The sequence below is a fragment of the Pongo pygmaeus genome, chromosome 11, assembly GCF_028885625.2.
Source record: "Pongo pygmaeus isolate AG05252 chromosome 11, NHGRI_mPonPyg2-v2.0_pri, whole genome shotgun sequence".
Classification (NCBI taxonomy): Eukaryota; Metazoa; Chordata; class Mammalia; order Primates; family Hominidae; genus Pongo; species Pongo pygmaeus.
Genome location: NC_072384.2, coordinates 94,282,900 through 94,427,078, shown reverse-complemented (window position 1 = coordinate 94,427,078; position 144,179 = coordinate 94,282,900). Strand labels below are relative to the sequence as shown.

General features: G+C 34.1%; 1 long non-coding RNA gene across 1 annotated transcript; it reads right to left on the bottom strand.

Moving 5' to 3' along the window:
* Positions 1–34,702: 34,702 nt before the first annotated feature.
* On the bottom strand, positions 34,703–121,669 carry LOC129031712 (uncharacterized). The gene is made up of 6 exons (XR_008501100.1): positions 121,619–121,669; positions 89,610–89,841; positions 84,384–84,509; positions 80,204–80,329; positions 37,906–38,131; positions 34,703–35,027 (listed from the first exon to the last, which is right to left on the bottom strand). It is a non-coding gene; the product is annotated as an uncharacterized LOC129031712 (long non-coding RNA).
* Positions 121,670–144,179: the final 22,510 nt, after the last annotated feature.

Below are 144,179 nucleotides of genomic sequence, written 5' to 3'. Positions count from 1 at the left end.
AATAATCTATTTATAATCTATTTAAATTTATTTGAAAACTATATTGCAAATAGGTTGCTGCAACATTAAAAAACACCATTTATACGCCCCCAAAAATATTGATGAAGCACTTTGGAAAGGTTTTTTTATTACCTATTGACATCCAAGCACTTTTGACCTCCTGATCATAAAGATTTAAAATAGGAGAGAACTTCGGCCTGTGTAAATAATACTGAAATAAATGTCAAGCTGGATTCAGACGTTTAGTCCCTTTCATTTGCTTTGAGTTTCTTAATCTAATTAATTATCAAACAAAGGACTCATTGTACATTTAGGTATTTGATCTTGAAAAAATATATTTTAAAATACCATTTTTAAACATTGATTAAAGGCAGCACAGCATTACAATTTCTGAGCAAAGGGAAACAAAGTAGGTTCACCTTTGCTTCTTAGAGGCACATTCTATACCATGTCACAGGGAATGGGAACCCCAGTGGAACATAGTTGTCTGGCTAAACCAAGAGACAGAGGTGGGACTGAGTCAACTGGAACTGCAGGGTAGATTACCATAAAGGAAGTGTCACAGTATTCATAAAGATGCCGTCAACTGGTTTCCAGTGATCCTTAAGTAACTAGACATTCAGCAAAGTAAAAGGTTGATGTCCTTATCAATGAAACTACTAAGAAGAGTGCATTAGCAGATATCATCATCATTAATGAAACAGATTCATTTGCAGAAAAGAATTTAAACAAATTAAGAACAACTATTAGATTAAACATAGCAGAGACTTTAGAAACACAAAAAGTAAGAGTTGGTAGCTCTAATATATTGGATAGTTATGCATTGGGTAGTCTCTCAAAAATATATTTACAAACATTGTAAGATGTACTTACAATTTAATTCAGATTGATGAAATTACAGTTATAGTCACATCTGAAGTGCAAGGAAATGTAATGGGAGAAAGATTAAACGTATTTATTCAAAATTAGTTTTGGTTAAATAATAATGAAGTATTAGGAAGATGGTTCAACTAAAAGGGCAATAATTTATTAAAGACAATCAGATGATTATTGATCCAAGCTGTCCATGAGATAGAAGATTGAAAGGAGATTGTAGTGATCTAGAAAGATAACACAGAGAAAAAAAAATTGGTTCTGATTGATGAGATCATAAATAAGGATATTTTTACACAACTATAGCCATTCTGACATCACATTTCAAAGACGACCAAGTTTGTTTTTAATACCAAAAGATAATTCTTACCAAACTATAATAATTTCATGATCAAAACAGAAATGTTTCCTACTGAGTAGTTCATGCATATAATTATTTATGTTATGAATTGCAATGTGTTAAGTTATTTTAGATAATGAATAAGATTTAGTAAGTTAGGACTGTAAAATATTTGGCATCTTATAGTGAAATAAAATACCCTCTATATGGCCTTTCGTGATTGTGTGTGTGCGTGCGTGTGTGGAGAAAGCTGTCTCACAGAAGTCATCTTTCAGAATTGATTTTCACATATATAAAATTTATTGGTAATAGTGATGACAAAACATACTTCAACATTTTCCCTTTTCTTAGTACTTCAGCTGACTGAAAACATGTAACAAGTTTATTATGTTATGAGACAGTTCAAAGTGCTTAAAATATTGATTAAGAAACAGGTGGAGAATAAAGAAAATACTCAAAACAAAAGCTACTGTTTTGGAAGACCATTTAAGTTTATTAATCGTCTTTAAAAAACAAAAATAACCAATTTCAGCAAAAAAATATTACTGCAGTTCCTACATGTTATCAAAGGACAATAAGGGACTGTGACAATCATATACCAATAAATTCCACAACTTAGATTAAATTGATAAATTAATTGAGGAAATTTGAATAGTTATATATTTATTAAATAAAGTATATTTATAAATTATAGTTAATGAATTTATAAATTTACTTTCCCACAAAGAAATTTTAGGTCCAGATAGCTCACTGTTGAATTCTTTAATAGAAAAATTAACAAAATCCTTCATTACATATAAAAAAATAGAATAGTGAGAACTTATTGTGTGAAGCCAGAATACCATGACTCAGAAAACTGACAACGATATTGAAAAAAAAAATTGTGAACCTAGAAGCAAACATTAAAAAAAACCTAATTTTTTAATGATAATAGACCATGAATAAGTAGGATTCATCCAGTGAATGCAGTTGATTTACCATTTGAAAATCAAGGAAACTCACCATACAAATAGAATAAAGATAGAAAATTAGGAAATCATCTCAATAGATGCAGAAAAAGCATTTGACAGAATGCAGCATCAATTAGTGATAAATGCTTTCAGCAGACTAGGAATAGGTTGCAGAACACTCTTCAACATAGAAAGCACATCTACAAAAAAACATCAAATATCCTATATAATGGTGAATAGCTGAACACTTTATCTTTACCAGCAGGAAGAAAGCAAAAATGTCAGTTCTACTACCTCTATTGAATGTGTTAAATGAGATGATAGCCATTGCAATGAGACAATAAAACAAACTCTTTGGTAAACATAGTTTATGAATATACAAAAACAAACAAAATACTGGAACAAATAAGTGAATACAGCAGGTTACAGATCGGCATATAAAAATAAATTGTATTTCTATAAGTGGAAAAAAGCAAGTGGAAAATGAAATATTAAAAAATAGCATTTATGATAGGAAAAACATAAAAAGATTTTTAACTGTGAGATATCTACAATGAAAAATATAAAACATTGTTGAAAGTAATTAAATAAATGGAGATATATATCACATTTTTTGATAATAAGTCTCAATATTATTAAGATGTCATTTCTTCCAAAAATGATCACTGGATTCGAGGCAACTCCAATCAAAATAGAAATCCCAGGAATACTATTTTTAGATATTCACAAGTTGATTTAAATTTAAAAGTAAACTTTTAAATTTATTTTTATGTGCATACATGTATATGTGTATGTGCAGGTGTGTGTGCATGTGTATATGTGTGTGTCAATGTGTGCATATGTGTGGGACCTGTGCATGTGTGTGTGCATATGTGTAAGCACATGTGTGTATGTGTGTAAGTTAAGTAACTTAAGTATGTGTATGTGAATAAGTTAAGAACTTACTTTAGCTGAGAAAATCACTTTACTACATTATCTGTAGACCTTCTTTATAAAAGGTAAACAGGACAATGTGATCATAATAAAAATATGTAGACCAATGATAAAAGATACAAAGCTCACAATTGTACTTACAGACTTATAGTTTATCCATTTTCAAAGAAGATGCCAAGATACTTCAATGGGAGATAGCATAATCTTTTCAAGAAATTGTATAGTAATGACTCAAATCTATATTTTGAAAAATGAACTTCAACCACTATATCATGCCACATGTAAAAACCAAACTGCAAACCAGTATTATCAAACCTCCACTACAATGATTAAAATCAAAGAGACTGAGAAAGCCAAATGTTGATGACGTTGCAAAGCAAAATGGAAATCTTGTACATTGATGGTGGAATTGGCATATTTTACAAACATTTTGAAAAACAGTTTTGTAATATTTTATAATGTGTGTGCTTTCATCATATCATCCAGAAAATCATGCATTAGGTATTTACGCCAAAATAATGAAACCATATAGTCACACACAGAGACTTGTACGTGAATATTCATAGAAACGTTATAAGAATCAAAACCTAAAAATAATTTAATTATTCATCTCTAGAAATATAGATACCCCTTCCTCCCAACACACACACACACACACACACACACACACACACACACACACACGCACGCACAGTGGAATACTGCTCAGCAATTAAACAGAATGACCAACTGATAAATTCAACAAACCTGCCAGGTGAAACAATATGCATCCTTCATGATTCCATTAATATGAACACAGTCATACTAACATGTAATATGGAAAGCAGATCAGTGTTTTCCAATAGATAGAACAAAGAGAGGTAACTGACTTAATGTCCTTCATTTTGTAGAAAGATTAACATGTTCTATATCACTTTTTCCATTGTTCCATAAACAGTTTACAATAGCCACAATGATGCAAAATTGGATAATTTTATTGTTTGTAAATTATACTTTGCTAGTGATGTAAAATAATTGATCATAAGCCTAAATATAAAAATTTGATTTTTATATCATATATACAATAAAATATTTGATAAATCATCCTGGTCTTGCAAAAAGAAAGTTTTCTTAAATATCAGAAATAGAGACAAACACGCCATGCACTTTAGGTAAAAAGAAAAAGCAATTGTTAAATTGAATCTCATGAAAAATGTATATTTTTAGTTTTCAAAAAGCTCACTTAAGAAAATAAAAATATAAATTATCAGCTGAAAGAAAATGGATGATATGCGTGTATCTTTCAAGAAATATTACACCTTAGATAAAAATTTTATTTAAAAATAGAGAAATAATGCAACTGACTTTCCACAAAAGATAATATACTAAAAGCTAAAAAAGTTAAATTGCTCAATAATTTTAGTTATTTAAATAAATGGAAACTAAAGTATAATTGGGTGCCATTAAATGCCTTCTAGAGTGGCTTAAGTAGGAAAGATTGGCAATATCAAATGATGAGAAGATCAAACTCAAAAATAATGCTAAAAGTTTAAAATGATAAAACCATTTTGAGAAACCATTAGCAGTTTCTTACTAATTTAAAGATGTAACTTCCATATGACCTAGATATTTAACATGCTAGGTATTTACCATGGAGAACTGAAGAACTATGTCTATACACAAAGACTTAAATAGTCTGGTAACTTAACAACCACCATTCTGAAAGCAACCTACACATTCTTTTTTATTATGGGTGTTTTGTATATAACTATGTTTTTAACAATAGACTTTGAGTAGATGTGTTATCTCTTTTATACTATTGTGGTTAAGGAGCCACTCACTGTGCATTGTCCACCATTTCTTTCTTCTTTCACTCCTTTTTGAAAGCTTCAAATTATAGCTCCAAGACAGGAGAAGACTGAATTCCTATATCACCTTATATAGAGCTGCATTGGATTGTGGTGTGGGTAAGAAATGCATTCATTTTTATTTTATATATATATATATATATATATATATATATTTTTTTTTTTTTTTTTGAGACAGTCTAGCTGTGTCACCAAGCTGGGGTGCAGTGGTGAGATCTCGGCTCACTGCAACCTCCGCCTCCCGGGTTCAAGTGATTTTCCTGCCTCAGCATCCTGAGTAGCTGGGAGTACAGGCGTGCGCTACCACGCCCAGCTAATTTTTGTATTTTTAGTAGAGATGGGGTTTCACCAAGTTGGCCAGGATGGTCTCTATATGTTGACCTCGTGATCCACCTGCCTCGGCCTCCCAAAGTGCTGGGATTACAGATGTGAGCCACTGTGCCTGGCCTTGAGATGGAATTTTTATCTGTTAGAGCATCTAGTGTTACGTTAACTGACATTGATAATTGTTTTCATTTGTAATTCAGCTGACATTTATAAACACCACAAACCCAGGAAATGTTGCCTAATGCAGAAAAAATTTCCCAGATTATTTGCCAAAAGTATACCATGTATACTTTGTTATCCAAAGACATACATTTTATTCCTCAATTAAGTATTGTTAATTATTGTTCTTAGTCTGCTTTATTTCTCACAAATTCTGAGTTAGTAGAAAGCGCTTATTTCCCCATTATCCAAGCAATGATTTTCACAATTAGACATCAGGCAACATGTGACAATTATCACTGAATAAAAAGAAAGAAATCAAGTAAGCCATATGATTGCTCCAACTAAGTTCCTTGGGAGAGTAAAGGTGGGAAAACCCAAGTGGAGCCTGGAAAACTCATAAAGTTAACAAGAGGGATTTGAGAGTTTATAAAGGATAAATTGGCTAGAATTTGTAGAGTATTGAGAGAAGAGATCTTCATAGAGAGATCCAGAAATCTCCAGATGGTCTCTCTTGAGTCTTTATCTGTGTATTCATCAGTACAAGTGTATAAGAAAACTACTTTTTTCTAAAGAAAAAATAATCCCACAAAAGCTTGGGGAACAATTCTTATTGGACAAAAAGCGAAAACATATTATCGGAGATTAAAAGGGAAATTCCATACTGATAAAAGGGTCAATTTTAATGATTACATAACAATTCTAAATGTTTATACACCGAATTAAAGAGATTCACAATACATGAACAAAAACTGATAATACTGGAAGGAGAAATCGAGAAATCCACAACTTTAGTCAAAGGTTTCAATACTCCTTTCTATCACCAAGCACATTCACTTTTTAAAAGAATTTAATGGCCTAAGGAAATGAATATCACCTGTTAGTAAAAGCACACATGTCAACATAATCTCTATAAGACCTAATAATGGGCCAGGTGAGGTGGTTCATACATGTAATCCCAGCACTTTGAGAGGCCGAGGAAGGTAGATCACTTGAATCCTGGAGTTTGAAAGCAGCCTGGGCAACACAATGAAACCCCGTATATATAAAAAATATAAAAAATTACCTGGGTGTGGTGATGCACACCTGTAGTCCCAGCTACTCAGGAGTCTGATGTGGGAGGGTCACTCAAGCCTGAGAGGTCAAGAATACAGTGAACCCTGATTACACTACCACACTCCAGCCTCAGCAATGGATCAAGACGCTGTCTCAAAAACAAACAAAATCAAACAAAAAAACACCAAAAATCTATTAAAGGTATTATAAAATTCATCTATATTTGTATTTTTTCCTTTGAAATTAGGTAAATGTATATTAAAATATAGATGTATAATTGTAATCTATACTTAGCAAATCCACCAAATGCATTCCAAATTATTAGTCTTCGTACTTAACCAATTGAAAAATAAGCACCAAGCCACATGAAGCTAACATAGCCCTTTTATTATTGCAAAAATAATAAAATAAAAGGGCTAAGGTGAGAGTAGATCCTGGCGAGAAAACCAAGTTAGTCTGCTAACAGAGCTGCCTAGAATAGTATGCCCAGCTAGGGCAGATGCCCGTCTACCAAAGTACAGACCTATTTATTCCTGAGAGAACAGAGCCAAATGTGCATTTTCTGTGAATAGGGGGAATTTAAGAAGCATATGGACAGAGCCAGACCAAGTGTACTTGTCCTTCTCTTCCCAAATTTACAAACCAAATAAGCCACAGAACCTTTCCTAAAATGGATTTAAGAAAAGGTGCAGACAGAGGCCAAGAGTGTTGTACTAATAGGCTTCTTCAGTGTGAAAGAAAACAACAGGTCAGAAGTACTGCCTGTTTAAATAGAATTTTCAAAAATGTCTACATTAAATACCACTCAAAGTTTAGGTACTTGTTTATTATTAGGATATTTTAAAAATACAATAATATTACTGAATTCAACTGAATAATAATGAGATTGCTATATTTAAGTTGTGTTTACACTAGAAAATATTCTCAAATATTTTCTGAACATATGTAATTCAAAAAATGTTAGAAACATCATTTAAGAGATACAGGTGTTAATCACAGATGTTTTGTTTTCCTATAAAATATTCTAAAGAAGGCAGACACATTAAGTCAGAGAAATGTATTTCAAATAAATACCTACTGGGAGTTTTTCTTAACAGTCTTTCTGTAAATAGAACATGCTCTGGGAAATAATAGCTGTAGTATACTAATGAGTAAATTGTCTATGGCACTCTGACAAGATTTTGTCTGGAATGTAATGTGCATAATACTCCAGAAAGATCCCCAGACACACAGGAAATATAGCAAATCAAATTCTCTTTTAACTAAATGTGTTGGCAAATGCTGGAGCATCAATAAGTAACCTCTCTTGAAACCTGAGGTAACTTTTCAGAAAATGAAAGGGAGACAAGAGGGAGACCTTTGTCAAGATAAAAGCATCTTAGCATGAACATACTATGAAAAATTGAACTAAAGACAAAACACGGATTTAGAAGATTAAGATTGCATCGACAAGAATTGCCTTTTGCATACTATCGGTTATCAGCATTTGGCCTCTCATTAGCTTCTCTGCTTTTCACAATAGAGCAGTGGCTGTTCTTTGAAACGTTCGACCCGCCAAAATATCCAGTGCTTTATGTTTTCCCTGTGTTTCATCAGGGAAATTTTCAAACATGATATTTAACTATGTCAAGGGTCAAACTAAGCAGACAAAAACTGGTGTCTGTTTTGTATAAAATAATTGGAATAGAAAAAGATAGAGATGGAAATGAACCAAGTGTTCAAAACCGATAAGACTAAATGGGAAACACAATACAAATCATGGAGAACAAAGAAGGTAAATGAGCTCTTTTAATATGTGAGTCATAAAAAAGATTGCCTTAGAATTACTTAAGGTAAAGTTGAGCAGGTTATAGCATGTCAAACCTGATATACAGGAAACTTAATCATGGACTTCATTATTTAAATGGGAAAAATAGAGAATCTTACAATTAACTGTTCTTTTTGTCATAAGATTGTAGTGTGTGTATGTATATGTACACATACATTCATCTTAGCATAGCTAAATTCTTTTCTACAGTATCCTTGGATAATTACATTTTATGAATCCTTGATATTACTTGGTAGAACAGAAATTCTTATTTCCTGGTAATTTTAATAAAATACTAGATTTTTATGTTCATTGCCATACTAAAGGTTTTGTTAATGTAATTCCCTTCAAAATATCTCTAAAAAATCTGTTAAAAAGTAAAATATGGTCTCCTTTAAAATATATTAATGTATAAACTTTATTTCCCTCAAGAGATCAACTGCAATTAGATAACATAGTCGTATCCAGTGTTACCCTTGACAGCACAGTGTAGGCTGAGCAACAAATGTTCAGTCATTTATTTAGCCTTTGCAGGTAACTTTAGGCATAATGTTATATTTTGGAGCCATAAAAAAGTGGCTGATTTAACATTTATTTGATTTGATTGCTTACAATTCAGGCATTATGAGATCTTGGAAAACAGCATTAATTTAGATGGTAATAAGGGCCACCTACCAAAGCTTTGATTATAGCTTGAAGTAGCCATCTCCATGCTGTAGTTAGGTTCTGGGCAGAGGAAACACGAATAGATCCACAATGCTTATATTCTCAGACCTCTAGAGATGTACAATAAATATAACTTTTATTGACTTGAACATAAAATCAGTTTTCCAATTTGGCCTTTATACTTTGCTTAATCATTGGAACAAAATGTTCTATATCAAACATTAATAACATTTAATACTTGTTATAGACTGAATTATGTCTCCCCCTTCTCAAATTTTTATTTTGATCCCCTAACCCTCATTTTGACTGCATTTGGTGATAGGGTCTTTGAATAAGTGATTAAGGTTAAATGAGGTCAGAAGGGTTAGACCATAATCCAATATGGTCAGTGTCCTTATAAAGGGGAAGAGGTGCCAGGGATGTGAACGCACACAGAAAAGGCCATGTGAGGACATGAAAAGAAGAGGGTGATATCACTTTATCATTTTTAATTGTGTCTATTTGATTCTTCTCTCTTTTATTCTTTATTAGTCTGGCTAGCGGTCTATTTTGTAAATCTTTTCAAAAAAACAGCTCCTGGATTCATTGATTTTTCAAAGGGTTTTTCGTATTTCTATCTCCTTCAGTTCTGCTCTGATCTTAGTTATTTTTTGTCTTCTGCTAGCTCTTGAATTTGTTTGCTCTTGCTTCTCTAGTTCTTTTCATTGTGATGTTAGGGTGTCAATTTTAGATCTTTCCTGCTTTCTCCTGTGGAGATTTAGTGCTATCAATTTCCCTCTAAACACTGCCTTAGCTGTTTCTCAGAGATTCTGGTACGTTGTGTCTTTGTTCTCATTGGTTTCAAAGAATTTATTTATTTCTGCCCTAATTTCGTTATTTACCCAGTAGTCATTCAGAAGCAGATTGTTCAGTTTCCATGTAGTTGTGCAGTTTTGAGTGATCTTCTTAATCCTGAGATCTAATTTGATTGCACTATGGCCTGAGAGACTGCTTGTTGTAATTTCCATTCTTTTGCATTTTCTGAGGAGTGTTTTACTTCCAATTATGTGGTCAATTATAGAATAAGTGTGATGTGGTGCTGAGAAGAATATATATTCTGTTGATTTGGGGTAGAGAGTTCTGTAGATGTCTATTAGGTCTGCTTGGTCCAGAGCTGAATTCAAGCCATGAATATCCTTGTTAATTTTCTGTCTCATTGATCTAATATTGACAGTGGGGTGTTAAAGTCTCCCACTATTATTGTGTGGGAGTCTAAGTCTATTCGTAGGTCTCTAAGAACTTGCTTTATAAATCTGGGTGCTCCTGTATTGGGCGCATATATATTTATGTTAGTAGGCTCATCTTGTTGCATTGATCCCTTTACCATCATGTAATGCCCTTCTTTGTCTTTTTTGATCTTTGCTGGTTTAAAGTCTATTTTATTAGAGACTACAATTGCAACCCTGCTTTTTTTTTTTCTTTCCATTTGCTTGGCCAATATTTCTCCATCCCTTTATTTTGAGCCGATGTGTGTCTTTGCACAGGAGATGGGTCTTCTGAACACAGCACACTGGTGGGAGTTGCCTCTTTATCCAATTTGCCAGTCTGTGTCTTTTAATTGGAGCATTTAGCCCATTTATATTTAAGGTTATTATTGTTATGTGTGAATGTGATCCTGTCATTATGATGCTAGTTGGTTATTTTGCATTAGTTGATTCAGTTTCTTCATACAGTTGATGGTCTTCAAAATTTGGTATGTTTTTGTGGCTGTTACCAGTTTTTCTTTCCATATTTAGTGCTTCCTTCAGAATCATAAAAAAAAAAAAAAAACTATTTTAAATTTCATATGGAACCAAAAAAGAGCCCGTATAGCCAAGACAATCCTAAGTACTAAGAACAAAGCTGGAGGCGTCACGCTACCTGACTTCAAACAATACTAAAAGGCTACAGTAACCAAAACAGCAAGGTACTGGTACCAAAACAAATATATAGGCCAATGGAAGAGAACAGAGGACTCAGAAATAACACCACACATCTATAACCATCTGATTTTTGACAAACCTGACAAAAACAAGCAACGGGGAAAGGATTCCCTACTTAATAAATGGTGTTGGGAAAACTGGCTAGCCATATGCAGAAAACTGAAACTGGACCCCTTCCTTATACAAAAATTAACTCTAGATGGATTAAAAACTTAAATGTAAGACCTAAAACTATAAAAACCCCAGAAGAAAACATAGTCAGTACCATTCAGGACATAGGCATGGGCAAAGACTTCATGACTAAAACACCAAAAGCAATGGCAAGAAAAGCCAAAATTGACAAATGGAATTGGATTAAACTACAGAGCTTCTGCACAGTAAAAGAAACTGTCATCAGAGTGAACAGGCAACCTACAGAATGGGAGAAAATTTTTGCCAGCTATCCATCTGACAAAGGGCTGATATCCAGAATCTAAAAGGAACTTAAACAAATTTACAAGAAAAGAACAAACAACCCCATCAAAAGTGGGTGAAGGATATAAACAGACACTTCTCAAAAGAAGACATAAACATACATAAAAAATGCTTATCATCACTTGGTCATTAGATAAATGCAAATCAAAACCACAATGAGATACCATCTTACATCAGTTAGAATGGCTATCATTAAAAGTCAGGGCTGGATGCGGTGGCTCACATCTGTAATTGCAGCACTTTGGGAGGCTGAGGCGGGTGAATCATGAGGTCAGGAGTTTGAGGACCAGCCTGACCAACATGGTGAAACCCCATCTCTACTAAAAAATACAAAAATTAGCCAGACATGGTGGTGTGTGCCTATAATCCCAGTTACTCAGGAGGTTGAGGCAGGAGAATTGCTTGAACCTGGAGGCGGAGGTTGCAGTGAGCTGAGATTGCGCCACTCTACTCCACTCTAGCCTGGGGGACAGAGTGAGACTCCATCTCAAAAAAAAAAAAAAGTCAGGAAACAACAGATGCTGGAGAGGATGTGGAGAAATAGGAACGCTTTTACACTGTTGGTGGGAGTGTAAATAAGTTCAACCATTGTGGAAGTCAGTGTGGCGATTCCTCAAGGATCTAGAACCAGAAATACCATTTGACCCAGCAATCCCATTCCTGGGTATATACCAAAGGATTATAAATCATTCTACTATAAAGACGCATGCACATATATGTTTACTGCAGCACTATTCACAATAGCAAAGACTTGGAACCAACCCAAATGCCCAACAATGATAGACTGGATAAAGAAAATGTGGCACATATACATTATGGAATACTATGCAGCCATAAAAAAGGAGGAGCTCATGTCCTTTGTAGGGACATGGATGAAGTTGGAAACCATCATTCAAAGCAAAGTAATACGGGAACAGAAAACCAAACACCGCATGTTCTCAGTCATAAGTAGGAGCTGAACAATGAGAACACCTGGACACAAGGAAGGGAACATCACTCACTGTGGCCTGTCGGGGTGTGGGGGGCAAGGGGAGGGATAGCATTAGGAGAAATAACTAATGTAGGTAATGGATTGATGGGTGCAGCAAACCACCATGGCACATGTATATCTATGTAACAAACCTGCACGTTCTGCACGTGTATCCCAGAACATAAAGTATAATTAAAAAAAAAAATAAGAAGAGTGTGGTCTGTAAGGCAAGAAGAGAGTTCTCAGGAGAAACTAAACCTTCTGATACCTTAGTCTTGGACTTACAGCCTCCAGAACTGTGAGAAAATAACTTCCTGTTGTTTAAGCTACACAATATACAACATCTTGTTAAGGCAGCTCTAGCAAGCAAGTATAAGCCTACCTATAGGAGCATTTACCTGTATTAGTTTGTTAACATTCACAACATTATATCAATGGATCTAGTCAAATTAAGCATCCCTGTTCTAAAGAAGAAGAAAACAAGACAGAAAAGTCAAGTAAATCTTTCTAGTTCACACAGCTAGTAAATGATATCACTAATATTTAAATGTAGATGATTGGATTTCATAACCTTTGAGTTTAACCGTTTGACTATGGCTGCTCTTTGGATTTTATTTATGTATGTTTCTATTAATCTAATATCCATCCATTCCTCCATTCATTCATTAATATACTATTCACCTACCTTTCTACCTGAATATTCAAAATATTTCTGTTTCTTTTTGGAATTTTTGATATATTGAAATTGCATGTTATGTATAAATAGGTAGAGTTCAATAATGCATTTATTTGAGAAAGAACTATGACATAAATTTTTATTTTTAAAAATTGATTTTTTTGTTATTAAGTTTGCAAGGTTCTATTTTTGGATATTAGCTCCCTATCAGATATATGGTTCTAAAATATTTTCTCCCAGTCTGCAGGCTATCTTTTCATTTTGCGAATTTCTCCTTTGCTGTGCAGAATCTTTTTTAATTTGATGTAGTCCCACTTGTTTATTTTTGCTTTTGTTGCCTGAGCTTTTTGTGTGATATTCCAAAAATTATATCCAAGGCCAACATCAAGGAGGTTTATCCCTAGGTTTTCTTCTAGCAGTTTTTTTCTAGCAGTTTTTTTTACAGTTTTGGGTCTTACTTTTAGGTCTTTAATCCATTTTGAGCTTATTTTTGTGTACGGTGGAGACAGGGGTCCAATTTTCTTCTTTTGCACGTGGATATCCAGTTTTCTCAACACCATTTATTTAAAAGGCTGTTGCTTGCTTCTCTATTGTGTCCTCTTGGTGTCCTTGTTGAAAATTCGTTTACTGTATATGCTTGGGTTTATTTCTGGGTTTTTTATTCTGTTCCTATGATCTCTGTGTGTATTTTTATGCCATTTCCATACTGTAGCTTTGTGATATAATTTGAAATCAGGAAGTGTAATGCCTCCAACATTTTTTTCTCAGGATTGCTTTGGCTGCTCAAGATGTCTTGTGGTTTCATGTAATTGTAGAATTTTTTTTCTATTTCTGTGAAAAATGCCATTAGTATTTTGATAAGGATTGTGTTGAATCTGTATATTACTTTGGGTACTATGGACATTTGAACAATGTTAATTCTTCCAATCCATGTACACAGGTTATCTTTCCATTTATTTATATTTTATTCAAATTCTTTAATCAATGTTTTATAGTCAAATACTTCACCTCCTTGGTTAAACTTATATCTGAGTATATAATTTTTTGATGCCATGTAAATAGGATTTTTTTTTGAATTCTTTTTCAGGTAGGCCATTATTGGTGTAAAAAATGTGGTTAATTTTTATGTTCATTACAAATCCTGAAATGTTAGCCCAGAAACAAATAACCCCATTAAAAAAAAATAAATAACAGACAAAAGACCTGAATAGATATTTCTTCAAAGAAGCCATAAACATGGCCAATGGGTAAATGTAAAGGTGGTCAACATCACTAATCACTAGGGAATATGCAAATCAAAACCACAATAGGTATCATTTCACATCTCTTAGGAAGCCTATTAGTAAAAAGACAGTAGATAACAAGTGTTGGCAAGGGTGTGGAGGAAAGGAAACTTTCTCATACAAAATTGTTAATGATATAAATTGGTGTAGCCATTATGGAAAACAATATGGAGGTTGCTCAAAAAATGAAAAATTATCTACAACAGACTTAAACAAATCAGTAAGAAAAAACAATCCCATCAAAAAATGGGCTAAGGACATGAATAGACAATTCTCAAAAGAAGACATACAAATAGCCAACAAACAAACAAAAAATCACCGTAACTAATGATTAGGGAAAAGCAAATCAAAACTACAATGCAATACCACTTTACTCCTGCAAGAATGGCCACATTCAAAAATCAAAAGAACAGTAGATGTTGACATGAAGGCATTGATCAGGGAACACTTCCACACTGCTGGTGGGAAAGTAAACTAGTACAGCCACTATGGAAAACAGTGTGGAGATTCCTTAAAGAACTAAAAGTAGAACTACCATTTGATCCAGCAATCCCACTACTGGGTATCTACCCAGAGGAAAATAAGTCTTTATGCAAAAAAGATACTTGTACATGCATGTTTATAGCAGCACAATTCACAATTGCAAAATCATGGAACCAACCCAAATGCCCATCAATCCATCAATCAATGAGTGGGTAATCAATGAGTGGGTAAAGAAACCGTGGTATATATATATATATATATATATATATATATATATATATATATATCTCACATATATCTACACATATGTATACATATATCACATACATATATCTCACATACATATATATAATCATGTACATATATGATGGAATACTACTCAGCCATAAAAAGGAATGAACTAATGGCATTTACAGAGAGCTGGATGAGATTGGAGACTATTATTCTAGGTGAAGTAACTCAGGAAAGGAAAACCAAACTGTGTGTTCTCATTGATATGTGGTAGCTAAGCTATGCGGAAGCAAAGTCATAAGAATGATACAATAGACTTTGGGGACTTGGGGGTAAGGGTGGGTTGGGGGGAGAGGAATAAAAGACAAATATATGGTGCCATGTATACTGCTTGGGTGATGGGTGCACCCAAATCTCACAAATCACCACTAAAGAACTTACTCACGTAACAAAATACCACCTGTACCCCAATAACCTATGAAAAATTTAAAATTAAAAAAATTAAAAATAGAACGACCATAGGGCAATCCTCCTTCTGGGCATACACCAAAAGAAACAGGATTAGCATCTCCTAGAGATACCTGCCCTTTCATGTTCATTGAGGCATTATTCAAAATAGCCAACATATGGAAACTAAGTATCTGTTAATGAATGAATGGATAAAGAAATTGTGGCGTATATATACATATGTGTGTGTGTGTGTGTGTATATATAGTGGAATATTATTCAGCCTTAAAAAAGGAGCTCCTGACATTTCTGACAACATGGATGAACCAGGAGGATATTATAGGAGTGAAGTAAGCCAGACACAGAAAGGAAAATACTATATAATCTCACTTATATGGGGAATCAAAAATATCAAATTTGGATTCATAGAAACAGATGGTAGAATGGTGGTTACTAGGGATTGCTAGGGGGAGAGGACAGGGAAGAATCGGGAGATGGTGCCAAGGGGTATCAAGTTGCAGTTATGTAGGGTGAATAAATTTAGAGATCTAATATACAACATGATGAGTATAGTTGATAATACTGTATTGTGTCCTGGAAATTTGCTAAGAGAGTAGATTATAGCTGCTCTCACCACAAAAATAAGGTAACTGTCTGAGATACTAGATGTAATTTGCTTTATTATATTTTCCATTTAACTGTATATAAATGTCAAAACACAATATTGTATATCTTAAATATATATAATAAAATATATAAAGACATCTATAAAAAATAAGATTCATGCATAAAAATAAGTTGAAATGTTTTAACTGTACTTGCTGCTTTCACTTGATACATAATCACCATACAATAAGAGATTTATAGCTTTTGAAGCTTATTAATTGAAAATCCTTCCAAATTGGCATGAAACAAAGAATAGCAATTTTCTTCCCAGTGATTTGAGGGATATGAAATGCTAAAAGATACAGGATTTACCTAATGAATGTTTACTTAATTATTCTCAGTTACTACCCTTCTAGTTTTTAATTCTTGGTAAGTTATAAAGATTATTTTTGAGGCTTTCTTGCTGGCCAATACTCCAAATATTCCGTCATTCTTACACTTCTGTCATCCTGTATTTGAAGTCTGATGAAAAATAGTGATCCAGAGAAGTTTGTACTTGTTCAATAACTATCCATTGATTCATTAAAACACATGTTATCTTGTAATCATTTAAAAAGTTGTCTCTTGAAAACAACCATTCTTTTATTATTATTATTATTATACTTTAAGTTTTAGGGTACCTGTGCACAACGTGCAGGTTTGTTACATGTGTATACATGTGCCATGTTGGTGTGCTGCACCCATCGACTCATCATTTAGCATTAGGTGTATCTCCTAATACTATCCCTACCCCCTACCCCCACCCCACAACAGTCCCCGGTGTGTGATGTTCCCCTTCCTGTGTCCATGTGTTCTCATTGTTCAATTCCCACCTATGAGTGAGAACATGCAGTGTTTGGTTTTTTGTCCTTGCGATAGTTTGCTGAGAATGATGGTTTCCAGTTTCATCCATGTTCCTACAAAGGACATGAACTCTTCCTTTTTTATGGCTGCATAGTATTCCATGGTGTATATGTGCCACATTTTCTTTATCCAGTCTATCGTTGTTGGACATTTGGGTTGGTTCCAAGTCTTTGCTATTGTGAATAGTGCTGCAATAAACATACGTGTACATGTGTCTTTATAGCAGCATGATTTATAATCCTTTGAGTATATACCCAGTAATGGGATGGCTGGGTCAAATGGTATTTCTACTTCTAGATCCCTGAGGAATCGCCACTCTGACTTCCACAAGGGTTGAACTAGTTTACAGTCCCATCAACGGTGTCAAAGTGTTCCTATTTCTCCACATCCTCTCCAGCACCTGTTGTTTCCTGACTTTTTAATGATTGCCATTCTAACTGGTGTGAGAGGGAATCTCATTGTGGTTTTGATTTGCATTTCTCTGATGGCCAGTGATGATGAGCATTTTTCCATGTGTTTTTTGGCTGCATAAATGTCTTCTTTTGAGAAGTGTCTGTTCATGTCCTTTGCCCACTTTTTGATGGGATTGTTTGTTTTTTTCTTGTAAATTTGTTTGAGTTCATTGTAGATTCTGGATATTAGCCCTTTGTCAGATGAGTAGGTTGCAAAATTTTTCTCCCATTCTGTAGGTTGCCTGTTCATTCTGATGGTAGTTTCTTTTGCTGTGCAGAAGCTCTTTAGTTTAATTAGATCCCATTTGTCAATTTTGGCTTTTGTTGCCATCGCTTTTGGTGTTTTAGACATGAAGTCCTTGCCCATGCCTATGTCCTGAATGGTATTGCCTAGGTTTTCTTCTAGGGTTTTTATGGTTTTAGGTCTAACATGTAAGTCTTTAATCTATCTTGAATTGATTTTTGTATAAGGTGTAAGGAAGGGATCCAGTTTCAGCTTTCTACATATGGCTAGCCAGTTTTCCCAGCACCATTTATTAAATAGGGAATCCTTTCCCCATTGCTTGTTTTCATCAGGTTTGTCAAAGATCAGATAGTTGTAGATATGCAGCATTATTTCTGAGGGCTCTGTTCTGTTCCATTGGTCTATATCTCTGTTTTGGTACCAGTACCATGCTGTTTTGGTTACTGTAGCCTTGTAGTATAGTTTGAAGTCAGGTAGCGTGATGCCTCCAGCTTTGTTCTTCTGGCTTAGGATTCACTTGGCAATGCGGGCTCTTTTTTGGTTCCATATGAACTTTAAAGTAGTTTTTTCTAATTCTGTGAAGAAAGTCATTGGTAGCTTGATGGGGATGGCATTGAATCCGTAAATTACCTTGGGCAGTATGGCCATTTTCACAATATTGATTCTTCCTACCCATGAGCATGGAATGTTCTTCCATTTGTTTGTATCCTCTTTTATTTCATTGAGCAGTGGTTTGTAGTTCTCCTTGAAGAGGTCATTCACATCCCTTGTAAGTTGGATTCCAAAAAATAAAAAATAAAAAAATAATAATAGAGACCCAAGAGATAGTTAAAAACATACAAACTAATTAAAAAAAAAAAAACAAAGAAAACAACCATTCTAAGATTCAGTCTATTTAAACTTCCAATATTTAGTTAAAATATTAGAATATCATTGATAAATTGTAAAACAGTTAAAAATATAAATGAAGTATTATATAAAATATTTTGAATCTTTTGATTGTTCTGAGTATTGTAAATATAATTAAACCTGAACAAAATATTTGTAAATTTGGATTTAGTTAACTACATTAACAAGTCAGCTCTAAATCAGTCAACATGTAAAATATGTAGGTTCTGCATGGTTTACATGTTGACTGTTTTAGAGTATTTTACACATATTCACACATGTCTTATGTAAAATAATTATAATTGACCTGTTTAAACCTAAGTGAACCACAAAAAATTATTGAAGTAGTAATAACTTTATTATTTTCTACCATAGGACCAAATGTTCACATTTTATTTTGATAGATCCTTTAGGATAATAAGATAATGTTATACATGGAAGTCAGCAAATGTAAGAAGTTATGCCTGAAACATTTGGGGTATACACAAAGAGAATGCAAAAAATTTAATGATGTCAATAGATAGATGAGTCTTTTATTGAAGTCTTTATACAATTTAAATATTCTGTGAAGCCTTGCGGTCTAAATATTGTGAGAAGGTAGCTAGAATTCTTAAAAATATAATAGAAATGGGGGGAATAAAATTAAGTCAAAGCTAATATTTTTTTCACATGTGGCCATACGTAAGCCCGTTCAATTTGGAGTTAGTAACTTAGGTTTTGATACGAAGCCTAAGTAGTCAAAATGATGACCTAAAACCTGATGAATGAGTCCTGCAAAGTGTTTCTTTATCCTAGAATGTCATAGAGATGGAAACAAAGTTCAATTTCCAAAATTAGGAGCAACTTGAAAACCTAGAAAGCTTGGTGCCAGAAGAAATTTAATAAGGCTCAGTTACGTGACAGCAACGAGGGAGCATAAATTCAAGAGCTTCTATTATTAAGACAACAAAGCAACAATCAGTAATACCAACAGGAGCCTAGTGTAAGCCCAGGATATATGTTGATCCTCTGGGAACATATATACTTCTGTAATCCCATTTTCTCTAGCCCTTGCCAGTTGCTGCATTCTAATATGTTTATAATAAAAACAATGCTGCAAAGGTCACCAGCTAATGTCCTTATGTGCATAATACAATACTTCAATTCACTGAGAAAAATTCTTTTTCCTCAGCCTGCATTTTTGCATTACATATATTTGTCAGGATGTTCATCTTCTTTTTTGCACACACTTCCTCACATTTATTGTTTGCTACTGATAAAATTTCATAAAGGCATTACTTCCCAACTGACTCTGTTGCTGCTGCTTTTTCTTAGTGTTTTCATCCCTGTACAAGCTCTGCATCTAAGCTGGTACCGAAATTTTTCTTTATCCCCCTCGTGTCTCTCAATTTTTCAACACTTGTTTCCCATTTCTTCAAATTTAAGAGTAATACTTTGTTCTTTCTTCACTTTTTATTCTCCAGCATGTAATCAGTTAAATGAGTAACTTCTAACTTTTGTTTTTCAATTTGGACATCTCAGACATCCAGAAATTTGCAGAAATAGTACCCCAAATTTCTATATATTCCTTACCCACATTCTTCCCTCCACCCTCGTTCATTCTGTCCCATCCCCTGTCCCTCTTGCTATGTCTCTCTTCTCTCTCTTTCTCTTATTTGAATTTCCGATATTACGCCTTCTTCCTCTGTAATACTCTATTGAGTATAACACACTTAACATGTGGTATTATTATCTAAAGGCATTTTTCAAGTTTTGGCAATTGTCCCAATAATGCAATTTACAAAAAAAGAAAATTTTGGATCATGCATTGCATTCAGTTTTTATGTCTCTTTGGCCTCTTTACTTTGGGATATTACCTTTTGCTTTGAAAGAAAAGGTCAAGGACTGTGCATAAAATGCACCTCAATTTGAGTTATCTGATGTTTCCAGATTCAGATTGTGAATATTTTATCAGGAACACCACAGAAGTCATGTGTTATTTTCAATGCCTCATGTCAGTTAGCATAGTATATCAAGATATCTCATAACTGTTTATGTTAACGTGGTTTTTTGTTTGTTTGTTTGTTTTTGTTTTTGACAGAGTCTTGCTCTGTTGCCCAGGCTGGAGTGCAGTGGCGCGATCTTGACTCACTGCAAGCTCTGTCTCATGGATTCAAGTCATTCTCCTGCCTCAGCCTCCCAAGTAGCTGGGACTACAGGTGCCCGCCACCATGCCCAGCTAATTTTTTTATTTTTAGTAGAGATGAGGTTTCACCATATTGGCCAGGATGGGATGGTCTCAATCTCCTGACCTCATGATCCACCTGCCTTGGACTCCCAAAGTGCTGGGATTACAGAAGTGAGCCACCGCGTCTGGCCAACATGATCACTTTTTAAAATTGCTTCTGTCTGGGTTTTCCAATGTCTTGTGAGAAGTTACATTGAGACAATGTAAATACTTTTGAATCTTCAAAATTTCCCTCACTACTTTTAGTATGCACTATCAGTTTTGCTTGCATTAATTTTGATACTGATAGTTAGCCAAATGGTTATTTTTTCTATATTTATTATTTGGCCTTCTATAAGAAAGGGCTTTACACATACACACACATACACACATATGCACACACTCACAGGCACACACAAAATATATTTGAATATATAATGTATATATTACGTGAAATATATTTAAAATATAATTTATTCAAAATGGTATAATAGGTTAATTAATTCAAGAGGTTATAGTACTTTATTACCCATATTTAATTTGAGGGTGAATTGCACCATATTTGCTATTGAGCTTCTTCATGTTGGTTTCTATGTCCTTTTTGTGTCTCACTTCCTTTTAGTATTTAATATGTTTTTACATTCAGAAACAACATTTTCTAGGTTCTACTTGTAATTTTCCTGCCCAGCCTGAAATCAGGCATTTCTCAAAGACTCCTAAGTCCTAGAGAGATCGTATTTAGAAACCCTGACCTGGCTCTAGGTATGTGATTGCTATTTGAAAGTCATTGCTTCTATGAACCCTCAGAAGACACAACCAGGAATTAAGATCTCATGGACTGTTTTGTTTTGTTTTAACTTTTATTTTAGGTTTGGGAGTACATATGACGGTTTTTTTTTTTACATAAGTAAACGCATCTCACGAGGATTTGTTGTACATATTATTTCATCACCCAGGTATTAAATCCGCCACCCGACAGTTATATTTTCTGCTCCTCCCTCTCCTCCCACCCTTCACCCTCAAGTAGACCCCAGTGTCTGTTGTTTCCTTCTTTGTTTTCATAAGTTCTTATCATTTAGCTCCCACTTATGAGAACATGGGGTATTTGTTTTTTTTCTTCCTGTGTTAGTTTGTTAAAGATAATAGCCTCTAGCTCTGTCTATATTCCCGCAAAAGACATTACCTCATTTTTTTAATGGCTGCATGGTATTCCATAGTGTATATGTACCACATTCTCTTTGTCTAACCTGTCATTGATGGGCATTACAAATCAATGACATAATTGGACTTTTTAAAATTCTTCAATTATAAATTGGATATTCCTTATGATGTTTCCATTTCTACCACTTTCTCTAGAGAACTTTTACATTTTTATTTCATTTCAATTTTTGTAAATATTTCTGCTTTTCTTGAAAGTTCTTTTATAAATTATCATTTCAATCTTTTCTTCCTTGAACATCTCACCTTCATTCCTGATGTGCATTAGACGGAGCAGGGCCTGAATACTCAGGTATATTTCCAAAGGCTTAGAACATGAGTTCTTCAACAATGCCGGCTCATGCCTGAAATTCCGGCAGTTTGGGAGGCCGAGGCGGGCGGATCACGGGGTCAGAAGATCGAGACCATCCTGGCACATGGGGAAACCCCGTCTCTACTAAAAATACAAAAAATTAGCTGGGCTTGGTGGCGGGCCCCTGTAGTCCCAGCTACTCGGGAGGCTGAGGCAGGAGAATGGCGTGAACTCGGGAGACGGAGCTTGCAGTGAGCCGAGATCGTGCCACTGCACTCCGGCCTGGGCGACGGAGCGAGACTCCGTCTCAAAAAAAAAAAAAAAAAAAAAAAATGAATGATGAAGGATGGATTCTATAAACCCAGGTGTTGTCACACATAATTATTTACTCAGTCTATTTAAAGAAAAACATTTAAAAACTTAGCCACTCTTATAGATTGAATAATAAAAATATAAAGTCCCAAATCCCCTGTGAATGTGGCTTTTCTTATTTGGAAATAAGGTCTTTGCAGATGATCAAGTTAAAATGAGTTCATTATAGTGGATCCTAATCTAATGTAATTGTATCCTTATAAAAATAGTACATTTCAGCATAGAGACAGACACACATACACACCCTACTATGTGAAAGTAAAGGCAGCAATCAAAATGGTATATTTACATATACGTCCAGGACCAGGAAAGAGTGCCAGAAAACCACCAGAAGCTAGAGAACAAGTGTGGAGCAGATTCTCCCACACAGAACTTGGCCTCAACCCTGCTGGCTACCTAGATCTCAGACTTCTAGCTTGCAACCTGAAACAATCATTTTCTGTTGTTTTAAGCACTCAGTTGTTGATACTTCATTACATATGCCAAGTAAATTAATGGACCCGCATAAGTAGGATGTTATCAAATTTCCACATTATATTCCAAATTTATATAGGTCATAAATATTGTTAATATTTCTCTTTCTACTTAATTTGTTTGACAGGGTGGGGAAAATGTGATATAATTCATTATGTACTTAATGATTCAGATATATAAAATATCAAACATCAATACCAGGCATTAGAGTCAAAACAAAGTGCATGATAAACTAAGATATTTAAAAGTAGGACATCATAGGAAAACAGAATATATTGTACTTAGGTAAAAATATCCATCTTAGAATTGAGCAATTTTTATTAAGTAAAGAAGAAATGTTTTAATGACATAATGTAAATGCTTATCTAACTAATGAGAAAAACTTGACAAGCAAAGGGTTTAGAGAGAAGTACAAAATTCCATTATTTTGAAGGTAAATACTTCTAAATTTATTTTGAAATTGAATTTGGTTTAATTAAACAAAAGTACTCTCTTGGCTCTCTGAGGTGGGAATCAGTGAAAGTTGTTTATCATTGGATTCAACTTATAAAATTTTCATAGTGAGGTTGCTTCCACATTTTAAAAATAAACACTAAAATTAGAAATTGCTGTAGAGTACAAAAAGGAAATAAAATACACTTTAATTCCTTAGAGAATTTTATTCCTATTATAGCATTTTTCTCATTTTAATAAAATATAACACCTTGCATAATTTAAATAAAAAGTTTTATGTTGAAAATAATGAATCATAAATTCACATATTAAAAACTAACCTTTTAAAATTATTTGATATATCAAAAATCTTAAAGCACCAATACATTTGCTGAAAGACTACCAAATAACAGATTTTGAAAAAGATCTAATAAGTGTATTTGCTGAATTATCTTAACATGAATGTTAGTTATTTCATCCTGGTGAAAATAATGCTTAGAAGGTTCTAATAGTTTTATAAGAAAGCTCATCTAAAGTTATGAAGCCATTTTATGCCACTTTTGTAGGAATATTATAGTAATGTATAAAGTGGCATATATAAATTATTTCTTAAACTGTCAAGTGGTATTTGAAAATAAGCCATATTATTATTTTAGTTAAACCAAATGACCTCATTAAAATGCTCTCTAAAATGTAATCTATGGACAAGTTTTTCTGATAGTTTCTGGGAACTAAATAATTTCTGGAGTATCAAATACAAGTGCTTCTCAACTTACTATACAGTTCTATCCCATCATAAGTTGAAAATACCGTAAGTCAAAAATGCATTTAATGCTGGCAACACAGCAGACAGTCCTAGACTTACAATGGCTTGACTTATAATTGACTGGTTTTAGGGTTATGCAAAAGCAGTATGAATTTAGTAGAAACTGTGCCCCCCATTTTTAGTAATAAGAAGCTCAGGGGCTTACAATGAGGGATACATCCCAATAAACCCATTGTCAAGTTAAAAACTGTAAATTGAAACACGGTAATTTGAGGACCAGCAGTACGCCACGTTCTTAGACCTTGCTATGGTCTGAATGTCCCCTCCAAACATTATGTTGAAATTTAATTGCAATTTTAACAAAATTAAGAGTTGGGACCATTAAGAGGTTGTTAGGCCATAAGCGCTCCACTGTAATAAATGGATGAATGCCATTATTATGGGGGTGGGTTTCTTTTTGTGGTAGTGAATTAGTTTTAAAAGGGCCAGCTTGGTCCTCACTCTTTCTATCTCTCTCTCTCACCCTCTCACCTTCTGCCACAAATGATGCAACAAGAAGGCCCTCAGCAGATACCAGCCACTTGATCTTGGATTTCTCATCCCCTAGAATGATTAGCCAATACATTTCTGTTCATTAAAAATGTCCCAGTCTCAGGTATTCTCTTATAGCAACACAAAACTAAGACAGGAAATTTGTACTGAGAAGTAAGGCTGCTGCTGTAACAAATACCTGAAAATGTGAAAGCAACTTTGGAATTGAATAATAGGTAAAGGCTAGAAGAATTTGGAGTAGCAGGCCAGCAAAAGACTAGATTGCCAGAAACAAAATGATGAGGAGATTCTGGTGATGGCTCAGAAGAAGAAAGCTGTAGAGAAAGTCTCAAACTTCTCAGATATTACTCAAGTGGTCATGATTAGAATGTTGGTAGATATATGGACAGGAAGGGTCACTCTGATGAGGTCTCAGATGGAAAAGAGAAATAGCCTATTGGAAACTGGAGTAAAATCCATTTTTTTTAAATGAAGTGGCAAAGAATTTGGCTAAATTGTGCTCATGTCTTAGGGTTTTATGAAAGACAGAATTTAAAAGCCATGAACTACTATGTCTGGCAAAAGAAAAATCTAAGCAACAACGTATTCAGGGTGCAGCATGACTTCTTTTAGCTACTTACAGTAAAATGCAAAAGAAATGTTAAAGATAAAATTTATAATTAAAAGGGAAGCAGAAAGAATGGAAAGATTTAGAAATTTCTCAGCCTGACCATGTAAAGAATGAAAAAGTATGTTTGGGAGAAAATACTAAGGGTATAGCCAAGTGACAAGTTGCCAGAGTATAGTATGAATAATATGAAGACATATTGAATTCATCAAGACAATGGAGAATGACCTGAAAGGCATTTCAGAGATCTTCAAGGTAAGCTAAGGCCTTTAGGGTAAGGTTTCTGACATGTGCTTGTGGAATCTCAGCCTTCACTGCTACACCACTTCTCTGCTCCCTGCCTTCTGGCACAGTACTCCTCTGCCGCTCCAACCTTGGCTTGAACTAGCCCAGGTGCTGCTCAGGCTGCCACTCTAGCAAATATAATTTATAAATCTTAGAGACGTCCACATGGTGATAATTCTGCAGACTTACAGAATGCAAGAGCTATGGAGGCATGGCTTTCTCTACCTAGATTTAAAGGATGTTGTGGACAGCACTGGGGCCCAGCAGAGACTTACTGGAGGGGTGGAGGTGCTACAGAGACTATACTAGGGTAACGCCTAGTGGAGCTATGGAAGCAGGCCTGCCTCCGAGTCCTCACAACTGGAGCTACCAGTGTGCAACTCCAGCTTCGGAGAACTCCTACCCAGGACAGCTAGGGTCTGCAAAGAGATGGGGCTGCCTGAAGGCTTGGGGGCCCAACCAAGCCAGAGAATGGGGCTTCTTAAAGACTTGGGGACCCCCACCCCTGCCCCAGCACCTGGAAGGTAGAATGTTGTCTAGGAAGATTATTCAGGAATTTTAATATTTGCTGTTTATTCCTCACGATCTGTTGCTTTTTTTTTTTTTTTTTTTTTTTTGCCTGTTGCTCTTGTTGGAATGAGAATATCTATCCTGTGTTTCTGAAGTTATTAGCTTGTTTAATTTTACAGGCGCATAGCTGAAGGGAGAGTTGCGTCAGGATGTACTGTGCTTTGACTTCATCCATATCTGATTTAGATGATACTTTGGACTTTGAACGTTTGAGTTGATGCTAGAATGAAATAAGACTTTGGAGGCTATTGTGATGGAATTAAAATATATTGTATTTGAGAAGGACATGAGTTTTGGAGGAGCAAGACAAAATAATACAGTTTGCATGTCACCTCCAAAATTTATGTCAAAATTTAATTCCCATTGTAACAGTGTTAAGAGATGGGACTTTTAAGAGGTGATTAAGCATGAGAGCTCCATTCTCATAATGAATTAATGTTATGACAGGAGTGGGTTCACTTTATAAAGGAGTGAATTCAGCCCTTGCTCTCTTTTGCCCTCTCTCATCCTCTACCATAAGATAACTTAGCAGGAAGGCCCTCTTGCTTGATGCCAGCATTTGATGTTAAACTGTCCAGCCTCCAGAACTATGAGAAAATGAGTATCTGTTCTTTATAAATTACCTAGTCTCAGGTATTCTGTTATAGCAGCACAAAACAGATAAGCGAGGCCTTATGCTTCCATGTTTTTTATTCTCTTACTCTCTAATAAGCTCCTCCTTTTTTTAGTTACTTGTCAAATATCTCTTATTTAATTGGTTTGAAGCTTAAGTTTTATTTTTTTAAACTTTTCTGATTTCCTCCACTCCTACATCCACAAGCAGAGCAAAGTACTCAACATCCTGAGCTCCTGTTATATTTTGTTTATACCTTATTTGTAATATTTGTGTTGTAACCATCTGCAAACAGGTCTTCTTCCATCATAAAGGTAATTTTAGGATAAGGAATTTTATCCAGATTGTTTTCAAAATCTTAAAATGTATCATAGTGCTTGGTGTATGAGAGTCTGTAGAACGATGTTTACTGATAAAATAATAAAGTCATGTTTTTGTTACATATTAGCCAAAGGTCATAGATTGTTATATGTATGTTACTCATCCCCACCAATAAACTATCAGTGTTATAATTCTTCATAGATCATTTGTATGTCTTGGGTTTCCCAGGACAGTCAGGGTTTATATTTATTGTTCTGGCATTCTGTTTGGCTGAGCTTTTCCCGGATCTATCATTTTTTAATACATAATATTATTAATGGTTATGTTAATATAAGTTAAATAGTTTGACTTAAACTAGAAATACATATTTGTATTTATGCATATTTGCATTTCTTGTTTAAGTCATGGTCTCATTTAGTAGTACATGAGATACAGTGCAGTGAATATTTTCTTGGTTTAACCAGTTGTTACATCTGAAAGATGAGCAACAAAAATGTGTTTCTCCTTCTATCTTCTAGGAAAAGCAATCAACACTTCAATTTTAGGAACAACATGCTGATAAAATGAAGTGTGCTCCAGCAAAGACCAATTAAAAGAGTTCACTTTTTCTGGCATGTGGGGTTGGGAAGTATTGGATGGTGTTGCTTCTGCTGGCCACTTGATTTACTAGTCTGGTGCAGTCAGATGTACCATGACCTTTCATGGCCAGTGCTTGGTGCTTAGTTGAAAAAGATCTTTTATATATATCTCCACAATTTCTGAGATTTATTCCAAATAGACAGGCTCTAGACATGCACCTTTTAATGTGCTGTTTGGCTGGGGTCATGCCTTCCTCTGGAAGAATTCAGGGGCAAATTTCTATTGAGACCCCATAAACTGACCTTGAATAGTATGTGAAGGAAGAACACATATAAAGTAGAAGTGAAAATATCAACTATACGGAGACTCTGAAGTGTCCTTGATGTTCTATAGGTATTTTCTTTTCCTTGTTTAGGTGTGCTCTCAAAATTGTTTTTAGTTTTTTTCACTGAGCTAGTTCTACAGGTCACAATTTCAGAAGACTTCAATTCAAGATCTAATACCACCCTTTTCTTATTAATCACATCTAACACTTTTGGCTGTCCTCATTGCCTTCTGGGGTTCCACAGGCATTTTTACTACTGTGGACATTTGGAAAAGAAAAGTATACTTTAATCATGCTCCCTGAAACTTTATAAATATAACACTGGCATATTACATCATTTACTATATTGAATGAATATTACTTATTAATAACTTATTAAAATATTAAACAAGGGTAATTAGGTGGAAAGGAGAAATCAAAAAATACTAAATTAATAGTTAATATATTATTGTCACCCAAGGGTGGCTGTTTAATACCTGAAAAAAAAATGGAGGATGCTTATTTTTTATATTATCTTTGCTATTCTTGAGAAAAGCTTGATTGAGAATGATAAACTCAGGAGGATCCTCTACTGACACCAAACTCAGTGCCAGATTTCATTTCAAGTTACAGAAAACCAGGGGGTTTACTAAGAAACAATGAGGAAATGCTGCTAGTTTTCTTCTCATAGTTTCCTTTTTATATCTTTTTTTTTTATCTATAGAGAAACATTTGTAGTCCTGCTGCCTGTAAAAGTGATGTTTGAATGTATTCTGCAAACTTGCAAAGCTAGTAACTCATAAAATATTCCTAAAGTTGGCAAATTTCATAAGATGAAAGGTTCACACAGCTCTAACAAGTAACTAAAAAGGAGACTGGTGTAGTAGGCACCGATACAGCAGTTTAAACCTCATGCTGCATACAGGGCTGCAGTTTGAATTCTTATTACCGACCAGGGAAGATAACACACCTACCACGTTTATATTGTTATGAAGGATAACAGTAATAGACCTTCCTGCAAAATAATTAAAAATATGAACAAAACACAGCTCTATCCTTTCCTCTTTATTTTTTCCTTAAAGGAAGTTTTTTTTCTATAATTTTCACATTTATATTTAGCTCTTTTTGCTCTAGCTTGAAAAACAGGTCTCTAGTTTCTGCCAGCACTTGTAACCAAGGAGAATGATTACAACATGCAGGTGTCACTGATTGGTTGGAATTGAAAGCTGCACAGATTGACTTGGAGTCCGGAACCCATCTCTCCATCTTCTAATCTCAGTTGTTTCTGTCAAATGCCAATAGAGAACAATCATATCTGTTTTGACTGACAGCGTAGCTGGCAAGGAAGATCATTGTCATATCATTAGTATTTAGGAAAAGCTATGAATATATAGTCTTGTGTCGCTTAACAATAGGTATATGCAATCTGAGAAATGCTTTGTTAGGCAATTTTGTTGTTGTGCAAACATTATACAGTGTACTTACACAAACCTAGATGGTGCAGCCTACAATACACCTAAGCTGTAAGATATAGTCTATTGTTCCTAGGCTACAAGCCTGTAGGCAGCTGTAACACAATGGTAAGTATTGATGTATATAAACATATCTAAACATAGAAAAGGTGCAGTAAACATACAGTGTTATAATCTTATGGGACCACTGTCGTATATGCAGTCCATCACTGACTAAAAAGCCCTTCTATGGTGCATAAGTATAATATTTTACTTCTGTGGGTGTATATATATATTTTAAACTAATTATAAGCACAATTTAGCAAATTCAATAGATCTACTGTTAAGAATTTGTTTTTATTCATAATTTCCCAAGCTACTTTGAAGTAGTATCCTAAACAAGAAGACGAAGTAAATGAATAAAATATCATATCTAATGAATACACATTAAGATTTATGGCATAAGATTTTAAAAATACTTAAAAATAATTATAATCCTTATAGATAATATATAACAGCCTAGTTAAATAGACTGTGTCTTCATATATTGAATATATAGAAGCTCTGTTAATATGTAATTACATAAGCAATCTAAAGTTTTCCATTTCATTTTGAAAATGTACCGGCTGGACTACCACGGCTGGTAGCCATCTCTGTCTTCTACTCTACACCTTCTGGACTTCTCACTTCACCTAATGGAAATAAGGCTAGATATTGTAATTAAAGACTTAAGATGAGTTTTATGTAAAAAAGGTGGAATACAAATCAGCCAATAAAGTCTCAATGTAAAGACGTTGTCTTTACATCATACAGTGTCTGTATATGTTTTGTTTTTATTTTTTTTCTTTGCATGCATTCATGTGCTTTCTTTTTTCTGTTATTATTATACTTTAAGTTTTAGGGTACATGTGCACAACGTGCAGGTTTGTTACATGTGTATACATGTGTCATGTTGGTGTGCTGCACCCATTAACTCGTCATTTAGCATTAGGTATAGCTCCTAATGCTATCTCTTCCCCCTCCCCCCACCCCACAACAGTCCCCGGTGTGTGATGTTCCCCTTCCTGTGTCCATGTGTTCTCATTGTTCAATTCCCATCTATGAGTGAGAACATGTGGTGTTTGGTTTTTTGTCCTTGCGATAGTTTGCTGAGAATGATGGTTTCCAGCTTCATCCATGTCCCTACAAAGGACATGAACTCTTCCTTTTTGATGGCTGCATAGTATTCCATGGTGTATATGTGCCACATTTTCTTAATCCGGTCTATCATTGTTGGACATTTGGATTGGTTCCAAGTCTTTGCTATTGTGAATAGTGCCTCAATAAACATACGTGTGCTTGTGTCTTTATAGCAGCATGATTTATAATCCTTTGGGTATATACCCAGTAATGGGATGGCTGGGCCAAATGGTATTTCTAGTTCTAGATCCTTGAGGAATAGCCACACTGACTTCCACAATGGTTGAACTAGTTTACTTCTGTATATGTTTTAAATTAAAAAACAACTTTTAATATATGGCTACATTTTTTGCTGCTTTATGGTTTCCCGATTTAACTTAATTTTTCAATTGACTAATCAAACAGTTGTCTCAATCAAGTAAGGTAAAGAGGCTTCTTGTATAGAAGTATTATATATTCAGCATAAAGATAATGTTTAATATAGCATAGTAATGGCATTGAAAATTATATTTTGATCTTAGAATATTTTAAATGTGTTTTCAGTTTCTTTAATTTAGAAATGCTCTAACTTAGAAACAAAACACATAGAAAATTACAAGTGCAAACAGAAAGAGGGCAAAAAAGACTGACCTTATATTTGCCAAATTTTTAGAGGTATATTAAAACCTCTACCTGACATTCCCGATTGCCTTGATTAATACTATCCTCCCCAGAATTTGATGTGAAAAAAAGATTCTACTATTAAAGACTGATGCTGTTGTTTTGCAGGTCTTTCCATAATAAATAATCAATCAAGCAATATCCCTATGAGGAATTATCTTAATTTCATACTATTTCCTTTTTACATTTTATACTTCACTGTGCAACATTCTATTAATATTTGTTAATAGATACAAGTGAGAAAGTAAAAATGGATGCCCTGACATTCAGGACCTGGACTAGGACTCTCAGCTAAGTCTTTAAGTCTCCTGTTGAACATAAACTATTTCACAGAACCCTAAAATAAAATACGACCATTCAATGACCATGATGGACAATGACAAAAACAAGAACAGTCCTTAATTTTATCTGAGCATAAACAGGAACGTTGTCCAGGTCACAACATACCAGATACAAGTGACTGTTGTTTCTTTAGCAGTTACCTTATCCTCAATTACATTAGCCTCACTCTAGTATATCATCCATATAGATAAGATTTGGTGACATACCTAACCATAAACTTGCTCCCCCTTCCTGGTAACACAATCCAGGGCAGTCTTACTTCCTTAATTTCTTCCCCAAATAACCAAATCCCAAATGATACAATAGGTTCTTTTAATACTGTCTTACTGAGATAACTTCACATTTTCCCGTTGTGTAAAGTATTTATTGCTGCAAACAAGAATAAACTCAGGGGTGTTCCTGGTGGTCTTTGGTTATAGGATATGGACACAAGAAACAGAAAATAGATTGTAAGTGTTTAAAGACTTTATTGTGATGGGGAGAGGTATTAGTTAAGTCCTGGAAGAATATAATGCAGGAAGATAAAGAAAGATAATAGAAATCAAAGATCAAATTTTCTCTCCTCCTAGAATTTTATGCAGCTTCCACTAAAGAGTGTTGTAACTTATTGATTAAATTATCCAATTCAGTAAAAGTATGCTGAATGAAGCAGGAAAGCTGTTTCTGTATGCTCAGTTTAAATTACAATTAAGTTTCCAGCTGGAGAGCCACAAAATATAGTAGAACCCTCACAGGGATGGTATTTGCCTTGTTCTATTTTAGGATTCCATAGCAATATCACCTTATAGTAACAGCTGTTTGTAGCAATGGGATTGGTATGAATTTTTCTTCTACTGCCTGGCAAATTGAAAAGCTATAAAATATTTTCAGTTCATTTCAGGTTCAGGTATCCCTAGGAGCAATTGTCTTCATTCAATCAGAAAGGAAGGTACTAAGATTGCAAAACAGAGATTAAGTAACTGAATGCAAACTGCTGTTGGTTGAAAACTCCAACTGGGACTTTATTGCCAAGCACCAGACATTAGAAGATCAGTGGCTAAATTAGCCAGAGTAAACATCCTGAGGTACAAAACTAGTGCCAGATCACTGAGCTATCAAAAAGATAAGTGGGTTGACAGAGTGGCTGAAGAAAGACATAAGTAAATATGGATAAATTCAGTACCCATTCATATAATGATGGACATTATTTGAAAAAGAAATGTCAGAATCATAAATTCAGTTATAAATATGCAGAATGAAATTTTGAAAGGTTTATGCTCTTGTTAGGAAAAAATAGCTATATCAGGATTAATATTACATATTTAATGAGTCTCAATATAAGAACCCCATGAAAGTTGTTAAAATAATGAAAGTAATGCTGATTTAATAATTAGATATTGAAAACTTACATCCTCAGTGGCATTATTTGTTAAAACAAGCACACAGAAAACATATTTTCCTTCTCTTCCCCTACTGTACTTCTTAAATCTTAATTTCTCAGTTTAAAAAATGTGTTGCTATAATATGCATTCTAAAATTATAAAAATTATAATTTTATACTTAATGACATTTTTTTCAAACAGAAAACATATAGCCAGGACTAGATCAAAAGTCAATGTTACCATCATCCTAGTTCCTGTCTAGTAACTATTTTAATATCTACTATCAAATTACATTCTTTATAGAAATGGTATCCTCTGCCAAAACTGAGATGAGTAACTATAATTGTTGTTATTATTATTATTTGTAGTAGTAGTAGTAGTGTACTATGTAATGTCTTAGCACCCTAACAAGTTTGAATAGAAAGCTCATAAAATAACTGAAATTTCAAGCATTTGAGTTTTAATCTTTTAAAAACCGTTTTTAGGTGATTTTTTTCCCCAAAATTATAGGCTGTCATAATAAGTTTGAACTTTATCTATAACAATAGAAAGCCATTAAAGAAATTTATGCCCTAGAAGGGCATGAGTGCACTTTTGTTTTGGAAAAATAAGACATTAGGGGATGTAGATGATGGGTTATTAAGAAGAAAATAGGGTTGCAGTACAGAAAACCAGTTTAGAAGCTAAGGAATTAATCCATTAAATAAATTATAAAATTTAAGGATGTCTCAATAAGTTTGAGTGTAATGGAAAGTATTTAGCAATAAAATAATCATATTTAAATGACTAATTTAATATGAAGATGTAATAGAGAAAAGAGTTATAGTCTCAAGTTCTTGTTTGGTGGATGTTCATATTATTAATGGCAAAAATATATAAGTAATAGGTCAGAGCTAAAGGCTTATATATTTGGATAGTTCCCAGTCAGGTTGATTTTATACCAAAATAACTTTTATGAAAAAGAGAAGGTAGTAACAATGCTGTAGACTATTTAATCTCTTGCCAAATAAATACTGAAAATTACAAAAATACTATTTTTCATTTGATTATTAAATAGGCATATTCAACTGAGATCCTGATTCTCCCTCAAACCATCCCCTCCTTAATGTTCCCACTCAGTTATTGGTCACGTAAATTGATGGGGTAAGGATTTACCACAACACTACCAGTTGTTCAGATAAAAAATTTTGATACAGTCTTTAACTTGATCTTTCTCATAACCCATATCTGTTTCATCTTTTTGCTGAAACTTTAATATGTACCCAGGATTCCACGTTCTCACTCAACCATTGCTACCATACTGCTTTAGGTCACCATCCCAGCTCCTCTGGATTATCAAAATAACCTCATAACTTGCCTTCCTACTTCTGCCCTTAATGCACTTTCATTTTGTTTGCAATATGGTAACAAAGGTGATTCTGTTAAAACACTTCATATTATGTCACTTCTCAGTTTGGAACCTTCTATTTTTTTCTTATCACATTTAGAATTGAAGCCAAATTTCTTGCTTAAAGTGAAAAGGACTACATTACATTCTTCTGTGCTAATTTCTCTTTTATTCTTTCATTACAGTCACACAGGCATGATTATAGCTTCTCAAACAAAGTTGGCATGCCCTCAACACAGGACCTTTGGACTTGATTTTTTTTTCCTGCATGGAAGTTTTTTATTATTATTATTTTATAGAAAAATAGAAACATATTTCTCACAGTTCTGGAGGCTGAGAATTCCAAGATCTAGGTGCTGGCAATTGGTGTCTGATGAGGGCTTTCTTGCAGTGTCCTCACACAGTGGAAGGTGGAAGGCAGAACAGCAAAAAGGGAATGAATTCCTTCCAGCAGCTTCCTTTATAAATCTGCCTGGAGTACTTAAAAACAAACAAACAAACAACAAAAACCACAGTTAGTTCTCTCAGTTCTTTCAGGTATTTACATAGTTATCTGCTAATCCTTCCTTGCTCACTTACATAACATTGCACCATTACTTAACCATTTCACCTCCTCCTTCCTCACTTTATTTTTCCCCCCGTAGGATTTAGTAGTATCTGACCCATTTTGTATACTTTATTTTTATTTTCATGCACACACACACACACACACACACACATACACATACACATGCTAATATTAGTAAGCAAGGATTATTGTCTCTTGTCACAACTGCATCTCTAACATCTAAATATATTTAGTGTATATACATTTAAGGTATATTTAAAATTAAGTAAACAATAAAATGTGGCAAGGCAATTTTGTTAAAAATGTATTGCCTATACTTTGTGAATATTAATCACTATTTAAACAGATTTGGAGCTATCTTTAGTAAATCTTAAGAATATGAAATATTAATATCACTGAACTTTAAGTAATTGCTGTAAGGACTTACAAGCATACACACATGCAGTGTACAAATGTTAAGTCCCTGGCTTTGATATTGTACTATACTTATATAAAATGTAATCATTGGAGAAAATTAGGCGAAGAGTATGCAGGATGAATCCATACTTATTTCAAAGTGAAAAGTTTAAAAAGTAATTATTGTTAGGCAGTTCTAACTTTTACTTGATAGGTTACCCTTAATTAGTTTGTATTAATCAGAGAAATGCTTCGTTTTTCTGGTTTGCTTAATTCTTAGTTAAAAGATAACAAACAATTTTATTGCAGAGGAAATTTCCTAACACATTCTTTCACTCTCCTTTGATTTTTATTTAAACTAAAACCAGCATGACAGTCCCATTGAAAAATTCCTCATGACAAAAATCTCTTATCAGGAAACTATGTTTGAGACACATACACATTACAAGCTATTGAAGGGGCTGCTTCTCATAAAACATGCACTTTTTATTTAAGTACTTCAAAGGTACTTTATGTTTGTACACTTTAAACATTTTGATTGCTAAGTCATTTAAATCTTTCAAAATGTAATTATTTCAAATATTTTTATATTGGCTAAAACCAATTATGTTCTATACTGTAATACAATAACTTAGTTGTTTCTTGGGTATCTAGAACTAAATATTTTTAGATGACTTTTAATTCTTTTACCAGACTTGCCTGTATTTTTTTCTTTTACTTGCTTTAATTTTCTTTTATTATGTTCATATTCTTTCTTCTTTTTCCTCCACTGTTTCCAATGATTATTAGGCACAGAAGGAACACTTTGTAACTTCCCTGACTAAATAATGTCTCTTACTGCTTTCTCTTTAAGGAGGTGAATGCTTATTTTATCTGCATCAAAATTATATGAACTGGAATGACATTTATTTGTCATGTATCTCATGTAAACTGAGACAGTTCCTCAATTTTTCTGTCTTTCCTTATTTTGAAATTATTTTTGAGAAGTGAAGGTCAGTTATTTTGTAGACTGTCCCTCAATCTGGATTTATATGATATTTTTTCATGATTAGATTTACTTTATACATTTTTAGTGAGAATGCTCTGGAAGTGATTTTTTTCTTTTGTTCTCAGTAAATGAAATCAAAACGAATATAATACTGATTTTTCTCAGTATTGGTGATGCTAAATATCATGTTCTTAAGTTGGTGTCTACTAGGTTTCTCCATTATAAAGTTATGAATTTTATCTTTTGGATTTATAAGAAAAAAAGAAATGTAATTTGAAACTGCTAGAAAAGCTTGATGCTCATCAAATGTTTACCAACAATTGTTATTAGCAACCATTGAGTATTTTCTAATTCCACTTGTATATTTCCATATCTATACATCTACATCTATATGGATATAAACATAGCTATCTTCCTATCATAAGGAAGAGCTCTTTTTCCTTACCTATTTTTTGTTGTGTATATCAGTTTGGATTCATGAATTATTATCTTATTCAGTGTGTTAAAAGCAATTACTCTATTTCAGCATGCAAATTTTCTATTGATGTATCTGTCTGTCCATAGTGACCTGTCTATTTATGTCTACTGAAACTTGAGAACAAAAGTCAGAGGTTTTGGTATTTCAGGAAAGTAATGCTATGTATATTATATATACCTTGAAACATGTGAGTGTCCACGTATTTTGACAGTGAAATATATGAATATTCAAACTAAATGTGATCATAAAGACTATATATAGCATCCTAGTCAACTCAAATCAGATTTAACCATTAAATGAATAACATTTTGGTTCTCAAAGATATAGGAATTTAGAATTCTGAATAAGGCATTGTGAACCTCTGCCTGGTTCTCCTATTTTAAATAGTGTATTATTTTATATTTATAAAATGTGTGCCATCTTTATATTGTATACTGTTTAGGTTAACTAAAATCTAGAGCTTAAATATGGTTATGAGGCTGTCTTAGGAGTTAGAGAAATTACATTAATCTTGGATTATATATTAATTAAAAATGCATACAGAGTTAAAAAACATTCAGGAAAAATTTTTAATAAATTTTAAAGACTAAGTTAATATCTATGTAAACCAAAGAATATTTATATTTATGGATGTTTGCTTCACATATAAAAGTTCAACTTAGATTTATGTGCTATCTAATAAAGTTGTGCCATGGTACAGTATGAATACCATCTTGGAGATTTTGTTCTTTATATAAGAATATATAAACTAGTAAAAAATTACATACCAGCTGACTAAAAATATGCAAGGTTGTTCAGGTAGGAATGAAAGGCAAATCTGATAATTTTATATTAAAAATTTACTCTAAGAAATTATCTTTCTCAAGAAAATTTTATAGCCATAAAATTAATCATAAAGCACGGTATACCGGGACATATGCTTGGTTACCTGAAATTAATTGCAGGACCCAATAAGTAGGTTACTCTCTAGTTAAAAGAAAAAACTTGATTAGTTTCTTTCTCTCCATTGCCCTGCTTTTGAGTGAGGTGACAGGCTACTGGATGAAAACACTGCAACCAGATGAATGGAAAAGTTGTGTTGCCAGGGAAACCTCTTCCAGGAGTTGTGTGGTCCTCATGAAGCTCTCCTTTTTTCCTTACAGCAGTAGTAGTTCCTTCATGGTACAAGAAAAAGATCAAGACTAACATGTGGTCATAAAACAGGAATGTATTTTCTATAAAATATCAGTACCCTACATCAATCTATTACTACTTTATGGTCTCTAATAAAATTTAAAATAACTTATTAAAAGGAAAAATTAGATCCTTCATCTTTGTGTACATTATTTAATTTCATTGTTGCCTTCAAGGCTTCCAATAAATGTGTCATATCTTAGATATATAAAGTTTAAATTGGTATAGAGCTATTATGATTTCTACCTTTTCTGTTTTTAGTGGCCTACTGTGTCAATGCATTATCTATAATAGTTCCTCATACATTAGTTTTAATTTATTCCTGGAAAAAAAGAACACCTACATGGTTTGTCTAAAAGCATTTTTCCCTGGGATTAAAAGGATTGCCATTTTTACATGCTAGTCTGAAATGAAAATGAATAAAAATGAGAGCTATTTTCATTTTCCAAACATGGCCTTTGAAGTTTTCAAAGTGAACCTTGATAGGAGAATAAGGCCAGATAAAAATGTTACTACAGCTCCGGCCTCAGGAAGAAAAAAATCAAAACAGAAATTTCCCATGGTGATTCCCTTTCCAGAGAACTGATCATTAAACCATCATGCTGTTTGACATTCTTTACAGAAGTATGGCATTGCTTCGACTAGAGTTTAATTTGAGGAATTACCTTTTCTTATTTTTTAATACTGTAACTTTAAAAGGAATAAAATAAAGACATTCTGACCATCACAATGAGTGCCCTCTGTACAAAGGAAAACACCATTTCCTCTTAAATCCCAAAGGAACAAATCTAGATTTGAAACCACCAGGGAGCTATATACTTGAATGGCAATGTTTTGGCCCTGACACATTTGTTTTTACTAAATTGCAGTTGCGCATTTACCACCAGTTTACCTTCTGGACATTAAAAAAAATCATAAGAACTCGCAAGCTTTCCTTTTGTGTAGATGTTATTGAGAACATCAGTCAATGTGTGGAATAGCTTCCTCTTTACAGTATCCCCAAGGAGAAATTCCTCTCAAGCCTCACTATCAGCAAAAGCTATATATCTTTTAAACAACTGGCTCCCATCCCTCCTCACTTCCCTAATATTTCAGACACTGTGTTTCTAAATTTCATCCTGATTGCTTTGACCATTAGGAAGTTGAGAGAAAACATTTTGGTACATCTCTGCACCTACTCAAGACTTTATGGTAGGCATTTCTATGAGCTAATCTTAACCCTTACCCTTACTTTCTATTTCCTTTTCCATGATTTACCTTCTTCTATTGCTCAAGTGTTTTTTTTTTTTTTTTAATATTGTAGTCATTTTAAACGTAAAATAAATAAAAACATTAGGTAGGTATATAAAAGGATGTTTTGGCTTTTGTATGTAACCAAAATTCAAAACGCTTTCTTTATAATTAGTGACTGCTTAATATAATACTAATTGGATTAAATATATTTTTCTATTACACATTGGGGGGGTGTGGTAGTGATGGGGAACTATTTAGTTCCTGACTCTAGACTCTTGTTTAGTTTTGTCTACTTCTTAATCTTCTTACTCTCTAATGAGTGTCTTAATCTCAGTAGTTTCACATTCTTCTCAAGCAATGCTATTCACTGTTCCTACAAGTACTTCTAAATTTTTTATTGTATAGTTTAACTTGAGATTTCAAATAATAAACTGCCAAAAATTTAATTACAATATTCAAACTAATTGGATATGGTAATCAGCGGGCCTCTCAGAGGTGTTTTATCTTGATTTCTAGTGGCATAAGCAGTATACTATTGGCGTTAACACAGAACCACTTCTGGGATGTATTTCTATCAAATGTTATTTCAACACTTAGAGAAATCTCCAAATAATAGTTTGATTAGTTTCAGATATAAAATAAGAACAAGTGAAGAAAATTGAGGCATTGAGGAGTGGCTGACATTTATCGAGTATTTACTATGTACTAGCCACTAGGTTTTCATATTTGGCTTTAAAGAAAGATTCAGCTTTGGAAGGGCAACGATATATTGACATATCTCTGTAATCTGCCTTCCTTCAACAGACATATAAATTATCTGTGAGATAATAGTAAGATAGGTAGCTATAAAGCGGCACTTTTAGAAAAGACCTAAAGCCAAGAGCATGCAATGCTCTTATTTATTCTTACGACTTTTAAGACTTCTGGAAAGCTCAAAGTTTCGCTTTATGTCCAATTCAATTATTTTACCTCAGATACCTAAGTTTCCTGTTATTATTCGTAACCTCCACCCTTTTATTTTTATTTCTATTTTTTCATTTTTAAAACTTGGATCTGTATTAATCATTGAGTCTAGGAGAGAGATAAATTAGCAATGTTTGTGGGTAAAGAATAACTCTTAGCAAATAGGAAGACGATATTCTGTTTGCAACTCTAGTTTGTTTGTTTGTTTTTTTTTTTACTTCAAACTTTAAGGCTATGCCTTGACTACCACGTTTTTCTTTGTCTTCTATCTTCCAAGACAGTCTGTAATATTTATGAATAAATCTATGGCTGAAAATTGTGTATTCCTCTTCAGAATGGAAGAGGTCTAATAGATTTTAAACTAGCCAGTTTAATAAGAGACAAACTGGTATGCTGAACACTGAAAAGCAGCTTCATATATGAATGAAATCTTTATTGCCAAAAGATAAAGAAAAGAACTTGATGTTAATATTGTGAAATACTGAATAAAAAACTAAAGAATAACAATATATTATTTATTTATCTTTTGTTTGATTTCATTTTGGAGAGGGCTTAATGTGACCCTTGAGTATGTACATCAAGAAATTACATAAATGCAAATCCAAGGCTCTGAAATATTCTGTTGGCATTGTTAACCTTTAATTGGTTATGCCATTAAATTAGTTGTAAAGCATTATAGTACATGACTGGTCAGCCATACTGTATATAGTTGGGTGGTCCTCTAAATTTATATAGATTGTTATATATTTCATAGTCAAACTTTTAGCCATTTAATTAAAATGTATATGTAATGCTTATAGAATTGATGACCTGTGTGATCTTTTCTGTGTGTAATTTTAATATTCCCCAATTGGCCTAGCTCAGAAGCATATGTGTGCCAGGAATAAGTATTTAGGTGAATAAGATATATGATTAAAAGTCAAGATTGAAAACTAGACTTTTTGAAAATAAGATTACCATTTTTTTTTCCCAAAAAGGAAACTTCTTTACAGTATGGATGTTACAGTTGAATTTTTGGGAGGCTACTATATCAGTTATCATCTTAATGCTACTAGAAGACAATCATATACAATAACTTGTGATAAGGATTTTTTATTATCTCTTTGAGTCAGACTCTAAATTATAGTATTAGAATCCAAGACATGCTCTTATGTTTTATGAATGTAGTAATATTGAGAAGCTATTTCTAAATACAGAATATTTCAAATTATTTAGGAAAACTCTTAAAGGATTAAAATTTCCCAATAATACGTCTTATCTGACATATTGTGGAAAATTTCTAGCTCCTGTAGAACTTTACCAAATAGCATTTTATATAAATATATGAAACCCCTACTTTATGCTAAAATTCGCCTGACTTACAACTGGAGAATATACCAGTTACCACATTCCAATACTGTAATAGAAGAAGGCAGGCTGTCTAGGCAATTTGTGCATCTGGTGCTGTAAAACATGGTGGGCTGACATAGCAATGAAAGTCTGTCTTCTTACTCCCTCTTCTTTACAGTGGGATTAAGTGCATGAGATATTCATATATACTGTGAGGTGCTTTAAGTTGCGAAGCAGATAATATTCTCATAGCTTCATTTTCTTCAATGTGACTCTCATTGCATGAATCACTGTTAGCGAGACTATATATTCACTGAATTAAAAAAAAACTATAAAGGTAAAATACTCTGTCAAATACAGCAAAGAAGAAAGTGGGAGGGAACTGATATTTGGCTGCTTGTCTACTACGTACAAACACACTAATAGGAAATGTATACGCACTTGAAACTTAAGGATTATACCTGATGAATTTGATATATTTTCATATTCTAAAAATAAGGAAACTGAGACTCAGAAAGAATAGCTCCCAATAGGATATATGGCTATAAAATGGCAGATCCAACATTCAAAGAACCAATATTAAAACCCCAAATCCCATTTATTTCCAGTGCACTCAAACTTGTCTGCTGATAATCATCTAGAGCTGTCACTGAAATCAATATCCCAGGTCCTCCCCTTTGAGACTATATTATAGTTGCCCAGGTACTCCCCAGGAATCTGGATTGTAACAAGGACCTCATATAATTCTTACAGTCAAGTATTTTTGAAAACACTGCTCCGCAGCTTACTACCTTCTCTGCAGTTGAAATAATGTGTTTCTTGTATCTAAGAAACACACAATTCTAAGTGACTCTTTGGACCTACAGCTTTGTTATATTTATGCTATTTTTATACTACATGTTCTTCTAAATTCTTTTTAATCTTTTAAAAATTCAAAGAAATTACCTGACAACGTGATAGAAGGCCAGGGTTGTAATAACAATACCTAACAAAATGTTTAGGGAGTTTTAATTTTTTAAATGTTTTTCCTAAGGCACAATCCCTACTAGAGCCAAGGCACTCCATGCAGATGGGCACATTTTCTTACACCTGGATTGGTCCCAAAAGCATTATCTGTTGGAAGACCTTACTGTTTTAATTGCAAACTTATATCTGGCTTTGTGGAATCCAGGCAGCAATGTTAAATTACATTTTTCAGTAGCTTCGAGGCTCTATCTGTAATTAGTGGCTTCTGTTCTTTATTACATTGATCAGTAATGCAGCTCTATTTATCACCGCAGTCTCAGTTAATTATCCTTGCTAATGATTTTCATGGTGTAAAGAATCTTCAGGACCCATTTGTAAAGATATTTTTGCATTGAAATTATTGGATAGTATGACACCATAGTGAGCTGATAAACTGTTGGAGGGATGTTACCATGGGAGATGGTTACTTTCATTCTATTGTATCTGCTTTGACTGGGGAGAAGTTACAGAAGAGGGGATGCGATGTAATTTTGCATTTATGAGTTTATAATACTACAGGTGTGCAAAGAGGCGGGAAGCAGTCAACCAGAACACAAAGAGAAAATTTTCCTCTGCATGCCTGAGACACTGGTAATACTGTTGGTGGCTGCTCCATCTAGTATTCAAATTAAATAAGATTAAATGAAACTGCTACTTCATCATGTGTTTACATTTTAAAATATCTTATGTGGAGAAAATAATTTGAATTTAGGAAAAATTGTGTGACACAGTGATTTGTGTATTCCTTTTGGATTGTTAGCAGGAATTTTAGGATAAGTTGCTGATCTCTGGTAGGTATGACATGTTAATATTAGATTACTTTTCAAAACTTACATTATTGTAAACCTCACATTAAAAATACATAATTTTAAAAAAAGGTCCAAAGTTTTTAGCTTTAGAAACCATATTGAAATTAGTGTTAATTAAAAACAATTTTCATAAGATGATTTGTATAAATTTTAAAGAAAAAGTCTTCAATTATTTCTGATGTCATTTTTATGCAAATCATATCAGACATGTATCAAATGATCTTCCACCTCCTTTAAAAAATACTTATAATGAGAAATGATTTTTTGAAAATAAAAGAATAAAATATTATAATACAAGATTGAATAAGAAATGTCACTGAGAGAATTATATCTATCAAATTTAGGTAAAATTTTATTGTTTATTTTGTTGACAAAAATAACTTGTAAACTTTTTTTTAAAAGTTTTTGTCTTCATACTTTCATTCTTACTTTTCCTCACTCAAGTTGTTTTCTTTTTATATAATCTAAGCTAATTTTACGATTGGATTCAGCACATAAATGATGGACAGTAAAGCCTGTGAAATAAGATGTTAGAACTGATATTTGTTGCCAGATTCCAAACAAAAATAGTCAATTACAATACCTTTTTGTGACCATGAGAAACGAAATTACATTTAATCATGAACTATTCAAAATTATGTGTATACATAGATTAATAATGTCTATGAGAGTCAATACAAAATAATTAAAAATTTTTTAAATTAGAAATTAATTTAGTGTCAGCTATTAAAATGTATGGCAGTATCAAAACTAAATATAATTAGAAAAAGTTTAAAAAGTTCTTGACTACTAAATTGTCTTGACAAATTTTAACGTATTTATTTATTTACTTTTTTTTGATGATTGTCATCTGGAAACAGCATCCTGAATCACTGTGAGAAAAATACGTAATAGATCATGATTCATTAAGGCCCAAACTTCGATTGATCATTAGATTTCTGACTGCTAGAAATTCCCAAAGCACAGGGGCTGGCTTTTCAAAATTGTAAGAGGTATTTTGATCCATGGGAATAAGATATCATTAAACTATTCAATAATACCTCAGCTAAGAGAATTACCCCATCAAATGTATAAGATGTTTTATATTAAAAAATCTGTCTCTATATCTTTCTATCTACCTATCATCTACTCTCTCTTTCATCTCTCTATGATCTTTCACAGCTATCATCTATACATTGACATCATCAGACTTTCTGTGGCTTCTGGGTATGAAAAGGAACAAAATTTTGTGTCATACTCTCTGGAAACAAGAGGGTAGAAAAAGACAGGTGTAAGTTCCAGAAGTAAGCTCCCTCCACCCAATTCCACCCTGCTCACCAGCAAAATCTTTTGGACAATGAACATTGAGGATTGGTGTCATAAAAAGTATCACTGATATCTCCACAATATCTCAGCCTTACTGACAACTTGTAACACAATGATGTCCTATGTTAGAAAAGGTCATAAAGAACGATGTTCATATGGTAATGTCCTGGCCAAGACAACTATATACACATGAACTATCGAGGACATGATGACTTTGGACAAATTACTTAAACTCTGAGATTAATTGTCATCAAATGTAAATTGGGTAGAATAACACACAACTCATAGGGTTTTATAAAGATGAACTGGACACAACCGGATAAACATTGCATGACAAGGAAATGACAAAGGATTGTTAATTCATATCTCCATGTTTTTAATACCTAGTCCACATATTTTTCTTATTTTTTCTTACTACCCCTAATTTTTTTCTTTCATTGAATTCTTTGTAAATTAAGGACATCAATCATACTAAATACAATGCATTTTTAAATTATATCATTCATCTTTGGCTTTTGTTTATTATAGAGTATTCCTTAGGGGATTTTAAAATGTGTAAACATATAAAGTAACATATATTGTTTTTGGTTTTGGTTCTGCTTCGTAAATGCTCCTGCTTAATCTAATATTATAAGAAGAGAGGTGTTATAGCATCAATATATTTTATAGTCATGAGGCACTACAAGTGGGGGTAGGAAGATTTGTTAAGATAAAATTGCTCTAGGCTTCACCTGAGAAGATTAGGCCTAGGCTAGGCGCAGTGGCTCATGCCTGTAATCCCAGCCCTTTGGGAGGCTGAGGCGGGTGGATCATTTGAGGTCAGGAGTTTGAGACCAGCCTGGCCAACATGGCGAAACCCCGTCTCTACTAAAAATATAAAAATTAGCAAGGTGTGGTGGTGCATGCCTGCAGTTCCAGCTACCCAGGAGGCTGAGGCAGGAGAATTGCTTGAACCTGGGAGGTGGAGGCTGCAGTGAGCCAAGACTGTGCCACTGCACTCCAGCCTGGGCAACAGAGCGAGACACCATCTCAAAAAAAAAGAGAGAGAGAAGATTAGGCCTGATATGGGGCAATAGTGATGATGATGAAGAAGAGAGCAAAGCCTAGAAAATATATATTCAAGCAAAACTGGTACACCTGTACGCTTATGTTGTAGGCCAGAAAAAAGTGAACAAACTGAATAACTAATTGCTTTTTGGCCTCAATAAATATTTGACCTCACTGGACTTCAGTTTTTTATCTATAATATAAAAATATTAAACTCACTTGTCGTTAAACGCTATGCCATGTCTGAAATTTTATTATTTGAAAAAAAGTCTCTGGAAACTCAAAGGCATGAACGCTATTTCTGTTTGTTAAGAGGAAAAACATATGAACAAATAAGTGGACAAAATAGGCACAAATACAAAATACAAAATAGGCACAAATAAGTAAAATGGAAAAGTACTTAATTGAAAACTCAGTTCTCTAGAATACAGATAAAATTATAATGAAAAGAAAATAAGCCTGAGAAGCCAAATTATACATTATAATGTATACTGTGTATCATCCCAGTGAATAGCAAATAATTCGTGGGTAAAATAAAGTATTTCTTGTAAGTAAAAAGCTTTTCATCCCAGCTGTATCTGTGAACAAATCAAAATGAAAAATACAGTGTTTGGGTTTTCTAATTGGTGAAAGTATCCTCATCGTATGTTGCTCAGGAGCTAGTTTCTCCAGGAAAATACAGGTATTCTGAAAGTTTTAAAATAGGCCTTCTAAGTAAATAAGAGAGCCATCTTTCATTCGGCAAACAGTGAAGACAGTATGTCAAGGAGATTCAGATTTATTCCTCTAAATACTCAGATTTATTCATCTATCCATAATCCATTATTCTATACTTTAAAGATAGTTTCTCTTCAATAGCTATATGAGAATGAGATGCTAAATTAACCCAGCTTTTTTATATGCTGTACCTTAGCATTCAAATCATGCATATATGAATGATTTTAGAAGTTTCTTCATAGATATGCATAGAAGAGGAAATGAGATATTTTCTAAAAATAAAATTAGCCTATGAGGGCCTTCATAAAATTAGAGAGACTTCCTTGTGTTTCATACTGTGATTAAGAGTACAGATAACAAGCTGGAAAAGTGAAAGCTAAAATTTATTCTGTGCTTCTTATGTGCAGGACATTATGCTGAGTATTTTACAAGCGTTTTTCCATTTAACTCTCACATCTACTCAACAAAATATTAGATAAGATTATTAGCACCATTTTACAGATGGGGGGACTATAGGTATTATGGAGCAAATAATTGAACTACAGAGTAACAACTATATAAATTCAGAGATGAAAGACAACTCTCAATAATATGATTAGGAATAAAGCAAAACCAAGGAACTTTACACAGTGGTGATGCTTTTATTCTATTTTATTTTACTTTTTCAAAAATGCTTCCCTTTAGCGCAACTCTATAAACTTATGTTAATCTTGAAGTAAACCTGGTGAAAAAAAGAATAATCTATGTTAATATCTGACACTCAAATTGCTCCACTTTTGAAACATCCATTTGATTGTGATTGAATATGTATTTTCTTCAGGGAAAAATTTTAATGTCTACTCATTGTTGGTGAAAGTCATTTTTATTGTCACACTTCTCTTGAAAAATATTCTCATGAATATAGTCTTCATTGTTGATATTTGAAGATTTATTTTTCAAACACCTTGTTAGGTTTTATGAAAAAACAGAATAGATAGTTACTAATATACGTATTTAATTAAGGCATTTTTATAAAATAATAAAGTCTAAAATAAAATTAGTAAAAATTCACATGTATGATAACTTTAAACTAAGGTATATCTGCTAAGCCATGAGTAATGGAAGGTACTAAACGGAACTGACCAAATTAAATATATTATTTATACTCAGTATTGACAGTATAATTTATATAAAAAATAGAATATATTTACATTATAGATTCCTTTTTATTGGTTTTAATTATCTCATATAGATATTCTATTTTTTCTAAATGTTATAGTATCTCATTTTATAGCACCATAACTTATTAAAATTATGTGGGTGGCAGAAGCTTACATTACTGTAAGTATAAGTAACAATTATTCTCTGAAAAATTACAATTCTAAATTGTGTTAATTTATTCTGTATTGTGAAAACGATAGGGTTCGGATTTGTTTGTATCAGGAAGTATATACCAATATATTCTTTTAAAACTTTATGTCAACTTGTGTATTCAGTGCTGTAAGAAGACATTAATAAATATTTTAGTTGAAAACAAAATTCTAAGTATTTTGATGACCTTTAATACCATCTCTAACTATTCGAACTACTGTAACAAAAACATACTATTTAAACATCCTCTCAATAATTCCAATAGAAATACAATGTGAATCATATCAGTTTAAATTTCTTATTAGTCACACTTAAAAAGTAAGTGAAATTAACTAATAATATATTTTATTGTAACCCAATGTATCCAACATATTACAATTTTGATATGTACTCCATATAAAATATTAAAGATTTTTTTTTTCTAGTAGAGGGAGTACTGTGTCTTGAAATCCAGTGAACATTTAACACTTAGGGTTCACATTAGACTGTTCACATTTGAAGAGCTCAATAGTCACACATGAGTAGTGGCTACCATAATGGACAGTGAAGTTCTAGAAAATAATCTGCAAGACAAAAACACCCTTATTTACTTTTTTTTGGTAATAAAATTTTCAGTACTCATTTTTAAATTTAAAACTCTGATGTATCATTTATTTTTCTTTATCATTAAAGTTAATTGTAGCAGCTTAATGTAAAAAAAGTAGGCTTAGAGTGACATTAAAATGAATAAGGTGTTTATTCTCTTAGGGAAGTGATGTGGTGAGAAAAAGTGGAGATTTTGAAATAGAAGGGTTTGCAGGGCAAGATGGTTCATGCCTGTAATCTCAGCACTTTGGGAAGCCAAAGCAGGAGGACCACTTGAGCCCAGGAGTTCAAGACCAGCCTGGGCAACATAGGGAGACTTCATCTTTATTTTTGAAGTAAATAAAAAATAAAGAAAATTTTAAAAATGAAATAGGAGGGTTTTATGTTGTAGCAGGAAGGCAATACAAAAAAGTAATTCTCAATTTATGCTTTCAATATTATTCAATATTTTTACATTATGGACGAAGGGACATCATAGGAATATCATCCATATATTTTCTGTCCAAGGAGGGTTTAGTCTAGGATATCACTTCTTAACTATTTCATTAAAATATCATTTATTATAAGTCAAATTTATATTTTCTTTTTTATTATTAATCATTACTGCATCACAGAACTTTGAATTACACTGATACTCATATAGCCTGGTTTGGTTTTAGTCAGTATGTCTAATAAATTTGTTCAGACTTTTCACATCAATTTATTCAGATTTTTAGTTTTACAAAGGTCCAAAGTTAACTGAACCAATTTGATAAATTTTTATTTCCCTTTTAATAGACAGAGATAGCATTTATCACTTTGAGTTCCTAGAGACTTTTTTTTTCCCCAAATTCTTACATATTCTCAGACATGGAATGGATTTTAGAGATAACTGAATCCAACACTTTCATATTACAGAAAATAAAACTGAGATCCAGAAAGGTTAAATGATATGCTCCAGGTCACAAAACTAATTAGTGACTCAGTTTGAACTAGTCACTATTTTCTGACTTAAAGACTAATGCAGTATTTGTCTCCTTACATTCTCTGCAACTTAATAAACCATGATTTTTTGCTATCTTTTAAATGCCTCATTCCCATATATGTTTTATAGAAAAGAAATTTTCTGATGTACAGATTAATATTTTTCTGGGTTACAATTTTCCCTATTATTTACATCATTTTGATTAAAATATGACCTGTTCTGCTGCTAGTGTAATTTATACTTAAATAAGGACAGAAGTGATGTGTAAGAAAAATTGTCTTTAATTAGGAAGTTGAGAATAAGATATTTTAAAATGAAGCATCCCTGTTGAAATAAGTGAACAATACATTTGCTTATGTTCTAATAATATTTTCTCTCTCACTTACTACCATCAACACTATTCTAGAATTACCTCTGGAAGTCATCAAGTCATACATATGTGAATTATTTAATGTAGAGGCATCAGTACTCACTCTTGTGAAGCAATACATATATCACATATTGAACATGACGTGCTATTTTCTAGGATATCTATGATAAGGAATTTAACCATTTGTGCTTAGTTTTTGGTTAAGATTATATCTTTTGAGTCATTCATTCTTATATTTCTTTCCTCATTTAACAAATAATTACTATTTACTATGTGCTAGGGAATACTTGTTTTGTCCTGAAGTTGATATTCTACTTACAGAACTGGAAAAGAAATTAATAAATTTAAAATTATATGTGCTACAAAAAGAGAAAAAGTCAAAATGCCTATTAAATCATTTGATGAGGGCATACTTCTGTAGAAGACGAGCAGATGCACAAAAGAAGTGACTGAGCATGTCACGTGAAGTGTAGTAGATGACCAGACCAGGATCGGGGAACAGAAAGAGAAAAAGTTATATGCTGGAGAGGGAACGTGCATTCCATGCTTAAAAATGGACAAGAAGCCCAGTGAAGAAAGAACATATTGAGTGTGCAGGAAACTGGTAGGAAGTTAGGTCAGAGTCATTTACATGTTTGAAAGCATACATGTCGTATGATCTTACTGATGTTATAAAATAACTATTCCAGGGCTGTATCAAGATTTAACTAGGAGACGGCAAGAGAGGAAGCAGGAAGGTCAACTAGCGTGCTCACGATCCAGTCCAGACACAAGATTAAGGTGGCTTGGATAGGGTGGTATCGGTGGTGGAGGTGAGAAGTTAGGTCTGTCTGGTGTATATTATATATTTAAGATGCTAATGATAACTCTAAAGTTATGGGCAGAGAAATAGCAAAATTATAATACTTTTTATTGAGAATAAAATCCCTATTTTATGTCCTGCCTGAGAAAGAAAACAGTTAATAATTAAACCTGAAGCAAAATAGCCCTTTAACATTTAGATTTATACGTAGAGATGAAATGTAGATAGTTAGGTTTACAAATCTGCAACTCAAGGAGAAATTAGGGATTTAAATTTTAGAACCTTAATAAAATAATTTCAGAGAAATGGATGAAATGATATAGCTTAACAAGAGGATATGTAGAAAGAGAGATTAAAAAAAGATAAAAAATGAACACTAGCTTACTTCATTATTTAGATGTCAGGAAGATAATAAGCAACCAGCAATAGAGACTGAGAAGAACTGGCCCTTGGGGTAGACAGCAAATCAAGACATAATTCTGCCTCAACGACAAAGTGAAAAAAGTGAATGTAATCAATCATGTCAAGTAATGCTTTTAGATTTAGTATGACGTCGTCTATTGACTATTCTATTTGGCTACATAGGGATCCATTCTCAAAACATGATTAAATACGTTAAAAAGAGTGTGAAATATTAGTAAAAACAGGCAGTGAAAATATACAATTTAGAAATGAGGCAGTAGTTAGAGGGAATATCAGATTAAGGGTATATTATTTTTAAGTTGGGAAATATATGGCATGTTTTAATGCTGATTAGAGAGATTCAGACAAACATTTATTGGGCACACAATATATGGTATATGTTATTTTTTTAGGCACTTAGGATAAAGGAGGTACAAAAAAGGTCTTTCTCCTCTAGGGCCATATGTCTTAGTGGGAGATGGCACATAATATATAGATATATACTATATAACATGCTGGTGACTGCCATACAGATATATATATTATATATATAATATATGATAACTTTTTATATATACAAAATATGTATAAAATATATATTTTATATATATTTATATTTATATAATATATAAAATAAATGATAAATAATATATATTATCTTTATAGATAAATATATAATATATACTATATATTATCTATAAATATATTTGTATATTTTATATATATTATATATTTATAGATAATATATATTATATATTTATAGATAATATATTATATATTATATATTTATAGATAATATATTATATATTATATATTTATAGATAATATATATTATATATTATATATTTTATATTATATATAACTGTATATACAATAGTATATATTATATACAATAGCATATATAATATAGTATATAATATATAGTATATATTATATATAATATATAGTATATTATATATTATATACTATATATATTATATATTATATACTATATATTATATATAATATATAGTATATACTATATATTATATATATACAAATAGTATAACAAAATTTACAGATGGTCAAGTCTTTGATATAAAATGGCAAAGTATTTGCATATAACCTATGCATATCCTCCCATTTACTTAAATCCTCTCTAGATTACTTACAATACCTAATACAATGCCTACAGAAAACTTCATTCACATGAATTCAACACAGTATTCAGAACATAGCAGATTGAAGCTTCAGTCTTTGAAACATTGTGGACCTTTTTTTTTAAATATTGTCAATCCATGTTTGGTTGAATCCATGGATGCAGAACCCAAGGATATGGAGGGCCAACTGTATATATACATACACATGTATATGTAATGTCAAGTTATATACTATTTGAGATGATGATGAATGCTCTACAGTAAAATAAAGGAAGGTCAGAGATACCGAGAATGACGGAAGGTATGAGGAAGTATTTTATAGATGACAATAAATAGAGGCAAAGGATTAAATAACTTGGAGAAAATAGCAACTACAATGGTCTGAGGATGGAAGAAAACATTTGCCTCGTGTGTTCAGAGTAGCAAGGGGGATGAATCAATGACTCAAACTGACAGCAAGAAGAGTGCTAGGAGTTGAGGAATAGAAGTAGCAGGGCACATTGCCCTTGTCAGAACTTCCAATACTATGTTGAATAGGAGTGGTGAGAGAGGACATCCTTGTCTTGTGTCGGTTTTCAAAGGGAATGCTTCCAGCTTTTGCCTATTCAGTTTGATTTTGGCTGAGGGTTTGTCATAAACAGCTCTTATTATTTTGAGATACGTTCTTATTATTTTGAGATACATTCCATCAATTCACAGTTTATTGGGAGTTTTTACCATGAAGGGGCATTGAGTTTTATCAAAGGCCTTTTCTGCATCTGTTGAGATAATCATGTGGTTTTTGTCATTGGTTCTGTTTATGTGATGGATTAACTTTATTGATTTGAGTATCTTGAGCCAGCCTTACATCCCAGGGATGAAGCCGACTTGATTGTGGTAGATAAGCTTTTTGATCTTCTGCTGGATTCGGTTTGCCAGTATTTTATTGAGGATTTATGCATCGATATTCATCAGGGATATTGGCCTGAAATTTTCTTTTTTTGTTGTGTCTCTGCCAGGTTTTGGTACTAGGATGATGCTGGCCTCATAAAATGAGTTAGGGAGGAGTCCCTGTTTTTCTATTGTTTGGAATAGTTTCAGAAAGAATGATACCAGCTCCTCTTTGTACCTCTGGTAGAATTTGGCTGTGAATCCATCTGGTTCTGGGCTTTTTTGGTTGGTAGGCTATTAATTACTGCCTTAATTTCAGAACTTGTTATTGGTCTGATCAGGGATTCAACTTCTTCCTGGTTTAGTCTTGGGAGGGTGTATGTGTCCAGGAATTTATCCATTTCTTCTAGATTTTCCAGTTTATTTGCATAGAGGTGTTTATATTATTCTCTGATGGTAGTTTGTATTTCTGTAGGATCGGGGGTGATAGCCCCTCTTTTATTTTTTATTGTGTCTATTTGATTCTTCTCTCTTTCTTTCCTTATTAGTCTGGCTAATGGTCTATTTATTTTGTTAATCTTTTCAAAAAATCAGCTCCTGGGTTCATTGATTTTTTGAAGCATTTTTCATGTCTCTATCTCCTTTAGCTCTGGTCTGATCTTAGTTATTTCTTGTCTTCTGCTACCTTTTGAATTTGTTTGCACTTGCCTCTCTAGTTCTTCTGTGATGTTAGGATGTCGATTTTAGATCTGTCCCCCTTTCTCCTGTGGGCATTTAGTGCTATAAATTTCCCCCTAAACATTGCTTTACCTCTGTCCCAAAGATTCTGGTATGTTGTGTCTTTGTTCTCATTGGTTTCAAAGAACATCTTTATTTCTGCCTTCATATCGTTATTTACCCAGTAGTCATTCAGGAGCAGGTAGTTCAGTTTCCATGTAGTTGTGTAGTTTTGAATGAGTTTCTTAATCCTGAGTCCTAATTTGATTGCACTGTGGTCTGAGAGACTGTTATGATTTCTGTTCTTTTGCCTTTGCTAAGGAGTGTTTTACTTCCAATTGTGTGGTCAATTTTAGAATAAGTGCAATGTGGTGCTGAGAAGAATGTACATTGTGTTGATTTGGGGTGGAGAGTTCTGTAGATGTCTATTAGGTGCACTTGGTCCAGAACTGAGTTCAAGTCCTGAATATCATTGTTAATTTTCTGTCTCATTGATCTGTCTAATATTGACAGTGGGTGTTAATGTCTCCTACTATTATTGTGTGGGAGTGTAAGTCTTTTTCTAGGTCTCTAAGAACTTGCTTTATGAATCTGGGTGCTCCTGTATTGGGTGCATATATATTTAGGATAGTTAGCTCTTCTTGTGGCATTGATCCTTTTACCATTATGTAAAATATATAATTATGTAATGCCCTTTTTGTCTTTTTTGTCTTTGTTGGTTTAAAGTCTGTTTTATCAGAGACTATGATTGCAACCCCTGCTTTTTATTGCTTTCCATTTGCTTGGTCAATAATCCTCCATCCCTTTATTTTGAGCCTATGTACATCTTTGCATATGAGATGTGTCTCCTCAGTACAGCACACCAATAGGTCTTGTATCCAATTTGCCAGTCTGTGTCTTTTAATTGGGGCATTTAGCCCTTTTACATTTAAGGTTAATATTGTTATGTGTGAATGTGATCCTGTCATTATGATGCTAGCTGGTTATTTTGATCATTAGTTGATGCAGTTTCTTCATATTGTCAATGGATTTTACGATTTGGTACGTTTTTGCTGTGGCTGGTACTGGTTTTTCCTTTCCATATTTAGTGCTTCCTTCAGAATTATAAAAAACTACTATAAATTTTATATAGAACCAAAAAAGAGCCCATATAGCCAAGTCAATCATAAGCATAAAGAACAAAGCTGGAGACATCACACTACCTGACTTCAAACTATACTACAAGGCTACAGTAACCAGAACAGCATGGTACTAGTACCAAAACAAATACATAGACCAATGGAACAGAACAGAGGCCTCAGAAATAATGCCACACATCTACACCCAAAACCTGACAAAAACAAGCAATGGGGAAAGAGTTCCCTATTTAATAAGTGGTTTTGGAAAAACTGGTTAGCCATATGCAGAAAATTGAAACTGGACACCCTCCTTACACCTTATACAAAATTAACTCAAAATGGTTGAAAGACTTAAACATAAGATCTAAGCTGTAAAAACGCTAGAAGAAAACCTAGGCAATACCATTCAGGCCATAGGCATGGGCAGAAACTTCATGACTAAAACACTAAAAGCAATGACAACAAAAGCCAAAATTGACAAATGGAATCTGATGAAGCTACAGAGCTTCTACACAGCAAAAGAAACTATCATCAGAGTGAACAGGTAATCTACAGAATAAGAGAAAAGTTTTGCAATCTATCCATCTGACAAAGGGCTAATATCCAGAATCTGCAAGGTACTTAAACAAATTTACAAGAAAAAAACAACCCCAACAAAAAGTGGGTGAAGGATATGAACAGGCATTTCTCAAAAGAAGACTTTTATGCAGCCAACAAACATGAAAAAAAGCTCATCTTCACTGGTCATTAGAGAAATGCAAGTCAAAACCACAATGAAATACTAGCTAGAATGGTGATCATTAAAAAGTCTGAAAACAGCAGATGCTGGAGAGGATGTGGAGAAATAGGAATGCTTTTACACTGTTGGTGGGACTGTAAATTAGTTCAACCATTGTGGAAGACAGTGTGGCGATTCCTCAAGGGTCTGGTACCAATAATTCCATTTGACCCAGCAATCCTCTTACTGGGTATATACCCAAAGGATTATAAATCATTCTACTATAAAGACACATGCACACGTGTGTTTATTGCAGCACTGTTCACAATAGCAAAGACTTGGAACCAACCCAAATGCCCATCAATGATAGACTGGATAAAGAAAATGTGGCACATATACACCACAGAATACTATGCAGCCTAAGAAAGGATGAGTTCATGTCCTTTGCAAGGACATGGATGAAGCTGGAAACCATCATTCTCAGCAAACTAACACAGGAACAGATAACCAAACACCGTGTGTTCTCACTCAAAAGTGGGAGTTGAAAAATGAGAACACATGGATACAAGGAGGGGAACATCACACACTGGGGCCTGTTGGGGTGGGGTTAGGGGTGGGATAGCATTAGGAGAAATACCTAATGTAGATAACAGGTTGATGGGTGCAGCAAACCACCATGGTCCGTGTATACCTATGTAAAAAATCTACATGTTCTGCACATGTTTCCCAGAACTTAAAGTATTGAAAAACAAAGAAGAAACAATATTATGTCCTTTGCAGGGACATGGATGACACTGGAGGCCATCATCCTTAGCAAACTAGGGTAGGAACAGAAAATCAATACTTCATGTTCTCATTTATAAGTGGAAGCTAAATGATGAGAACACATGGACACATAGATGGGAATAACACACACTGTCAGAGGGTAGGGAAGGAAAAAAAGTAGTATCAGGGCACAGGTCACAGAAATCCTGTAAGATATGGTTACAAGTTCAAAGTTAAATCCAAAAAAATGAAAACCCTATTGGCTACTGAGTAGAGAGAGGAGTGACATGATCCAATGTGTATTTAAAAGGATCATTCTGATTGTTGTATCTTGAAGCAACTAGGGATGTACAACAATGGAAGCATGGAGATCAGTTAGAATTGAAAAGTCCAAGTAAAATATTATTGTTTCTTGGAATAGAATACTAGCAGTGAAGGTGGTTAATCATATATTTGACACATTTTAGGGGAAGAGACCCTGCATGACTTGCTAAGACATTGTGTGGGGAGTGTGATATTTAATTAAGTAGAGAAAACTATGAGAAGATTAGTTTTGTTGGTGAAATAAGACTTTGATTTTGGGCATATTAAATTACATCATTATTAAAATTTAGCTAGTTATATTGAGTAGGCAATTAGATATTATAGGGAAAGAAAGTGCTAGAGTTAAAAATTTGAGTGTCATTAATTTATACATGGAATTAGAATGATTTAATATACCCTGTATACTTACTATTCAAGACATTTGAATTACAGAAAGATAAAGTTGGATAGAAAAGAGATTCAATCAGCATAAAAATGTCAGCTCATTTATGTTTTGTTATTATGTAAATTCTTGAAGCACGAAGAAACATTGTATTTTAAGGTAATACTGAAATATTATAAGACAACACAGTTTTACTCATTTTTGATTGTCTTTGATCGTTATAATATACAATATTTGACTCAGCCTTCCCATTACTGGGTATATACCCAAAGGATTATAAATCATGCTGCTATAAAGACACATGCACACGTATGTTTAGTGTGGCACTATTCACAATAGCAAAGACTTGGAACCAACCCGAATGTCCAACAATGATAGACTGGATTCAGAAAATGTGGCACATATACACCATGGAATACTATGCAGCCATAAAAAATGATGAGTTCATGTCCTTTGTAGGGACATAGATGAAGCTGAAAACCATCATTCTCAGCAAACTATCGCAAGGACAAAAAACCAAACACCGCATGTTCTAACTCATAGGTGGGAATTGAACAATGAGAACACATGGATACAGGAAGGGGAACATCACACATTAGGGCCTGTTGTGGGGTGGGGGTAGCGGGGAGAGATAGCATTAGGAGATATACCTAATGTTAAATGATGAGTTAATGGGTGCAGCACACCAACATGGCACATGTGTACATATGTAACTAACCTGCATGTTGTGCACATGTACCCTAAAACTTATAGTTAAAAAAAAAAGAAGATACAAAATTAACCAAAATAATCTCTAATGTAAGCATTTAAAATATTATGGAGTTTCCATTAAAATAAATTCTTTTTATTTTAATTTCAATGTACAGGATATGTCAAACAAATATTATACAGCTATTTCATATGATGATGTGATCTTACTAGTAGGTAGCTATGAACAACTTGATCTTGCCTCATGGGTCATAGCAAAATTAATTAGGTAAATGCTTGATCTTAGAGGAATCAATCTATATTTAGACTGAGCAAATCATACCATTTCACATGAAAAATTGAGCTAAGTTTCAGGAATTGTGTGGGGTTGGGAATGGATAGTATTACATTTTGTTAGAGAACAAGAAATCCCATGAATCTCTTTTGCTGAGGTGTCAGAGCATTCCTTCCAGAAATGTAGGTATTTATTGTTTTCCTTAAGTGTTTTAGATTCTATTAACACATTCTGTTTTGCTTACAGTATAATTAGTATACCTCAAATTCTTGAACAAAATATGAGTTTCAGAATAAATATGTTATAAAAAGGTCAATATATCTTCTTTTTTGAGAAGTAACTATATAACTACCATTGGGAAAAAGATGGAATTAAATAAAAACAACTGGTGTTTCAGATGTTAATATTTAAACTTTAAATTTAAAAGTAGAAAGTAATACCATAATTAAGTGTGTTAAGTACTCAACCTTTATTAGATAATTATGCCAGCTGATTTCTTTAGAACAGTGATGTTATTTTAGTTACTACTTTAAAAACTAGTCTATATAAAGCAGATCTAGAAGTCAAGGGTTCTTGGCAAAAATGTACATTTCATATCTTTTTGCTGACTAAGACTTACAAACAGAAATGGCACTGCTCACTGGAGAATTACATAGATTTGGGTAATCAATAAACTTTTTCTTACCTACTTTCATGAAAACACTCTTAGGCGACTTTGTTTTTATACCATGGTTATGAGATAATACTTTAAATTATTATAATTTGGGGACAGGATTTCTCATGAGCTAAATATTCTAGGCCAGGTGTTGAAAACTAATTTTGTGTGTACTGTCTCAACATGTTAAAACTAAAAGAAGCCAACTTCATAAATAGAAAATTGGCAAACAGTTGAGAGAGGTTAGGATTATCAGAGCCAGAAAAAAATAATGCACACAATATTTTAGAGTCTGGTGAGGTCTGAAGAATAAAACAAAAGATTTTTATATAAATGAGCTAAGATAAATACAGTGTTTGAAAGTAATAGACAAATGTTTGAAATTTTTTATTAGTTAAATACAGTAGTTTTTATTGATAAAAGCAGTTTAAATTATGCAGTTTAATTTCTATAATATATAATAAGTCTAATAACAGTGATTATTTATATGTATAAAAAAGCCTTAAAACTTTTGCTGTAGTTACATCTGTACTCTTCACATAATGCTGATTTACCTTTCTGGAAGAATTCCAATTTTATCAAGTTGAAATTAGTATAACTTCTCCCATAATATCTCCTATATTAAATCACTGTTTTTAATAAATTAGAGTTTATTTATCTAGCCTGAAATTTTAAAAAGTACTTACCCCTGGTACATCATAAATGATTTCAGCTTCTATATTCTATTTGATGAATAATTTAATCAGTTTTATATTAATTGAATTTTTGCCTGCTTAAAAAAGCAAATCTTGACTTTTCATTTAAAATATAATCTAGTAGAGAAATCTAATCAGTTTCCTCTTCTACCCTCTTGAGAACATTGCTTTGATTTAATTTTTACTAAATTGTACTTCCTTGAGGTATTTTCTCAAAAATTGTACATATTTTCTAAAACACTGCATTAAAAAATATCTTCTGTTTGTCTTTATCTAAATTGATATCTTGATGACAAATTCTTGGTCTCAGATCCCTTATTTCATAGCTGTTTTAAGTGTTTCTACTTCCTTCTGACATTCAATTTTATAGGTAAGAAATATGATTTTACAAATGAGGAATATGATGTCACTCGGGTTCTCATTCCTTTTTAAGCAACTGATTCCCCCATTGACATGCTAGTAACATTTTTGTTTTCAACTTTAGCAGTTTTCTTAGGATATTTGAATATTTTGGTCTTTTTCACTCATTCTTGCTGTAACTCTCACTCCAACTCTAGCTCTTTCTCCCTTACTAGTAAACTAACCCTGCTAGGAGCTTTCATATATTACACATTAGTATTGCTGCAATGTTTCCCATGATTGACCACCATTCTAATTAGGAGGTAATGCAGCTAGCCTGAAATTAAAAAAAAATACTTCGCACATTATTTTAGATAAGGTTATTACTTCTAGTATTTTCATTACTATATATTGTTAGAGTCTACCCCATTATCTCTTTGAGATGTCTCCTGTTATTTGTGTATGATGCACTCTGCTCTAGTCTTTGTGCCATTCTTTTTTATACTTGCAAGTGAAAGTATTTTGTACTTCTTTGGGATTTTTTTAAATTTTATTTTATTGTGATGAGAACACAGTGTGAGAGCTGCACTTTTCGCAAATTAGGTGTACAATAGAGTATTTTTTAAAGTAGGTACCATGTACAGCAGACCTCTAGAGCTTCTTAAACTTGCATAATTGAAACTTTATGCCTGTTGATTAGCAATTTCCCATTTTTCTTTTCCTATACCCAGCCACTGTCCCAATATATGTCTTCATCACATTTTTAAATCCATTCATCAGTCATTGGACATTTCAGTTGTTTCCACATCTTGGCTATTGTAAATAGTGCTACAATGAACATAGGAATGCTGATATCTTTTGAGATCCTGGTTTCAGTTTTTTGGATGTGGTGTGGTAGTTCTGTTCGTAATTTTTAGATAAATCACCATACTCTTTTTCATAAAGGCTGCACCGTTTGCATTCCCACCAACAGTATGCAAATAAACTCAAAATGGATTAAAGACTTACATATAAAAGCTGAAACTATAAAACTACTAACTACTGGAAAAAAAGGGGAAATGCTTCAGGACATTGATCTGGGCAAAGATTTTACCTGTGAGTAAGATTCTGAAGGACAGGCAACAAATGCAAAAATAGACAAATGGGATTTTTGTTAACCCAAAAAGCTTCCGCACAGCAATGGAAACAATCAACAGAATGAAGAGATAACTGATTAAATATGAGAACATATTTGCAAATGATTCATCCAACAAAGGACTAATGTCCAGAAAATACAAGGAACTTCACTTCACAGCAAAATAAAAAATAATTCAATTAAAATATGGGCAAAGGATCTGAATAGACAGTTTTCAAAAGACATACAAGTGGACGACAATTATATGAAAAAAATGCTCAGCATCTCTAATCATCAGGGAAATACAAATCAAAATGACAATGAGATATCATCTTACCTTGGTTAGAATGGCTATTATCAAACAGAAAAAAATGTATATCAAATGCTAGTGAAAATGCTGAGAAAAATGAACTCTTTTACACTATTTTATTATTTTCATGCTATTTTCAATAAGATTTTTTCTTAATTTTTTAAATATTCATGTGGATAAATGCTACTAATTTTGCATGTTAATTTTTTATTCTGCCACTTTGCTAAATTTCTTTATTAGTTCTATTAGTTTTTTGTTAGTCTTAAGAGTTTCCAACTTAGAAGATTATTTCATAGTCTTAAGAGTTTCCAACTTAGAAGATTATTTCATTTGCAAACGAGATAAATTTACTTCTATTTGTAATATTCAAATTCTGTTGTTTCTTTTAGTACAACAATGAATAGAAATAGAGACAGTGGCTAGGTGTGGTGGCTCATGCCTGTAATCCCAGCACTTTGGGAGGCTGATGCAGGAGGATTGCTTGAGCCCAGGAGTTTGAGACTAGCCTGGGCAACATAGTGAGACCCTGTCTTTACAAACAATTTTAAAAATTAGCTGGGCGTTGTTGCATGGCCTGTAGTCCCAGCTACTTGGGAGGTTGACATGGAAAGATTGCTGGAGCCTGGGAGCTCAAGGCTGCAGTGAGCTGTGATTGTGCCTGGGTGACACACCAGCGTGAGTGATAGGGTGAGACCTTGTCTCAAAATAATAATAATAATATTGTGGAGATCATGGGTATCCTTCTCTTGTTTCTGATCTTGGAGGAAAAACTTTCAGTTTTGGTATTGACTATGATGATAGTTATGAATTTCGCATCAATGAGTTTTATTATGTTGAAGAACACTCATTCTATACCTGCTAAGTCAGGAGTTTTATCATGAAAGAGTGTTGAAATTAAAATGCATCTGTTGATAATTTAATGTGATTTTTTTTCTTAAATCTGTGAATGTGGGGTATTACATAAATTGATTTGCATATGTTGAAATATTCTTGCATTCCAGGGATACATCCCAGATGGTCATGGTGTACGATTTTTCTTTATTTACTACTATTTTGTTGAAGATTTTTGCATATATTTATCAGAGATGTTGGCCTATAGGTTTCTTTTCTTTTATTTCAGTATCTTTATCTCGTTTTGGTATCACGATAATGCTGACTTTATAAGAGTTCAAAAGGATACCATTCTTTTTAACATTGTATTACTTTGAGAAGGATTGACAAACCTTTTTCAAATTTGTGGTAAATTTACCAGTAAAGTTATCTGGTTCTGGGCTTTTCCTTGAGAGGGTTTTTGTTATTGTATCAGTCTTTTCTCTAGTTATAGGTCTGTTCAGACTTTCTAGTTCTTCATGTTACTGTGTTAGTAGCTTGTAGGTTTCTAGTAATTTATTCATTTCTTCTCAGTTTATTGGTGAATAATTATTCATAGAAATCTATTATGATCCTTTTTATTTCTATGGTATCAGTTACAATAATGTCACTGCTTTCATTTCTTAATTGCTATTGCTTTCATTTCTGAATTATTTCTTTGAATGTACTTTTTTTAATAATTAGTCTAGGCTGGGCATGGTGGCTCAGACCTGTAATCCCAGCAATTTGGGAGGCCGAGGTGGGTGGATCACCTGAGGTCTGGAGTTCTAGACCAGTTTGGCCAACATGGGGAAACCCCATCTCTACTAAAAATATAGAAATTAGCCAGGCATGGTGGTATATGCCTGTAATCCCAGCTACTCCGGAGGCTGAGACAAGGGAATCACTTGAACCCGGGAGGCAGAGGTTGCAGTGAGCTGAGATTGCACCACTGCACTCCAGCCTGGGTGACAGAGCAAGACTGTCTCAAAAAAAAAAAAGAAAGGACAAACAATAGACTACTTTTTTTTAACTTTGTTTACCTTTTCAAACAACCAAAGCTTATTTCATTGAGTTTTTTTCTATTGTTTTCCTAATCTCTATTTCATTAATTTTCACTGTAATTTTTATTACATGCTTCTTTCTACTAACTTTGGGATTGTTATTCTTTTTCTAGTTTCTTGATGTGTACAGTTAGGTTATTTGAGATCTTTCCCTTTTTATTATAATTTTTATTGCAATAAGCTTCACTCTTAGTACTGCTTACCACTGCTTTTGCTGCATCCCATAAGTATTAGTGTCTTATATATTCATCTCAAGATGTAAAAGTAAAATGTTTCTAATTTCCCTTTTTTCCCTGTTTTCTAATTTCCCTTTTAATTTCTCCTTTGACCTATTGGTTGACAAAAGTATGTTATTTATAGTTCACGTATTTGTGAATGCCCCCGTTTCCTTCCACAACTAGTTTCCAGTTTCATTACATTGTGATTGAAAAGATAGTTAGTTAGGATGAATTCAATCATCTTAAATTTGTTAATACTCGTCTTGGGACCTAATGTGATCTATCCTGGAGAATTTTCTGTCAGTGCTTGAGAAGAATGTATAGTCAGCTGATGTTGGGTAGAATGTTCTGTATATGTTGATTAAGTTCATTTGGTCTACTGTTCAAGTCCATTGTTTTGATGTTTCTGTTATGTTGATCTTCTTAATATTAAAAGTGGAGGATTGAAATCTCCTGCTTCTGTTGTATTGCTATTGTTCCCTTCAGTTCTGTCAATGTTTGTTTGATTTATTTAGGTTTGTGTTCTGAGATAGACGATAGATAGATGATAGATAGATAGATAGAGCATTGCCCCTCTAGGCTTCTGAGATCACTGCTACTTCTTCTCATTCTATCTTCATCCTTAGTGTTTTAATATATGACACAGTGCTGCTACTCTCCACCAGGTAGTCCATCTGTTATAGGCTTTGTTCTTTAATTTTGAAAAATCATAACTTTCTTGTTTTAATTAAAAATAAGTATATTATTCTCTTGTTGAAAAACATCAGGGAAGAAAAAAGCCCAAATGATTAATTTTTTAAAAATACCTCTTTATTTAGAATACCTCTTTATTTAGAAATATTTATTAGCATTTCATGATTATCATTATAGAAACACCTTGTTATGTGTTTGTGTATGATATACTTGTATGTATGTATATATGCACACACATATATGTGCATTTGTACACGAGCACACATATGAAGAGAGGGAGAAAGAAAAAGAAGTGTTTGTTCAAATTTTCTCACATTGGAGCAGTCATGATCTTTAAAGGAGATAAGAAAAAGAGAGTGCTGAATCACACATTGTCTCTTTACGTTTCTACAATTATATGTAATATCTATCTATCTAATCGATCTATAACGCAATTATAGATCCTAAGAAGCCCCATAGTGTGTCCTCTGCAAGTTAGAGGCAAAGCCCAGGAATGTCTGTAATTCCAACCCAAATCCAAAGGCCTGAGAACCAACAGAGCCAATGGTCCAAGTCTCATTCTAAGTCCAAAGGCCCTGGGAACAAGGAGCGTCAATGTCTGAGGCTAGGAAGAAATGGATATCCCAGGTCAAGCGAGAGCAAATTCACCCTTCCTCCACTTTTTTCTTCTATTCAGACCTTCAAGGAATTAGATGATGTTCACCCACATTGGTGAGAAAGATCTTTATTCATTCTGCCAATTCAAATGCTAATCTCTTCTGGAAACACCCTCACAGACACACTGACCTTCATATTAGATCAATGATTCTGGTGGACTTTTTCTTTCTCTTTTACAGAAGAAAAGATCTTTATTCATTCTGCCAATTCAAATGCTAATCTCTTCTGGAAACACCCTCACAGACACACTGACCTTCATATTAGATCAATGATTCTGGTGGACTTTTTCTTTCTCTTTTACAGAAGATTATTTATACCACAGTATTCAACCTACTTTAAGGTTACATTTGATATTATGAAATAAAAATAATTAGACATCTTAATTCATAGAATCATCTTTTTTGATTTACGTGGTTTGAGACTGTTCAAAGAGAACCCTTTATGGTTGGTAAAAACAAGTTTCCAAAATTCCAAAGCTAAAGCCTGAACAAATTGTCCAAATAGACCACCAAACCTTTACCTTATTTGATACATTCCTTTTAAATTCCTGACAATGAGAATTAGATACTTTAAAGTTATATAAACATTTTATGTTTTAAAATTGTGTGTACATTTAATTATATGTGTATATAAAATAATATACATATATGTGTATATATACACATTTTTATACATGTTTACATATGTACACATATATACACATATGCATATATATGTACATATATATTGACAAATTGAATTAAGATAGTAATAAGGAAACTCCATTCAAAACATGGTTTGGGAATTTTCTTATAACATACATTATTCTTCACTTTCATTCCTGAATGTGGAAGAAAAATGACTAATGCTTTGTTTACGGAAATGTCATAAACTTAAATATATTACCACCAATAAGATGGCAATCAACTGTAATGCTATATCCTAAATTTTCAAATACAAATTGATTGATGAAAAAAGTCCACCTACAATCAATTGTACTATACAGATAATGTCAATATTTTAACAAATGATATTTTAATAGGCTTATGAAAATTTTTATTTAACAAAACCATGCAGATCATTAATTACTTCATGTTTTCTGCCCCAAAATATTCTGAAGAAAGTAAGAATCTTAGTGTTATTTTCAGTACAGGAATACTGTTCAGAAAACATTTATGTCATGTTGCTTTGCTCAGAACTTTTGCTCTTTGGCATATAGTTATATGGTTTTTAACCTGGAGCATTAGAACTCTCAGTCTGGTCTTATAAAGAATCCCAAGTGCCTCCATGTCTGTTTGAAGTTACTCTGTCAAAAATAAAGTAAATTTGTAGTTGCCAATTATTTGGTATTTTTATCTGAATTAACATATTAATTAATAAATGTCTCGATGGGAAATCTAAAAATGCTTCCCTACCTTATAAAGATACTTCCCACTACTTTTTCCCACAACTTTTGTGAGAAAATAATTGTGAAAAATCTCTTGCAAAATAGGACATTTTACAAGATATAATGGTTTTGATACTTTTGTACAAACTTGTTAAATCTGTGTTAATGTCTAAAACACCAAAAGCAATGGCAACAAAAGCCAAAATTGACAAATGGGATCTAATTAAACTCAAGAGCTTCTGCACAGCAAAAGAAACTACCATCAGAGTGAACAGGCAACCTACAAAATGGGAGAAAATTTTCGCAACCTACTCATCTGACAAAGGGCGAATATCCAGAATCTACAATGAACTCCAACAAATTTACAAGAAAAAAACAAACAACCCCATCAAAAAGTGGGCGAAGGACATGAACAGACACTTCTCAAAAGAAGACATTTATGCAGCCAAAAAACACATGAAAAAATGCTCATCATCACTGGCCATCAGAGAAATGCAAATCAAAACCACAATGAGATACCATCTCACACCAGTTAGATTGGCAATCATTAAAAAGTCAGGAAACAACAGGTGCTGGAGAGGATGTGGAGAAATAGGAACACCTTGACACTGTTGGTGGGACTGTAAACTAGTTCAACCCTTGTGGAAGTCAGTGTGGCCATTCCTCAGGGATCTAGAACTAGAAATTCCATTTGACCCAGCCATCCCATTACTGGGTATATACCCAAAGGACTATAAATCATGCTGCTATAAAGACACATGCACACGTATGTTTATTGCCGCATTATTCACAATAGCAAAGACTTGGAACCAACCCAAATGTCCAACAATGATAGACTGGATTAAGAAAATGTGGCACATATACACCATGGAATACTATGCAGCCATAAAAAAGGATGAGTTCATGTCCTTTGTAGGGACATGGATGAAATTGGAAATCATCATTCTCAGTAAACTATCGCAAGAACAAAAAACCAAACACCACATATTCTCACTCATAGGTGGGAATTGAACAATGAGAACACATGGACACAGGAAGGGGAACATCACACTTTGGGGACTGTTGTGGGGTGGGGGGAGGTGGGAGGGATAGCATTGGGAGATATACCTAATGCTAGATGACGAGTTAGTGGGTGCAGCGCATCAGCATGCAGCATGGCACATGTATACATATGTAACTTACCTGCACATTGCGCACATGTACCATAAAACCTAAAGTATAATAATAATAATAAAAATAATAAAAAATAAAAATAAATAAACTTACGTTAACATCAAGAAAAGTACACCTTGATTAAACTTGTGTCTTTAGGTAACAGTAAAATGTCAAATAAATTATTCTGTATATAAAAAATAAAAAAAAAATCTGTGTTAAATAACTAAAGGCAGAATTTAACAAGAATGACTTTTCTCTTTACGACCTCAATTTTAAACCCATACATTTTATTGTGTGTGGAAATAATTTTAACAACCATTAGCCACCTGCCCATCATTTTACAACAAGCAAGGCTCACTGAACCTGCAATTAGCCAATTACACAAACTATTATATTGTTTGCAATTGTCAACAGAAAAATGAATTCAAGCGGATTTCTCTATACTGCAGGAGAGCTATGTCAATAGCTTGTTTGCAGTCTGGGATATAGCATGCCTTTTTTTTTTTTTTTTAACAGTAATGACTATAAAATAATTATCAGTTTTGTCACCCTAGTTTTCCCTTTAGTTGCATACGGTTAGCTTCAGCACTACTCTCTCCTCTTTTGTTTTCTTTCAAAGTGAAATTTTGCTGTTTTTAATCAAACTCCAACTTTGTGGAACAAGGATGTGATTTGTAAAAGTATTTCATTCGTTTAGTTAATTAATAAGTACATCATAACAGTTTCTTGACTTGAATTTTAAAATGGATATTTATACTTAAAATACAGATTTTCTCAATGAATGGATTAGATATGAAATAACACAGTTCTCTTAACCCTATTTGTACCAAAGATTCAATCCATTGAAAGCTTAAATATTATCTAACTGACTCATTCCCTTTCTTCCCCTGGCCCCTCCGAATGCACAGACACAAAATGTGTGTGCAGTTTTAACAGGATCACACATTTCAACAGACAGCAGGTTAATAATTTTGTATATACCCAATATTTTTTAAAAACCTGCTGGAGATTACAACTTTGGTTTTACCCAAACATGTCTTATTTTTCAAAATCAAAATATATTTTTAAAAATGTTTTAAAATTTAAGTTAAATATTTTTAATATCTCAGCTCTACCTGTGTTATGCACAATAAGAAGGCTCAGTTCCTTACTGCCTTGAGCATTTTGCTATCTTTCATAACTTTTAAGAAAATTTTAATAAAGGAACAGCTGGCATTATGCAAATTCATTGATATGAGAATAATATGAACAGTAAGTTGCACCTCTGTGACACACATTTCTCAGGGGAAACCTTTGAATGTGTATTAAACTATTAAAAATCAAAGCAAATGACAATGAAATTAAAAACTCTTGATTTTAATATTTTTCTTTATATTATAACTGACATCAAATATCAGAAAAAATAAACTTTAAATATTTCTCCAAAGTTTCTGCATAAATTCTTAACATGAAAATTAAAATGTAGTATATATTTGTACTCAACATTTTATATCCACAACTCTCTATATTATAATGCTAAAATAAGCCATCAATACAATTATAGCATTCTTTATAATTTTTTTACATAAATAGAAAAATTTGAAAAACTTTAACTTGCCTTTTTGTATTTATACACCTAATTCCACAAAGCAGTACATGTCTAGATTTTGAGGCAAGATTTAATATGAAATTTTTACTGAAGTCTTATCACCACTTTCTTACCCTATACTTGTGTGGGTTCAACTTGTCTGGAGTTATCATCTTGGCATCACTTGAAGAGTTTTGGCCTTCTCTGGGAAGCCACAGCAGATTGACTCCCTGACCTTAAGATAACCTTTTTCCCTGACCAAATTTATGACCATTTGCCACAATCTCTTTTTAATTTTTTTCACCAAAGGTGATGTTTCTAATGATTGATAATAGAAAAATGAAATGACTACTTCCTTCCAAATATAACCTGCTCTCTATACTGAAATACAATCTACAGAAAAGCAAATAATAATGGACCCCAAATAACCATTTTCCCAAAGAAACATCTATTGTACATAAATATTTGAGATGATGTTGAGCTGTACTAAACCCAGCTTATTTTCCTCTTGAGTCTTTTCTCATCACAAATTCGAAATATACTAAAAGCAGGGAAGTCATTTCACTCTGTACTCTAGTATAATTTTTAACATGTGAACTTTTATAAGGCTTGTTTTCTTTGATTGGCTAATATCTTAAAATGACTAAAATATTTATTTAAATTTTTTGTAAGAAAAGCAATATTTAAATCAAATAAACAGAATGCATTCCTTTACAATATGTCTCTTACAAAGCAACTTTGGAAATGTAAATTGCATGATTAATATAATTTATTGTATTGATAACTGATAAGTATGTAATTCATAATATTAAATTTTTGTTTTTGTTCCAATGAGAAAAAAAATTTAATTATATTAGGTGAACACTTTAGGGAGGGAAGAATCAGAAAAATAAAGCAAATTTCTACCAACAAACTAATTTATCCTCGTAGCAGATTTTCACAACAACATAAAAGGTTAATTATTTAAATTATACATTAAGAATAGACAATAAGGTTAAAATTATATTTGGCACCCTTGGCTCTGCTTCACAGCATACAAAATCTAGTTGACTTTCATTTCATGGAATATAATTAAGAAAAGAAATTGAAGAGGAACAGAGAAAACTAGACTGAATGAATAAAAAATCATTTACTAAAATGAGCCAATTCAAATGCAATTAAAACATCAAAAAATGTATTAAACAAAATACAAAAATTGAGACTCAGCAACATAAGGAAATTGTGTCAAATCATTTTTTTTCTAATTGTAGTGAATTGGTTTTGACACTTGTAATCTCTGATTCTTAGTGGCACTTCTTTGTTAAATTACAAATCACATCTCTTAGAAATGAAGAATAAACTATTTTAATAAAATAATTTATTTGGACAAAACAGTTAACTTATCAGTTATTAATACATGCTTGTTTTTTAGATACATTGTAAACCGTTTGTTTTTTACATGTAATCACTGATCCTTGACCTGTTTAATATTTATATGATTCCATGTGAGTAAACCTATTTTGTTCCCAGTTTTAATTTATTTCAAGTAATTTTATAATGCATTTAGCCTTGAAAACTTTTATTTTTAAAAAATACTAAAACATTAAACATATAATTAGCCATCAAAGAAGCTGTTCGTAATCAAACTAGGTTATAGCTCAGAACTCCAGCCACCAAGGCTAGCTCTCATTTAATGTTGGTTCTGAGGTACATTCAAGGTGTTAATAAAAACTAAATATGGCCTGACAAGGATTTCATACTTCTATGTTTGAATCCTTGTTTATGAACTGCAACCTAACTTAATAGGGAGACAAGATTGAAAGCCTAACTTAGGAGTATGTACCTGTAACAACAGCTGAGTCTTGGCCAATCCCAGCAGCCACATGTCAACAACTCATACACTGCTGAGTGTTCAAACTGTATTCAAATAAGGCAAACACCAACCTGTACCCGAAGGAGGATTTCCCTTACCCCTTCATGGGACTCACAACAGGGGTCTCACCTCCTTTACTCAGCCTGCCACTTTCAACTCTTTGCAGGAGGAAGTGCGAGAGCAAATAAGGCAAGAACTGGAGTGCTCAAGGGCTGGAATCAGCTGGCATCTTTGGCACCCACAGAAACAAACTCCATTTACTTGGACCCGCTGTGTTTCACCCTTCACAGGAGGGAGCACACAGGTGAGTGGGTGCAGGAGCCACAGCAAGTGCTTTTAGGTGCTGGCAGGAGCAAACTCCATGTTGGCCCTGTGGGAGCATCTAGTGGGGGTGCCTGTGACCCCTGAAGCCCCAGAAGGCATAAAACAGTGCTCTTTAGCTTTGCTGTCCCTAGATTGCTTAAGTATTAACAGCTCAGTGGGCCCTCTACTTTTATGCTTGAGGCAGCTGCCTTCTGCCCATGAGGGCAAAGGGTCAGTGTGAGAGCCTTAGGTATCCACACTTGTGGCTCCTGAACTCTTGTCTGATGTCCAGGAAAAAATGAGGTCAAATGAACAAATTGAAGGATAGTAAATGTGTGGGATTTTATTGCTGATAAAAGTAGCTCTCATCAGGTAGGGGAGCTGAAAAAGGTATGGGGTGGGCAGGTAATCTTCCCCTGAAGAATCTTCCCCTTTAGATTATTCTCTGAAGTTACACCATCAAGCTGTCCCTCGGAAGTCAAGCTGTTTCTCTCCAACGTCCAGCCTTAGTCCCCAGCATCCAGCTGCTTCTCCTCTCTGTCAGCTGTGTCTGGGGTCTTTACAGGCACAGGATGTATGGTGCGGCAGGCCATGGGTAGTTTAGGAAAAGGCCATAGGGATAAAAGTTCTCACTTTGAGCTACAGTTTTAGGTTTTTCAGCTTGAGGATGGGGTTTTGTTGGGTACTTGAATTTTTCTGCCTAGAATTTCTGCCCATCCTTATAATAACCAATTCAGCTATTCCTGTAACTTACTTCTGATTTTTATGTCACTTTACTTTTTTTGTCTATAAATTTGTTCTTACCACAAAGCACCCCTGGAGTCTCTCTCAAACTGTTGTGATTCTGGGGGCTGCCTGATTCACAAATTGTACAATTAAACTCCTTTAAATTTAATTTGCCTGAAAGTTTTTTTTAAAAAACAGATGTGTTAGAAATGGGGTCTGAAGTACAGCTGCTAACAACTCCCACGAGCAGAGTGAACAAGCAAGGGACCTGCTGGACCCACTTGTCCTTTGAACTCTCAGAGCAGTTGGGAATTGTTGTAAGTCTTCTCTCGAATTTCAGAGCTCCATGGATTTGTGTTTTGAGCTCTCCAAGTTTATTTGAGCAGATTTCTGTTCCAAATTGGGTTTGGAAATTGTGACAGAAGCTGGACTGAGTCCAGGATCAAATTTGATCTTGTAATTAACTGGCTTGGATCCAGTTAGAGGCCTCTTACATCTGACTGGGTCAGAAAGAAACTGGTAGTAAGTGGTAATATTGCAGGGTTGTAAGATTTGGCTTTTGAAAATTCATAGGGATTTTTGCATTCTACCCCTTTGTTTCATTTTTCTTGCATGCTTAAATAGGAAGAAAATCATTGGGTGAATTAGTCAAGGGAACCTGAAAGCAAAGCCAATAAATTAGGTAAAAATGGATAATTAATTTCTGAAAAACTGGGTTTCTTCCAGCTTATACATTAGGCCCAGGAAGCAGCAAAGTCTTACAGAAATGGTGAAATCTTACTAAAGAAAACTTACATTGGAACGTGCCAAATGAACAACACACTGAAGTATATTTAAAAACGAGAGCTTGCAAATTAGTCTCACCTAGGGATGCCTATTAATATGCAGAAGCTTCTAAAATGATTTAGATATGATGGGGCCCATCTAGGGGCAAGTTTGAGCCTTGCTAGTTTGATATTGGGTGCTAAGCAGAGTGGCTAATTAATGTCTATGTTTGTCACTCATATTTTGCACTGACCAGAATGGAAAATGCTAATTTGGTTGCCCCATACAACCCCTTGGGAAGCATTTTGCAAAATTGAGAAGATTTTGCCTGTGGTTTCTTGATTTTTCTTTGTGATGCAGCTTGGCTCCTGGAACTAAAGTGTAGCAAGCAGGGTCACTAGGGCTGCTCGGGAAAGGGGAATGCAGGACATGATATGCCAGCAAAAAAGTAAGAATTTCTTACCAGTTAGACTGCTGACCTCACTCTCTCTCTCTGCCAAGTGGTTTAATGAATGCTAAAAATCACTCTTTATCTCCTCTATAAAGTTTTAATCAATGTAAAAAAGAATTCTGAGGCTAATCTTAAGCTGTAGTGAATCTGGTTTACTTTGTACTATGAATTCATCTTCTGTATCTGTCTGTCATAAAGAGGGGTACTTTAGCATAGAATGAGAGCTTAGGACACCTATAAGCCCACTGATCAAGATGGCCCAGCAAACTGTTCAGTTATGTTCTAGGGAGCTTGACCTTTTAACCACATGGCAGTACTTTCTCTTTGTCTCCACCATCACAATGGCAGCCAGGGTTCAATTCCTGGCAAAGGAAATGAATCTTTTCTGGCTTGATATCTGCATGACGAATTTTACCATTTGTTACTTCTCTTCGTCTTCATGAACTGTCTTGAATTTACCTTTGTCTAAGAACCTAGGAGGTTACTTTTGATAAAGTTCAAAAGCCAGATATATTGGCAGTTTGGCATGGCTAAAGTGAGGTAATAAGAGATTTAAAAGGACTCCACCTTAAAGTTAATAATCCAATGAAAAAACTTAAAAACTGGCAAATGAAAAATCCTACAATTACTGGATCTTCTTCTGTCTGTGTAGTTATATATGTGTTGTGTGTGTGATGTTTATACAAAAGAGCTCTAATTAATTGACTTAAAGAAAAATAAGTGGTTAGATCAAGTATTTTGAAAAACAAGTAAAAACTAATGCCTTTTAGTTTATGTGACTTTAGTAATCTTTGGGAACTAAAGACAGTTTTAAAGATGATTTGTTAAATAAAAATATCTTCAAAAATGTAAACATTTGGTCTAGATTATGCAGGTCACATATTAGATTTGCTGAACAACTTAAGGTTATAAACTGCTTCTTTGACTTTTGAAAATTGTTCAATTTACATATTTTGGAGCACTAGACTCTAGATAAGGCCTGGGAAATGTGGAATTAGCCATCTTCCCTAGCCATACAAATAAGGTTATAAACAAAAGAGATTTTATATAAGAAAAGATCTTTCTTGTGTGGTAAATTCTTGTCCTGAAGTAAAATGACTAGTTTTTTAAAAAGAGGGATAGTTAGGACAAGTCAGAAAGTCCAAGCATGTCTGAGATGGTCTGCGTAAGTCATGAAAGAATTTGTGAAAGAGAATTTATGCAAAAAATGTTGTACGACTTGCCTGCTTTACAGCTAGGTAAGGCATGTGACAAGTGGTGAAGTTAGACACTCCTCTTAACTACTCTGGAAAGGCTGGAAAGAGTCAGACCTTATCTGCACTTCTGTCTGTGTCCTAGGCTTCACACCTAGTACATAATTAAAATTTCCTACTTACCAAGTTTTTCACCAGAAGTAAAAGTCGCTAAGAGTTAACATCGTAGCTTGTCAGATTACTAAAAAAAGAGTTTTACATGCAAGGTGTGTAAGGAAAGTGAAATGTGTTTTTGGTAAAAAATTATAAGAAGGCATGAAAATGTGGATGCTTTTGCCTAGATTACAAGGCTAAAGAATTGTTTTAAATTTGATAAAGCTAAATATTTGAAAAAGTTGTAGAAGGCTTATGAAAAAATAATCTTGTAAAAAGAAATTCTGTGTGAACATTAGCTAAAGTTAAAGAGGTGTTATTAAGTTTTTCTCTAAATTGAACATTGGAATAAAAACACAGCAGGTTTTTCTTAGAGCACCAATCTGCTCTTTCACACAAATTATAAAGGGTTATATGTTTATGAGAATTTCACCTTATGGTAAAACTGATTAAGATTGGATAGATTTGTCTATAAGGTTTTATTAAAAAGTGAAGCAGACATTAATAGTAGACTAATGCAAGGGTAACATTTGGCTCTCTCTTGAACAAGATTTCCATGTAATATTAAAGCGTAATGATAAATTTTTCTTTGCCTTTTGAATAAATTACTGAAAAAAGAAGGGAAAGACAAGAGACAGATTATTTGGAAAGCTAAGTCTTCCCTCTCTCAATGAGTAAAGGTTTTCGCCTTTTAAAAAATTTTTGAGTCATTATTTTGGCAAAATAAATGATTTATGGTGACCTGGAATTCTATTTCATAATATCAAATGTTTTAGACCTTTAGCATATCTGATAGGCTTCCCAAAGTCAAGTTGCAGCATCAAAATTATCTTTCCTGACCTCTAACTTTGGGGTGCTACAGAGGGCCCCTGAAGGACCCAGAAGAGGTAAACAGGGCTATTTGATATGTTAGGTTGCGTGGGAAGCAGTGTCAAAATAAGAGCTAATGTTTAACCTTCTTCCATTTATATTTTAGCATATGTCATCAATATATTCCAAAATTGTATGGGATTTCTAAAATTCCAGTATGTCTGAATATTTGTTATCTATCATAATTATGGTTAAGTTTTTGTAGACCACAGATATAATCAAATTTCCTTGTCTATTGTGTCTTTAACTATTTAAAGTCATTTCCACAGTTAATTGCTTAATGCTGATGCACTTCCTGAAAACTTCATAAGCACATAAAATCCTAGAATATAGTATCTTTTAGGAGGTTCATTAAAGGAGGGAAAGGACCCTGAAAAGCACTCTTGAATACAGGTTTCCAATAAATATAAAATCATATCATGTGTAAGAATTTCCCATGAATTCTCCAATTCCCCAAGAATTGGACTGGGTAAGAATTCCTGAAACTTTAATAAAAAGACTGACTGGTTTATAAAACTGCTAACACAAGTAGAATGACAATTATTTAAATACCAAGTAAATACTTTGCCAAACTTGCATGCTACATCTGACAATACTGAAATTGTTAGATATGCAATTTGAATGAACTCCAAGGTCTAAGTCATATTACCTATGATAACCCATCAATTATCAATTATTTGCACCTAAATTGTAAAAATAACTGCTATTCAAGGGGACATAGGTCCAATATTAAGCATTGACTCATGGAAAATCGGGACAGCTGCCTTGTCTTTCCTGAGCCCTTAAAACTTTTATTATTAAAAGTCCTGTATTCTGTGACTCATCACAGAAAAGATAAAATAATCTAAATTAAATATATTGGTGTGGTAACTTATAATTTGCTAAAATAGTTTATAACCATTGTTTGGTTTGTCAAGTCTGTATTCCTAAGAAAATAATCAAAGCTTCAAGTACATTTAGTTACCTGATGAGCCATTTAAATATTTTATAAGGGGGTTTCATTCAATGGTCATTTTCTGTGCATGTTTTCTGATTCTATAAAAGCTCTCCCATGTAAGAGGGCTGATGTTATAACAGTAAATTCTTATGCTTCAGTGTATTTTCACCAGGTAAAGCAAATGAGTTTTTTATGGTTCACTGAGGACAGTCAACCCCTTCACAATCTAGAACCTGAAGATTGGATCATCTGAAAACATCAGCGAAAGATTGCTTTGCCATCCCTACTGTAATAAAACTTTGGGTTCATAATCTCACAACTGAGAAGGGTCCCTCCACACTCATGGAACTGTACACCCATTGGAACCCTTAAGGTCCAGTTAAACAGGAAAGTCTCTCCCCAGAAGAAGATTGCATCCTTGATGTGAACAGCTTTTCCCAAGATCACGGATCAAGACTTCTCTACTATCATGAGACTCTTATCTTTGAACTTTTTTTCTTGTTTATGCCTCTATGAATAATAGAAATAAGAAAGGAGTCTGTTTAGTGCACTTATGTGGTACACTTTTATCTGTGAAGGATTTTGTAGCCAGCCTTATACATAGATAAAAGATGAAGGCCCAATGCAGGTGAGAAACTTTAATGGTAAATACTTTTCTTCATATTCAGTCAGAAACAGAACATTGAGTTACTATTCTTACCCACATCAAGGGTTAAAGAGAATATTGATTGACAGGAGGCCTTCATTCTTCTAGAAGGGCATCATTTTTCCATGGTTTGGAGTAAAAGAGGCAATAAGCAGAAATGTATCCCTCATGATAGGCTCTATAGCAGATTCTACTGTAAAGGCTATGGTCACACAACAGACTTCAAAGTATCTTGTGAAAGTTATGCTAAATAATTGAATTGTGGCCTATGAAGAACTACATTAAATGAAGCTTATAGAGATTCAGCTGTAGGATATTAACAAAAAGATCACCTAGTTAAGCAAGTAGACTCCCTATCTAACTCATTCTTTACTCTTTTCAATTTTAGGTGGTTTGGTTTATGGGGAGTCTGAATAAGAAGCATATTCCAAACTCTTGGTATTATCCTCCTGATAGTAATAATAGTTTCCCTGGTACAGTGTATTTTCTCAAAGGTTCTAAATGTTTGCATTCAGCCACCTCTAGAATGGCAGACGGTCTAACTGGAATGACAAGAGTTGAAAGAAGTGCACAACCATGAGGACACTGTAACCTATGAATGAGGTGCTGAGACAGGAAACTCAAAATGATGGTAACTGAAAATGATGCTAAGGCCCTAAGTTGTGGTCACACTTTCACCCAAGTGAGAGTCTGACCAAAAAGGGGGAATTTTAAAAACAAAATTATGAGAAGCCATTGTTTTAGACTAAGCTCATGCACTAGACCCCAACAGACCAAACCAAACTAAAGTGAAGTTGGTCATGCTAACTGTGTCTAGAACAGATCAGGTTTTTTCTCCTGTAAACAGGATGTTCTAACATAAGGAGGTACCCTCTATTCAAGTCCTTGCTCCTACCTTTACAAAACTCACTGTTCTACTATTTTCCAGTGAGCTTAAAGACCAAATAAGTACACTTATGGTGTTGATGGTAACATCAATGATAATCTCTCAAAATTGAGAAAATGACCAAAAGAGGGGAATTGCTAAAGTGAACTACATATGGCCTGAGAAGGATCTCATACTTCTATATTTGAGTCCTTGTGGGTGAACGCAACCTAACTTAATAGGTAGACAAAATTGAAAACCTAACTTAGGAGTAGCACCTGTAACAATAGCTGAGTCTTGGCCAATCCCGGCAGCCACATTTCAACCAGTCATACCCTGCTGAGTGTTTAAACTGTGTTCCAATAAGGCAAATGCCAACCTGTAACCAATCCAGCCATTCCTGTACCTCATTTCCAATTTCTGTGCATCACTTTACTTTTTTTGGCTATAAATTTGTTCTGACCATGAATAAATTTGTTCTGACCATGACGTACCCCTAGAGTCTCTGAATCTGCTGTGATTCTGGGGGATGTCCGATTCATGCATCATTTATTGCTCAATTAAACTCCTTTAACTTTAATTTGGCTGAAGTTTTTCTTTTAACAAAAGAAATTAAAACATGAAAATTGGTGATATAATCTAAATACACTCATTTCCAATGTGTTTTCTTTATTGTTAACAAGTTGGTATGGCTCATTATCAGAGCCTATGGTAATAAAGAGTAGAAAAACTTCCTGGAGAAATTGACAGTCTGATTAAAAAGATATCAGGAAGAACTCCTTGTTGAAAAAAAATAGGGTATCTATTATTCAGTCTTAAAAGTAGAATACTTCTTTGGTTTTGTGATTACTATTTATTGTACAAAATGCAAATTCTCTGAAAGAGTTGGCACTTTTAGGCATAGGGATAATTTTTTTTCTCTTTTTCGTTTTGTTTTTTCCTTACCATTGCCTTTGGACTCAGTCTGTGATCTAGTTCTTTGATAGTTGGTGACATGTCAAAAAAATGCCAAGACTTTTTGGGAATTTTCAGCTATAAGAATCATTGTTATGTTCAATTCAAACTGGGCTCCCACTGGTGAGCCTCTTATCAATCATATCCAAGGTAATACACCTTCAGCCTTTTTCTCCAAGGCTGCCCTTGTCTCCGCAGGCAGCCTTTTTTGACGTGCACCTTCAACAACTTAAGTTTGATTTCCTTTGGCAATATCCATTTGACCCAGGGGCAATTCAAGCTTTCTGTCTCTAATAAATAAAAAAATTCCTTGCCAACCTGCCACTAGAATTTCCTGAAAAACTAATTGGTAATTTATATGACTTCTTTTCCCCACCATCCCTGCTGAAATGCAACCTACCGGAACTGGGAAGGTGATAACAAAATGCATGTGTTCGATCATTTTTTTTTTTTAGCATTTCTTCAGCATTATGTATTACCAGTAGTCGCCTTATGCTTTTATACCTTAATCCTTATATATCAAAATTTCTTAGAGAACAAATGCGATACGAAAGATTATATTATTAACATTGTATAAGTTGCATATGAGCCAATACTTCTTTCTCTTTCCATATATTCTTTATGATGCCCAAAATCTGTACAAATAGTACAGGACCAGTGGAAATTAGCATCTAAAACCTGGAGTCCTTAAGCCAGAGGAGTAGGTTTCAAAGTTAAAACTTTTGATGATTTTATAAATGCACCAATATTCTTGAAAACTTTATATATTTTATGAAAACTTGGCATTATATTGGTGATTATCATTAACACATAGCAAGATATCTGCTATACATAGAAATGTAAGATATGTATTTGAGTAACTTGGTTTGTAAATACCTTTTAAAAATGAATATCTTGAGAAGAAGACTTAACACTATATATTAAAACAAAGAGACACAGTTTTATAATCTATGAATTATTCAGCCACCAGCTTGGTTGGCAGTCTTTCTCAAGTAACAGTATAGCTTCATATTTAGAGAAAGATTAATGAGTGAAATCTATTAAAAACTATTGAAGTGTCTTTAAATAATTGTCCATTTGGAGGTACCACCATATTTCCAAAATGATTGAGTTTACAAGTTGGATTTACAATACAATACTTCTTATTTAAAACAACTATGTGATCTTATATTATGAAATAATTATTTTCTGTTTAAAAATATAAGTTAATTTCATTAGGGTAGAAAAACAGAATGAGAAGAAAGTACGAATATGTTTGAATGAATATATAAATGAATATATAGATAGATTCAAAGCTTTCTGAGGAATATAGTTAGACTTTAAAAAATATCAAATGTGCATATTTTCTGGAGTTGAATTGTAGCAAATGAATCATATAAAGCGGATCACACTCTAATCAAAATAACAATGTATGCAGTTGGTGCTAAAGTAATTAATTGTGCTTTTTGCCATTAAAAGTAATAGCAAAAACCATTTACTTTTGCACCAAACTAATAGCTGCTAGTACTTTTGTTAGTAAGTTTAATTATTTACATTTTCCTCTTGATTTTTCTTAATGCTGCTCATATCATTTACTAAAGATATGTAGTAGTTCAGTTAATGTTTCTTTAGGGGATAAAAAAAAGAAAGTGGGTTTATAGTCAAATATCTGAACAAAATTAGTATTTTTTCAATACTCTTCCAGAAAATTGCATGGATTCAAGCAAGATTATATATGAAAGTAGGACATCCATAAATCAGTAAAAAATCATTTTTCTTACCTGCTTTTTTGTCAGTAACTACATTTTTATTTTTCTAGTGTAGATCATTGCAGATGAAACATCACATCATCGACAAGAGTTTAAAGCTTTAACATTGTACCAGGGAAGAAAAACAGCATTTCAATCCTGGAAATGAAATAGTTCAATAATTTAGAGAGTGCTAAAAATTTCTGTTATCAAATATTATATCATCAAAGTCAGTAAGTAAAAATATAAGTATAGTCCCTCTACTTTACTTAAAATACGCAAGAAAATGACCTGTGGTACACCTTTTAAATCTACTCTTTTTAAATATAATATGAAAAAAAGTCAACTTATTAACAAATTACAAAAAACATTTTCTCTATAGTTTAAAAATGTTTTATCTAATAATTGTATCATCTCAAACTTTCCATACTTTGACAACTAGCATAGTCTTTCTTTTATTACATATATTTTGCCCATTCAACTGGAATTTACATTATTTTATGAAGAGGTTCTTTTATAATGCACATTTTTTAAAAACAATTAATGGAAAATAATGCATATAAAACAATTAAAACAAAAATAATATTGTAAGTAAATATACACAGTGATCAGTTTTCCCCTGTGTGTCAGGTTTGGAAACACTTTCATCAGTCTGAATAACATTAACATTCTTAATATTAATTAATTTTTCCACATATAATTGAATAACACAAGTTAGCAAAATTAAGCTTACTTTTATTAGGAAAATAAAGAAAAGCATATGACAAATAATCACTGGGTCAATTTCTCTGAGATTACATATAAAGACATCAATCAAACAACCCCATCAAAAAGTGGGCAAAGGATATGAACACACATTTCTCAAAAGAAGACATTTATGCAGCCAAAAGACACATGAAAAAATGCTCATCATCACTGGCCATCAGAGAAGTGCAAATCAAAACCACAATGAGATACCATCTCACACCAGTTAGAATGGCAATCATTAAAAAGTCAGGAAACAACAGGTGCTGGAGAGGATGTGGAGAAATAGGAACACTTTTATGCTGTTGGTGGGACTGTAACTAGTTCAACCATTGTGGAAGTCAGTGTGGCGATTCCTCAGGGATCTAGAACTAGAAATACCATTTGACCCAGCCATCCCATTACTGGGTATATACCCAAAGGACTATAAATCATGCTGCTATAAAGACACAAGCACATGGATGTTTATTGCGGCACTATTCACAATAGCAAAGACTTGGAACCAACCCAAATGTCCAACAATGATAGACTAGATTAAGAAAATGTGGCACATATACACCATGGAATACTATGCAGCCATAAAAAATGATGAGTTCATGTCCTTTGTAGGGACGTGGATGAAATTGGAAATCATCATTCTCAGTAAACTATCGCAAGAACAAAAAACCAAACACCACATGTTCTCACTCATAGATGGGAATTGAACAATGAGAACACATGGACACAGGAAGGGGAACATCACACTCTGAGGACTGTTGTGGGGTGGGGGGGAGGGGGGAGGGATAGCATTAGGAGATATACCTAATGCTAAATGACGAGTTAATGGGTGCAGTACACCAGCATGGCACATGTATACATATGCAACTAACCTGCACATTGTGCACATGTACCCTAAAAGTATAATAATAATAATAATAATAAAAAAACACAATTATAAGGTATTTACTATGTGCTGAATGCTGTTCTAAGAGCTTTAAATACAGTCACATTTGAATTTCAGAACTCTATGAGGTTAACAGCCTCACTTTTCAGATAGTAAAACTGAGGCACAGAGTAATTTGCTCCACATTATTAACTACTGTGCTTTACTGCTTGACTGAGAGTTAAAATTCTTACTCTTTTTGCATCTTTGGGCATGCCTAAATAAAATATACTGAATCGAAAAAAAAAAAAAGACATCAATTTGAAAACTCATAACATTGACATCTAGAATTTGCAATATCACAATCAAAACCAAATATTTACTAAACACAATCCATTTAAGAAACCAGGCCCAAATACTCAATAAGCCCACAAACAGTGAAGTCATAAGCACTGCCACAGATACAAGGCTAAAAGTAAAGGCTAAGAATGTCCATCAAAAGGTATTTTAATCTTTAGCCACTCTTTGCTCTGAGTCTTAACAATGCAAGGCCCACTCCAAACGTAAAACTAGCGAGTAAAATTTCTACTGTTTTGACTTTTTGTGGGGAACCTAGGTTCCCCTTCAACTGGATCAATATTTCTTACCATATGTAAAAATTAACTCAAGATGTACTGAAGAATTAAATGTAAAATCTAAAACTATAAAAATCCCAGAGAAAAAAATGAAACAAACTTTTCTGGACGTTGGCCTAGGCAAAATATTTATGACTAAGTCCTCGATAGCAAATTCAAGAAAACAAAAAATATGCAAATAGGACCTAATTAAACTAAAAAGTTTCTGCACAGCAAAAGAAATAATCAGCAAACTACACAGATAATATTAGGATAACATTTTCTTTCACTGTGTGCATCCAGCAAGAGCGAATATTCAGAATCTACAAGGAACTCAAACAACTAAACAAGAAAAACACTAATAACCTTATTAAAAAGTGAATAAAGGACATGAACAAATATTTCTCAATAGAATACAAATAAATGGCCAAGAAACATGAAAAAAATTCTCCACATTACTAATCATCAGAGACGTGAAAATTTAAACCACAATAAGATGCCATCTCATACCACTCAAAATGTTCATTATTAAAAACTCAATGTTGGCAAAAATGCTGAGAAAAAGGAACCCTCATACACTGTTGGTGGGATGGAACTTAATACAACCTCTTTGGAAAACAATATAGAGATTTCTCGAATAACTGAAAAGACAACTAGTGTTTGATCCAACAATCCCATTACTGAATATCTACCCAAAGGGAAAGAAATCATATGAAAAAAAAATGCCTGCACTCAAATATTTATCACAGTACTATTCACAATAGCAAAGTCATGGAATCAACCTGTGTTCATCAACAGATGATTGGACTTAGAAAAAATATGAAACATGAACACAAATGCACCATGGAATACTATGTAGCCCTAAAAGATAATTAAATCACATCTTTTGCAGCAACATGGATAGAGCTGGAGGCCATTTCTCTAAGTGAAATAACTCAGAAAGTCAAATCCCTGCTTAGAAGTGGGAGCTTAACAATGGGTACACATGAACATACCAGAAGGGCATAACAGACACTGAAGACTCCAAAAGGTGGAAGGGTGGAAGTGGGGGTGAGGGTGGAATAATTACCTATTGGGTACAATATTCACTGTTTAGGTGATGGATATATTAAAAGCCCAGACTTCACCACTACACAATGTGTTCATGTAACAAAACTACACTTGCACCTCCTAAATCTATATATATATTTTTAAAGTCTCAAATGATTCCTTTAGCTGGATAGTCACATTCATGTATAGTCAGTTTCCTCCTCACTGAATATAGGCCTCACCTATGTAACTTATAGTAGTACATTGTAAACATTATAGTGTGTGACTTCCAAGTTGAAAACATTCAAGACATTTTATTACTACTTTTATCTTGCTCCCTCTTGGAGCACTCACTCCTATGGACACCAAGACTACGATTTGGATATCCCAGCAGTCTATGGAACTATAGAACAATCCATATGTCAAGGGACCATGGCCTCTTTCCCACAGGAAGTACAGACTTGCCAGTCATGTGAGTGAACAATCCTGGAGCTGAATCTTCCAGCCCCATTAAGCCTTAAAATGACAGCATAACTTGCTAATACCTTGGCTATAAAATCTTGAGAAGTCCTGAGCATGGACTAACCAACTAACTGCCTCCCAAATTTCAGAGCAATATGAATTGTGTGAGATAATAAACAGTTTTTATTATTTAAGCCCCTATGTTTTGGAATAACTTTATACAGCAGAGAATATTAATACACTAAGTTATCTCTCATCTCACTTTCCCACACAATACATTATTTTTTCATTCTCCATCATAGAACAAATGAGATAAGAATTGGGAGAATGCTAGTGAGTTGATGTGGATGGGGGAAGTCATTTATTGACTTCATTTATAAAACATTCTAGGCAATAAACATAGACATCAAGGTCCATGGCAGCTTTACATGATGAAAAATGAAAGTTACTGCACTTTATCAGTTATAACAGTGAGAATAGTGGAATAAATAAAAGGTTCTACCTCAGTTGAAGAGGAGCTCATCGGATGAATACCTCCAGACTCAATAAGTTGGAATGTATGTGATCTTCTTCAGTTACCCTTTGGGAAAAAGGACTTGATGGACAAGATCAAGGACCACCACACAACCTGTTTTTGGTGAAAATATGGATGGGACTAAATCCCTCCTAATCAAAGAAGAAAGAAAATAGGCCAAATAAAAATGCTGTGGGCAACAAGCATTATAAACTTTTCCTGGAAATAAAATCTAACATTTGTTCTACAGCTGGCAAAAAAAAAAAAGTTTGCCAGCTGTAGAACAAAAGTTAGATTTATTATACACTCACTCAAACAATACTAAATGCCATAAGACAGGAGAATACCATTCACGCTATTTTTGAAAAGATTACAGAGGCGTCAAGAATGTACACTCAGCCATAATGTTTTTTTTAAGGAAAGTCAGAGAAATACATACATACTTTAGGGACTCAAATAATTCAGGTCACCTACTTGAAATCAATACATAAATACATACACTAGTAAAGTGAGCAAGTAAAAAATGCAAGAACTGAAAGGCTGTAATGTAAAAGTTCAAGAAATGAGCATTATAATCACAGACATAAATGTGAGTTAAAATTATTTTTAGAACTGGAGAAACAAAAATGATGATACATGATAAACAACCGTTCTTTGAAGAAATAATATGCAGTGAAAATCACATTTTAAAAATCTGTCTTTAAATCACGAGATTCTACTATTGATGAACTGCATCAACATGGAAAATTCAGTGGTAGAAAGAAAAATGGTATAATTTTTTGACGTCCACATGAGCATCTATCACTGTCATAAAAACAACAAACGAGACAGTGAGGAAATGAGAAAACAATGGTTAAATTGATTAATAAAATGTTTGTTCTATATTGTCTATGTGGGAAGATAATTTCTTATACTTAATATATGTTTTCTAAGTTAATTTCAGAGAGTAGGTTCCTCTTGTTTACCAACACCCATTGTTTGACTCTTCAGTGCCAATTTGCTATTAAATGTTTGTACATTGAATATAAATTTTTGCTAATCCTCCTCTTTGGAAGGTTGTGCCACAGGGTACTTATAATACCAATTGTCTCCAGTCGCTAAGTGTACATGTATGTATGAAGATAAGCCCCAAATTTCAAATTCCCAAAGTAGATTAAATCACTTATTAAAAATTGGCTTTGGAGTTAATTTGTAATGTGATGGCTATCAAATTGATGAGCAGTCTCTTTTAGGAATAAATTGACATATTTCCTTTTCCCCAAATCTTCTTCTTCTGTTTAAAATTCTCTGGGTGAAATAATGCCTGTCCACAATTCTCCAGATCAGTTTGAACTTTGAATATTCTTTTTCTAGTGATTTATTCTTTTGTATTAAAAATAAATTAAAATATTCTTCCAGATACTAATACTTTAAATCTAGGCTATGAGTCATTTACACCTTAATGTTCTATTGCTGAAAAAACTCAATGCTCTCCCAATTGATGGCTGAGATTGTTATTAATATTTTGGAAGAAGGGGCATTTTCACTAAATAGGACTTGGGAAAAACACTATGAAACACATAGAGCGAATGTGGAAGTGAAAGCACTATTGGTGCCAATAAACAGCCAAATAATAGTAAGAACACAATGAAACTGTGAAACCGTGTTTTTGTTTTGTTTTGTTTTTTGCCAGACTGGAAGCATCTCAGCATTATGAATTGCTGTATTTCTAGCAAAGAGCACAGTTGTGGCACACTGTACTTAACAGGTACCAAGGACATATTTTGTTTCCATAGCTGCAAATTATTGAAACATAATTCTTTGAAGAGAAAAGAAGCATAAAGAAATGATCTATGAAATGGTCAAAGAAATTCCCCTTATACCTCTTTGTTTTGTCATTTTTGTAAGTTGGGATACATTGAACATAAGCCTTGGAGGGTGATTACTTATAGAAGTATAGACAGACTTTGCATTTCCTCTAGAGCTTCACTATGGCACTCACCACTAAAATTTATTTCATGTTAAAAGTGTACTCAGAAGATTTTTAAATAGTTGTATTTAGCAATCACAATGTTATGTAACATTTATTTGAGTAAATCTTTATGACAGATTTACTAAGAGTGTGACTATAAGCAAGCACAATTTCAGCAACAAATATAGTCACGCTGTATGAGAAATTAGTTTAAAAAGAACTACCTGTGCAATATTTTCTTCAGGTTTTTATTTCTGAATATCTCTTTTCAATATCTTCTTGATATTTTTACTTTATACATCATTGATCTAATGTTGCTCATGAAGCAAGCTATCACATTTTTAGTTTGGATGAGTTTATGAGATGCAAACTTGTTGAAAGCAAAGCTGAAGACTTGTACTGACACTTCATTATTCTACTAACAAATAATTTTACTTAAATTATTTTTATAAAAAAGAAGTCTGAGGCACAGTTGTTACAGGCAGGAGAATAATAACTTGAAAGTACCATACATGTCTCAAATTTTGTTTATATATATTTATGACATATAGTTATATGCATTTTATTTATATTAATTATTGAATATATATAAATATATAAACTCTTTGAAGGCCACTTAGTCCAGATTTCTCAAACTGCACATAGAAGAGCCTAAGTAGGTGCACACATAGAAGAGCCTAAGTAGGTGCATGTGGTTATGGTTCTGTTTCAATCTCTATTTTTAGAAAAAAATAAATTATATAATCTAAATAATTAATTAGAGTAAATCGGTGGTTATTGATTAGTTTACTTATCCCCTTGGTATATTAATCACTAACAGCTTTAGTGGTTTTAATCATAATGTGGTTTTTAAGCATCTTTATTTATAGTCATGTGTTATGTATTAAAGACATTTTTTAAAACAGGAAGCTTAAACAAAACTAAACTGAATAATAAAATTGATTAGACTTCCACATTCTGTTAGGATTTAATAAGTCATTACTATAGCAACACTGCCACTAAAAAAGCTTAAAAGCAAACAAACTATATGGCTTCTGAGTATGCAGGAGTTTATGGCATAGAACTTGGCATACTGACTTAAAAATCTAGAACTTTGAACAGCGTATACACAACTGTTTTTAGGCATTGAAACAATAAGCAGTGTGAAACTGTGGTCTCTTAGAGAAGGAAAACAAATTAGATAATTCTAGTAATCCTTCTGATTTTTGGTCAGGAGAAAAATGTTGGACCATGAAAAATGGGTGGGAACACAATGGAGATTGTTCTGGGTTAGGAAGACAGAGAAAAAGGCTGCTTAAATTTATGAGGCAGAGTACTGAAAACAAGTGAATTACACAAAAAACAACAATAAAAAAGAATTCTTCAGATATCTATACACATGCTCTCTTGACTCTTTCCTAAATGTTAATATGTACATGTGTTAGGCGAAATTATATGAATGAGTAAAGACCAACTGCCAGGAAACTACAGATTGAAGAATTCTTGGAACACACACAGAGCCTAGAGATGCTCAAATTCCATTTAACCAGAGAGATCTTGATAACCAGTGAGTGATCATTTGAGTGTCCAGGAAGGTCAATCTTAGAATTAAGTATAAATCAGCATTGGTATATATCAGACCCACCATAATAAAAAATAAAGCAAGCCTCAACTAATCAATCTATCTGGAAGTAACTTAATTTTTTGCCAAAACAAATTTCAAATTCCTGAAAGGCAGACAACAAAATCTACATGCTCTATCAACATAATATGCAATGTTAGTATGCAATAAAACAAACTAGATGTGAAAAACAAGCCACAAGAGAGTTGAGAAATATCTTTAAAGGACAGAAATGAGAAAATAACCAAGGATTATATACTTATCACAAATATCTTTGAAAAACTAAATTTTAATTAAAATATTTAAGAAAAACCAAAGATGAGAAAATCATTGCCAGCAGATATTTTCAATAATAAATGGCATAGGAAGTTCTTCAAATTAAAGATAAATGATACCAGAAGCAAACTATGATTTCATAAAGTAATGGAGAGTGCCATAATTAATAAATATGTTGGCAGAGATTAAAACTGTTTCTTCACTTTTAATGCTTTCAAAAAACAATGGACTGTTTTTTATATATGTATATATATATGTATATATACACACACACATATATACACACACAAATATATATATACACAAATATATATACACATATGTATATAACAGGTATATATATATAGTATTTGGGGCTAACGCATATGCAAAAGTAAAATACATTACTAAAAAGTATCAAAAATATAAAAGAAAATGTGAATTTATGTTTTTTATACAAAAAGTGGTTTCATATTATTTTAAAGTAGATGTGATAAGTTAAAAATATTTATTGTGCTGGGCGCAGTGGCTCACTCCTGTAATCCCAGCACTTTGGGAGGCTGAGGCAGGTGGATCACGGGGTCAGGAGATCAAGCCCATCTTGGCTAACATGGTGAAACCTCGTTTCTATTAAAAATACAAAAAATAGCCAGGCGTCATGGCAGGCGCCTGTAGTCCCAGCTACTCGGGAGGCTGAGGCAGGAGAATGGCGTGGACCTGGGAGGTGGAGCTTGCAGTGAGCCAAGATCGTGCCACTGCACTCCAGCCTGGGCAACAGAGCGAGACTCCGTCTCAAAAATAATAAAATAAAATAAAATAAATATTTTATATATATATAGTAGACTTCAGAACAGCAAGACACAAACTTGCATACTCACAAATTAGAGTTTTAGCTAATTTAAAAATGGAGATTAAGTGGAATTTCTAAAAATAACCAGTAAACAGAAAACAAAGAGATAAAAGAAACACCAAATGAGAAAAATAGAAAACAAATGTGATGTTAGAATTATCCCAACTAAACTAAAAATTATGCGAAATATAAATGGCCAAAACCTGCTAATTAAAAGGTAGATATTGTATGATAAAATGTAAGAAAAAATAGCTAACTAAATTGTGTCTAAAGGAAATACACATTTCCTGTGAAGACAGATGTAGCAGAGATATATGAGGTAAAAAAGATATATCATCCAAACAGTAATGTTAAGAAAGCTAATGTACACGTACTTAATTCAGACCTTCAAAATAAATGAAACAACAACAAAAAGAAAGACAAATCTGAAAAGCACAAATAAACAGATTTAAAATAATATTTGGAGATTTTAACTTTCTTAGCCCAAAAATTTCTAGAATAGGTAGATGAAAATGAGGAAGACTAGAGAAAACTTAAATAAAACCTTAACCTACTTACCTAGTTGACAACCAATATCCTCATTTTACATTGATAAGTTTGCCATCACTAAGTTCCTCTGGCATCACGGTGTCAAAGTCAATATCCCCCCAGTCTGCTATTTCTTTTATTTCTGTTGAATTTCAGTTTCACTTTCAACATTGCCATTTTTGTTTATTTGTTGTACTTTTACATCTACTGGTCAATTCCACCTTTGATTTTTCACTTTTCAAAATCTCACATAAGTGTATCACTGAAAGATAAAGAGGCAATATCACTCCATGCTTTCATTGGCATGCATTAACTGAATAACGTGAAGTGAACAATCAGCAGCAAACTGAAAAAAGTGACATGACTGGTCACTGATTATAATGCACATCTGTTGCTTATGTTGTGATTTGATGATCTAGAGGTGAAATTTGAACCATATTTTGGAGGCACTGTTGTCATATAACTAAACCCACAGTAACAGATATCCAGGCCTATCATAAGCTTGAAAATCAAGCTAATTTCTGTAAATATTTAGCAAACTGTATCTTAAGTACAAAAAGAATAGAAAAGAAATTGTAAAGTTTACTAAGTAGTTTTATTTTTGAAATAATTTTGAAGATGATATTTTTAAATCTATCTCATATATAAGTTTAAATAATAAATATGTTGATGTTATTAGAAACAGGAAATCCGTATAAGCAAAAATAAATATATAATAAATTACAAAATCCAATAAATTAGGAAAATCTTTGTTGCAAATGTAAGTATATAAAACAATATGATTCATAATTTCTAAATATAATCCCTAGCTATCTCCACTGAAAAGACCTAGAAGGAATGCCATATCCAGCACCAAAATCTTAGTTACTAAATACGGTTTTCCAATAAAAGAAGCCAGGGATCTTTGAAAAAAAAATTGTTAGCCGTAGATCTAAGGCAGTGAAAATACAAGGTAAGCCCATAGTGTCATTGGCCAGAAAGCAAGGGAATGCTCAAAGACCAAATGATGCATGTTGAAAGGACAGAAGGAAAGCTGGAATGAAAGCTAACTAAATTCAGGCAAACTGGATTACTGTCAAATTCTGTGGATAAACAGTGTTTTCGGAAAGTTCCAAAATATAACTCCCTTGTTTATTTGCAATTTCCAAAAACAAAACCAAACTTTATCTAGTAGAAATGAAAACTTTAAGCAAGTGAGACAGAGAAAGTTTTTACACAGATACTGATGACTGAGCCTTCTCAGGGTAAATGCCATTAAAGAGTAAAGCCTGGCAGCTTTACAGGCTTCATTATCCGCTCTACATGCTGTTAGGGAAAAGCTGAATGTTGGGAAAAATGCTGAGGCAGGGCTTGCATGCCTGACATAATGTAAAAGAGTCTTGGAACATGTCCAGGGTCCAGGGTCTAAAACCCCTCATGGCCTTTGGAACACCAAGCTCTGTGCCAAAGGGTGGAAGGCTGCCCTGCTGCACCACAATCTAAGCCCAGGGCATAAAACCCCTCGTGGCTTGGATGGAATCCAGGGCTCAGGGCATAAAACACCTCATGGCCTCTGGAATGTGTCTAGACTTGATAGCTCCTTGCTTCTGGCACTCCCAGGCTTGTGGATTGATTGTGTCTTAAACCAGAAGAACATGTGTCCCATTATCTCAAGTAGCAGAACATGTTCCATATGCTTCAAAGAAAGTGCTAAACTGTCACAGCTGTAGATCATGCACTTGCTGCACTGCTTTCTTTCAACCCCCACATCCTTACCACTTGCTTCTTTGATCACCAAAAAATAGTGTGGGCTTCCAGAGCTCCGGGCCTTTGCAGCCTCCATACTAGTGTTGGCCCCCTGGTCCCACTTTATGCCTTAACTTGTCTTATCTCATTCCTTTGACTCTGCTGGACTTCATAGCCCCCACAGTCTGGTGTTGGGTCTGATCACCCCAACACGTGCTTTGTAAATTTTTCTACCAGTATTTTATTTTCAATTTTTATTTTACATTCAGGAGGTACATATGCAGTTTTGTTACATGGGTATATTTCATGATGCTGAGTTTTGGAGTACAGATGATCCAGTCACCCAGGTAGCAAGCATAGTACCCAATAGGTAGTTTTTCAGCTCATTCCCTTCTCCCTTCCTCTCCCATCTAGTAATCCCCCCACTGTCTATTGTTCCCATCTTTATGTCCATGTGTGCTCAATGTTTGGTTCCCACAGATAAGTGACAACATGCAGTATTTGATTTTATGTTTCTGCAGTAATTTGCTGAGGATAATGGCCTCCAGCTGCATCCATGTTGCTGCAAATAACATAATTTTGTTCTTTTTTATGGATATGTAGTATTCCAAGGTGTACATGTACCACATTTTTATCCAATCCACAGTTGACAGGTAGCTAGGTTGATTCCATGGCTTCCTATTGTGAATAACACTGCAATGAATGTACATGTGCATATGTTTTGTTGGTAGAATGATTTATTTCTCTCTTTGTGTATATACCAAGTAATGGAATTGCTAGGTGGAATGGTAGCTCTGTACTAAGTTATTTGAGAGATCAGCAAACTGCTGTCCACAATGGCTGAACTAATTTACATTCCCACCAACAGTGTATAAGGCTTTCCTTTTCTCCACAACCTCACCAGCATCTATTATTTTTTAACATTTTAACAGCATCCATCTGAGTGATATGAGATGATATCTCACTGTCATTTTGATTTGCATTTCTTTGATAATGATAATGTTTTCTCTCAGTTCCTGATGTGACATGCTCCTTCACATCTCAGTGATATTGACCTTTGTGTTACATTTTCTGGGACATCTCTTCTCCCTTGCTTCCACTCCTAAATTCACCTTCTCACTCAGGTCACACATCCCCAAGCTAGTTAATTTATTTTAATCTTTTAAGACAACAAAATTAAACTTCCTCAAATAAGTTTTCTTATAGGTCAGGTCAGGGCATTTTGTCATATGCTCTAGTCATATCCTTCTTCTTTCTGATTATTATCACAATTTTCATTACATATTTTAATGTCCCCTCAAAGTGTTCAACATTCATTTTTGCACTAGCGTATAAGCTCTAAAAGGGAACACAGCATGTATATTTTGTTTATTACTCTGTCCTCACATAATAGAACAGTCACATATACATAGAAGGTACTCAAAAATATTTCAGTGGATTAATATAGGGACAAATATAGGTAAAAATTAAATTTAAAAAATAATTTTGCCTTCCCATGTTTCACCTTATATAATTAATAAATATGCAAGTTATCTTCAATTTTAAACCAAAAAATTTTCTAACATTTAACTAACAGCTCTCCTTTTCTTTTGTAGAGTCATTGAGAATAATACTGTGAAGTTCAGGATAGAGAAGAGATCAATTGTAAATCCCCAAATGAGGCAAGCATCCAATACAGGATTATTCCAACTGGTAAAATTCTGATGTGTTTGTTTATCTTCTTAATACCTTTAAACATACAGTGTGAAGGTTTGCTGATTGTATTGATCATAGAGCATCCTGTGGAGTTTTGTGTTACTCCCTTCCAAATAATAGGCTCACCTTGAAAATGTAAAAGTCAAAACAAGGTAAAGGTTACAACTTCTTGACTGGCATGCATTTATTTCTCTCATGAGATTAAGATTCTTCTAAGTCATTGTCACTGATTTTCTTCTGCCAAAAGCTATATATCTTTCCCAAAAAACCTATAGCAATTAAATGAAAATAAAGAATAGAAATAAATCAAATCAAACCATAAGTGAATTGTCAAGGTAATCGCCTTCTTTTGATAGAATATTGTATCCTATCTTATATTTGTTCTAAGGATTTTTCCTACCAGATGTTCATATTTTCTAACATCCAAAATGCAATTATTAAACTGGCTTCTGCAAAGTGACATACAATTATATAAGAAAATCATTTAAACATTGATTATGTCAGTTTCCTCTCACAGAATTTCTGGAATGTGATTGTGATGTACTTTTAGATATCATTTGGAAGATTTAGAGTTGCTAATCAATGAGTATAAAGTTGCAGTTTTACAACATGTATAAGCTCTAGAGACCCAATGCACAACATTAGACTTGTAGTTAAGAAGAGGTAATGTACACTTAAAAATCTGTTAAAAGGGCAGATCTCATGTTAAGTGTTCTTAACACAATTAAATAAAAATAATAATAAAAGAACTTGCATCGGGTTTACTTAGGGAAACCTAACTAAATATGTCTTTTACTTATATATTGAAGTTGAAATTAAAAATAAATATATAAATAAATAAAACAAAATAAACATAAACAATAAAAACCAGACATGGAAGCTAACTTTAATCATAGATCCACGTAGGGGTACAACACTATTTATTGTTTGTTTTAGTTTTAGTTTTTGTTTTCTAAGATTTGTCATAAAGGTCTACACATTCTAATTACCAATCTAAATAGAATGATATGTTCATATGACAGGTTTCTGTGTTCAGAGCAGGCAAGAATGTGGCTAACTTCCAAAATGAATTATACATCTATATTATCTTGATGACTGTCATTATGTGGAACATATGCTTATATGATTACAAAGTTGAAAATGTGGTTTAAAAGTACCTATAATAATATGCAGCTCACTGTATTACAAAGGGGCTGATTTAAGTGATTACTTAAAAGATACATAAACATTTTAAAAACAAATATTTTTAAAAGTGTCTAATTTAGAAATTCACTGTACTTACTGAAGTAGAATCTGACATTAAAATAAATTAAATTGTACATTAGCCAAGGTAATTGTCTTTCAGACAAAGGCGGCTATGGGTTTAAAGATTAAAACAATCAAACATTTAAAAATTTTTCCTATACCCTTGTGTATGCAATTTGGCAGAATAGTCCTTTTTTTTTTCTCCAAACTGGAAAATGTTGAGATTTGCCTTTAGAGACTTATTTAAAGTTAAAATATTTGTGCTGACTAAATTATACAAAGAATGATCTGTCATTCTTTAATGTTGCAACAATGTCAACAAATTTTTTTACTATAAATTTAAGGCTATGTTATGTGAAACTGTATTAAAATTAACCCAGCAACTTTATATGAGTCATCCTCATTTCGGCATAATGTTACCAGGCCTAATTTGACCCTACTTGTATTCATTCATTCATTTATTCATTCATTCTTCCTGCACAGTAAATTTCTCTCAGAACTCCTCAAAACAGCCTATATAGGTGTCTAATCTAAATTCAAAGTTTGAATTTAATTAAATTTTCAATTCAAAGTTTGAATTTAAATTTAAACAAAAATTTATATTAAGAAATAGTGGCAAATGTTATGCTAATCTTCATTTACAAATTTCTCCATTAAATTATATGGATTATGGGTTGTCTTCTGGTATTTCCTAGGTTCCTTCCTGAATCTATGGTTGTCTTCAGGTGGGCTAAGCATTTCTGCTGTTCTTGGTAAGGTATGATATTATTTCTGGAACTGGAGCTAGTAGAAACTGAGCTGAATAGGTTCGGTTCCACATTGTCTCGCAGGCTCCAGAAAGCATATGTGTATAGATAAGCTGTTTTCCATTAAGAAACAGGAAAATTTCAGATTCCCAGATGATCAGTTGAACCCATGCATTTAGCCCTATTATTTGCTAATAGCTCATTAAAAAATACACACACACACACACACACACACACACTGTTCTTTATATATATACACATTGTTGATGGATAGACAGGTAGATAAATGGAGAGAGAGAGAGAGAGAGATAGGACAGATAGATAAAGCAAATTCTACTGCCCTGCCATAAGCCATATGGTGGTAAATAACTATAATCAGATAGACCTATGTTAGGATACCAGCTCTACCAACTAAGAGCCATGCCATCTGGAACAAGATGACTAATTTCTGTAGCCCAAGTTTCCCAAACTATAAATATAGTATTAAAGTACCTTCCTTATCGGGCTCTTGAGACTTTACATACGATATAGAAGCGAAAATAAAATAAAATACAGCATGGTACCTGGTGCATAGTAATGAAACTCTGTATAGGCATGGGCAAAGACTTCATGTCTAAAACACTAAAAGCAATGGCAACAAAAGCCGAAATTTACGAATGGGATCTAATTAAACTAAAGAGCTTCTGCACAGCAAAAGAAACTACCATCAGCGTGAACAGGCAACCTACAGAATGGGAGAAAATTTTTGCAATCTATCCACCTGACAAAGGGCTAATATCCAGAATCTACTTAAGAATCCACAAAGAACTTAAACAAATTTACAAGAAAAAAACAACCCCATCAAAAAGTGGGCAAAGGATATGAACAGACATTTATCAAAAGAAGACATTTATGCAGCCAACAAACATGAAAAAATGCTCATCATCACCAGTCATTAAAGAAATGCAAGCCAAAACCACAATGAGATACCATCTCATGCCAGTTAGAATGGCAATCATTAAAAAGTCAGGAAACAACAGATGCTGGAGAGGATGTGAAGAAAGATGAACACTTTTACACTGCTGGTAGGGGTGTAAATTAGTTCAACCATTGTAGGAGACAGTGTGGTGATTCCTCAAGGATCTAGAACTAGAAATAACATTTGACCCAGCAATCCTATTACTGGGCATATACCAAAGGATTATAAATCATCCTACTGTAAAGACACTTGCACACGTATGTTTATTGCAGCACAATAGCAGATTTGGAACCAACCCAAATGTCCATCAGTAATAGACTGGATAAAGAAAATGTGGCACATATACATGATGGAATACTATGCAGCCATATAAAAGGATGAGTTCATGTCCCTTGCAGGGACATGGATGAAGCTAGAAACCATCATTCTCAGCAAACTATCACAAGAACAGAAAACCAAACATTACATGTTCTCACTCATAAGTGGGAGTTGAACAATGAGAACACATGAACATAGGGAGGGGAACATCACACACAAGGGCCTGTCAGGGGGTTGGGGACAAGGGGAGGGATAACATTAGGAGAAATACCTAAAGTAGATGACGGGTTGATGGGTGCAGCAAACCACCATGGCACGTGTATACCTATGTAACAAACCTGCATGCTCTGCACATGTACCCCAGAACTTAAAGTATATAAAAAAAAGAAGTGTAGTATAGTAGATGATGATAAATACAACATAAGACAATATGGAAAATATGAAGAAAGAATAGCTATAATTCAAAAGAGACACAAGAAGGGAAACTTTGAGAATGAACTGGGTAATTTTCAAGCTAAAACCCAGGGCAACTTCTAATCTCAGAGCAGGAGAATATGACACAAAGATGTACCATGAAGCAATCTTATTTATCACATAATGTTCACTTAGTAAATTGGAGAAATTTCCTTTTTCAGCTCTGAATATAGTAAAAATTCATATACATAAAGAAGAGATTCCAAGCTGAGATAAAGCAAAGGCCTCCCTTTATTTTTTTAATTATACTTTAAGTTTTAGGGTACATGTGCACAACGTGTAGGTTAGTTACATATGTATATATGTGCCATGTTGGTGTGCTGCACTCATTAACTCGTCATTTAACATTAGGTATATCTCCTAATGTTATCCCTCCCCCGTCCCCCCACCCCACAACAGGCCCCGGTGTGTGATGTTCCCCTTCCTGTGTCCATGTGTTCTCATTGTTCAATTCCCACCTATGAGTGAGAACATGCGATGTTTGGTTTTTTGTCCTTGCGAGAGTTTGCTGAGATGATGGTTTCCAGCTTCACCCATGTCCCTACAAAGGACATGAACTCATCCTTTTTTATGGCTGCATAGCATTCCACGGTGCATATGTGCCACATTTTCTTAATCCAGTCTATCATTGTTGGACATTTGGGTTGGTTCCAAGTCTTTGCTATTGTGAATAGTGCTGCAATAAACATACATGTGCATGTGTCTTTATAGCAGCATGATTTAAAATCCTTCGGGTATATACCCAGTAATGGGATTGCTGGGTCAAATGGTATTTCTAGTTCTAGATCCCCCATACCTTATACAAAAATTAATTCAAGATGGATTAAAGACTTAAATGTTAGACCTGAAACCATAAAAACTCTAGAAGAAAACCTAGGCATTACCATTCAGGACATAGGCATGGGCAAGGACTTCATGTCTAAAACACCAAAAGCAATGGCAACAAAAGCCAAAATTGACAAATGGGATCTAATTAAACTAAAGAGCTTCTGCACAGCAAAAGAAACTACCATCAGAGTGAACAGGCAACCTACAGAGTAGAGAAAATTTTTGCAATCTACTCATCTGACAAAGGGCTAATATCCAGAATCTACAATGAACTCAAACAAATTTACAAGAAAAAAACAAACAACCCCATCAAAAAGTGGGCAAAGGATATGAACAGACACTTCTCAAAAGAAGACATTTATGCAGCCAAAAGACACATGAAAAAATGCTCATCATCACTGGCCATCAGAGAAATGCAAATCAAAACCACAATGTGATACCATCTCACACCAGTTAGAATGGCGATCATTAAAAAGTCAAGAAACGAAAGGCTTCCCTTTAACCCAGTTGACTTAAAACACTGAATACAATTTAAAATATCCTAATTAGAATTATCAAGATGTAAAAGAAAAGAATTAATGAGAAACTGAGTTCAAGAAACCAGAACATGGTATAGAGATAGAAAAAAAAAGAATCTCAGAACCATTTATGTAAAATTAAAACATCTACACACAGACACACACACACAGACACACACACACATATACACATATACACATACACAGAATTGCATATTGTCTCATATTCAGAGGCACTAAATTGCAGATGGAATATTACTTAAAAAGACGTTAGTTAATTATAATTTTGCTCTTTGAATATTTATAGTAAGAAGACCCAAAATAAATAAGTTTAAATGAAAATTATACTACATAGAAGACATTTCTAGAAATTTTTATGTGAACTAGAGCTTGGATATTAAAAGAATGAGCTGGATAATCATTAATCCATTAGAAAAAATTCCTATGCTGAAATATGTCTTATGCAAGATTGAAATTTATTACTAAAGCTGAAATATACATATAGATACACAGAAGACAATTCCTGGTAACATTTACATATTAAGGGATAACATTAAAATCAGATAGCTCCAAAGTAAAATTTGATAATCTACCAATACGAAATTCAGAATAGGTTAAGATTTTTTTTTTTATCAGCAAATCAAATGTTAGAGAACAATAAAACAATTCACAAGGTTTTGAGAGAAAAATGAATATGGATGTTCTTGAACTGTTGTATAAATTATATCAAAATATATCCAATTTTGAACATGGAAAGGTTTAGAAATAAAGGTTTAGAAATAAAATTTATCAGTTACTCTTCTGTGTAACAAGATATTCTGCCATATTTACTGACTTAAAACAATAGACAGTTTGTTGCTCATGAATCTATGTGGATCTGCTGGGTTGTCTTCTGGTATTTCCTAGGTTCCTTCCTGCATCTATGGTTGTCTTCAGGTGGGCTAAGCATTTCTTCTGTTCTTGGTAAGGTACGATATTATTTCTGGAACTGGAGCTAGTAGAAACTGAGCTGAATAGGTTCGGTTCCACATTGTCTCGCAGGCTCCAGAAAGTTAAACCAGCCTTGTTCATAAGGCAAATGCAGAGGTTGCAAGTGAGAGAATGGAAGCAGACAATATCCCTTTAGGCTTATTTTTAGAACTGGCATAACTCACATCTAAAGCAATATATTACCAAACAGGTCACAAGGACAGCCCAGATTCAGTAGTTAGGCAAAAAACAACACTCTTGTAAAGTGGAGAGATGAAAGAAAGGGGTAAAGAATTGTAGCTATTTTAGTATCTACCAAATTATGTTGAAATAAAATTTTAAAATACTGCAGAAATTGAAAAAAAATTCTCAATAGAACAAATAATAATTTGAATGGACCAATTCATTATGTATATTGGATTTTGATGATTTGTTTATGCGTCACTGTGGCTAGGCTGTGGTATCCAGGTTTTGGTCAAATGTTATTGTAGATGCTTCTAAGAAAGTATTTTTTAGATGAGATTAATATTTAAATCAGTAGAAGTTGAGTAAAGCAGATTACCCTTCATATGGTGGGTAGGCCTTATCCAAACAATTGAAGGGCTTAATAGAAAAAGACTCTGGCTGCCCTTAACATTTTTTCCTTCATTTCAACTTTGGTGAATCTGACAATTATGTGTCTTGGAGTTGCTCTTCTCGAGGAGTATCTTTGTGGCGTTCTCTGTATTTCCTGAATCTGAATGTTGGCCTGCCTTGCTAGATTGGGGAAGTTCTCCTGAATAATATCCTGTAAAGTGTTTTCCAACTTGGTTCCATTCTCCCCGTCACTTTCAGGTACACCAATCAGATGTAGATTTGGTCTTTTCACATAGTCCCATATTTCTTGGAGGCTTTGTTCATTTCTTTTTATTCTTTTTTCTCTAAACTTCCCTTCTCACTTCATTTCATTCATTTCATCTTCCATCACTGATACCCTTTCTTCCAGTTGATCACATCGGCTCCTGAGGCTTCTGCATTCTTCACGTAGTTCTTGAGCCTTGGCTTTCAGCTCCATCAGCTCCTTTAAGCACTTCTCTGTATTGGTTATTCTAGTTATACATTCGTCTAAAGTTTTTTCAAAGTTTTTAACTGCTTTGCCTTTGGTTTGAATTTCCTCCTGTAGCTCGGAGTAGTTTGATCATCTGAAGCCTTCTTCTCTCAACTTGTCAAAGTCATTCTCCATCCAGCTTTGTTCCGTTGCTGGTGAGTAACTGCTTTCCTTTGGAGGAGGAGAGGCACTCTGCTTTTTAGATTTTCCAGTTTTTCTGCTCTGTTTTTTCCCCATCTTTGTGGTTTTAACTACTTTTGGTCTTTGATGATGGTGATGTACAGATGGGTTTTTGGTGTGGATGCCCTTTCTGTTTGTTAGTTTTCCTTCTGACAGACAGGACCCTCAGCTGCAGGTCTGTTGGAGTTTGTTAGAGGTCCACTCCAGACCCTGTTTGCCTGGGTATCAGCAGTGGTGGCTGCAGAACAGTGGATTTTTGTGAACCGCGAATGCTGCTGTCTGATCGTTCCTCTGGAAGTTTTGTCTCAGAGGAGTACCCGGACGTGTGAGGTGTCAGTCTGCCCCTACTGGAGGGTGCATCCCAGTTAGGCTGCTTGGAGGTCAGGGGTCAGGGGTCAGAGACTCACTTGAGGTGGCAGTCTGCCCATTCGCATATCTCCAGCTGCGTGCTAGGAGAACCACTGCTCTCTTAGAAGCTGTCAGACAGGGACATTTAAGTCTGCAGAGGTTACTGCTGTCTTTACCCACAAAGGGAAGCCCATCAGACTAACAGCGGATCTCTCAGCAGAAACTCTACAAGCCAGAAGAGAGTGGGGGCCAATATTCAACATTCTTAAAGAAAAGAATTTTCAACCCATAATTTCATATCCAGCCAAACTAAGCTTCATAAGTGAAGGAGAAATAAAATACTTTACAGACAAGCAAATGCTGAGAGATTTTGTCACCACCAGGCCTGCCCTAAAAGAGCTCCTGAAGGAAGCACTAAACATGGAAAGGAACAATCGCTACCAGCCACTGCAAAATCATGCCAAAATGTAAAGACCATCGAGGCTAGGAAAAAACTGCATTAACTAACAAGCAAAATAACCAGCTAACATCATAATGACAGGATCAAATTCACACATAACAATATTAACTTTAAATGTAAATGGGCTAAATGCTCCAATTAAAAGACACAGACTGGCAAATTGGATAAAGACTCAAGACCCATCAGTGTGTTGTATTCAGGAAACCCATCTCACGTGCAGACACACACATAGGCTCAAAATAAAAGGATGGAGGAAGATCTACCAAGCAAATGGAAAACAAAAAAAGGCAGGGGTTGCAATCCTAGTCTCTGATAAAACAGACTTTAAACCAAAAAAGATCAAAAGAGACAAAAAAGGCCATTACATAATGGTAAAGGGATCAATTCAACAAGAAGAGCTAACTCTCCTAAATATATATGCACCCAATACAGGAGTACCCAGATTCATAAAGCAAGTCCTGAGTGACCTACAAAGAGACTTAGACTCCCACACAATAATAATGGGAGACTTTAACACCCCACTGTCTACATTAGACAGATCAACGAGACAGAAAGTTAACAAGGATACCCAGGAATTGAACTCTGCTCTGCACCAAGTGGACCTAATAGACATCTACAGAACTCTCCACCCCAAATCAACAGAACATACATTTTTTTCAGCACCACACCACACCTATTCCAAAATTGACCACATAGTTGGAAGTAAAGCTCTCCTCAGCAAATGTAAAAGATCAGAAATTATAACAAACTGTCTCTCAGACTACAGTGCAATCAAACTAGAACTCAGGATTAAGAAACTCACTCAAAACCTCTCAACTACATGGAAACTGAACAACCTGCTCCTGAATGACTACTGGGGACATAACAAAATGAAGGCAGAAATAAACATGTTCTTTGAAACCAATGAGAACAAAGACACAACATACCAGAATCTCTGGGACACATTCAAAACAGTGTGTAGAGGGAAATTTATAGTAATAAATGCCCACGAGAGAAAGCAGGAAAGATCCAAAATTGACACCCTAACATCACAATTAAAAGAACTAGAAGAGCAAGAGGAAACACATTCAAAAGCTAGCAGAAGGCAAGAAATAACTAAAATCAGAGCAGAACTGAAGGAAATAGAGATACAAAAAAACCCTTCAAAAAATTAATGAATCCAGGAGCCGGGTTTTTGAAAGGATCAACAAAACTGATAGACCGCTAGCAAGACTAATAAAGAAGAAAAGAGAGAAGAATCAAATAGATGCAAGAAAAAATGATAAAGGGGATATCACCACCGATCCCACAGAAATACAAAACTACCATCAGAGAATACTACAAACACCTCTATGCAAATAAACTAGAAAATCTAGAAGAAATGGATAAATTCCTCAACACATACACCCTCCCAAGACTAAACCAGGAAGAAGTTGAATCTCTGAATAGACCAATAACAGGATCTGAAATTGTGGCAATAATCAATAGCTTACCAACCAAAAAGAGTCTAGGACCAGATGGATTCCCAGCCAAATTCTACCAGAGGTACAAGGAGGAACTGGTACCATTCCTTCTGAAACTATTCCAATCAATAGAAAAAGAGGGAATCCTCCCTAACTCATTTTATGAGGTCAGCATCATCCTGATAACAAAGCCGGGCAGAGACACAACCAAAAAAGAGAATTTTAGACCAATATCCTTGATGAACATTGATGCAAATATCCTCAATAAAATACTGGCAAACTGAATCCAGCAGCACATCAAAAAGCTTATCCACCATGATCAAGTGGGCTTCATCCCTGGAATGCAAGGCTGGTTCAATATACACAAATCAATAAATATAATCCAGCATATAAACACAACCAAAGACAAAAACCACATGATTATCTCAATAGATGTAGAAAAGGCCTTTGACAAAATTCAACAACCCTTCATGCTAAAAACTCTCAATAAATTAGGTATCGATGGGATGTATCTCAAAATAATAAGAGCTATCTATGACAAACCCACAGCCAATATCATACTGAATGGGCAAAACCTGGAAGCATTCCCTTTGAAAACTGGCACAAGACAGGGATGCCCTCTCTCACCACTCCTATTCAACATAGAGTTGGAAGTTCCAGCCACGGCAATTAGGCAGTAGAATGAAATAAAGGGTATTCAAATAGGAAAAGAGGAAGTCAAATTGTCCCTGTTTGCAGATGACATGATTGTATATCTAGAAAACCCCACTGTGTCAGCCCAAAATCTCCTTAAGCTGATAAGCAAATTCAGCAAAGTCTCAGGATACAAAATCAATGTACAAAAATCACAAGCATTCTTATATACCAATAACAGACAAACAGAGAGCCAAATCATGAGTGAACTCCCATTCACAATTGCTTCAAAGAGAATAAAACACCTAGGAATCCAACTTACAAGGGACGTGAAGGACCTCTTCAAGGAGAACTATAAACCACTGCTCAATGAAATAAAAGAGGATACAAAGAAATGGAAGAACATTCTATGCTCATGGGTAGGAAGAATCAATATCGTGAAAATGGCCATACTGCCCAAGGTAATTTATAGATTCAATGCCATCCCCATCAAGCTACCAATGACTTTCTTCACAGAATTGGAAAAAACTACTTTAAAGTTCATATGGAACTAAAAAAAGAGCCCGCGTTGCCAAGTCAATCCTAAGCCAAAAGAATAAAGCTGGAGGCATCACGCTACCTGACTTCAAACTATACTACAAGGCTACAGTAACCAAAACAGCATGGTACTGGTACCAAAACAGAGATATAGATCAATGGAACAGAACAGAGCCCTCAGAAATAACTCCACATATCTATAACTATCTGATCTTTGACATACCTGAGAAAAACAAGCAATGGGGAAAGGATTCCCTATTTAATAAATGGTGCTGGGAAAACTGGTTAGCCATATGGAGAAAGCTGAAACTGGATCCCTTCCTTACACCTTATACAAAAATTAATTCAAGATGGATTAAAGACTTAAATGTTAGACCTAAAATCATAAAAACCCTAGAAGAAAACCTAGGCATTACCATTCAGGACATAGGCATGGGCAAGGACTTCATGTCTAAAACACCAAAAGCAATGGCAAGAAAAGCCAAAATTGACAAATGGGATCTAATTAAACTAAAGAGCTTCTGCACAGCAAAAGAAACTACCATCAGAGAGAACAAGCAACCTACAAAATGGGAGAAAATTTTCGCAACCTACTCATCTGACAAAGGGCTAATATCCAGAATCTACAATGAACTCAAACAAATTTACAAGAAAAAAAAACCCCATCAAAAAGTGGGCGAAGGACATGAACAGACACTTCTCAAAAGAAGACATTTATGCAGCCAAAAAACTCATGAAAAATGCTCGCCATCACTGGCCATCAGAGAAATGCAAATCAAAACCACAATGAAATACCCTCTTACACCAGTTAGAATGGCAATCATTAAAAAGTCAGGAAACAACAGGGGCTGGAGAAGATGCGGAGAAATAGGAACACTTTTACACTGTTGGTGGGACTGTAAACTAGTTCAACCATTGTAGAAGTCAGTGTGGCAATTCCTCAGGGATCTAGAACTAGAAATACCATTTGACCCAGCCATCCTATTACTGGGTATATACCCAAAGGACTATAAATCATGCTGCTATAAAGACACATGCACACGTATGTTTATTGCGGCACTATTCACAATAGCAAAGACTTGGAACCAACCCAAATGTCCAACAATGATAGACTGGATTAAGAAAATGTGGCACATATACACCATGGAATACTATGCAGCCATAAAAAATGATGAGTTCATGTCCTTTGTAGGGACATGGATGAAACTGGAAATCATCATTCTCAGTAAACTATCACAAGGACAAAAAACCAAACTTCGTATATTCTCACTCATAGGTGGGAATTGAACAATGAGAACACATGGACACAGGAAGGGGAACATCACACTCTGGGGACTGTTGTGGGGTGGGGGGAGGGGGGAGGGATAGCTTTAGGAGATATACCTAATGCTAAATGACGAGTTACTGGGTGCAGCATACCAGCATGGCACATGTATACATATGTAACCTGCACATTGTGCACATGTACCCTAAAACTTAAAGTATAATAATAATAATAAAATAAAAAATAAAAAAAAAGAAAGAAAAAGACTGATCTCCCTAGAAGAAGACAGAATTATGGCAGCAGGCTTTTTTGGACTTGAATTGGTACTCTGCCCTGGGTATTCAGCCTGCTGGCTTACTCTAAAGATTTTGATCTTGCTAAGTCTCCATAATTGCATGAGCCAATTTCTATAATTTCTTTCTCTCTAATGTATGACAGATTTAAGAAAGTCCAATAATCAGTTTAAAATACATATATATATATAATATTTGTATATATTATATAGATATGGGAGAGAGAGAGAAAGGGAGTGAGAGAGAGAGGCATATCCTGTTATATCTGTTTTCTGGAAAACTAATATCCAGATTTTAAAAATATTTACTTTATATATTCTGGTTATTAATCCCTTGTCGGGTGGGTAATTTGCAAATATTTTCTCCCATTCTGTGTTAAAAAAAATTTACAATTTAGTGTTGACACATTATGTAATTTTATTATTCTCATTTAAAATTAGAAATGAATTTTATTTTATGTGATGTAGTTTTATAATTGTTGTTTTTTTCTATGAATTCTTAAGATCATGCCTTATCCATATATGTCAACATAAGCAATACCACATATCTACTCTGATTATTAATTATTTGTGAATTCATAAGATAAACACTATTTGATAATTTTGTGTTTTTCCTTTTATGTTACATATTTTTTCTTTCATTTTTGGTTTACATCTAATAATTTTACATATTTATGACATCCATGTGATGTTTTGATATATACAAATACAATGTGTAATAATCAAATCAGAGTGATTAGCATATTTATCACCTTAAATAGTTATCATTTATTTGTGTTGGTAAGATTCAAAGTCCTCTCTTCTAGCTATTGAAAATAGACAATAAATTATTGTTAATTATATTAATACTACAGTACTACAGAACACTAGAATTTATTCCTCCTATCTAGCTATAATTTTGTTTTCATTAAGCAAAACCCTTTCTAACCTCCCCTCTCCCTAACCTTCTTAGCCTCTAAGAACCACAATTATATTCTCTACTTCTATGAGTTCAACGTTTTTTAGCTCCCACATATGAATGAGAATCTGCAGTATTTATTTTTCTGTGCCTGACTTATTTCACTTAACGTCATGCCTTCCTGGGTCACTCATGTCGCCATGAATGGCAGGATTTTATTGTTTTATGAATAAGTAGTATTCTATTGTGTATAATACTATTGGGGTATATATCACATTTTCTTTATACATTAATCTGTTGATGAACTTTAGGCAATGCTTCATGGCTTTTATCATCTTAGGTGAAAAGTGAACTGCTAATCTTATGGTGATTACCTTGTAAATAAATGATTGCTTTAATTTCTTTCAACGTATTCTCTATATCTAGCTGGCAACATTTCACTACGATGTGTATGGGTGTTGATCTGCATTTTTTCCTAGTAAATGTTAACTGAACTTCTTGTACATGTAGATTAATTTTTTAAACCATATTTGTAAAGTTTAGCCCATTCGTTCTTCAAATATTTTTCTCCTCTCCATCTCTGTCTTTTGTTCTCTCTCCTTATTTCCCCCTCTTCCTTTCTTCTTGTACTCCAATATGTGTATCTTGCTGCCCTTAATGATATTACACATTTCTTTGAGGGTCTATTCATTTTTCTTCATTCTCTTTTCTCTGTGTTCTTCAGATTACATAATGTCTACCAATCTTGCCTCAAATTTATTGATTTATTTTTATGCTTATTAGCATATACTTTTAAGGTCTTCTAGTGAATTATTCTTTTCAGTTATTGTACTTTTTAATATTGTATTTAATTTCAATTAGACCTTGTTTATTATTTCTATATCTTTATTAATATTAATTTCATGATATGTTTTTGTACATATATGGACATAAATGAATGTATAATTGCTTAACTGTGTTGTGAAAGAATTCACAGAAAGTGATGTACAATGGAATGTACATTTTCTTTATTCATTTTTGGATACTTCGGTGGATTCTGTATCTTTGCTATTGTGAATACTGTTTCAATAAATATGGGAGTGGTATCCCTTTGATATACTGATTTATTTTTCTTTGGATAAATACCCAGTAGCAGGATTGCTGGATCTCATGGTAGTTATATTTCAGTTTTTGGAAAATTCTATAAACTGTTTTCCATAGTGGCTGTACTCATTTACTTTCCTTTTAATAGTTTATAAAAGTTCTCCTTTCTCCAAATCCTCAGGAACAACTGCTGTTTTTTGCCTTTAAAAAAAACCCATTTTTTTCTGGGTATATAATAGGTGTATATATTTATGGGATATAAAGGATATTTTGATATAGGCATACAATGTGTAATAATTGCACCAGGGTAAATGGGGTATCCATCACCTCTAGAATTTATCCTTTGTATTACAAACAATCCAATATACTTTTAGTTATTTAAAAATATACAATAACTTATTATTGACTATAGTCACCCTTTTATGCTATCAAATACTAGATCTTAGTCATTCCATTTTTTTGTTACCATTAACCATCCACACTTCCCTCCCACCCCCTACCTACCCTTCACAGCCTCTAATAACCATCATTCTACTCTCTATCTTCATGAGTTTGATTATCTTAATTTTTAACTCCCACAAATAAGTGAGAACATGTGGTTTATCTTTCTCTGCCTGACATTTTTAAGTTAACATAATGACCTCCAGTTCCATCCATGTTGTTGCAAATGACAGGATCTCATTGTTTTATGACTGAATAGAACTCCATTGCATATATGTACATCTTCTTTATCTTTTCATCTGTTGATGTGCACTTGGGTTGCTTCCAGTCTTTAATATTGTACATAGTGCTGCAAAAAAAATGTGGAAGTGCAGGAATCTCTTTGATATACTGGTTTCCTTTCTTTTGAGTATATACCTAGTAGTGGGATTGCTGGATAATATGGTAGTTCTATTTTTGAGGAACCTCCAAACTGTTCTTCATAGTAGTTGCATAAATATACATTTCCCCCAACAGTGTATGAGGGTTGACTTTTCTCCATATCCTTCTAGCATTTCTTATTGTATGTCATTTGGATAAAAGTCATTTTAACTGGTGTGAGATGATATCTTATTGTAGTTTTGATTTGCATTTCTCTGATGATCAGTGGTGTTGAGCATATTTGTATATATCTGTTTTCCACTTGTACGTCGTCTTTTGAAACACATCTAATCAGACCTTTTGCCCATTTTAAAATTAGATTATTAGATTTTTTTCTTACAGAGTTGTTTGAGCTTCTTATATATCTTTGCTATTAATTCTTTGTTAGATAGATAATTGTAAATACTTACTCCCATTCTGTGGATTGTCTCTTCACTGTGTTGATTGTTTCCTTTGCTGTGCAGAAGCTTTTTAACTTGATGTGACTCCATGTGCCCATTTTTGCTTTGGTTTCCTGTGCTTGCAGGTATTACTCAAGAAATTTTTTGCCCAGACCAATGTCCTTGAGAATTTTCTCAATGTTTTCTTGTAGTATTTTAACAGTTTGAGGTCTTAGAATTAAGACTTTAATTCATTTTGATTTGATTTTTGTATATGGTGAGAGAGAGTGGTCTAGTTTCATTCTTCTGCATGTGGAAATCCAGTTTTCCCAGCAACATTTATTGAAGAGACTCTCCTTTCCTCAGTGTATGTTTTCAACATCTTTGTCCAAAATGAGTTCCCTGTAGATGCCTGTAGATGTATGAATTTGTCTCTGGATTCTCTATTCTGTTCCAGTGGTCTATATGTCTATTTTTATGCCAGTACCATGCTGTTTTGTTTGCTGTAGCTCCGTAATAGAATTTGAAGCCAGATAATGTGATTTATCTAGTTTTTTTGGTTGTTGTTGTTTTTGCTCAGAATATATTTAGTTACCATGGGTCTTTTGTGGTTCCATATAAATGTTAGGATGTTTTTTTTCTATTTCTGTGAAGAATTTTAAGATAGGGATTGAAATGCATCTTTAGGTTCCTTTGGGTAAAATACAAATTTTAAAAATATTAAATCTTTCAAACCATGAAAATGAATTATATTTCTATTTTTGTATGTCCTCTTTAATTTCTTTCATGAACATCTTCAATAGTTTTTATTGTCAAGATCTTTCACTTCCTTGGTTAAGTTCATTTCTAGGTATTTAATTTTATTATTTTATTTGTGGCTATCGTAAAATGGGATTACTTTCTTGATTTCTTTTTCAGATGGTTCAATGTTGGCATATAGAAATGCTACTGATATTTGTATGTTGATTTTGTATCCTGCAACTTTCCTGAATTTATTTATCAGTTCTGACAGTTGTTTTGGTGGAGTCTTTAGTTTTTTCTTAATATAATATTATCTGCAAACAAGGATAATGTGACTTCTTCCTTTTCAATTTGGATGCCCTTTATTTCTTTTGTCTGATTGCTTTTGCTAACACTTCCAGTACTATGTTAAATAAGAATGGCAAAAGTGGGCATCCTGTTGTGTTCCAGATCTTAGAGGAAAGGCTTTAAGTTTTTCTACATTCACTATAATACTAGCTATGGGTCTATCATGTATGACTTTTATTATGTTGAGGCATATTGTTTCTATCCTCAGTTTCTTTGAGGGATTTTATCATGAAGGGATGTTGAGTTTTATCAATTGCTTTTTCAGCATCAATTGAAATGATCATATGTTTTTTGTCCTTCATTCTATTGATATGATATATTACATTGATTGATTTGCATATGTTGAACCATCCTTGCATCCCTGGGATAAATTCCAGTTGGTCATGATGAATAATATTTTTAATGTGCTGTTGAATTCTGTTTGCTAATACTTTGTTGGGAATTTTTGCACAAATATTTATCAGATATTGCCTTGTAGCTTTCTTTTTTTGATGGGTCTTTGTCTGGTCTTGCTATCAGCATAACACTGGCCTTGTAGAATGAGTTTGGAAGTACTCCCTCTTCCTCTATTTTTCAGAACACTTTTAGTAGGATCGGCATTAGTTTTTATTTAAATGTGGTAGAATTAAGCAGCAAAGCCCTCAGGCTCTGATCTTTTATTTGCAGGGAGGCATTTTATCATGGCTTCAATCCCATTACTTGTTGGTCTGTTCAAGTTTTGGATTCCTTCTGGTTTAATCTTGGTAGGTTGTATGTGTCTAGAAACTTGTCTATTTCTTCTAAGTTTGCCAATTTATTGACATACATTTGCTCATAGTAGCCTCTAATGATCCTTTGAATTTCTCTGACGTTGGTTGTGAGGTCTCCTTTTTCATCTCTGATTTTATTGTTTTGGGTCTTCTTTCTTTTATTCTAGTCTTCCTCTGTCTTATCTTTAAGGCCAATAACTCTTAGATTTGCTCGTTTGAGGCTATCTTCTAGATCTTGTAGGCATGCTTTATTCTTTTTTCTTCTTTATTCTTTTGTCTCTTCTGAATGTGTATTTTCGAATAGCCTATTTTCAGGCTCACTAATTCTTTGTTCTGCTTTATCAATTCTGACATTAAGAGACTTGGATGCATTCTTCAATATGCCACTTGTGGTTTTCAACTCCAGAATTTCTGCTTGATTCTTTTTAATTTCTATTTTCCTTGGTAAATTTATCTCATAGAAATGTGAATTCTTTCTCTATGTCACCTTGAATTTCTTTGAGTTTCTTCAAAACAGCTATTTTGAACTATCTATCTAAAGGTCACATGTCTCTGTTTCTTCAGAGTTGGTCACTGGTACCTTATTTAGATCATTTGGTGAGCTCATGTTTTTCTGGATTGTCTTGATGCTTCTGGATATTCATTGGTGTCTGGGCATTGAAGAGTTATGTATTTATTGTAATCGTTGCAGCCTGAGCTTGTTTTTAACTACCTTTCATGGGGAAGTTTTTCCATGTTTTCTAAGGGACTTAGGTGCTGTAATCTAAGTTTTTGGTCATTCCAGCCTTATGTGCATTATGGGAAATCCCAAGCCCAATTACACTGTCACTCTAGCAGACTCATAGAGATACCACTTCAGTGGTCTTGAATCAGATCCCAAAGAATGATCTGGATTATTAGGCAGAGACTTGTGTTTTCGTTCCTTACTTTTTCCCAAACAAATGGAATTTCTCTCTTTCTCTCTGTGCTGAGCTACCTGGAACTAGATGGAGTCCACAAGCACCCCTGTGGCCACCACCACCTGAGCTGTGCTGGGTCAGACCAAGGCCCTAGGGATCTACAATCAGCAGATAGTAAACCCAGCCAGTTTTGATTCCTTCCCTTCAGGGTGGTGAGTTTCCTCAGGCCCCAGGTGGCTCCAGGTATGTTGTTCCTGGAGTCAGAAAACTTAGTAATCCACTTGGTGCTCTATTCTACTGTGGCTGAGCTGGCACTGAAATCACAAGCAAAGTCTATCCTAATTTTCCTGTCCTTTCCCCAGGCGGAGGAGTTTCTCCTCATGTGCTCCACTACCATAGGCCCACAGGGTGTACTGCCAGCGTACTGCTGATGTTCACTGAAGACCCAAGGACTCTTCAGTCAGCTTGTGGTGAATGCTTCCAGGTTCACTCTTCAGGGCAGTGGTCTCCCCTATGGCCCAGAGTAGTTCTAGAAATCCTATCCAAAATCCAAGGCCTGGAATTGGGTACCCCTAGTACCTACTTGTTGTTCTTCCGCACTGTGGCCAAGCTGGTACCTAAGCTGCAAGATAAGGTCCCCTTTACTTTTCTCTCTGCTTTTCTCAAGGAGGAGTCTCACCTCATAGCCTCCACAGGTGTGCTGGGTCACACCTGAAGCCACCACATCCCAAAGTCTCACCCAAGGCACATACCATGTAATAACTGGTTACTACTGCTGATTATTCAGGGCCCAAGGGCTCTTTAGTAAGCAGGTGATCCTGTCAGTACTGGGTCCTTCCCTTCTAGCTAGCAGGTTCCTTTTTGGCCCTGGGTGTGTCTAGAATGTCATCTGGGAGCTACAGCCTGGAATGGGGGCCTCATGACCCTGTCTGGTGCCCTATTCTACTGTGGCTGAGCTGATATTCAAGTTGCAAGACAAAGTCATTTTTACTCTTCCCTATCCTCTTCTCAATCAGAAGGAAAGAGTCTCGTTTGGACTTGTGAGCTATGCTGCCTGAGGTTAGGCGAGGAGTGGTACAAACACTCCCCTGGCCACCCTGGCTGGTGTCTCACTAGACTGTATGCTCCCCAAGTCCAATGGCTTAGAGCTCAGCACAGCACCACTACATGCCTAGGAATTGTCTTCCTTGTGGCCCAGACTGCCTTTCAAGTTTATTTAGAACCTCAGAGCACTTAAGCCCAAGTTCCAACCACAGGGATGGGTGATTCACTTATGACTAGGACAAAATCCACATAGCAAACTGTATTGGTTTTCTGTGGCTTATGTAAAAATGGCCAGAAATGTAGTGGCTTAAAACACTATAAATATATATGTACTATATATATACAATATAAATATATATACAATATACAATATAAATACAATATAAATATAAATATATTATCATAGAGTTCTGTAGGTTAGAAATGTAATGTGAGCCTTACTGGATTAAAATCAAGGCACCAGCTGGCTACAATCTCTTCTGGAGGCTCTAGAGGAAAATCTTTTTCTGTTTTTTAAACAGAAACACTTCTATAGACTGCTTGCAATCAAGAGGAGTAAATAATTGTTCATCCTCAAAGTCAGCAACACTGCACATGTCCAGCCATTATTCCACAGTCACATTTTCTGACCGTACCAGGAAAGATCTTCCATTTTAAAGTCCTGTGTAATTAGATTGTTCCCAGTGGACAATCTGGTATAATCTCTTCATTTCAAGGTCCCTAGTATAATCATTTATGCAAAGTCTTTTTTCATGTAAAGTAACGTGTTCAGGAATTAGGATAAGAAAATCTTAGAAGTGGAGGCGTAATTCTGCTTATTAAGCAAAAATTATTGTATGCCTGATTTTTATGTCAGTGTCTAATCATTGAGGAACAGGTAAAAAATAAAGAACTGAAATTAGACATGACATATAAGTTTATGTCTCTTGTAGAAGATCAGCCTTATGGAGAAAGTAATGATAAATTGGATGGGGTAACAGAGCTCTGAGGAACTGTCACAAGAATGCCAGTATGAAAATTTTAGAAAGCTAAAGAATAGAAATTAACATATATTAGATGCCTTTTTTTTCTAAAGACTCTGTTAAACATTTTCTTAGGTTATATCTTTTTATCTTTTGAACAATTCAATCAGTCTACAGTGGTGGGATGAAGAAATATGATGTACTGAAGGATATTTAGGAGAAAACATCAACAGGAATTGCTATAAGTATTTTCATAACACTAGGGAAGGGAAGCCATTGAAGAATAGAGTGGGGACTTCCAAAGCTAGAGAGTCTTAAAATTTCAAATGTCTATTAGGTGTAGCAATATAGAAGTTTTCCTTCTGGTAACCAGCATTCTATTCTCTACTTTTATGGGGTCAACTTTTTTAGGTTCTAAACATGAGTGAAATCGTGGTATTTGTTTATCTGTGCCTGGCTTATTACATATAACATAAAGTTTTACAAGCTCATTCATGTTTTCACAAATGACAGGGCTTGGATGGTTAGGGAAAGGAAGAGAATGGAAAGATGTTGGTCAAAGGATATGTAATTACAGTTAGATAGGAGAAATAAGATCAAAAGATTTACTGTACAGCATGATGACTATAGTTAATGACCATACACTGTATTCTTGAAAAATGCAAAGATAGTAGATAAAGGTTCTTATTACATGAATAATAACTATGTGAAGTAATACATTTGTTACCTAGTTTTAATTATTCCACAATGTATATAATCTTCAAAATATAATGTTGTACACAATAAATACACACAATTTTATCTATCAATTTAAGCAAATAAATAAGTTTTCTTATAATTAGTAAGGGAAACCTTATTTATTAGTTATGAAAACTAGATTATAATATTCTAAGAACTTAATGGAGGTGAGAAAGAAGCAATAATAAGTGTAAACAATTTGTTTCCAAAAGCATGGGTAATACAGTAATGCAAAGTAAACAAAGAAAAAGTTAAAATGAAATTAGTACCTCATAGAGATATCTTCATTCCCATGTTCACTGCAGCATTACTTCAATAGGCAAGATGTGGAAACAATCTTAGTGTCCACTGATGGATGAATTAATAAATAAATTATGGCATATATTCACAATATAATACTCTTCAGACCTATAATTAAAAAGACACTGCCATTTGTGACAACATGAATGAAACTAGAGGACATTATGCTAAGTGGAATAAGCCAGACTCAGTAAAAATATTGCATGACCTCATTTATATGTGCAATCTTAAAAAAAAAAAAAAAAGTCAAATAAATAGAACCAGACTAGAACAGTGGTTACCAGGGACAGGAAAGGAGAAGAAAATGGAGAGACGTAAATCACAGGGTAGACATTTGTAGTTAGGTACAATGAATAACTCTAGAAATCTGAAGAACTTCAGGACTTTAGTTAATAATATTGTATTTTATACTGAGCACTTGCTGAGAGTAAATTTTTGGTGCTTTTACCACACACACAAAAGAGTATCCAGGGAAGGTGATGAATATGTTAATTTCTTCTACTATAGTAAATATTTCACCATGTATATGTATATTAGAATATGTTGTACACCTTAAAATATGCAATAAACACAAATTTCAAAAAATTCAGCAACTATGTTATTAGTAGGAGTCAGTAAATTGATAAGGGTTCAATAGAGCAGATTTATAAAAAATTTCCAAATAGAGATGAGTGGTGAGAACCTAGACATAAGTTGGTAGATGTATTAGGGTTCTCTAGAAGGACAGAACTAATGGGATATACATGTATGTGTACACGTGTATGTATACACATGTGTACAATATATACATATTGTGTATGTGTGTATATATACACACACAATATATATATACACCATATGTATATATTTATTTATGTTTATTAAGTATTAACTCACACAATCACAAGGTCCCACAATAGGCCATCTGTGGGCTGAGGAGCAAGGAGAGCCAGTAGTCTGAGTTCCAAAACTGAAGAACTTGGAGTCTGGTGTTCAAGGGCAGGAGGCATCCAGCATGGGAGAAAGGTGTAGGTTGGGAGGCTAGGCTAGTCTCTCTTTTCACATTTTTCTCTCTGCTTATATATCCTAGCCTCTCTGGAAGCTGATTAGATTTTGCTCACCCAGATTAAGGGTGGGTCTGCCTTTCCCAGCCCACTGACTCAAATGTTGATGTCCTTTGGCAACACCTCACAGACACACCCAGGATCATTACTTAGTGTCTTTCAATCCAATCAAGTTGACACTCAGTATTAACCACCACATTAGGAAACCCTAACAGCTAATTGGTCATATGAAACTCATTAAATTAATAGATTAAGGAAAAACAACATATTTTCATATAAGAATAAATATTGGTATTATATCAATAGATTAACTTAAATAAGTTATTAAACTTTATAATATTTTAAAATTTATATTGACCAAACAAATCAAAATAAACAATGTAGTGATAAAATATATAAAGTATATACAAATGATTTTTTAGGGTCCAGAAAATAATGTCACTCAAAATTTCAAAATTACAAAGGTACAGAATTTATCTAAATGATTATAGAAGACTGTGGAATAGAAAATCAAAACATCACGTAGGATAAACATTTAGATGACACAGTCATCCACTCATGTATTGTGAAACTGTACACACTTTGAAAAATAGTAAGCATTTAACATTGTGGGTTCAGAAATAGAACTGTGATCACAGTGCTAGCTATAGTTTATTGTTCCCAAGTGCTAGAAAATGAGCTAAATATTTTGATTCACAATCTGATTTAATTTTTATGAACACCCTTTGAATCAATGACTTTCACAAACCCTATTTTGTGGGTGAAGATATTCAGTCACTTAGAGTCCAAACAAGTCAAACAAAATCAGTAAATACTAAGTTATTGAGCCAGTATTAAATTCAAGTCTGTGAAATTCTGGAGTAAAGTTGTTTAACTACATTATGCTACCTCCTAATGAAGAACATCCCCCCACCAAAAAATGAAAAAGAAAAAACAACACAACAGACACACACATACACACACACACACACACACATACACACACGCACTTTAATAGAAAAACTATGACATGAAAATATCGTAACTCAAAGGGGTATAAGTATTAAATTTTATAAAATAATGTTAAATCACGCCAGAAAATGGCTTGGTATTCAACCAATCCTTCTGAATTTTCACCCTTAGAATGTAATGAGTTTATGGTTAATATCCTTGAAACAGCCCAAGTAATTTAAAAACAAATAGGATTTGTTATCTAGATCTATCTATATATCTGTTAAGTAATTTTTTTAAATCCACGTGAGAAAACAGTCTTTTTTCATCAAATTAATATTATTATCAATCCAGGATTCCAAGGTGAACTTTTGGTATAATAAATATAAATCTAAAAGTGCCTTAATTTATCACAAATTCAGTTGCATTTTTGTAAGCTATGAATATTATGTGACTCAACAAGTTACTTTCTTAATTTATTTGAAACTATAAAAAAGTTATCCATCTTAACAGTATGGGTAAAGTCTTTCTATTGTAAGCATTTGTCAGATTTAATATTTGCTATAGTTTCTCAAATATAGAGTTATATAGGAGAAAAAAGGACACTTACATATAGTCAATCAATTTTTGCTAACATGATCAAAATAAGGTCAATAAACATGACTTTTGTGGGAAGTTGTTTTGGATTTGACACTTTGATGCAAAATTATTTTGGCTAACATTTCTTAGAGAATTCAGATACTGGATGACCATAATTTTAAACCACTGATTATACACTATATGTTTTGCTACATGATTGATTCTCAGAGTTGTTACTTGCCACTAAGTTAGATCAAAGAATCTAGAAGATTTAAATTTTTTCTCATTGGTTTTTAATTCCAAACTAATTATTTGTTGTTTCTTGCCAAAAAGTTTACCTAAAACATTTCTGCTTATAGGAAACATATGATAAAATATTATATTTACTTTTTGCTTCCCTTATGCTTATTTGTGTTGTACAGAGCATTGCTATATTTTCGTGTAAGGGCCTCGGGATGGAAATTGGTCAATGAAACATGAGGTTGAAGACAATGGATTAAATAGCGGAAGTCTATTGCATTTTTTTAAAAAACAGGACCTAAATGATATGGTTTATTTTGGTATCATGTTCACTTGTCTGCTGGCATTATTTAACATTGGTCATGCAAAGAATAACTCAAGAACACTTAATAGAAATTAATAAATTTTACTTTTGTGGAATGAAAAAAAGTATCTAAAAAGGAAAATGAAGAACACTGAAAAAGAACCTATAAGTCCTGAAAATGTATCTTAAGTGATACATTGCATTTACAAAGTTATTTATAATACTTAATCACAATGAGTGGGTGATATTATATGCTAAGGGAAAAATATTAATAATGTATAGTCTTAATTGTCAAAAAATACATTGTGTGATTTTACCTTTGAATGTGTAGTTTCTAACCTGGCACTCACTTTACTTCACATTCACTTTACTTTTTGCACAAATTGGAGGGTTGAGTTTGGCCTAGCAGCAACACAACCAGTTTAAATTTCAACAGTCCCTAGACTAACTGGGTTTCTTCTGAGAGATAAAAGTGTATTGAAGAGTTCAACAAGATAGTGTGAACTCAATTTTTTTTTTTAACAATATGCTGACTAACCTTAAAGAGAACATTAAAATAAATAGCAAAACTGAAGGTATTCAAACTTGTGTTAAAAGACATCTTAAGCTAGTGAGAAAAAAAAAAAAAAACTTTCTACCATTTTGAAAGGATAAAAGTTTTTATGTATTATTGTTTTACCAATTAGCCTATATATTTTAACATATTTATCGGACTATAATAATAAGTATAATAGCTAATATTATTTGAGTATCCAATATCTTATAGACTTTGCAGTTTGTATTGTATTCAATATACCATTTACTGGTTACAACAATCTATATATCAGATATTTTTGTCAAACTCTCCATTTTACAAATGACAAAGTTAAGACTTAGAGAGCCTAGTGTAAAACAATAAATGGTAGAAAAGATAAGTCATTTACACATGCACATACACACAGGTAGATGGATAGACGTACGTGTATGTGTATTATATCTATACATAGAATTAGGTATATATACACACATACATATACATGTATCATTTGGCTTTTCAATATGTTAATATTGTATTGAAATTCATTATAAGTTTATCAAGATAATATTATCCTTTATTTTAAAGCTAAAGAAAATGAGAGTCAAAATATTAAATAACTTGTTGAATGGCACAGTATTAAGTTAGTAGGGTTAGAATCCAAGCTTATTCTCCTTCCAAATTGTCCCACTGCCTCTTTATCTAGGTTACATTTTTCTCTGTACTTCTTTAGTTCCTTCTCTCCTTGGTTTTCTCTAGGAATTGGCTATACAGAGATGGGTGTTACAGCATGTTTTAATCCTGCCATAACCATATATCTGGCTAGTTTGTATTAGAAAGGATTTCTAAATACAATTTAGCTAAAATTTCTGTGGCTTAGGAAACAAAAGACAAATGCTAACTTCCACTACATGTCCTATATGTCTAAACAATGGTATGTATGTTTGGGAGACAAAGACTTACAGAAATATCAAATTCTGTAGCTGCATCATTAGGACATCAGGTATCCTTGGTTGCTATGCCAGGAGTGAAACTGTAGGGATTCATCAGTGACATTTTCCACATTCCAGAAGGGATAGATATCATGTGCCTCATATTTCATTGGTCAGACTGGTTTTCTGAACCAATCTCATATAGAAGTGGGCTAAAGAGTATTGTCTTCCTTGTGCAGAAAGGGAATGAGAACTGGATATTGGTGAATACTAGTTATCTCTACCAGATCATCCTCAAAAAATGTCTTGGTCCTGACATGGGAATTAACAGCAGACAACCTCAGCCAGGTCAGAAAAGGAAGACTTTGCATAGAAGATACAAGATGCATAAGATTTTTGATTGATGAGATGAGAGGTAAAATAAAAAGTAATATAAACTGTACACAACATAAGATTGCCTCCCCAAAGGCAGAAAACAATCTCTCCTCCCTATGCTACAGCTTGAATGAAAAATAATGATACAATTTACCACTTCTATGGATAAACAAAGAGACCTAGAAGATTGAAAGGCTCTTAAAAATAACCATTTGGTTGTATAACATTTTATAATGGCTCATGGCTTTTATAATTGTTTCTCACTGTGCCTGAGAAAATCAGAGGAGTACATGCAAAGAAATACAAAAGCAGCAGCCAGAGTCAGCAGTGACAGGCTCCCCACTGAGTGCCATAAGCTCCATTATCTTCTGTCATAGCGACTCCTCAATCAAAGGGAAATAGTGCACTGGAAGCAGGAGACAAGGAAAAATAAAACATAGGCAAATTGGCTAAATTATAGAACAAACTACTACTGAAGACACAGTTAAAGAATAATAGAAAAGAGCAGGTATTTTCTTACAATTTATTTTTTAAATTCTAGCAAAAATTACATCAATTTACTCTTTTACATGAGATAGTATGTGTTCTCTGAATAATCAAAGAGATGGTTTTTTTTTTTTGCATTTGTAACAGGTATTTCAGAGTGTTCCTGCCAGTATTATAAACAGAAGTTTATAATATCAATCTGTTCTATTCTTGAGCTTTGCATTCACTGCACAATGCATGCAAAGTCACAGTTCTTTAATAAATATTTCATATAAGGTTTGTTGATTAACTTTAGAGTATATATTGATACATGATATAATAGATGTGTTTCAACAAGAAAGACATAAGAGCATGTGCTTTGCTAATCCTTTCACAGTGCCTTTTATCTGAAAATTAGCTTATTTTGTCTACTGTGTATATGCTTATCTTATAACTATGGTTGTAAACACTAGTTTTGTATTTGCCAAATATGTCAATGAACAATAAAGTATAAATTAACACATTCTTATTTCTGTTCCTACACAGCACAGAAATATATCTTATTTTTTAATGTACTTTTAAAATAAACCTTGTCTGCCTTTTGAATCATGAAGATAATTGAGAATTTTCATTTCTCCATCTGATTTCTAAATTTTGCTAGTATTTTTTGAGTTGCATAATCTGCACACTAAGTCCAGGTGCTCTGCATTAACTACTGTAATCTGAATGACCCAATTCTCTACAATAAAATAAATGAGAAGACTGAGTATATATATTAATTATATATAATTCATATCTACAGCCCTCTACATATTCATAAAAATGGTGCCCTTATGATTTATTTCCTTTCTTAGTGTCTATAATTGTCCCAAGTACTAGTACAAATTAATTATTTTAATTTCTGTTTTGTCATTGCAGCATTTTATTCCTATTGTGCAAATATAAAAAGGAAAGAATCTTCTGTGCCCTGAGTCCAAATGAAAATCTCAAGCAACAAAAAAGTGAAGTGATTGGAAAAATAAAATCATTTTGAACTGATCTCAACAGCATTTCAGTTTCATTAGTGTTCTATTAACTTAATACTGTAACCAGATTTTAAGTTCTGACAAAGTTCTGTATGGCAGGTCTCAGTATTAGGTTAATGTATGAATTGTACTGCACTTCACATAAAAATGATGTAAATGTGAATGTACAAGAATAGCCTGACAATTTGAAAAGTCTTTGTAATATTTTCAGAAAATACCCTAGATAGGCTATTATTGAATTATTTGATTTTTGCAAATTATTTTGAATTATGGAAACAAATCGTAGTTTTCTCAAGCCTTAACACCATTGAGGATATTTACGTATGTCTGTTTAACAAATAGAAAATGGTTTGTAATTCACCCCAATGATTGATATGAATTAGATTTTATGAGGTTTTCAGGCATTATAAAGAATTAAATAATTAAATATGCTTGAAAATTTTCTTTATTCAAGTTTTAAGTAGGTTTTACGTAGTGTAAACATGGTCATAAAGAATGATAGTATTATTGGTAATACGCTTAATCCTCATTATCCCTCACTATATCCCTCATTATAAAGTATGTACTCTGATTATTCCTATTTTCTAGATGGTGAAATGGAGAAACTGAGAGGTTAAGTAACTTGCTTAAGGTTATTCAGCCCAGTAGTTCAGAGACATGGTTTAATCTTCAGTCTGGCTCCAGAGTCTGTACCTCTAATCGATATTATGAAGTGTCAGTTTTTTATTTACACCCTTTTAATTCTGGTATATTTTGATTTGGTTTCTTGCATCTATGGGACTTTTGGATAATGATAACTTATGTTTCTATATTTACAAAAAATAAACAAACATAAAACATTACAAGTCATCGATTTCTATCTTGACTGGGATATATAATCTGTTACAAAGCAGAATATTAATTGGCTTACCTGCCCTCAAAGGAAGATTTCTTCTGTCTCTGAAATTTTTATGTTGCATCTTAGACTGTTTTTCTCTTGATAACATTAGGATGAGAAAGATGAAAATAGACTATAGCCAGAAGGTGTTACTGCTGTCTCTGAGACTATCTTTTTGCAACTTGAGTTTTTCTTTCAGTTTGTTAATTTGTAATTCAATCTCTCCCATTTCATCTTGGCCCTTCCTAATCTTCACAGTTCATTTACTTACTCATGTCATTAGCTAACCACTGCAGTCATGTTAGTTTTTATAAACTTAGATAACTGTGGGCACATTCAGGATGGCATGGCCGTAGACAGTTTTTACAAATTTAAAAGGTACAGAGTACTTCTTATGAAAGCTAAACAACTCTATTTCTTCTGAATTTATTAAAAAGTATAATAGCATGAAAAAGAGAGTTATACATAAATGTCTTAACATAACTATATCTATATTTTCATCCAGTTACTATGCTAATAGCAGCTTCATCAAATTCAAAGATTTTTTTCATTGTTTTACTGGAGGAGAAAGACTTTCAACACTTACTGCATATGCCTGTGCATACCCACACACAAACACACAATGTATACTTATTGTTTAAGAGATTCAAAATAGATATAGTTAAAATCAACAGTATTGCTTAGAGAAAATATCTGACATGTAGTAATCTATAATTAAATAATGTCATTTTGAATATCATTATTTTTATTATTACTGTTTTATTGATCTCAATGATACTGTTGACACGGTAAAGCCTATCTGAATGATTTAAACAATTATTGAAGGTAATACTAGAGGGAAACAACTAGGTGATTTGGATAATTCACCTTTTCATCGCTAACGTTATAAACCTCATTTCATAAAATAACTACCAATGTGAGCCACTATGAAGTATAGCATTCTTCTCTCTTGATTTACAAACCTCCACACCTTATTTGAAACTGCAATTCTAGACCTCCCAAATGAAATATGATTGGCCTACTGCAACACATTTCATGAAGAGGAACTCAAGTTACAAATTTGTCCAGGCATTTTTTTTTTTTTTTTTTTTTTTTTTTTTACTAGGGAGAAACTAGTTGTATTAGATTTTCTATCCTGCTTTCCTCCCCTCTATTTCTTTCTCTGATACAAATGTAAACTTGGGAAAAGTTGTTATAACTTAATTAGCAGACTCCTCTGTATCTTTCAGTATATGTAAAGACTGTAAATTTTCTTCTTTGGTAAAGTTTATTCAGTTTTGATTAGAACCACAATTAAGAAGTAAGCTAATGGTGGAAATGCAAATGTTGATTAACTTGTTTTGAAAACATTTCATTATAGTTGGACATGATAAATTTTAATGCATGATTAAAAATCATAAGCCTCAACCAAGAACATATTTTTAAATAAGTGAAGACATATGTACAAAAAAAGAAAAAAAAAAACTTTTGAGACCAAACTGTTCTTTAATGAACTGCTACTCTTCAAGTGCACAAAGCTATATTTTTGATTTTCTAAATTCTACATATTCTTTATTTTTTACACATTAGAATTTCTCTTTCTCTTTTCTGGGAAATGTACTTTTCATCTCTATTTTTAAAGCCACACCTTGTTCAATTTCACATATGACTGAACACTGAAATCTCTTTTTAATTAGCTGCTTAGCTGCATCTTTACCCTCCATTCCATACTTGGCTCAATTTACCAATTTACCAGACTATTCTTCCTGACATACTCATGTGAGGGTCTGTTAACTGGTCTGATAAAGACACGCTTCTTCTCTTCTCAAATTCTCAACAAATTAAAAAATAAGACAAAAACATAAAGCAAATTGGATGACAAAATATCAATATACCAATGAAGACAATGTTGAGGAATCTAATTAAATATGACTGATACCCAAACCCAAGAATTTGGCAAACTTATCAACCTAAAGCAGAGAAAGTTCTAAACTGGCCCAGACCCCAGGGAAGTGGCTTCATCCAGGAGGACCAGAGGGAGGTTAAAGGCAGGCTTATTAATGTGGGACGGTAAACTTAAATATTATTTTTCAGTTTACAAATCAGTTAAACTCTGGGACTCTTGGGACAAAAAGAGTGAGGGACAAGAAGAGGCCTTCCACATAGAAGACAACATCAGGAGTGGGGAAGAAATATTTCTACTAACAGCTCCTTTCATGATGCCACTGCCATCTAATAATTTATATCGCTTTTATATTTCATATCAAGCCCTATATTCACTGCATTTCAAGAAACTTTGTAAACTTTAACCTCTATCTCTTTGTAACCCTATTCCCCAATTCCCTGTACTCTCTGATTAGTTTTGACCATCACCAGTCCACATTATCTCTCACATATTTACAAAGTCCCTTCCTTACGCTTCCCTATGAATAATAATTCATATTCTATCTGCTTTCCTTTATTTTCCAAATACCTATTTTAATCCGTTCAACTTCTCAGTGATTTTTTCTTTTGATAATTGTTTTTATTACTAAACTTTGAGTAGTTAAATTTTGTCTTCCTCACTAAACAGTGAGGCCCTTAAGGTCACTGGTCATAAAACATAAGCACCTAACACATAGTTGACATACACTACTCATTAAGTGCTATTGAAGAATAAAATATAAAACATTTTTTTTACATACTCAAAGTGCTGAACATTTTGGTGATTTTATTACTGTGTTTTTATAAAATTTTAAGTTGTAATACTGTTATGTATGACAGACTAAGAAATACAATAAATTTTGTATGCAGAAATTAATCTTAGATTTCCATGACATTTCTCATCATCAGATCAAACATAAATTATATTTAAGGCCAAAACAGAAGAATGGATTTTTTTTTTCTCATGGACAGCACAGTTAAGCGCAAGTGGGGGGCAGGGCATCATAAAAGAACATGGTTTGGCAGATTCAGAACTGGTGCTCTGGCTTTTGCCATGAAGCTTTCATGAAGAGACCCATTCTGTGATGGACATGTTGAGGGAAAGTTTATCTTCTCCCCTTTCACTAATCATTTCCTGATGAAAGAGAACACTAGAATGATAAAAGAACATTCCAGGGATTTGGAAATTACTGATGAATTGAGAAAACCTACATCCACTTAACACTGGGAGTTTTCTGAGTACAAGCACCACAAACATGCTTGTTGCTGTTGAGTCCTGGAGGAAGAAAAATGGAGAAATGGCCAGGAAGAATAGTTAGATGAAGCTAGTAAATGTTTAATAGCCTGTTCTAGGGGTGAAGGGGAGGGAAATCTTACATGTAGCATTTGATAAAATTATCTTAGTGTAAATATGCCCACCATGGCTAATTTCAAGCTACGAATATGAAGTCAATCAACAGGGAAATGTGAAGAATTTCACATAACTGGCCCCAATAAGCCCATGTAAGTGGCTCCTGCACCAATCTGGCTTGGTGACTGGTGACAATTTTCTCTTCAGGTTTCCTCTGGAGACAACTTTCATGTGGATTCAATTTTTAAGCTTTTGGTTGTGCAAAGAGAAGTACTATGTGTTTAAATTTCCCAAAAACCTACATGTCTGTATGCTAATCCATTCTTCCTATACTTTCTAATATCTTAGAGATACAAACACATAAACCCCATAAAAATAGAAACAGAACTAATATACATGGGAGACAAAAATGTTTGAATAAAGAAGTAAGATGAAAGGTGTTCTGACAGTGTCTGAGCTAATTGTACCAGAATTTAATAGACTATTGACCTAAAATATATATTATTTTAGTCAGAATGAACTAGGATATCTGAAAGCTGTTTTCTGCTGCAAAATCAAAATAGGCCACATAAAACAAATTCAGAGGTATTAGTTAAATAGTGTTATTGTGCATTATCTGAGCTGTGACTATGCAGGTTTTACCTATTATGTGCAAGTTGTAGAACTAAATTTTCATTCCAAATTATTTCAATCTGTGACAATTCTAATTTTTCTTATGCTTATCTCTCTTTTTCTCTTCCAAGTTGGAATCAGTCGCCATATCTAGTAAAATCATTCTGCAATTCTCTCTCATTAATCCATCCATTTTTCATGTCAATGTCCACCATTAGTTTATCCATGTGTAATTTTCGCAAATGTTTTCTTTGTAATTTTTTATACGTCCATCCTTACCTCATGCTAGCTCTGCTATGGTCTATTAATTCTACTAAGATCTGTTTCTTTTGTGTGTGTGCAAATATTGCCCTTTCCTTATTAACACTTGACTGCAACTTTCCTTGCAATCTCATTGCCTGTGCCTTCTGCCAGGTGTTCTACACCAAGCTGAAATGAATTGTTCAGTGTTCCCCCAATTACAACACACATTTTTACATCTTTGATGTTGTTGTTTGTAGGTTTTTGTTTTTTTTAGATACATGGTTTTTCTATTTTGCCCAGGTTGGAGTGCAGTGGCCATGCACAGGCAAGAAGATAATGCAATAAAGTCCTGAATTCCTGGTCTCAAATAATCTTATTGCCTCAGCCTTCTTAGTAGCTGGAACTACACCCTACATAGCTTTACTTTTACTGGGCTGGTCTCTCTTCCTGAAATATTCTCCCTTCAACGTGTCCCCTTTGGATCACATCTCCAATGTTATTTCATTATGAAGGGACTTGACTCAATCAGTTGAACTTATGTTTCATTCTGTACCCTTTGTGGCGATGCTAATAGGACTTACCTCTATTTATCATAGATGCTTTATCATATGTATCTGCCTGGTGGATGATGAGCCCAGCAAGGGAGAGATGTATTTATCTTTATATTGCTAATGTCTATTATATGAGAGGAAATAGTGGCCATGTGACAAATATTAAGGAGACTTGTGTGAGGGGGCTGTGTAGATGCTGAGAACATGTCACTGTTGTTTTCCTTAATGTTTTTCATCATGTCCATGATGTTTTTCATAATGCCTCTAAGGTAATATAGGGTGGTGCTGATTTTTTGAGAAGTTTAAGGCATTACATTAGGAAATTCTAGGTAAGGGAAATGAAAAGAAGTACATAGAGCTCAAAATTTAAGATAGTAATTTCCTGGAAATGGTAGCTGTGAGTGAGAATGTGTGAAAGGCAATGGTTTATGTGTTATCCTCCCCACATGTATTGTGATAATACAGTCAATATTGTAAAAAACATATTTTTAAGTGGCTTGTTAAATATCTGACATATATAGAGGCCTTTCTGAGATTTTAAAAGTTGTGTTTCTATAAAAATAAATTTCAATTCATGTATCATACACAAAACCTATCCATAGCAGCCAAATCCTAGAACTGGTGTACATCATTTTTGTTATGTATCAATTAATATATAGTTAATATCAACCAAACAACATAATTTCATATGTATGTATCATGTGCCAGGCAGTGCTTTCAATGTTTTACATCGATTATGTTATTTTACAAAATGTTATCTTTGTTTTATGAATGAGAAAATGAAAGTACAAACTGTTGAGGTGGCTTGTCTATGATTGCATATAGTAGCTGTGAAACATATTAAAAACCTATGTATTGGTTACTTCATAGAACACATAATCACTCGAATGTGCTGACACTTTTGAGAGTAATGACTAAGAATTCTTGCCTTTGAATTCAGAAAGTAGATATCTCAATATTATGTGCATGGCAAGATACGATTTTACTAGCCATTTCCAGAAGATCTCAATAGTTACTTGTGTACTCTGAGAGAAATATATTCGCACAATGGCTGTATCTGCAGAGGATTCCTTATGTGAATTTCCAGTCCAAATTCACTAAGTCATGAGAAGAATTGAGGGGATTTGCTACTATGGGAATTGTTCTAGTTGGCCGACACACCAAAATCTATACCCAATCCATATCCACTTCACAAAGGATTAACATCCTGAATGATTCAGCTGGATTTTTTTTTTTTTTTTTTTTTTTTTTTTTTGAGACGGAGTCTCGCTCTGTCACCCAGGCTGGAGTGCAGTGGCACAATCTTGGCTCACTGCAAGCTCCACCTCCCCGGTTCATGCCATTCTCCTGCCTCAGCCTCCCAAGTAGCTGGGACTACAGCCACCCACCATGATGCCCGGCTAATTTTTTGTATTTTTAGTAGAGATGGGGTTTCACCGTGTTAACCAGGATGGTCTCAATCTCCTGATTTCGTGATACGCCTGTCTCGGCCTTCCAAAGTGCTGGGATTACAGGTGTGAGCCACTGCGCCCGGTCTCAGCTGGATTTTAAATACATTGATGGCACTATAGTGTGAACAGTGAAAGGAGGAAGCATGCCACATCCCAGATAACATCAGTGATGTCACTAGGGATTTTGTGTTCTCTGCCTCCTATCCAATGCTGGGAAGATTGATCAGAAATTTGCAAGTGCTGCAAAATTTTCATAAATGAGGAGCACTTAGAAAACCTCCTAAAAAAGAAGTGCCCTGACACTTATGTCTTTATTTGATTATTGTTAATGTCCCATTGGCTTAAGTTTCATTAGATTTGGTTCCCCTTTATATTTAATATTTGAGGCACAGTGCCTGGAACAGAATAGGCATATAGCAAGTTTTGATAGAAATAATTAATTAGGAAAACTGACTAAAGAAGTAGAAGCTACCTGGAACTCATGTTTGTTTGTTTGAGGTTCATACAAAATCTCTCTGAAGAAATACAGTATAATGTCTCAAACTAGAAAGCTGCAGCCCTACGGTAAAGATTAGGAAAGACTTATTTTGGGGGAAAGAGTTATTTTGGGGGGAGTGACTTGTGCCAGATTTTCTAAAGTATGCACTGAAAAGTGAGTTTTCCTTTTCTGAAAGATGAATAAAGTATTCAGAAGGAATTATTTGTCTTGGAGGGAAGTTTGTCTTGGAGGGAAATATACGTAAGTACCTTGACAATAGCCATGGCAATTACATCAGTGAGCAGGAGAATCATTGCACATTGTGATGTATTTTAAACTATTTCAGCAATGTTTTCTGTCCCTCATCCTTGGCACTGGTTGGAGGAAGAGAACATTTTAGGAATGAGAGAAGAATGAATTAGAATTCATGTAATCTAACTGATGGGGTGTATTAGTGAAGGTTCTCTAGAGGGACAGAACTAATAGGATATACATATATATGAAAGGGAATTTATTAAGGAGAATTGACTCACACGATCACAAAGTGAAGTCCCATGATAGGTTGTCTGAAAGTTAAGGAGCAAGGAAGCCAGTACTCCCAAAACCTCAAAAGTAGGGAAGCCAACAGTGCAGCCTTCAGTGGTGGACAAGGGCCTGAGAGCCCCTGGCAAACCACTAGTTTAAGTCCAAGAGTCCAAAAGCTGAAGAACTTGGAGCCCAATGTTCGAGGGCAGGAAGCATCCAGCACAGGAGAAAAATGAAGGCGAGAAGATGCCTAAAGTCTGGTCCTTTCACCTTCTTCTGCTTGCTTTATTCTAGCCATGCAGGCAGCTGATTAGATGGTGACCACCCACATTGACCTCTCCCATTCCACTGACTCTTTTGGCAACACTCTCACAGACACATCCAGAAACAATACTTTGAATCCTTTAATCCGATCAAGTTGACACTTAATATTAACCATTACATGGGGCATGTTACAAATTCCCATGTGCGATCCCTTTCTTCCTCAACAATAGTGTCCTGGGAAATGTATAGAATAAACATTTAAACAAACAAGTTTAAACAGTATAATAGTTTTATATTAAAAGTTTTATATTTATCAGAGTTTCTTTCATAGTTTAGGAGAAAAAGAAAAAGAGAAAGGCATTCCAAGTAGGGATTTTATTCATCAAAGAATTATGATAAAAAATTATATATTATTTTTATTAATTTGAAGATCTCTTTTTTACTGTTCACTGTTATTTATGAAGTTGAAAGGATGCATCATGAATTAAAACAGACATCATATTGAAGTTTTAGATTTAATTTTTATTTTAAGACTTACATCGAAACTCTAAATGAACATGATACATACTATTAGCTCTGAATTTTAAGTTTTGGGAAGCTGATCATATTTTTTCCTAATCAGCAGACATTGAAAAACACATTGCATTCAAGTTTCTTGATTAAATACATTATTCAGGTAGTTAAGTCTTCACAAACATGTCATATGCATACTAAATATTTGGTACAAGGCTTCCAGATTAGAGTCAAGAATTCCCTTTTGCGTGACAGAATTTTAGCAAAGCTGACATGTTGTGAAATTATATATTTGTAATTAATTATCATTAAGTATTTGTTCAAAGTTATATTTATTATTATTGCAAAAGATAACCTATAGCATTTGCTTTTCATCTACCTCTTCATTACTTGATCAGATTTTACTTCTAAAAGAAAACTACATATAAAAAGTGTTATTTCTTTTTAACGAAGCCATTTAATTGCTGGAACTAAAACATGGTTCTAAGTGCTTTTAAATATGTACCTTTAGAAAAATTTTAAATTTCATAATTCATATCTACATGATCCTTATAAATTAAAATATATAATGTACATCTTCAATTTAGTTTTAAAAATGTGTGTGTGGTATGTGTATGTATTTGTGTGTGGTATGTGTATGTATTTGTGTGTATCTGTATGTGTTTCATTTTCTGTTATATCTTTAGGGAAGAAAAGAAATGGACAGTGCTTGGTATGTATATACACATATACACATACACATTCACATACACACACACTCATACACACACATAAAAGAGAGGCTCAAATGTCTGTTGAATAAACAAAACATCAGTATTATCATAGCAATTTTTAAGTAGAACCTTTGGAGATGATCTGCCAGATTTCAAAACGTAGCTGCACTACTAGAAATGTCATCTTGAGCAAGTTAGCTAACTGCTCTGAGCCTTGACTTATCCATCAGAAAATAAAGTTAACAAACATAGGGTTGTAATGAGGTCTAAATGAGATCATCTACATAGTAGGTATGCAATAAATACAAACTATAATTGTTTTTAAAATGCACTTACTAAAATTAATGAGAATGTGACAGTGATTTGTGATGTTATATTGATCATAATAATGTTTTAATTTATTCAGTCAGTTAAGTTTTTTAATTGTCCTAGTCCTATAGCATTTGAAAGACTGAAAAAGAGATAAATTTACAAATGTCTTATGACATACAAATGCTGCTTAATAATTTTTAAATTGTGGAAGGTTTTCAGGTATTTCTAAAGCATAAACACATTTTTTAAATTTTAATTAGCGGAGAATATTTGTGTTCATCAAAAACTTCTTGTTTATTATCTTTGAGCTTTTTTATAACTTGTTCAATTGTGAGCAAGTGAGTAATTCTCCTTTGAAAGTATTCTCTTCTGTGAGCTATGGTAACCAAATGTATAAGAAGACCTGAATATTAGAGTGAAGCTTTCTCTTTTTAACTGAATAAATTTTCTTTCTTTTTCTGCTACAGTTAAAAATGTTTCTCAAGTTTGTCAAGAAAAAAACATAAGAACTTCTTTTAAATGTAATAATTCAAGGTGCATTAAGGAATTCTGTGGTATCTAAGACAGTCTTTACAAATGCTGCCCATTGCTGTCCAATATTAGAGCCACCAGTCACATGTAGCTACTGAGCACCTAAAATGTTAGTATGATGAAGAAACTAAATTTTTAATTTTATTCTACATAAATCGTTAAATTGAAATTTAAATCTCCACATATGGTTTGTGGCATTGGATAGTATAGGTGAAATGAAAAGTCATAAATGGTAAGTTCCACATGTCAAGCTGGAAATGTGTTTTCAAATAAAGTACTACTATAAGTAAAAATAAAACAATATACATTTTTTTTTGTTTGTTTTTTTATTTTTTTGAGACGGAGTCTCGCTCTGTCACCCCTGTCGCCCAGGCTGGAGTGCAGTAGCATGATCTCGGCCTCAACCTCCCTGGTAGCTGGGACTACAGGCTCCCGCCACCATGCCCGGCTAATTTTTTGTATTTTTAGTAGAGATGGGGGTTTCACCATGTTAGCCAGGATGCTGTCAATCTCCTGACCTCGTGATCCACCTGCCTTGGCCTCCCAAAGTGCTAGGGTGGCAGGTGTGAGCCACCGCACCTGGCCATTTTTACTTTTTATAATAATTTTATATTTTTCATTTTTAATAACATTACAACATAGATCCCACCCAGGGCACTCTCTCCCCCTTCATCTCTCCTCTCCCACTCTTTTTGTCTATGTCTTTCTGTTTATCTCTCTATATACTGTACATGTTTCTCCTAGCTGTATGTATACAGTCCTGCTTCAATGAGAGAAGAGAGTAAAAAAGAAAAACTAAATACACGTTGCAGAGATTTAAAATGTTAACTCAGACACAAATTTTGTATCTTCTCTTTTCTCCTACTGTTCGAGATAGGTAGGCACTTGTTTTTTATTTCATTGAATAATAAATATAAACTGTACTGATCTAATTTTACTTTGAAACCTCCATTTCATAAGACATGGAATTTTTTTTTGAGAGTAGAAGTATTCCTTTTCCTGTCTCAAAATTCACTATGACATAATCAAATGTTTCAAACATATATCTATTGCGATTTAATCTATGCTGTGGCAAGACCACAGCAATGAATGTATGTGTAAAATTTCTTAGTTTTGTTTGTTCATTTGCACCGTGGGAAAATAAAAGCAAAATGTCAGTGAAATAAATTTATTTTCTGGTACTGCAGCCTATTGATATGATTTCTCCTAAGGTTACAGATCTGAAAACTGTCCGTGTTTAGGATTTGGATGTGTTTGGGTCTTATAAATTATCTTAGTCTACATAAAAATATATGTTGATCAATAAAATGTATCCCTAAGTATGATAATATATTTGAAACAATGATCATTTGAGTTACTTTATTGTGACAAGGATTTTGGAATAATTAAAGTATAAAGTACTATTTGTATGGATAGTGATGCTCTGTGCAGGATAACTAGAAAAAGGACTGGAGCTCTAGGAAAGGTATGAGTTTTAGTCACAGACGAAGGCCACTAACCTTTTCATAACATGAACTTTTTTAGGATGCTTCCCCAAGCTCAATACCTCTAATCCCTCTGGCTTCACCTTGCCATCTCTAAGGCTTCAACCCAGTCTTTCGAGGCAGTTGCAGATTTTGGTATTGTTCCAGAAGGAACCTGTAGCACTACATTTCCAGTAAGGGCAAGGCCACAACCATCTGTAGACCACAGATGCCTGACTGTAAATTATCATGCCATGTGACCAGAAGCTGGAGAGTAGGGACCCTACGGCTTTAACTCAACATTTATTTTTTCCTTCACAACACCTAAATTTTACTATGTCACCTCTCTTAATAAGCTTGTTTTAAAAGTTTCTAGATCTGTTAAATACGCAGGTGGATGTGATAGCCTGTAGTTTAACCTTCTACAGCCACTATTCCATGCACTCCATTCAAAAAGAAGGACTGTATATATGTATGTGTATGCGCATATTCATGTGTGTGTCTAATTCAAGGTGATAGAGTTACTAACTGAGACTGTGTGTTATAGTGCCGTGGGGACAGGGATCAACAATCAAAGTGAAGATTATAAATAGAACAATAAAGATTATAAGTTAAATAAAATGTTAACAATATTCTGAAAAAGTTGAGGTTGTAGCTCACTAGTAAGCTTTGTATCTCATAAGGAATTATAATATATTCTGATGGCAAGGGGTAGCATTCATAGTCTATTTTATGAGGAAGTGGCATAAAAAAGCTGGAATCCAGCTATATCTGGGAAAATAACCATGATAGCAATGTGTGAGATGTTGTATAGAAAAAACGGGCTGAAAGTAGGATGAAAAGTTAGAAAATGTTTGTAATTGTCCAGATTAGGGATGAGGAGATCTTGAACTAGAAAAATACATAGACAGTAAAAATCTAGTCCATATCAGGACTAGATTACTAGATATTACTGATATGTCCGTATCAGGGCATATCAGTAATACAGGGTAGAGAACAATATGAAAGACAGATTGAAAGTTAAAGATATTTTTAAAAAATTTCTCGCCATTGTGACTGAATATATGGCATACTTTAAAAGCATAGGAAACAAACCGAGAAGAATTTTTGATAAAGAAAGGTGGTCAGTTGTGTTTCAGACTATGAGTGCCATCCCAAATAAACTCTCTCTATATATATGTATATATATATATGTATACATATATAGAGAGAGAGAGGGGAGAAAGGACAAGATAGATATCTGGATTTGGAAAATATTCACATGGAGATTATAATTAAAGATTTATATTGGGTGATATACTCTTGAAAGAAAGCCTAACATGCAAGGATGGATTAAAAATTTTGGAGAGTGGAATAGTTCTCGACGATGAACAGGTTCCATTTGTGTTCACTGATTGGAAGTGTTGACACTGGCCATCAGAGAAATGCAAATCAAAACCACAATGAGATGCCATCTCACACCAGTTAGAATGGCGATCATTAAAAAGTCAGGAAACAACAGGGGCTGGAGAGGATGTGGAGAAATAGGAACACCTTGACACTGTTGGTGGGACTGTAAACTAGTTCAACCATTGTGGAAGTCAGTGTGGCAATTCCTCAGGGATCTAGAACTAGAAATGCCATTTGACCCAGCCATCCCATTACTGGGTATATACCCAGAGGATTATAAATCATGCTGCTATAAAGACACATGCACACGTATGTTTGTTGCGGCACTATTCACAATAGCAAAGACTTGGAACCAACCCAAATGTCCAACAATGATAGACTGGATTAAGAAAATGTGGCACATATACACCATGGAATACTATGCAGCCATAAAAAATGAAGAGTTCATGTCCTTTGTAGGGACACGGATGAAACTGGAAACCGTCATTCTCAGCAAACTATCACAAGGACAAAAAATCAAACACCTAATGTTCTCACTCATAGGTGGGAATTGAACAATGAGAACACATGGACACAGGAAGGGAAACATCACACACCGGGGCCTGTTGTGGGGTAGGGGGAGTGGGGAGGGATAGCATTAGGAGATATACCTAATGCTAAATGACGAGTTAATGGGTGCAGCACACCAACATGGCACATGTATACATATGTAACTAACCTGCACATTGTGCACACGTACCCTAAAACTTAAAGTATAATAATAAAAAAAAAAAAGTGTTGGGACTGCGGAATGGGCCACAAAACTCCTTGTTTGGGGTATTCTACATACTATCAACATTGGCATTGAATTTTGCTCTAGGGATATTTAAATAAAAAGGACAAGCTGAGTTTTTTGGGTAATATTTAATCTTTGTCAGCCTGATACTTAAAAGTGTATGTTACATGAATTACATTTGTAAAAATGTCTATGGTACAGTATAGTATTTGTGTCTGCTTAAATTTGTTAACTATATTTGTCAAAAAATGAATCTGAAAATATTCATTGATATTGTGATACTTATCTCACTAATTTTGACTTGACTCATTGTAATTATAACAACCAGTTAAAATTCCTTTAAATATATTCTCAAGTTTAGAGGGAAAATATTTTTCTACCTAGACAAGTTGTAAGATAAAAGTCAATGGTAATTGTATTAGAAATATTATCAAAAAAACATAATTCAAAAATTCTGTTTTTCTTTTACAATTTTCTGCAAATGAAATAATATCGAAATTATTCTTAAAGAAGCTTTAAAATAACAAGGCTGTATAACTTCTGTCATTCATAGTCTATGTTTTTATTCGTTAAAATGACATGCTTATGCAAGAGATAGTTGTTAAAGAGTTTGTTCAGGTAATAATTTATGAAAAATTACGGATGAATAGTCATTTCTCATCTCTCACAGCAAGAATGAAATCAGCCACTTTTTCACAACACCTTAATGGTATTTCTCAAGCACTCCCTTCATACTGCCATCCTATTACAAGACCTTTTCATCTTTATTCTGCATTTTTATTTACTTTTTATATTAGACTTCTAACTTGCTTTCACTTTTCTTCCCCTTTATTTCATCTTCCACACAGGAAGCCAGTGGCCCTTTAAAAGTCCTGTTCAAAAATTTCCAATGCTTTATTTAGAGTAAAAACAATTTCTTATGGCCTGAAGACCTTACATAATTCATTCAGCCAGGCCCTCATGAACCAACTCTCCTTCCACACACAAACACACACACACACACACACACACACACACACTTGCTTTTCTTTTCTGATTTCCTGTCCACTAAAGATATTCCTGGTGTAGCGCTTCCACTTTTGTGGCTCCATCTGCCTGGGATGATTCCTCTGGATTCTTATGTGCTCCTCTCCCTCACATCATTCTTTTATCTGCTCAATAAATGCCCCCTCAAACTTCAAAAAAGCAAAGCAAAGTAAAATAAAACAAAAACAATTCTTGCATTTTTCTATTTACTTTCACTGATTTTTTTTTATAACACTTTTACTATGTAAAATTTAACAGAATATCAATCTTTTTAGTTTATTTCTGGTCTCTCTCAGGAGAATATAAGATCCACATTTGTAGATTCTTTTTTGTTTGTTTTATTTGCCTCTGAATTTCTAACATCTAAAACAGTGCTTGACACAAAATAGTTATTGGAAATGCTATGGTGAATGAGTATCATTCATTGACATTTATTGTATGAATTATGTTGTATTGAATTAATGATTTTGGAGATATGCATTAAAGCACACCCTCCTATCAACTATAATAGTAGCATTCGATTGTTGCTAATTATTTTAGAAAAATACTTAGAAGTGTCCTTTCTTCATTTTTCCCCAATTACTTCTATTTTTATGTGTTATTAGAATAAAAGGCAGGTGAATAACACCTGAAGATAAAACATTATCAGTTATATGCTGTGCTGTTTTCCAACAGTATATTACATTTTTTATTAGTAATTGAGGAATCAATATTTTATATATACATGGAAATTTTTATTTTTTTATTTTTTATTTTTTTTTATGGTGAGGCTAAATTTTATTTACATGTTTATTAGCAATATTTTCTTGCCTGAATTTACTTGCTCATATTTCTTTGCTAACATTTCTATTGGAGCATTAGTGTTTTCGAGTGGATTTTAAGATTTACAGTTGACCTTTGAACAACACAGATTTAAACTGCAAGGGTTTACTTATATGCAAATTTTTTTTGACAAATGTACAGATCAAAAATATAGTATTCACAGATGCAAAACCTGAGTATGGAGTGCTGACTTTTCTTTCTTTTTTTTTTTTTTTAATTATTATACTTTAGGTTTTATGGTACATGTGCGCAATGTGCAGGTTAGTTACATATGTATACATGTGCCATGCTGGTGCGCTGCACCCACTAACTCGTCACCTAGCATTAGGTATATCTCCCAGTGCTATCCCTCCCCCCTCCCCCCACCCCACAACAGTCTCCGAAGTGTGATGTTCCCCTTCCTGTGTCCATGTGTTCTCATTGTTCAATTCCCACCTATGAGTGAGAATATGCGGTGTTTGGTTTTTTGTTCTTGCGATAGTTTACTGAGAATGATGATTTCCACTTTCATCGACGTCCCTACAAAGGACATGAACTCATTATTTTTTATGGCTGCATAGTATTCCATGGTGTATATGTGCCACATTTTCTTAATCCAGTCTATCATTGTTGGACATTTGGGTTGGTTCCAAGTCTTTGCTATTGTGAATAATGCCCCAATAAACATACGTGTGCATGTGTCTTTATAGCAGCATGATTTATAGTCCTTTGGGTATATACCCAGTAATGGGATGGCTGGGTCAAATGGCATTTCTAGTTCTAGATCCCTGAGGAATCGCCACACTGACTTCCACAAGGGTTGAACTAGTTTACAGTCCCACCAACAGTGTAAAAGTGTTCCTATTTCTCCACATCCTCTCCAGCACCTGTTGTTTCCTGACTTTTTAATGATTGCCATTCTAACTGGTGGGAGATGGTATCTCATTGTGGTTTTGATTTGCATTTCTCTGATGGCCAGTGATGGTGAGCATTTTTTCATGTGTTTTTTGGCTGCATAAATGTCTTCTTTTGAGAAGTGTCTGTTCATGTCCTTCGCCCACTTTTTGATGTGGTTGTTTGTTTTTTTCTTGTAAATTTGTTTGAGTTCATTGTAGATTCTGGATATTAGCCCTTTGTCAGATGAGTAGGTTGCAAAAATTTTCTCCCATTTTGTAGGTTGCCTGTTCACTCTGATGGTAGTTTCTTTTGCTGTGCAGAAGCTCTTTAGTTTAATTAGATCCCATTTGTCAATTTTGGCTTTTGTTGCCATTGCTTTTGGTGTTTTAGACATGAAGTCCTTGCCCATGCCTATGTCCTGAATGGTAATGCCTAGGTTTTCTTCTAGGGATTTTATGGTTTTAGGTCTAACATTTAAGTCTTTAATCCATCTTGAATTAATTTTTGTATAAGGTGTAAGGAAGGGATCCAGTTTCAGCTTTCTCCATATGGCTAGCCAGTTTTCCCAGCACCATTTATTAAATAGGGAATCCTTTCCCCATTGCTTGTTTTTCTCAGGTTTGCCAAAGATCAGATAGTTGTAGATATGTGGCGTTATTTCTGATGGCTCTGTTCTGTTCCATTGACCTATATCTCTGTTTTGGTACCAGTACCATGCTGTTTTGGTTACTGTAGCCTTGTAGTATAGTTTGAAGTCAGGTAGCGTGATGCCTCCAGCTTCGTTCTTTTGGCTTAGGATTGACTTGGCAATGTGGGCTCTTTTTTGGTTCCATATGAACTTTAAAGTAGTTTTTTCCAATTCTGTGAAGAAAGTCATTGGTAGCTTGATGGGGATGGCATTGAATCTATAAATTACCTTGGGCAGTATGGCCATTTTCAGGATATTGATTCTTCCTACCCATAAGCATGGAATGTTCTTCCATTTGTTTGTATCCTCTTTTATTTCCTTGAGCAGTGGTTTGTAGTTCTCCTTGAAGAGGTCCTTCACATCCCTTGTAAGTTGGATTCCTAGGTATTTTATTCTCTTTGAAGCAATTGTGAATGGGAGTTCACTCATGATTTGGCTCTCTGTCTATTATTGGTGTATAAGAATGCTTGTGATTTTTGTACATTGATTTTGTATCCTGAGACTTTGCTGAAGTTGCTTATCAGCTTAAGGAGATTTTGGACTGAGACAATGGGGTTTTCTAGATATACAATCATGTCATCTGCAAACAGGGACAATTTGACTTCCTCTTTTCCTAATTGAATACCCTTGATTTCCTTCTCCTGCCTAATTGCCCTGGCCAGAACTTCCAACACTATGTTGAATAGAAGTGGTGAGAGAGGGCATCCCTGTCTTGTGCCAGTTTTCAAAGGGAATGCTTCCAGGTTTTGCCCATTCAGTATGATATTGGCTGTGGGTTTGTCATACATAGCTCTTATTATTTTGAGATACGTCCCATCAATACCTAATTTATTGAGAGTTTTTAGCATGAAGGGTTGTTGAATTTTGTCAAAGGCCTTTTCTGCATCTATTGAGATAATCATGTGGTTTTTGTCTTTGGTTCTGTTTATATGCTGGATTACATTTATTGATTTGCATATATTGAACCAGCCTTGCATCCCAGGGATGAAGCCCACTTGATCATGGTGGATAAGCTTTTTGATGTGCTGCTGGATTCGGTTTGCCAGTATTTTATTGAGGATTTTTGCATCAATGTTCATCAAGGTTATTGGTCTAAAATTCTCTTTTTTGGTTGTGTCTCTGCCAGGCTTTGGTATCAGGATGATGCTGGCCTCATAAAATGAGTTAGGGAGGATTCCCTCTTTTTCTATTGATTGGAATAGTTTCAGAAGGAATGGTACCAGTTCCTCCTTGTACCTCTGGTAGAATTCGGCTGTGAACCCATCTGGTCCTGGACTTTTTTTGGTTGGTAAGCTATTGATTATTGCCACAATTTCAGATCCTGTTATTGGTCTATTCAGAGATTCAACTTCTTCCTGGTTTAGTCTTGGGAGGGTGTATGTGTTGAGGAATTTATCCATTTCTTCTAGATTTTCTAGTTTATTTGCATAGACGTGTTTGTAGTATTCTCTGATAGTAGTTTGTATTTCTGTGGGATCGGTGGTGATATCCCCTTTATCATTTTTTATTGCATCTATTTGTTTCTTCTCTCTTTTCTTCTTTATTAATCTTGCTAGCGGTCTATCAATTTTGTTGATCCTTTCAAAAAATCAGCTCCTGGATTCATTAATTTTTTTGAAGGGTTTTTTGTGTCTCCATTTCCTTCAGTTCTGCTCTGATTTTAGTTATTTCTTGCCTTCTGCTAGCTTTTGGATGTGTTTGCTCTTGCTTTTCTATTTCTTTTAATTGTGATGTTAGGGTGTCAATTTTGGATCTTTCCTGATTTCTCTTATGGGCATTTAGTGCTATAAATTTCCCTCTACACACTGCTTTGAATGCATCCCAGAGATTCTGGTATGTTGTGTCTTGGTTCTCATTGGTTTCAAAGAGCATCTTTATTTCTGCCTTCATTTCGTTATGTACCCAGTAGTCATTCAGGAGCAGGTTGTTCAGTTTCCATGTAGTTGAGCGGTTTTGAGTGAGATTCTTAATCCTGAGTTCTAGCTTGATTGCACTGTGATCTGAGAGATAGTTTGTTATAATTTCTGTTCTTTTACATTTACTGAGGAGAGCTTTACTTCCAAGTATGTGGTCAATTTTGGAATAGGTGTGGTGTGGTGCTGAAAAAAATGTATATTCTGTTGATTTGGGGTGGAGAGTTCTGTAGATGTCTATTAGGTCTGCTTGGTGCAGAGCTGAGTTCAATTCCTGGGTATCCTTGTTGACTTTCTGTCTCATTGATCTGTCTAATGTTGACAGTGGGGTGTTAAAGTCTCCCATTATTAATGTGTGGGAGTCTAAGTCTCTTTGTAGGTCACTCAGGACTTGCTTTATGAATCTGGGTGCTCCTGTATTGGGTGCATATATATTTAGGATAGTTAGCTCTTCTTGTTGAATTAATCCCTTTACCATTATGTAATGGCCTTCTTTGTCTCTTTTGATCTTTGTTGGTTTAAAGTCTGTTTTATCAGAGACTAGGATTGCAACTCCTGCCTGTTTTTGTTTTCCATTTGCTTGGTAGATCTTCCTCCACCCTTTTATTTTGAGCCTATGTGTGTCTCTGCACATGAGATGGGTTTCCTGAATACAGCACACTGATGGGTCTTGAGTCTTTATCCAATTTGCCAGTCTGTGTCTTTTAATTGGAGCATTTATTCCATTTATATTTAAAGTTAATATTGTTATGTGTGAATTTGATCCTGTCATTGTGATGTTAGCTGGTTACTTTGCTCGTTAGTTGATGCAGTCTCTTCCTAGTCTAGATGGTTTTTACATTTTGGCATGATTTTGCAGTGGCTGGTACCGGTTGTGCCTTTCCATGTTTAGCGCTTCCTTCAGGAGCTCTTTTAGGGCAGGCCTGGTGGTGACAAAATCTCTCAGCATTTGCTTGTCTGTAAAGTATTTTATTTCTCCTTCACTTATGAAGCTTAGTTTGGCTGGATATGAAATTCTGGGTTGAAAATTCTTTTCTTTAAGAATGTTGAATATTGGCCCCCACTCTCTTCTGGCTTGTAGGGTTTCTGCCGAGAGATCTGCTGTTAGTCTGATGGGCTTCCCTTTGATGGTAACCCAACCTTTCTCTCTGGCTGCCCTTAACATTTTTTCCTTCATTTCAACTTTGGTGAATCTGACAGTTACGTGTCTTGGAGTTGCTTTTCTTGAGGAGTATCTTTGTGGCGTTCTCTGTATTTCCTGAATTTGAATGTTGGCCTGCCTTGCTAGATTGGGGAAGTTCTCCTGGATAATATCCTGCAGAGTGTTTTCCAACTTGGTTCCATTCTCCCCGTCATTTTCAGGTACACCAATCAGACGTAGATTTGGTCTTTTCACATAGTCCCACATTTCTTGGAGGCTTTGCTCGTTTCTTTTTATTCTTTTTTCTCTAAACTTCCCTTCTCGCTTCATTTCATTCATTTCATCTTCCAGGGCTGATACCCTTTCTTCCATTTGATCGCATCGGCTCCTGAGGCTTCTGCTTTCTTCACGTAGTTCTCGAGCCTTGGTTTTCAGCTCCATCAGCTCCTTTAAGCACTTTTCTCTATTGGTTATTCTAGTTATACATTCTTCTAAATTTTTTTCAAGGTTTTCAACTTCTTTGCCTTTGGTTTGAATACCCTCCCGTAGCTTGAAGTAATTTGATCGTCTGAAGACTTCTTCTCTCAGCTCGTCAAAGTCATTCTCTGTCCAGCTTTGTTCCGTTGCTGGTGAGGAACTGCGTTCCTTTGGAGGAGGAGAGGCACTCTGCTTTTTAGATTTTCCAGTTTTTCTGCTCTGTTTTTTCCCCATCTTTGTGGTTTCATCTACTTTTGGTCTTTGATGATGGTGATATGTACAGATGGGTTTTTGGTGTGGATGTCCTTTCTGTTAGTTTTCTTTCTAACAGACAGGACCCTCAGCTGCAGGTCTGTTGGAGTACCTGGCCGGCCGTGTGAGGTGTCAGTCTGCCCCTGCTGGGGGGGTGCCTCCCAGTTAGGCTGCTTGGCGGTCAGGGGTCAGGGGTCAGGACCCACTTGAGGAGGCAGTCTGCCTGTTCTCAGATCTCCAGCTGCGTGCTGGGAGAACCACTGCTCTTTTCAAAGCTGTCAGACAGGGACATTTAAGTCTGCAGAGGTTACTGCTGTCTTTTTGTTTGTCTGTGCCCTGCCCCCAGAGGTGGAGCCTACAGAGGCAGGCAGGCCTCCTTGAGCGGTGGTGGGCTCCACCCAGTTCAAGCTTCCGGGCTGCTCTGTTTACCTAAGCGAGCCTGGGCAATGGCGGGCGCCCCTCCCCCAGCCTCACTGCCTACTTGCTGTTTGATCTCAGACTGCTGTGCTAGCAATCAGCAAGACTCCGTGGGCGTAGGACCCTCTGAGCCAGGTGTGGGCTATAATCTCCTGGTGCACCGTTTCCTAAGCCCGTCGGAAAAGCACAGTATTCGGGTGGGAGTGGCCCGATTTTCCAGGTGCCGTCTGTCACCCCTGGAAAGGGAACTCCCTGACCCCTTGCGCTTCCCGAGTGAGGCAATGCCTCGCCACTGCTTCGGCTGGCGCACGGTGCGCTCACCCACTGACTTGCGCCCACTGTCTGGCACTCCCTAGTGAGATGAACACGGTACCTCAGATGGAAATGCAGAAATCACCCGTCTTCTGCGTCGCTCACGCTGGGAGCAGTAGACCGGAGCTGTTCCTGTTCGGCCATCTTGGCTCCTCGGAAATTTTTAAAATAGTGTTTTTGCAGCTCTGAAAAACTAGTCAGCATTTATTTTGTTTATATATTCCTTAAAGTAACCTTGATGCTTAGCTATATCTAAAAGCATGGGTATTAAAATTGCATCCAACCCTGTGTGAGATTTCCAGTATTAAAATGTATGCTGTCTGATTCCTGGAATCTATTATCTCTTGTACCTAGATAAGTGTGCGAGTTGTACTTCTTATGAAACTTTTATGTTTCTGGTCTATCAGAGGCATTTCTACGATTAGACCTTTGAGTAAGTGATTGGAAATTCAAATAACAAAAAGAAGATAGACCTTTAATTTTTATTTAGAGAATCTGAGGCCTTAATTTTTAAATAGGAAGCAGACTAGTGGAAATAGAAAAACAGTGCTTGCCATAAAAATAAAGATTTCCTAGCCTACCCATGGATGTTCTGAAACAGAATTCTAATTAGGGAGTCCAACAGTCTTTTTTAATAGATGCCCTAAGTCTTTGCTCCTCAAAATATAATCTGTAGACTGGCAGTATTAGTCTCATTTGGGAATTTTTCAGAATTTCAAAATTCTCACCCACATTCTAGACATACTGAGTCAGAATCTACATCTTAACAAGAGACACAGGTGTTTCCTGTGTATGTAGCATTTTGAGAAGCAGTACTTTAGATGATTCTGATGCCTACCTGGATGCAGAAAACAATAGAGTCTAGAAACTACAGTGTAGCATTGGAGACTGTGGATAAAAGGCAAAAATGGCTGGAAGTGATCTTTCCCAGAAATGATTCTGATACCCAAACATTGATTTCTGTGTCTTTTAAGCAAGAAGAGCTCTCTGCTCTGTCCCACTCCAAAAGATTTATCAAAGAAAAACGTGCATAGCGACTAAACTCAAATTGTTCTCTGAAATCCAAATTCCAAGTGTAAGCTCTCAGCAGGCATGAGCTGCCCATTTCTTAAAATTCTTATTATATCAGTTTATGAGTATTTGGTTTACTCAATCTAATGAAAATAAATTTCTGTTCACTATAGAATTTTGAATATTTCTTAAAATTGAAATTATAGAGTAGAATTTTTTAAAGTCAATGTAATAATAATTATTTAATGACCAGCATCAGTGCATCAATATCTTCCTTTTTCATGCTCCTAGCAGTCCTAAGATGCATTTCCCATTGACACAAAACTTACTTATTAGGAATATCTATGTAGAAAAATTGGGAATCCAATAAACAAAAGTAGCCCCAAATATATTTCTACATATGTTGATGTGAAATAGTCTATTTTAAAGAAAAATTTATGTATGTAACTGTCACAGGATTCTTGGGGTATTGCTTTTCCAACCATAAATCTCTGTGGCTGGTGGTGCCTTTGCCCAAGTTTTGCTTGGGCCTGCTGGCCTTGTTCCTCCCACTTGTCCTGGCAGGTTGCACTTGGCTTGTGCTACC